Here is a 144179-nt window from a genome sequence, read left to right as displayed (position 1 = left end):
TATTGCGAATACATCGGTCGCAATTTTAAGAAGCTAAGATTCACTCCCAGTAGGCGGCGGCTTAGCGTGTGTAACTCTGCTAAAATCGCCTTGCGAGCGAACAACTCGGAATGAGGGCCCTTGTGCAAATCATTTCTCTTTTCCCCTCTGCAGAGTCTGATCACAAGTTTTATCTTTTATGCTTTTAATTATGTATTTAAAATAAATGCTTAGGCTTTAGTATATTTATATACCAGACTTATTTTATAGATACAGCTCAGCGCAAATCTGTTGTTTGCTATTTCTTTGTTCATACTTTGGAGGTTTTACAGACACTTCCACCTGAGAGTGCTGCAGACCTGTCTCTGAAATGAATAATTTTTTATATAAACACATTAAATATATTATTTATCATATATATTTGTTGTGATTGGCTCCATGCTGCAGAATGCTGCGCTATACTCTGCTGTATTAGCTGTGTGTCCACAAGTGGCTGTGCTGTATAGTGACTGTGTATAGGGGCACACTGCTGAATACTGCACTATACTCTGCTGTATTATCTGTGCTGTGTCTACAAGTGGCTGTGCTGTGTAGTGACTGTGTATAGGGGCACCCTGCACCCTGCTGAATACTGCACTATACTCTGCTGTATTATCTGTGCTGTGTCCACAAGTGGCTGTGCTGTGTAGTGACTGTGTATAGGGGCACACTGCACACTGCTGAATACTGCGCTATACTCTGCTGTATTATCTGTGCTGTGTCCACAAGTGGCTGTGCTGTGTAGTGACTGTGTATAGGGGCACACTGCACCCTGCTGAATACTGCGCTACACTTTGCTATATTATCTGTGCTGTGTCCGCAAGTGGCTGTGCTGTATAGTGACTGTGTATAGGGGCACACTGCACCCTGCTGAATACTGCGCTATACTCTGCTGTATTATCTGTGCTGTGTCCACAAGTGGCTGTGCTGTGTAGTGACTGTGTATGGGGGCACACTGCTGAATACTGCGCTATACTCTGCTGTATTATCTGTGCTGTGTACACAAGTGGCTGTGCTGTATAGTGACTGTGTATAGGGGCACACTGCACCCTGCTGAATACTGCGCTATACTCTGCTGTATTATCTGTGCTGTGTCCACAAGTGGCTGTGCTGTGTAGTGACTGTGTATAGGAGCACACTGCACACTGCTGAATACTGTGCTATAGTCTGCTGTATTATCTGTGCTGTGTCCACAAGTGGCTGTACTGTATAGTGACTGTGTATAGGGGCACACTGCACCCTGCTGAATACTGCGCTATACTCTGCTGTATTATCTGTGCTGTGTCCACAAGTGGCTGTGCTGTGTAGTGACTGTGTATAGGGGCACACTGCTGAATACTGCGCTATACTCTGTTGTATTATCTGTGCTGTGTCCACAAGTGGCTGTGCTGTATAGTGACTGTGTATAGGAGCACACTGCTGAATGCTGCGCTATACTCTGCTGTATAAGGTGTGCTGTGTCCACAAGTGGCTGTGCTGTGTAGTGACTGTGTATAGGAGCACACTGCTGAATACTGCGCTATACTCTGCTGTATTAGCTGTGTCCACAAGTGGCTGTGCTGTGTAGTGACTGTGTATAGGCAGGGCTGCCACCAGAAATTGTGGGGCCCAGGACTGAAAAAATAGGCAGCCCCCTCCCCCCTTCGGTGCGCGCACAAAAATAGGTGTGGCCAAATGCCACATGGGGCGTGGCCAATGAATATGGGGGCACGATACACATATGAGGGGAGGGGCAGATACACATATGACCCCAATAGTGCCAGATATACATTGCCCCACAGTGCCAGATATACATTGCCCCACAGTACCAGATATACATTGCCCCCCAGTGCCAGATACACAAATGTCCCCAGAGTGCCAGATACACATTGCCTCACAGTGCCAGATACACATTGCCTCACAGTGCCAGATACAGAAATGCCCCCAGAGTGCCAGATATACATTGCCCCCCAGTGCCAGATACAGAAATGCCCCCACTGTGTCAGATATACATTGCCCCCCAGTGCCAGATACAGAAACGCCCCCACAGTGCCAGATACAGAAATGCCCCCAGTGCCAGATATGCCCAGTGCCAGATACACATGTCCCCCCAGTGCAGATACATATATCCCGACAGTGCCAGATATGCCCCCAGTGCTGATACACATGCCCCCACAGTGCCTCCCACAGTGCCAGATATGCCCCCAGTGCTGATACACATGTCCCCACCATGCCTCCCACAGTGCCAGATATACCCCCAGTGCTGATACACATGCCCGCACAGTGCCATATATGCCCCCAGTGCTGATACACATTTTATTATTATTATTATTATCCTTTATTTATATGGCGCCACAAGGGTTCCGCAGCGCCCGATTACAGAGTACAAATGCACATAAAAAATAGGAAAACAGTGACTTACAGTTGAATACAATATAGGACAAGTACAGGGCAACTAAGCATAACTACACCAGTAAACATAGAGATAAGTTCCAGGTGGTCAAAAAACTGTGGGATCTGGGCAGTTGAGGATTATTAAAGTAAGAAAAGTATAAGCACATGAGGGAAGAGGGCCCTACTCGTGAGAGCTTACATTCTAAGGGGAGGGGTAGACAGACAGGGATGACACAGATGGGGTACATAGAGAGCGTGGAACAGAGGGTTATGTTGAGATTTGGCTAGGTTTGGTAAAGAAATGGGTCTTAAGAGCCCGTTTGAAGTTTTGTAGAGAGGTGGAGAGTCTGAGGGGGAGAGATAAAGAATTCCAGAGAAATGGAGCAGCACGTGAAAAATCTTGGAGATAGGAGTGGGAGGAAGTAATCAGAAGACAGGAGAGACGGCGTGCATTAGCAGAGCGAAGAGGACGGGTGGGAGAGGGAGATAAGGTCAGAGATGTAGATGGGAGAGGAGTGGGTGAGTGCTTTGTAAGTGAGTGTGAGAAGTTTGAATTGGATTCTGAAAGGGAAGGGAAGCCAGTGGAGGGCCTGTAGGAGGGGGGAGGTAGACGTAGTGCGTTTGGTGAGGAAGATGAGCCGGGCAGCAGCATTGAGGATAGATTGGAGTGGAGAGAGGTGATTGTCAGGGAGACCAGTTAAGAGGAGATTACAGTAGTCCAGTCTGGAAATAATCAGTGAGTGAATAATGATCTTAGTGGCATCCTGTGTGAGAAAAGGTCTGATTCTAGAAATGTTTTTGAGATGAAAATGACAGGTTTGTGAGAGGTGCTGAATGTGTGGTTTGAAGGAGAGGTAGGAGTCAAGGATTACGCCAAGACAGCGTACTTGGGGGCTAGGGGAGATAGTTGTGCCATCAATGGATAATGAGATTGTGGGAGGTGAGGCTGTGCGGGAGGGTGGGAAGATGATCAGCTCAGTCTTAGACATGTTGAGTTTAAGAAAGCGCTGAGACATCCAGGAAGAGATAGCAGAAAGACAGTTTGAGGTACGAGTGAGGAGAGCCGTGGAGAGATCAGGGGAGGAGAGGTAGAATTGAGTGTCATCAGCATAGAGGTGATATTGGAAGTTAAAAGAACTAATGAGTTCACCTAAAGAGGACGTATAGAGAGAGAAAAGGAGAGGACCAAGAACAGAGCCTTGGGGGACACCAACAGTTAGTGGAAGTGGGGGGGAGGTAGCATCATGAGAGGAGACAGAGAAGGAACGATCAGAGAGGTAGGAGGACAGCCAGGAGAGGGCAGTATCACGCAGACCAAGAGAGTGAAGGATTTGCAGAAGGAGAGGATGGTCCACAGTGTCAAAAGCAGCAGAGAGGTCAAGAAGAATAAGCAGAGAGTAGTGGCCCTTAGATTTGGCTGCATGGAGGTCATTGCAGACTTTTGTGAGGGCAGTTTCAGTGGAGTGGAGAGAACGGAAACCAGACTGGAATGGGTCAAGCAGTGAGTGAGAGGAAAGAAAGGCAGTGAGGCGGTTATAGACAATACGCTCAAGAAGTATGGAGGCAAAGGGGAGGAGAGAGATGGGTCGATAGTTGGAGAGAGTGTTAGGATGCCCCCACCATGCCTCCCACAGTGCCAGATATACCCCCAGTGCTGATACACATGCCCACACAGTGCCAGATATGCCCCTAGTGCTGATACACATGCCCCCACAGTGCCAGATATGCCCCTAGTGCTGATACACATGCCCCCACAGTGCCAGATATGCCCCTAGTGCTGATACACATGCCCCCACAGTGACAGATATGCTCCCAGTGCCGATACACATGCCCCCACAGTGCCTCACCCCCTCCGCTTCTCACCTGCTGCTGTGAGGGGAGGAGAGCGCAGCGTGCGCCTCTCCTACCCCTCCATCTCCAGCGGCGGTGTCTATCTTCAATTCGCCGCCGGCCCGTGAGCCAATCAGAGCTCGCGGTCCGGCAGCCAATCAGGAGCCTCAGCTGCCGGTCCGCGAGCTCTGATTGGCTCACGGGCTGGTGCCGAATTTAAGATAGTCACTGCCGGCGGAGAAGTCAGTGCGTGCCGGGCAGCGGTGGCCGGGAGCGGAACGAGACGCTTGCTGGCCACCGCTGCTGTAGACAGTGAGTCACTGTGACTCACTGTCTGCAGCGGCAGCTGCCGCCGGGAATATCCACGTCTGGCTGTGTGTGCAGCCCGGGCCCTCCACTCTGTCAGAGTGGCCGGGCCCGGGACAACTGTGCACAGGGCACCCCCTTGATGGCGGCCCTGTGTATAGGGGCACACTGCACACTGCTGAATGCTACGCTATACTCTGCTGTATTATCTGTGCTGTGTCCACAAGTGGCTGTGCTGTGTAGTGACTGTGTATAGGAGCACACTGCTGAATGCTGCGCTATACTCTGCTATATTAGCTGTGCTGTGTCCACAAGTGGCTGTGCTGTGTAGTGACTGTGTATAGGGCCACACTGCTGAATACTGTGCTATATTCTGCTGTATTATCTGTGCTGTGTCTACAAGTGGCTGTGCTGTATAGTGACTGTGTATATGGGCACACTGCTGAATGCTATACTATACTCTGCTGTATTAGGTGTGTGTCTACAAGTGGCTGTGCTGTATAGTGACTGTGTATAGGAGCACACTGCTGAATACTGCGCTATACTCTACTGTATTATCTGTGCTGTGTCCACAAGTGGCTGTGCTGTATAGTGACTGTGTATAGGGGCACACTGCTGAATACTGTGCTATATTCTGCTGTATTAGGTGTGTGTCTACAAGTGGCTGTGCTGTGTAATGACTGTGTATAGGAGCACACTGCTGAATACTGCGCTATACTCCGCTGCATTATCTGTGCTGTGTCCACAAGTGGCTGTGCTGTATAGTGACTGTGTATAGGGGCACACTGCTGAATACTGTGCTATATTCTGCTGTATTATCTGTGCTGTGTCTACAAGTGGCTGTGCTGTATAGTGACTGTGTATAGGGGCACACTGCTGAATGCTATGCCATACTCTGCTGTATTAGCTGTGTGTCCACAAGTGGCTGTGCTGTGTAGTGACTGTGTATAGGAGCACACTGCTGAATACTGTGCTATATTCTGCTGTATTATCTGTGCTGTGTCTACAAGTGGCTGTGCTGTATAGTGACTGTGTATAGGGGCACACTGCTAAATACTGCGCTATACTCTGCTGTATTATCTGTGCTGTGTAGTGACTGTGTATAGGAGCACACTGCTGAATACTGTGCTATATTCTGCTGTATTATCTGTGCTGTGTCTACAAGTGGCTGTGCTGTATAGTGACTGTGTATAGGGGCACACTGCTGAATGCTGCGCTATACTCTGCTGTATTAGGTGTGTGTCTACAAGTGGCTGTGCTGTATAGTGACTGTGTATGGGGGCACACTGCACACTGCTGAATGCTGCGCTGTATTCTGCTGTATTAGCTGTGCTGTGTCCACAAGTGGCTGTGCTGTGTAGTGACTGTGTATAGGAGCACACTGCTGAATGCTGCGCTATACTCTGCTATATTAGCTGTGCTGTGTCCACAAGTGGCTGTGCTGTGTAGTGACTGTGTATAGGAGCAAACTGCTGAATAATGTGCTATATTCTGCTGTATTAGCTGTGTGTCCACAAGTGGCTGTGCTGTGTAGTGACTGTGTATAGGAGCACACTGCTGAATACTGCGCTATACTCTGCTGTATTATCTGTGCTGTGTCCACAAGTGGCTGTGCTGTGTAGTGACTGTGTATAGGAGCACACTGCTGAATACTGTGCTATATTCTGCTGTATTATCTGTGCTGTGTCTACAAGTGGCTGTGCTGTATAGTGACTGTGTATAGGGGCACACTGCTGAATGCTATGCTATACTCTGCTGTATTAGGTGTGTGTCTACAAGTGGCTGTGCTGTATAGTGACTGTGTATAGGAGCACACTGCTGAATACTGCGCTATACTCTGCTGTATTATCTGTGCTGTGTCCACAAGTGGCTGTTCTGTATAGTGACTGTGTATAGGGGCACACTGCTGAATACTGTGCTATATTCTGCTGTATTATCTGTGCTGTGTCTACAAGTGGCTGTACTGTATAGTGACTGTGTATAGGGGCACACTGCTGAATACTGCGCTATACTCTGCTGTATTAGGTGTATGTCTACAAGTGGCTGTGCTGTATAGTGACTGTGTATAGGGGCACACTACTGAATGCTATGCTATACTCTGCTGTATTAGCTGTGTGTCCACAAGTGGCTGTGCTGTGTAGTGACTGTGTATAGGAGCACACTGCTGAATACTGTGCTATATTCTGCTGTATTATCTGTGCTGTGTCTACAAGTGGCTGTGCTGTATAGTGACTGTGTATAGGGGCACACTGCTGAATACTGCGCTATACTCTGCTGTATTATCTGTGCTGTGTAGTGACTGTGTATAGGAGCACACTGCTGAATACTGTGCTATATTCTGCTGTATTATCTGTGCTGTGTCTACAAGTGGCTGTGCTATATAGTGACTGTGTATGGGGGCACACTGCTGAATGCTGCGCTGTATTCTGCTGTATTAGCTGTGCTGTGTCCACAAGTGGCTGTGCTGTGTAGTGACTGTGTATAGGAGCACACTGCTGAATGCTGCTCTATACTCTGCTATATTAGCTGTGCTGTGTCCACAAGTGGCTGTGCTGTGTAGTGACTGTGTATAGGAGCAAACTGCTGAATACTGTGCTATATTCTGCTGTATTAGCTGTGTGTCCACAAGTGGCTGTGCTGTATAGTGACTGTGTATGGGGGCACACTGCTGAATGCTGCGCTGTATTCTGCTGTATTAGCTGTGCTGTGTCCACAAGTGGCTGTGCTGTGTAGTGACTGTGTATAGGAGCACACTGCTGAATACTGCGCTATACTATGCTGTATTATCTGTGCTGTGTCCACAAGTGGCTGTGCTGTGTAGTGACTGTGTATAGGAGCACACTGCTGAATACTGTGCTATATTCTGCTGTATTATCTGTGCTGTGTCTACAAGTGGCTGTGCTGTATAGTGACTGTGTATAGGGGCACACTGCTGAATGCTATGCTATACTCTGCTGTATTAGCTGTGCTGTGTCTACAAGTGGCTGTGCTGTATAGTGACTGTGTATAGGAGCACACTGCTGAATACTGCGCTGTACTCTGCTATATTAGCTGTGCTGTGTCCACAAGTGGCTGTGCTGTGTAGTGACTGTGTATAGGAGCACACTGCTGAATGCTGATCTATACTCTGCTATATTAGCTGTGCTGTGTCCACAAGTGGCTGTGCTGTGTAGTGACTGTGTATAGGAGCACACTGCTGAATGCTGCTCTATACTTTGCTATATTAGCTGTGCTGTGTCCACAAGTGGCTGTGCTGTGTAGTGACTGTGTATAGGAGCAAACTGCTGAATACTGTGCTATATTCTGCTGTATTAGCTGTGTGTCCACAAGTGGCTGTGCTGTATAGTGACTGTGTATGGGGGCACACTGCTGAATGCTGCGCTGTATTCTGCTGTATTAGCTGTGCTGTGTCCACAAGTGGCTGTGCTGTGTAGTGACTGTGTATAGGAGCACACTGCTGAATACTGCGCTATACTATGCTGTATTATCTGTGCTGTGTCCACAAGTGGCTGTGCTGTATAGTGACTGTGTATAGGGGCACACTGCTGAATGCTATGCTATACTCTGCTGTATTAGCTGTGCTGTGTCTACAAGTGGCTGTGCTGTATAGTGACTGTGTATAGGAGCACACTGCTGAATACTGCGCTGTACTCTGCTATATTAGCTGTGCTGTGTCCACAAGTGGCTGTGCTGTGTAGTGACTGTGTATAGGAGCACACTGCTGAATGCTGATCTATACTCTGCTATATTAGCTGTGCTGTGTCCACAAGTGGCTGTGCTGTGTAGTGACTGTGTATAGGAGCACACTGCTGAATGCTGCTCTATACTTTGCTATATTAGCTGTGCTGTGTCCACAAGTGGCTGTGCTGTGTAGTGACTGTGTATAGGAGCAAACTGCTGAATACTGTGCTATATTCTGCTGTATTAGCTGTGTGTCCACAAGTGGCTGTGCTGTGTAGTGACTGTGGATAGGAGCACACTGCTGAATACTGCGCTATACTCTGCTGTATTATCTGTGCTGTGTCCACAAGTGGCTGTGCTGTGTAGTGACTGTGTATAGGAGCACACTGCTGAATACTGTGCTATATTCTGCTGTATTATCTGTCCTGTGTCTACAAGTGGCTGTGCTGTATAGTGACTGTGTATAGGGGCACACTGCTGAATGCTATGCTATACTCTGCTGTATTAGCTGTGCTGTGTCTACAAGTGGCTGTGCTGTATAGTGACTGTGTATAGGAGCACACTGCTGAATACTGCGCTATATTCTGCTGTATTATCTGTGCTGTGTCCACAAGTGGCTGTGCTGTGTAGTGACTGTGTATAGGAGCACACTGCTGAATACTGTGCTATATTCTGCTGTATTATCTGTCCTGTGTCTACAAGTGGCTGTGCTGTATAGTGACTGTGTATAGGGGCACACTGCTGAATGCTATGCTATACTCTGCTGTATTAGCTGTGCTGTGTCTACAAGTGGCTGTGCTGTATAGTGACTGTGTATAGGAGCACACTGCTGAATACTGCGCTATATTCTGCTGTATTATCTGTGCTGTGTCCACAAGTGGCTGTGCTGTGTAGTGACTGTGTATAGGAGCACACTGCTGAATACTGTGCTATATTCTGCTGTATTATCTGTGCTGTGTCTACAAGTGGCTGTGCTGTATAGTGACTGTGTATGGGGGCACACTGCACACTGCTGAATACTGCGCTATACTCTGCTGTATTATCTGTGCTGTGTCCACAAGTGGCTGTGCTGTGTAGTGACTGTGTATAGGAGCACACTGCTGAATGCTGCGCTATACTCTGCTATATTAGCTGTGCTGTGTCCACAAGTGGCTGTGCTGTGTAGTGACTGTGTATAGGAGGAAACTGCTGAATACTGTGCTATATTCTGCTGTATTAGCTGTGTGTCCACAAGTGGCTGTGCTGTGTAGTGACTGTGTATAGGAGCACACTGCTGAGTACTGCGCTATACTATGCTGTATTATCTGTGCTGTGTCCACAAGTGGCTGTGCTGTGTAGTGACTGTGTATAGGAGCACACTGCTGAATACTGTGCTATATTCTGCTGTATTATCTGTGCTGTGTCTACAAGTGGCTGTGCTGTATAGGGGCACACTGCTCAATACTGCGCTATACTCTGCTGTATTATCTGTGCTGTGTAGTGACTGTGTATAGGAGCACACTGCTGAATACTGTGCTATATTCTGCTGTATTATCTGTGCTGTGTCTAGAACAGAGGCGTAACTAGGGTTTTTGGAGCCCAGGGCAATATCAATAATGGCGCCCCCCCCCCAAAAAAAAAAAAAAAAAAATTTAATAAAAATAATAAATAAAATGATAATAATAAAAAAAAAATACAAAAGGAAAGTATGTGCAGACGCCACCGGTGTCACTGTATATAAAGATGTCAGGGTGTGTATGTATGTGTATGTAGGTGCAGTGGTCGAAGTTGAATTTTTGAAGGCGGAATGAAAGAGTGCAGATAGCAATTATGCGCGCGACTTCGGCGCGCGCGCTCCGGAAAAGGGGCACGGTCACTGAAAAGGGGCGTGTCCTTCAGTGTAGTAGGACCCCTTATACTATCTAGTACTGGTGCCCCTTTCACATTATAGCACACGGTATGAGCCGAAATTCACATTACCCCACACGGTATGAGCCGAAATTCACATTATAGCACACAGTATGAGCCGAAATTCACATTATAGCACACGGTATGAGCCGAAATTCACATTATAGCACACAGTATGAGCCGAAATTCACATTATAGCACACGGTATGAGCCAAAATTCACATTACTCCACATGGTATGAGCCAAAATTCACATTACCCCACATGGTATGAGCCGAAATTCACATTACAGCACATGGTATGAGCCGAAATTTACATTATAGCACACGGTATGAGCCAAAATTCACGTTACAGCACATGATATGAGCCAAAATTCACATTATAGAGTTAGGGGATCCTACCCCCAGAATTAACATGGCCTGTGGGGCACTATGATGAGGGGAGCCCACCCCCTTAATAGACTAATTGCAGAGTTTAGCAGCGGAAGGGCTGCAGCGGTTTCTCACCCCAAGCTGCGGCGCGTCTGCCACCTCCGACACTCCACATCTTCAGCACCACCCGGGATGCAGAGCACCGCACCGGGTATGCACCCTTTTCAGTGTGGCCTGCTGCGCTCCGAAGGGGTTCTTGTTTCATGCTGCAGGATCCCGATGTGCGCCTTCCTCCCCGCTGTTACTGTCACGGTAAGCATTAGTATCGTTTACCGCAGAGGCCATTTTCTGAGGCATATGTGTTAAACCTCAGGAACTGAGATGCCCTTCTCACCATACAGCTGTGTGGCCGAGCCGGGCGGGGGGACAGCCAGCAGCAGCATGCCGGATATCAGCAGCAGAGGGTGCGGGCTGTACATACTTGAGGCAGCTGGATATTCAACAGTGCTGAATGCCTCCGGAGCCCGCACCCCCGGAGCTGCAGTACACCGACAGAGGACACCCATCCCCCGAACCCTGCGTAGCCCAAAGCCGGAGATCAGCAGCATGTTGAACGCGGAAGCAGAAGCTGCTTATTGCCGGTCAACATGCTGCTGATCTCCGGCTTTGGGCTCCGCACGTGCCTTACAGCCCCCACCCTCGGCTGCTGATATCCGGCATGCTGCCCCTGCTGCTGGCTTTCCACCCGCCCGGCTCGCCCACCCAGCTGGATGGTGAGTGAGAAGGGCATCTCCATGCCCGTGGTTTAATACATATCCCTCTTCGGTAAATGGTCATTAGTACATCCCGCCCACACACACAGACTGCCCCTCCCCCTTACTTACTTACACACACACACACACACACACACACACACACACACACACACACACACACTGTAGATTACACACACACAAACTGGCCACCCCCACACCCCACACACACCCACTCAGACTACACGCACATTCTCATACTTTCCCCTCCCTCACACACACTAGACTGCAAAAATGTACACACACTCACACTGTCCCACACACACGCACACTGTCCCACACACCAGTGGCGTGCGGTGAGGTCAGTGGCTGGTGAGGCACTACAGCCATAATGTCCGCTGAATCCTGCCGATGACCCCTACCGCCACCGAGCCAATGCCCATTACTGCCTCTGAGCCAATGCCCGCTGCCACCACCAATGGCTTACAAACTCGCCCACCATCAACTGACCCAGCCCTCCGCCACTAATTTGTATCTCAGTCCGATGCCGCCAATGCCCGCTGCCTGCCTGCTTATCATACTTGTGATATATTGTACATTTTTATTGAAAAAAATAATAATTAGTGTTTGGGACATGAATGCTATTTTGTTGTCCAGGGCTTCCATTACCTTAATGGAGAAGGGTCTGAATGGATTAAAAAAAAATACAAAAAAATGCGTGAGGTCCCCCCTCCTAAGTATAACCAGCCTCGGGCTCTTTGAGCCGGTCCTGGTTGTTTAAATACTGGGGGAAAAATTGGACAGGGGTTCCCCGTATTTAGACAACCAGCATCGGGCTCTTAGTCCGGTCCTGGTTCCAAAAATACGGGGGACAAAAGATGCAGGGGTCCCCCCGTATTTTTAAAACCAGCACCAGGCTCCACTAGCCAGGGACATAATGCCACAGCCGGGGGACACATTTATGTAGGTCCCTGCGGCCGTGGCATTACCCCCCCAACTAGTCACCACTGGCCGGGGTTCCCTGGAGGAGTGGGGACCCCTTAAATCAAGGGGTCACCCCCCCTCCAGGCACCCAAGGGCCAGGGGTGAAGCCCGAGGCTGTCCCCCCCATCCATGGGCTGTGGATGGGAGGCTGATAGCCATGTAAGTAAAAAAAGAATATTGTTTTTTGTTGTGGAACTACAAGGCCCAGAAAGCCTCCCACGCTTGCTGGTACTTGGAGAACCTCAAGTACCAACATGCAGGGAAATAACGGGCCCGCCGGTACCTGTAGTTCTACAACAGAAAAAATACCCAAATAAAAACACAACACACACACCGTGACAGTAAAAATTTATTAAAACACACTGACACACTCACACATACTTACCTATATCCCACGCCGGTCACGTCCACTTGTCCAGTAGAATCCAATAGGGGTACCTGTAAAAATGAGAGACAGATTACTTACCTAAATCCAACGCCGGTCACGTCCACTTGTCCAGTAGAATCCAGTAGGGGAATCTGTAAAATGAGAGACAGATTACTTACCTACATCCCACGCCGGTCACGTCCACTTGTCCAGTAGAATCCAATAGGGGTACCTGTAAAAATGAGAGACAGATTACTTACCTACATCCCACGCCGGTCACGTCCACTTGTCCAATAGAATCCAATAGGGGAATCTGTAAAAATGAGAGACAGATTACTTACCTACATCCCACGCCGGTCACGTCCACTTGTCCAGTAGAATCCAATAGGGGTACCTGTAAAAATGAGAGACAGATTACTTACCTACATCCCACGCCGGTCACGTCCACTTGTCCAGTAGAATCCAATAGGGGTAGCTGTAAAAATGAAAATTATACTTACAAACTTCAATACACAGGAGGAGAGAGAGAGAGAGAGAGAGAGAGAGAGGGGGGGGGGGGGGAGGGGGGAGAGAGGGAGAGACTAACCTGCTGCTGCTGCTGCTGCTGGGGAGAGCCGCACACACTGCAGGGCCACGCCAGGAGGACGAAGCCGGCGGAGGAGGGGGAGAGCCGCACACCGCCGCTCCTGTCAGCGGGAGGACGGAGCCGGCGGAGGAAGGGGAGAGCCGCAAGACACCGCTCCTGTCAGCGGCCGAGGAGGGGGGGGGCGCACACTGCAGACGCTAATCACCGCCGGGACAATTAACATACACTCACACTGTCACACACACACACAATTAACACACACGTACACTGTCCCACACACACACAATTAACACACACGCACACTGTCCTCACACATACAATTAACACACACTCACTGTCCCACACACATACACACAATTAACACACACGCACACTGAGTCACACACACACTGTCCCACACACACAATTAACACACACTCACACTGTCACACTCACACTGTCACACACACACTGTCCTGCACCCCCCTCCCCTCTCCTCCCCTCTCCTGACAGAAAAGAATGCACAGCTTGAAAAACTGTATGGCCCGCTCACCTGCAACTCTGAGGCCGCGCGTGCGTACCTCCGAGGTCGCGGTCGCGCGCAAGCGCGATCGCGCACTAAACAATTTGCAGGGGGGAGTAGGGGAGGCTCCTGGCTGCCGCTGCCTGTCCAGTGTGACAGGCACAGCAGCCGGGGAGACAGGGAGAGCGCCGCGGGTAGCGCCGGCGGAATACCTGTCGCATGGGGCGAGCGGGCCGTGCAGGTGCCGGTGGCGCCCCCTCTGTTGGGGCTTCCACGGCGCCCAGGGCACGTGCCCTGCTCGCCCCATGCTAGATACGCCTCTGGTCTACAAGTGGCTGTGCTGTATAGTGACTGTGTATAGGGGCACACTGCTGAATGCTGCGCTATACTCTGCTGTATTAGGTGTGTGTCTACAAGTGGCTGTGCTGTATAGTGACTGTGTAAGGGGGCACACTGCTGAATGCTGCGCTATACTCTGCTGTATTAGGTGTGTGTCTACAAGTGGCTGTGCTGTATAGTGACTGTGTATGGGGGCACACTGCACACTGCTGAATGCTGCGCTGTATTCTGCTGTATTAGCTGTGCTGTGTCCACAAGTGGCTGTGCTGTGTAGTGACTGTGTATAGGAGCACACTGCTGAATGCTGCGCTATACTCTGCTATATTAGCTGTGCTGTGTCCACAAGTGGCTGTGCTGTGTAGTGACTGTGTATAGGGGCACACTGCTGAATGCTGCGCTATACTCTGCTGTATTAGGTGTGTGTCTACAAGTGGCTGTGCTGTATAGTGACTGTGTATGGGGGCACACTGCACACTGCTGAATGCTGCGCTGTATTCTGCTGTATTAGCTGTGCTGTGTCCACAAGTGGCTGTGCTGTGTAGTGACTGTGTATAGGAGCACACTGCTGAATGCTGCACTATACTCTGCTATATTAGCTGTGCTGTGTCCACAAGTGGCTGTGCTGTGTAGTGACTGTGTATAGGAGCACACTGCTGAATGCTGCGCTATACTCTGCTATATTAGCTGTGCTGTGTCCACAAGTGGCTGTGCTGTGTAGTGACTGTGTATAGGAGCAAACTGCTGAATACTGTGCTATATTCTTCTGTATTAGCTGTGTGTCCACAAGTGGCTGTGCTGTGTAGTGACTGTGTATAGGAGCACACTGCTGAATACTGCGCTATACTCTGCTGTATTATCTGTGCTGTGTCCACAAGTGGCTGTGCTGTGTAGTGACTGTGTATAGGAGCACACTGCTGAATACTGTGCTATATTCTGCTGTATTATCTGTGCTGTGTCTACAAGTGACTGTGCTGTATAGTGACTGTGTATGGGGGCACACTGCACACTGCTGAATGCTGCGCTGTATTCTGCTGTATTAGCTGTGCTGTGTCCACAAGTGGCTGTGCTGTGTAGTGACTGTGTATAGGAGCACACTGCTGAATGCTGCTCTATACTCTGCTATATTAGCTGTGCTGTGTCCACAAGTGGCTGTGCTGTATAGTGACTGTGTATAGGAGCAAACTGCTGAATACTGTGCTATATTCTGCTGTATTAGCTGTGTGTCCACAAGTGGCTGTGCTGTGTAGTGACTGTGTATAGGAGCACACTGCTGAATACTGCGCTATACTATGCTGTATTATCTGTGCTGTGTCCACAAGTGGCTGTGCTGTGTAGTGACTGTGTATAGGAGCACACTGCTGAATACTGTGCTATATTCTGCTGTATTATCTGTGCTGTGTCTACAAGTGGCTGTGCTGTATAGTGACTGTGTATAGGGGCACACTGCTGAATGCTATGCTATACTCTGCTGTATTAGGTGTGTGTCTACAAGTGGCTGTGCTGTATAGTGACTGTGTATAGGAGCACACTGCTGAATACTGCGCTATACTCTGCTGTATTAGCTGTGTGTCCACAAGTGGCTGTGCTGTGTAGTGACTGTGTATAGGGGCACACTGCTGAATACTGCGCTATACTCTGCTGTATTATCTGTGCTGTGTCTACAAGTGGCTGTGCTGTATGGTGACTCTGTATAGGGGCACACTGCTGAATACTGCGCTATACTCTGCTGTATTATCTGTGCTGTGTCCACAAGTGGCTGTGCTGTGTAGTGACTGTGTATAGAGGCACACTGCTGAATACTGCGCTATACTCTGCTGTATTAGGTGTGTGTCTACAAGTGGCTGTGCTGTATAGTGACTGTGTATAGGGGCACACTGCTGAATGCTATGCTATACTCTGCTGTATTAGCTGTGCTGTGTCTACAAGTGGCTGTGCTGTATAGTGACTGTGTATAGGGGCACACTGCTGAATGCTATGCTATACTCTGCTGTATTAGCTGTGTGTCTACAAGTGGCTGTGCTGTGTAGTGACTGTGTATAGGGGCACACTGCTGAATACTGTGCTATACTCTGCTGTATTAGCTGTGTGTCCACAAGTGGCTGTGCTGTGTAGTGACTGTGTATAGGAGCACACTGCTGAATACTGTGCTATATTCTGCTGTATTATCTGTGCTGTGTCTACAAGTGGCTGTGCTGTATAGTGACTGTGTATAGGGGCACACTGCTGAATACTGCGCTATACTCTGCTGTATTAGCTGTGTGTCCACAAGTGGCTGTGCTGTATAGTGACTGTGTATAGGGGCACACTGCTGAATGCTGCGCTATACTCTGCTGTATTAGGTGTGTGTCTACAAGTGGCTGTGCTGTATAGTGACTGTGTATGGGGGCACACTGCTGAATACTGCGCTATACTCTGCTGTATTATCTGTGCTGTGTCTACAAGTGGCTGTGCTGTATAGTGACTGTGTATAGGAGCACACTGCACACTGCTGAATGCTGCGCTGTATTCTGCTGTATTAGCTGTGCTGTGTCCACAAGTGGCTGTGCTGTGTAGTGACTGTGTATAGTGGCACACTGCTGAATGCTGCGCTATACTCTGCTGTATTAGCTGTGCTGTGTCCACAAGTGGCTGTGCTGTATAGTGACTGTGTATAGTGGCGCACTACTGCATGCTGCTATATATTCTGCTGTATTAGCTGTGCTGTGTCCACAAGTGGCTGTGCTTTAAAGTGATTCTAGTTAACCTCTTGCGCTATTAAATTAAAGGTAACATGACTTGAGAACACTTAATTAATGATTGAAATAGATTTAATATCCGTAAAATAAATTATAAACAATAAACATAAAAATAAATAGTTATGTATGCGCATACACATAAAAAGATAAATACTATACTTTACTAATTAAGCATAAGAGGTGGATCATATAATTAATTGTGACCATATATGACTAATCAATATTCATACGTTGACAGTGTCCTTTATTTGGTATTTTCAACATGAAGCAGTCCCATTAGTTATGCTCATAGAAATGAGATTAGGTGTGTACCGAGTAGGTAAATCGAACCACTATATCAGTTGTAAATGGTCCTTTTATACATGGAGAAATCTCCAAACAGCACGGAGAAGATAAATGTCACCTGGGGTTTGGTGCACAGCAAGCACCTATGTAGAACTCCCGGTTATCACTGTCCGTGAATGGTGTACTCCGTCTTCTGCTGTGTCAGGTCATCACACACACCTTACTTCGCATTAGGGGATGGAGGTTGTATCCGGCTCCCGGAGCTTTGCGCACTGCAGGCGCTGGTAAGATGATTCTGCTCCCGTCCTCAAGCCGCCGCATATAGCGCGTCCTCCTGTCTCCCGCTTATCGGTCTCAGGCAATGTTGTATATCAATAAGACCTACTGTCAAACGTCCGTTAGGTCACACAGGGCTCCTTCTCTCAGAGAAGGAGCCCTGTGTGACCTAACGGACGTTTGACAGTAGGTCTTATTGATATACAACATTGCCTGAGACCGATAAGCGGGAGACGGGAGGACGCGCTATATGCGGCGGCTTGAGGACGGGAGCAGAATCATCTTACCAGCGCCTGCAGTGCGCAAAGCTCCGGGAGCCGGATACAACCTCCATCCCCTAATGCGAAGTAAGGTGTGTGTGATGACCTGACACAGCAGAAGACGGAGTACACCATTCACGGACAGTGATAACCGGGAGTTCTACATAGGTGCTTGCTGTGCACCAAACCCCAGGTGACATTTATCTTCTCCGTGCTGTTTGGAGATTTCTCCATGTATAAAAGGACCATTTACAACTGATATAGTGGTTCGATTTACCTACTCGGTACACACCTAATCTCATTTCTATGAGCATAACTAATGGGACTGCTTCATGTTGAAAATACCAAATAAAGGACACTGTCAACGTATGAATATTGATTAGTCATATATGGTCACAATTAATTATATGATCCACCTCTTATGCTTAATTAGTAAAGTATAGTATTTATCTTTTTATGTGTATGCGCATACATAACTATTTATTTTTATGTTTATTGTTTATAATTTATTTTACGGATATTAAATCTATTTCAATCATTAATTAAGTGTTCTCAAGTCATGTTACCTTTAATTTAATAGCGCAAGAGGTTAACTAGAATCTTTTTTGCTACACCTGGTTTTAATCAGGTGTGATTACGTTGGCCACTTCCACAGGCCATTTTACCTTGTTTGCGGCTATTTAAATTGTATGAGTTGTAAGAGAATTATTTATTTATTTATACATTATTTATAATTGTTGATAGCGCCTGACATCAGTACTAGTATTTAGTGTGCTTTAAAGTGACTTTGTATAGGGGCACACTGCACGCTGCTGTATACTGTGCTATACTCTGCTGTATTGGCTGTGCTGTGCCCAGACTCACAAGTGACTGTGTATAGGGGCGCACTATTGCCGCTGCTGAATGCAGTGCTATACTCTGCTGTATTGGCCGTGCTAAGACTCCGGACTCACAAGTGGCTGTGCTGTATAAAGTGATTGTGTACAGGGGATGCTGCATGCTGCTGAATGCTGTGCTATACTCTGCTCTATTAGCTGTGCTGTGTCCATACTCACAAGTGGCTGTGCTCTAAAGTGACTGTGTATAGGGGCATTCTGCACTATACTCTGCTGTATTGGCTGTGCTGAGACTCCGGACTCACAAGTGGCTGTGCTCTAAAGTGACTGTGTAAAGGAGGCACGATGCTGAATGCTGCGCTATCCTCTGCTGTAGTGGCTGTACTGAAACTTTGGACTCACAAATAGCTGTGCTGTGACTGTGTATAGGAGTCATGCTGCTGTATGCTGCGCTGTACTCTGCTGTAAATTGTACTGTTTGGTGCTCTTTACCTTAGTGTGCATTGTTCATGTGCATCTATCTTTGTTCATGTGCAGCTATAAACCCTGTGATCCACGCAGCTTGAACAGAGCTGCAAGTTAAAAAACATAAAAAGAAACTAAAAAACAATATATAGTTAAGTTCTATTGTTTGAACTGTTTGGTGTACTTTACTTTAGTGCACTTTGTTCACATGCATCTATAAGCCCTGTCACTCCACGCAGTTTGAACCGAGCTGCAAGTTCAAAAACTAAAAACTAAAAATATATATTTATTATTTGTACTGTTTGGTGCGCCTTACCCTAGTGCCCTTTGTTCAAAGCCCTGTGACTACAAACAGTTTGAACCAAGCTGCTAACGCAAAAAAGAAAAAATATATATACTGTAGATCTATTGTTTGTACTGTTTTGTGCACTGAACCCCAGTATGCTGTGGCAATGTTTCATGGATGTGCTATAAACTGCAGTGTGTTTGTGCTGCTGCTCTGTCGCTTAGTAACCAGCAATCTCGCTGCAGTCTTTGGCCACTTTTGATGAAAACAATATTGTGAGCTGTGAGGTGGTCAAAATTGACTGGAAATGATTGAAAATTTATGTTTTTGAGGTTAATAATACTGTAGGAACAAAAAAGGCCCAAATGATGTGATTTTAGCTTTTTTGAACATTTTTGGAAAAAAGAATCCAAAACCAGTCACAGCAGTTTGGCAAATTTAAATCCAAAACCGCACGACGAATCAGAGCCAAATCCAAATCCAGCAAAAATGGTCCGGCGCACATCTCTACTAATCTCCTATATAATAGCCCTGTGATTCTGTGCCTGGGTTTCTAACGCTGGGTGTGGCTAGGAGCTCTCATTGGGTTAGTGGCAGGTCTATCACACCCAGTCCACAGCTGATTGGGCGAGAAACGCTCTCCCACACAGGTTACATCAAATGGGAGGCTCTGCCCTTTGCCTGCTGTGTTTTCACAGAGCAGGATTAGCAATGGGACTGATGGAGCTGCAGCTCCAGCCCCACACCCCAAAATAGTCCCACTGCATCTGCAGCAACACACCCTCCAACACTTTACACATAAACATTGATGCACATTCGAAAAGGGGGCGTGGCCACGGGTACAGTGACGTGGCCACGCCCCTTTTCCTATACTTTCAATGGAAGCTTGGAGAGTCAAAAAACGGTACAGACCATAAAAAAAAAGGTCCTGTACCTGCCAGAAAGTTGCAGCTGGAGGGTATGCCACTTCATCTGCAGCAAGTCTCTGCGCTGTAGATAGGGGGGGGAAAACAATCCTTTTACTGCAGCGTCCTATGGGGGTCATTCCAAGTTGATCGCTAGCTGCATTCGTTCGCTGTGCAGCGATCAGGCAAAAACTCGCCACTTCTGCGCATGCGTATGCAGCGCAATGCGCACGTGCGGCATACTATTACAACGAACGATGTAGTTTTACACAGGGTCTAGCGATGCTTTTCAGTCACATAGGCAGCCGCAGAGTGATTGACAGGAAGAGGGCGTTTCTGGGTGTCAACTGCCCGTTTTCAGGGAGTGTTCGGAAAAACGCAGGCGTGGTTGGCCGAACGCAGGGCGTGTTCATGACATCAAATCAGGAACTGAATGGTCTGAAGTGATCGCAAGCGCCGAGTAGGTCTGAAGCTACTCTGAAACTGCAAAAAATATTTTTGTACCCGCTCTCTCATCCCTTCGTTCCCACTTCTGCTAAGCTAAAATACACTCCCAGGGAAGTAGATGCACTAAATAAACTACAGCTCCCAGCAGCCCTTAGCGCCGAAGCATTCCGGCCCTTAGGGCTGCTGGAAGCTGTAGTTTATTGAGTGCATCTTCTTCCCTGTAATGCGGCGCGTTGGGACACCGGCGCTAACAATAGTGACTGGCTGCTGTGCGAGTCTCCGGGAGAGCCACTGCCAAAGGGAGGACAGCAGCTTAGCTGCTTCCAGGAGTAGAAGCATTACCCACCCCTCCCCCACTCGCAGTACCTCCGGGCCCCATCCGTTCCACCAACACACACTCCCTCCAGCACCCGCAGTAGCTCCGGACCCTTCCCCCAACCCGCAGCAACCCCGCTCCCACTGCATCCGCCCCTCCCCCACCGGGACACCCCCGCAACTGCTCCTCCCCCACCCGCAGTGGCTCCGGACCACCACCCGTGGCACCCTCCCCCACCTGTTGCACCACCGCACCAGCCCCTCCCCCACCTGCGGCACCACCGCAACCGCCCCTCCCGCTGCACCCCAGGGCCCCATCCACGTCTTCCCCGCACCCGCCACTCCCCCAACCTTTGTCCGTGCAATATTTAACCACTCACACAATTATGATTGGATGTAATTCTCCATATAATAAAAATATTGCACGCCACAACGGTGTGCAAGGGTTAAGGGGGCGTAGCCCCTTACGACGGTGTGAAGAGTGCCCGTAGGGCACGATGAATCACCTAGTTACTGTATATTGCTTTATCTTGCTGTCCTTCTCCTGCATTTTTCTATTTGATTGCCCTATTTTTCTTATTAAATATAGGTACGTAAAGTACTGCACGTGCTAAAAGCAAACGTCATGTCTGCTGACCTCTCTCACCCTCAATCAACTTGATTTTCCCATTGCGCTGAGATATGTCTTCCCTGTCCCTTCTTATTTATGAGGGAGCCTCCCTGGGTACGAGCTGGAAAAGTACACATTGTTTTTTCTCTTTTGTCTATGAACAGTAATTCCATTTATCACAATGCAATTAAGGAGAGACATAGTAATAGCACAGCATGCCGTAAAGGAGCCATATTTATTGTCAGACTGGTGTACTAGAGGCTAACGGGCATCTCTGCACCCGGGGCGGCATCTACCATAGTGCTTGGACCAATGAAAGCACTGTTTTTCTCCAGCTTACCTGTGCTACTGTCCTATTATAACTGGCTATAACTTATATAACAGCACTATATAATAATATGATGTGCCAATGTGTTATCATATTACAGCATATTTTATTCAGGGTTTCCAATTTTAAAATTTTTTTTATATTTGGGGGGTAATTAATTAAGTGTTTCTTATTTTTGCTTAAGTTATTTTTATTTGTTTATTTGCACAGAGAAAAATGTTTTCCAGTGCTTATGAAAAACACATTTAAAAATAAAAAATAAAAACTCCATATAATTTCATCTTTGTCTTTGTTTTCATTTAAACCCGGCAGAAGATTAGACAGTGTCAGGAAGCAATGAAAAGGATCCCAGGGGGGCTTGAACCCACCCATGAGAGGGGGTACCAGGAAACAGTCCTGGGGGAGACAAGAACCAAGAGGAGGGACAAGCCGTCAGGCGAGAGAGTAGTGGTGGGTCTTTCTCCAAAGAAAATATTATGTAGAAGATTTTTTTAAGGTGCTGTAAAAGTACTAATTTGAATAATAATACTAATTATTATTATTATTATTATATTATAATAATTTTATTTATATAGTGTTTTTCTCCAAAAGGACTCAAGACACTATAGCAGAGATTCCCAAACTCCGCCATTACAGTCCAGATTTTAAAGATATACATGCTTGAGAACAGGTGACTTAATTAGTACCTCAGTCAATTTTATTAACCATCTGGACTCAAGCATGGAAATCCTTAAAACCTGGACTGCAATGGTGCAATTTGGAAAAAAAACTGCACTGTAGGAACAACTAATTATTTGTTGTTGTTTTTTGTGTTAACTATTTATATTGAAAGGGAGATGCAATACTGGAATCTAAAGACAACATATATATCATCATCAACATCAACATGTAAGAACATCAAAAGAAAAGAAACAAGGCCCAATGATAAAAAGGGGACGAGAAGAAACGTATTGCTTAACAGAGTTTAAAATATTGGGGTAAAAAGAAACCAAGGAAATAACAGATCTAATTATTTGTAATGTAGCAGGTTCCCTTCATTTTATTCACACGTGAAACATATGTATATATATATATATATATATATATATATTTATATATATATATTAGTATTATTAATTATTATTTTGAGACATTTTCCAATTATTATTATTTTTTTTCATTTTATGATTTTGCCAATTTGAGTAATGCTTTTGTTAAAGAGGAACCAAAAACAAATCTATTTGCCAATTTTGAAAGTTGAGTCCCAGATTATTCTGTGGGAATGATGGAGATTGCAGCATGATAAATTCTGTCACAACACTTTCCATTTGAGATCAGTGATTGAAACGCTGAAAGTAATATTTGTTATTGTTATTTGACAGAAAGTCACTTATTAATTTATGTATTCAACACGGAACGGCAAAGATTAGGTCATTAACAAAGAAAGTGAATTAATAGTTATGCACAGTATTTTGAGTAGAGTAATTTATAACTGAAATCTGCTACTTTCTTTACCCATAGAGACATGCAAATAAGTTTTCTGGTTTTATTACTGCAAAACACATCATGTTATTCTCCGTAAAGATTGAAATAAGTTTTCTACTCTGAATAGTGCAAGCATTGAGCAGAGGATAAGTGGAAGCATTGAGCAGAGGATAAGTGGAAGCATTGTTCTACATGCATATTCCATATACTTTATTTCTCTTACGTCCTACCTAGAGGATACTGGGATTCCATTTAGTACCGTGGGGTATAGACGGGTCCACTAGGAGCCATGGGCACTTTAAGCATTTGACAGTGTGGGCTGGCTCCTCCCTCTATGCCCCTCCTACCAGACTCAGTTTAGAAAATGTGCCCGGAGGAGCTGGTCACGTCTCTGGAAGCTCCTGAAGAGTTTTCTGCATTTATTTTATGTGTTTGTTATTTTCAGGCAGGTCTGGATGGCACCAGCCTGCCTGCTTCGTGGGACTTAGGGGGGGGGGGGGGGAGGGGGGGAATGGCCCAACCTCTTGAAGGGTTAATGGTCCTATTCCCCACTGACAGGACACTAAGCTCCTGAGGGAAGTATTCGCAAGCCCCACCACGGCGAGCGTACATACCCGCAGCATTTCCAGAAGATAGAAGAGTGGTGAGTACTTAGCCGGCGTCCCGGTTCTCGGGTTGCCGGCCATTATGGCGGCATGTGGGTACGGAGACGCACGGCTTCTACGGGGGCGGATGAATCTCTAGACTCCGTACACTGTGCAGACGCACCGCTTCTGAGGGAGCGAACCGAGTCTAAATACACTACGAGTGTACCCAGTACCCAGACTGGCATTACAGACTTAAAAGGGGGCTGACTCCATTTTAGGCACTAAAATTACCTCAGCCAGTATAAAGAAATGGGAAGACTGCGCGCCATTGAAGGGGCGGGGCTTCACTATGAGCGGATCCAGCAGCTCACCAGTGACATTTTTCCTCTGCAGTGGACACAGATGAGGACTGACAGGGACGCGCAGCTCCTCCGGAGTGACTCCACAGTACCTCAGCGGTACCAGGGGGTCATAGCAGGGGGGAGCGCTTACTAGTGTACTAAGTCCCTAATCTGGGTACTTAGTCTGCGACCCGGCTAAGTTTGGCATTAGCGGTAAGGGCGCTGTGTGCTGGCTCCAGGCTATCTCTGTGTCTCTCTTGAAGGGCTCTTTGTGGGTTAATTGTGCATTTATCCTGTTACTGTGTGTGTGTGTGTGTGTGTGTGTGTGTGTGTGTGTGTGTGTGTGTGTGTGTGTGTGTGCTGTCACTGTCACAGTATGTCAGACAAAGAGTGTTTCATGTAAGGCACAGTGTTCCTCTTCTCCAGGGGGTTCACTACAGTGTACTCAGTGCAGTACACCGTCCCAGGCTAGGGGGCAGAGTCAGCTTGGCTGGATTCCATTAGGGGAATGATTTCCAATATTTCTACTAAATTGTCCCGCAATGAGAAAGAGACGCAATACTTAAGACAATCGATGACTGAGTTTATGAACAGAGACTCAGTACCCAAACCAGCGTCTCAGTCCTCTACTATTTGTCCGCAAAAACGTCCTTTGGCCCATATCCTGCAGTCTGACTCGGATGATGAGGGGTCAGAAATGGAGGAGGGGGAGGTGGACTCAGAGGTGGGAGAGGCTACTCACGGGGAATAGAAGCTCTCATAGAAGCTATCGGAGAAGTTCTGCATATCCCTGATAAGGTAACAGAGGAGACTGAGGAATCTCATTTTAATATAAAAAAGAAATCCTCGGCCACTTTTCCTGTGTCAAAGGCGCTAAATACCCTGTTTGAAGAACCGTGGGTTAATCCTGATAGGAAATTTCAAATCCCTAAAAGATTGATATCATCTTTTCCCTTTCCTCCTGAGGATAGGAAAAAATGGGAAAATCCACCGATAGTGGATGCATCAGTATCTAGGCTGTCACGGAAAATTGTATTGCCTGTCCCAGTTGCAGCCTCCCTAAAAGACACGGCTAACTGTAGAATTGAGAATACACTCAAATCTTTGTATACAGCTGCTGGGGTGGCCCAGAGACCCACTATAGCATAGGTCTGCAAACTCGGTTCTCATTATCCCACACAGTGCATGTTTTGCAGGTCTCCTCACTGAATCGCAAGTGAAATAATTAACTCCACCTGCTGACCTTTTAAAATGTGTCTGTGAGTAATTAATACACCTGTGCACCTGCTGGGTTACCTGCAAAACGTGCACTGTGTGGGGTAATGAGGACCGAGTTTGCAGACCTCTGCACTGTAGCATGTGGGTGGATTACTAAAGCCATCGCCAAATAGTCGGGTAATCTAATTGAGGAGTTAGGTACCTTGCCTAAAGGGGAGATTATTTTACTCCTGCAACATATACAGGACTCTGCAAATTTTATGGTGGAAGCCATAAAAGAAATAGGCTTGCTTAATGCACGCACCACTGCTATGGCAGTGTCAGCACACAGGGGCATATGGCTACGCCAGTGGACTGCTGATGCAGACTCCAGGAAAGGTGTGGAAGGCCTACCCTTCACAGGAGAATGCAAGGAAGGTACCAGCACCTGCATCTTGCTGCCCGTTAATACCTACTTTCTCTGATTGCCGGAAAGTCTTCAAACAGGGAAAGGCTACAGCGGGACCGAGCTAAGGAGGTCCGCACCCTGTTCATTCTAAAGCCGCTATAGCCGTGAGTAACCTGTGACATTTACCGTTGCCAGACAGCACAGGGGTGGAGTGTATCGCTGCAGCTAAGATCTAACACAGCGGACTCCCCCTGTCAGCAACAAGAAAGCTATCACCTTATACTTATATTCCGGCTAAAGAGATCCAGGATGGCAATATACAAATTGGGGTCGTAGCATACCGCTGTGGACAGTTGAATACACAGCGCTCTCCCCCTGTTAATCCTATCAATCTGAACAAGTGGCCAAAATTAATGACTGCACCTTATATTCCGGCATTCTTAAAGAGACGGCTGTCCATGTAACAATTGTTACTAAGTATACGTATATATATAAAAGATACTTCATGGACACTTTTTACAAATGAATTCAAAGGGCAATTTTTTATGAGTTATTGTATGTGGATTAGAGTATTTTTATACATGAATTTATACCTATATATGGTTTTATGTTTTATGTTGTTAACAGGAATACGAATAAATTAAATATATTTAAAATCCAATATGATTCAAGCGCTCCCTTGATAGTGTATACTATTTTTCCTATATAGATTATTTTTGGTGACACAGTATCACCGTTGGGAGACGCAGAAATCCTTTGTGGATATTTTCATATTGATAAAGCTAAATATTTATCGTTTGTATAACCCTTTATGAGGTCTAAGAACACAGTACGCTATCTACGTAAGAAGTACCGTAAGGGCACGCAAGTTGCGTAGCGATCGCTCAGCCGTAGGCGAGACGCTCAAGCGTCACGTTCGCTCACGGCCCAGAGATCACAGGCAGGCAGACTATTGGCTGTTGACTTATCGTAATGATTCGCTATAGCGTAGCAGCACTCGAGACCACGAGGAGATCACCAGCGATGCAGACGCTCACAACGTTAAACCTTTATATCTATACCTTCAGCAATGAAATACACAGTAAACCTTAGTGTAGAGACAAAGTGTAAGTGCAACCTTGTGTAACCTAATCAACTACAAAGCTGCTCGGGCGTCACCGACGCTCAGGGAATACTTAACACTAAAAAAGAATACACAGATACCTGGCTTAGGGTCCGAAACCTATTATATGTTTTATGACTATTACTTGCAAAAAGAATCACAGTACAAAGCATACACTACAGTATAACATAAACCAACTAACCAGATAACTACACAGGAAATACAATACAATACAATTCAAGTCTAATCAAGGGAAAATACGAGAGAAAGAGAAGAGAGGGAGAGAGAGAGAAATGGCTCACAGTAAGACAATATGATTACGGAGAGAACTTACGCACAAGGGGAACGATCGCATGCGCCTCGATATCCAGCTCCCGATTATCAGCAATGAGAACCGTTGAAGAGAGTGAAGTTGGATATGGTCGGCCTGCTATTTATGCTCCACACACAATACAATTCAATGGTCCCTACAATCTCATTGTTCATTGGACACAGGAATTCGGCTTCGCATTATAACAAAAGGTCATAGGTTGATTCATACAGGTGGGCTGTGACTATTTCCAACTGCTCAGGTGGGAGGGAAACTGGGTTTCCCGCCGCATGGGTAATAAAGTGCAAATAAAGTAAATGTTCACAAACTTCTTATGTCCATAACTATTCGCACGAGCGATTGATCTGCTTCAAACCAACACCGGAATATTTCTAATTAAATATTCTTCCGATGGATACTAAACACCACTGTATTACTCCTATCTGACCCTTCGTATCAAACAAAGAGGGATTCCTCTGTTCATGAACATTCTATATTAACCAAACTTTCAGAATCTATCAAAGGGACCATGATCTACAAAATACATTATTAGTGAAAATATGTAATGATTGAGTCGCACGCTATGATCGCATAAACTCTACCGTAAATACGCATACCATGCGCCTGCGGGTGCCCGCGACTGTGAGTATGCGCACGTACGGGAGAGCGTACGCATGCGCAGCACGGACCTGTGTGAGGTGCAAATATGGTAGTGTGCATAGAGATATTTTTTCTGACTTTGACAGTCCACCCTTTGGCAGTCAATAATAACTGCCACTTCCTGAAAACATTTCAAAAGGAGAAAAATATATGTCAGGGGTTAATTCATTTCCATGGTTGGGTAAGGGAGGAGAGAGGAGTAGGTGGGAAGAGGGTATGACCTAGTGAGATAGCAGAAGCATGTGTGTATGAGTTCATGTTTGGGGGGTCATGTATCATCGTGCCGTACGTGTTGTAAATCAAGCTTCGAGGTATTGCGAAGTATACATTTGAATTCCTTCTTATCCCGTGGTACAGGTCTGTGGATGGGCTGTCAAACTTTACCGAGCTCTTTTCGGATTTTGAACAAAATGGGGAGCACATTTTAGTTGATGATACATGAATGGGGGAATATGTGATTGCTGATATCTGTGCCTGTATTCCCTATACTATGTGTGTCATTACCTGAGGGTTGTAGAAATGAAGAAAAGACATAATTACGGTAAATGCGGTGGTATTCTATGTCAGGTTAATGTACATCTGTCGGTTGAAGTTTTGTTCGGTATCAGTTGAAAGTCGTCTTCTTTGCGCTGTTTTGCTCATTAAGCGTGAGCAATAAGCTTTGTCAATGCCATTAGATTTACAAAAAAATGTTGGGCTAGCGTAATTTTAAGAATTCTAGGGAAACTGGGGATCCATGGCAAAGTTCATCAAGTGTCCATATCTCAAGTGGTCAAGACTTCTTCTTTGGTCTATCCGTTGTCTGTATAGCGTCTCATCAACTTCCTCGTCCAAGGGGGTCTTGTCATCTTGGAGAAAAACCAGAAAAACAGGTGAAAGAAACGGACCGTAGAAATCGCATTTTCATCACATTATTGTTTCTATTGTTGGGTCGTAAATCAAATCCAGGTTAATTACAGTTTCCTCACTCCTCAAACTCATCACTCTGGTACTTTGTTTGCACCTCATTAAAGCCTGCCCGCATCTAAATATCAATCCAATCGATATAACGACACCTAAGATACATAGTAGAAACTTCCCAACATCCATTATGACTCCTTGAGCCCAGTCTCCCAAACCGGAGAACCAATTTCGCGGGTTCAACCATGACACCCAACCAGTCAGCTCATTACCTACAGCAGCAAGAGTGAGATTGTGTTTTCGACGAAATTCCCACTTTAATTGGAGAATATCGTCCATCTTTTGGTCTATGACCTCTACCGGATCCTCGGTGCTATTCGTGATATACGTGCAACACTTCACGCCGTACTGTGTTGCTAATGTAACACAATATCCGCCTGTCACTGCTGTGAGGTAATTAAGAACCATTCTATGCTGTACCAGTTCTGTTTTATAAGCTTGAAGTTCTCTTCCAGTATATCTAAACGTGTCATCATACATTTCAGTGATATTATCTAACAAATTGGCGAGTGCGGAAATGTATCTATAATTCATCACTCCTCGAGCGGTGCGAGTGAAATCTAACGCCACCAGAACCTGAATCCCGGTGGATTCATGGATCAGATCAGAGGCCGGATGCTCTAACCTTTCTGACAGTTGTCTTTTAACGAGGTGCTCGTAATGAGTGTGAGTATAAGGAGCTTGGGCACCACGGTGTATGTCTTTCATTTTGTCATGTGTTACAGTCATTACTTCAGGCAATACTCTTCCAATATAACACAATCCTTCAGAGTTTGGGGCAAGCCACTTGTACGCCTTTCTCCCGCATATGAAATATGCATCATCGGGGAGAACATATGGGACGGAGAAGGACATTACCATATTACACACCTTCCAGGTGAAATCTCCTAGCCCTAATTCTTCCATCTGCTTAATGCACGTATCAGGTTGTACGATATGTGCACAGTATCCTGGTGATACTTCTCCAACTCTAGTAATCCTATTTCCTAAGGTGTATCTATACCGGAAAGATTTTCCTCTACTGGCTATGTGGCGTACAAGCTCTGTATCTGTAGGCATTCTATCTGCTCTATGTGAAAAGGTCATGGTGTGGTTAACTCCATGATACTTCCCAATTTCCCGGCTTTCTGGGATTGGAGATGTTAAAACATAATAGGGACCTATCCACGTGGTATTGGTGGAGCTTCAAACTAGGAGGGCTGGAGATATTAAACCTCCGGTCCACCGGTCTCCCACCATTTAACTCAAGTACCTCCCCTATCGTTAAAGGAAATGGTACTAGCCCTGATTTGCTATGACCCTGAGGTACTTGAGAGCATACCCAACAATCTGTTTTGTTTAATACATTACCCACTAAGGAGTGATAATCACTCAATGGATGCCGGTCCATATGGATATTAAAACTGGATTGGCATTTCTTAATGCACCCATCTTCAATGACATTGTTACAGAGCCTACAGATACAGTTTTCTTCAGCTAACAATCCGTCACAATTTCTTCTATGGTCAATGCTATCGGATCGTTTTCTGATACTCGCCTTTGCTTGTTGGTTAGGTTGATCTTGGAAAACTACGCCTCCATCTTTATCATCAGAACCCATTCCAGAACCTCTATCGACCTCCATGGTACTCTCGCCGGAACAGACTGCTCTGGTCAACATCATGGTCAACAGGAAAATCCGGATCACAGTCTCTTGGGGCAAGTCCATCTTTGAGGAGGAGATGAAGAAGAATGAGAAGGAGGAAAAATACATTTGAGGGAGAGGGGATGGGAAGTGGAGAAAAACAATAAAAGGGAGTGGGGAGTCGACAACAGCTCTCGGTCTTCAAGGCTCAGGTGCCGCCTCAGTCCTCCTGGAACAGACACTCCAGTGATACAACCTCTACCGTCTGTTCCTTATCACGGGACTTCTCTGGATCAGCAACCTTCTTGCAGTGGGATGAATGGACCCAAGTCTCTCTCTCAGCAACCTTCAATGCTGTCGTGCTAGTCAATAAGACCTGGTATGGTCCTTCCCATCTGTCAATAAGGCAACCTGAGCGTAGAAAATTTCGTATCATTACATAATCCCCAGGGTCAATGTCATGACAATTACTATCAGGTAGATCAGGAATCACCAACTTCAGATTATCATTTTGATTCCTTAACTGTTTACTCATGTTAATCAAGTACTTTACAGTTACTTCATTGTTACATTTCAAATCATCCTGAGGGTTAATCATGACATGCGGTTGTCGACCAAACAAGATTTCAAAGGGAGACAGATTAAGAGGGGACCTGGGAGTGGTTCTGATACTGTACAATACAATGGGTAAAGCTTCTGGCCATGTCAATCCTGTCTCTGCCATCACTTTACTCAATTTATTTTTAATAGTGCTGTTCACTCTTTCGACCTTCGCACTCGCCTGTGGACGGTACGGAGTGTGCAGCTTGCTATCAATTCCCATCAACTTACACATTCCTTGAAAGACATCACCTGTAAAATGGGTACCCCTATCACTTTCGATTATTCTAGGGATACCATATCTACATACAAATTCCTGCACAATTTTCTTAGCTGTAAACATAGCGGTATTTGTAGCTGCAGGAAATGCTTCGACCCAATTCGAGAAAACATCTATACAAACAAGTACATATTTCAAATTCCGACAAGGGGGTAATTGAATGAAGTCAATTTGTATTACCTGGAAAGGGCCGCCGGCAGGTGGGATATGGGATGGTTCTGTTGGTAATGCCTTTCCAATATTCTTTCTCAGACAGGTAAGGCATGACATTGCTCTTTTACTCGCATGAGAGGAGAATCCTGGGGCGCACCAATAGGCTCTTACCAATTTGCACATTCCCTCCTTGCCTAGATGAGTCAGCCCGTGAGCTGCTTCAGCCAGACATGGAAGATATGCTCTGGGGGCCACTGGTTTACCATGTCCATCCGTCCAGAGTCCTGAGGACTCTTGGCCACATCCCTTTGCCTTCCAGACTGCCCTTTCCTGTGTGGAACACAAATTTTGCATTTTACACAACTTCTGTGTGTTGATGGTATTGAATACCATCAGTTGTGTGGTGTCTGTCTGTATGGGGGTAGCAGCTGCTAACTTAGCAGCTTCGTCTGCTCGGCTGTTACCAAGTGATACCGGGTCTTGGCTATATGTGTGTGCTTTACATTTGATAACAGCCACTCTGTCGGGTTCCTGTATCGCTGTTAGAAGCCTTTTTATGTGAGCTGCATGCGCTACCGGTGTACCAGCTGCCGTCATGAAATTTCTGAGGCGCCATAGGGCTCCGAAATCATGGACTACCCCGAATGCGTATCTAGAATCGGTGTAGATATTGGCTGACTTACCCTTAGCCAATTCACATGCTCTGGTTAGGGCGACCAGTTCAGCGACCTGGGCTGAGTGAGGTGGGCCTAGCGGTTCCGCTTCTATGGTGTCTTGGTCATCTACGACTGCGTATCCAGTACACAAGTCTCCCGAGTCTGACTGTCTGTGACAACTACCGTCCGTGTAGAACGTGAGTTCTGCATCTTCCAGTGGGTTGTCACTGATGTCAGGCCTTGCGGTAAAATTTTGGGTCAAATATTCCATACAATCATGTGTATCTTCCTTTGTATTAAATCCTCCTTCCCCAGCACTCTCACCTTCCACCCTTTGTGCCTGACCAGGCACACCTGGGAGATATGTTGCCGGATTTAATGCACTGCATCTCCTTATGGTGATGTTTACAGGGGCCATTAGTGCTAATTCCCATCTTGTAAACCTCGCTGATGAGACGTGTCTGGTTTGGGCAGAATTCAATAAGGCTGATACCGCATGTGGCGTATGGATTGTGAGGTTGTGGCCTAGCACGACATCTTCGCTTTTTGTCACTAGCAATGCTATCGCAGCAACGCTTCGCAAGCATGTGGGGAGGGATCGCGCTACCGTATCTAGCTGAGCGCTGTAGTATGCAACTGGCCTGCTGGCATCACCGTGTTTTTGGGTTAGTACGCCTGCCGCGCAACCAGCACTTTCTGTTCCGTATAGTTCAAAGGGTTTCCCATAGTCTGGCATACCTAGTGCTGGTGCCTGCGTTAGGCACTGTTTAAGTCTCTCAAATGCTGTTTCGGACTCGTCTGTATGCGAGATCCTATCAGGTTTGTTTGAGGAGACCATTTCCTGCAAAGGTAACGCTAAAATGGAAAACCCTGGGATCCAATTACGGCAATACCCACACATTCCTAAAAACGTTCTGATCTGTTGCTGGGTTTGTGGCAGGGTCATGTCTCTAATTGCTTGGATTCTATCAGCGGTCAGGTGTCTCAGTCCTTGTGTTAGACAGTGTCCCAAATATTTTACCTTAGTTTGGCATAATTGCAACTTGTCTTTGGACACCTTGTGTCCGGTGTCTGAAAGATGAAACAGGAGCTGTTTCGTATCCTTCAGAGATGCTTCCAGTGAATCTGAACACAGTAATAAATCGTCCACATACTGTATCAATACTGATCCACTGTCTGGTTGAAAAGACTGTAAACAATCATGCAAAGCCTGAGAAAATATACTTGGACTATCTATGAAACCTTGGGGTAATCGAGTCCACGTGTATTGGACTCCTCTGTATGTGAATGCAAACAAATATTGGCTGTCAGGGTGCAGAGGTACCGAAAAGAAAGCGGAGCAGAGGTCAATAACAGTGAAAAATTTGGCAGTGGGAGGGATTTGCATTAGGATGACAGCTGGATTTGGCACTACGGGGAACTGACTCTCAACTATTTTGTTAATCCCCCTTAGATCCTGCACTAGCCTGTAACCCCTCCCCCCACTCTTCTTAACAGGGAAGATGGGACTATTGGCAGTGCTGGACGTTCTTACCAGAATGCCCTGTTGTAGCAAGCGCTCTATTACTGGGTAAACTCCTAACTCCACCTCTGGCTTCAGAGGATACTGTGGGATTTTTGGAGCTATCCTACCATCTTTTACTTGTACAACTACTGGAGCTACGTTTGCCATTAATCCAGTGTCCTGTCCGTCTTTTGTCCAAAGTGACTCTGGTATCTGAGATGTCATCTCTTCTACTTGGGATGGATTCCTATTTGTCATAATGGTATGTGACATTAATTTTGATGGGGAGTCTAACATGTCTCGCACTTCCTGAGCGTGTTTCTCAGGTATGTCCAAGAATACACCTTCAGGAGTACAATAAATGACGCACCCCATTTTACACAGTAAATCTCTTCCCAGGAGATTGGTTGGTGCCGATGCAGCCAGCAAAAAGGAATGCTTGGTATGCAAAGGCCCTATTGTAATCTCGGCTGGTTTGCTAACAGGGTAGTGCTGGACTACTCCTGTTACTCCCATGGCTGGAATTGTCCTACCAGTGGTCCTCATGCCCACTGTCGAATTTATCACTGACTTGGCCGCCCCTGTGTCTACAAGAAAGTTTAAAGTTTTACCAGCTACATTAATTGCGACCTCGGGTTCACTTTCAAGGTTGGCAATCAATTTCACTGGCTGCAGATTACAGGTATGGCCACACCCCTATTGGGTATGGTGACCTCCCTGAATCCCGCTGGCAGCAACTATTTGTGAGGGAGATAGTTGGGAACTACCAGAGGCATGCCAGTCTCTGTTTGGGGGATATCTTTTTGTTTCCCCTGTATGTGGCTCATAACTCCATTTCTGCGGACCCTGCTCCCAATGTCGTGTGTCGTGTCGTTGTCTAGGGGGTTGGTATGATCTTTGCGAATTTTTCGCTCTACAGTCTCGTGCATAGTGCCCCTGTCTTTGACAAGAATAACATGTTATCATAGTTGACTTACCCATAGGGTTGGATGGTACATACGCAGGCTGCTTTGTGGTCAGAGCCTGTATACTTACTGACATTAGCTTATCACTCTGCGACTCCCTATGTCTGGTGATGTTTCGGTCGTGATCAATAGCAGCCTCTCTCAAAGTGGACACTGACAGACCTCGCCAACATGGTTGCGTGGTCTGTACCCTTGCCTTTAATGTTTCCTTCAAACCATCCATTAGTACAGATACTGCTATTTCTCGATGGTTTGGATTTGTCCTAATGTCCTCTATACCAGTGTACTTTGCCATTTCTAATAGTGCCCGGTGAAAATATTCTGCAGCTGTTTCTGACTCTTTTTGTTTAATGGAAAATATTTTGTTCCATTTAACAACTGCTGGGAATTGCTCCTTTAACTGTAAGTTTATCCTTCTTACGTTATCTTTGTTGTACACATCTGTAAGAGGTACATCCAGATCTAGTCCACAATCAGCTAAAAATTGAGCTGAGTCGACATTGGAGGGTAAACAAGCTTTTAGCAATATCTGCCAATCTTTATTATTGGGCTCTAAAGTGTTTCCTAAGTCTGTGATGTATTTTTGGCTGGCAACTAAATCTTTTCTAGGGTCAGGGAATTCAGACACTATGGTCCTTAATTCCATTCGGGAAAATGGGCTGTACATGGCAATATTCCTTATGGGAGTGGCTCCTGATACATCTGTTTTCCCATTGGGAACTGCTATTACCCTAACAGGAGTAATTCTAACAACCTCATTCTGTGTAGATTCTACAGCTTGTGGTGAAATAGTCTCAGCATAATGCATGGTGCCGTACTTACCAGTTGATACGACCTCACCTATCCCTCCGCTAGGGGCCTTTACTAATCTCGTGGGTGTTGCTGTGCCTACTGTGGTCTCTGCTATGGTGGCTGCTAGAGAGAGCGCTGAAATCGTTGTCGCTTCGTCCTCTTGATCACACTCCTGAGGAAAGTTCAAAACAGGGTACAACTTGCACGGGTTAATACTTGCATGGGTTAATGGGTTAACATTATCATTAACATTTACACAGTTACTAAGTGATTTTGTGTTACACCTTAGTGCGTCTTTCTCCGTAATCAACTTCTCTCCTGATATATATGGTGGCGGTGGGGCCGTGGCAATCAGTTTTCTGTTAGAGCCAGATCCTGCCGCCTGAGCCAAACCTCTCTGTATCTCACCTTCCTGTTGCCACAACTGTAAATAATCATAATGCTGAACTCGTCTCTTTGTTGATTTTATGAGACATATCCTCCTCCTTAAATTTTGTAACACCTCTGGGCTGAAGCTACCTATTCTTGGGAATTTCTCCCGGTCTTGTACCGTCATTCTCTCCCATTCATCACATAAAACCTCTGTGTGACTTCCATATTTCTCACACATGATATACCTGGCCGACCCAATTGGTCGGACCACTGAATCAACCCGAACCGAGGTTGATCGCCCCCTACCTGAACAACTGGCCCCCATAACTCTGCAGGCGTTGCTTGCTCTACCTCTGATCTCTATATCAAGGTCTTCAGCGAACCCTTACAGAAAACCAGATTGTTCACAATAGGCCGACGGTGGCGGTTTACCGAGTACCCCACTCACTCGCCCACGCCGACCAATACGACCTGATCACACCGATATGGTGCTGGCGTACTCGACCCAGGGCACCTATAAAAACCGTTGTTTACTGGAACATGTGAGGGCTATCCGCAGAACACTTACTCTTTCCAGTAAAGGTGAGGTTTGTCAGATAGTTCCTGAGTGACCAGCGAACTTCCCTTCTTGAAAAATAAAAAATTACACAAATCACGTCAGAATGTACAAATAGCGTTTGTGACCCCTTTACTCTAATGGTACTAGGTCAGATTACTAACTACTGTACACAATTACGTGCGGTCCAGTCGTTCAGTACACAAACAACTAAGCTTGTGTACAGAAAGACCAATGGAATCGAAACTTACGACTGCGAATTCCTTCAGCCAGAGCTTGTACGGCCTATATGGGTCTTGCACCAACCCTTCTCGGTGTTGTGCCTCTGAACTGTATAGCGGACTTCCCTGTTTACTGTACCTGGACCTCCTGGTCTGTTATGACCTCCTGGTCTTGTTCTGTACGACCTCCTGGTCTTGTTCTATACTGGTCCGCTATACTCTAATGCTCAAATATTATGTTTAACCAAGGATGCCTCCCTAGCCACCGTGCACGTCACTTACACGCGTGTACCTCACGAGTACTCGACTTTTCTTGTGGTTCAACCTTTAAGTTATATAAACTTATGTAATACAAAAACACTCACTCATCACCTGTACCCTTTTGCTTCTATTTCTATTTCTGCGCAGAAATTTTTCTTTAGCCCAGCTGTGTTACCAATTAGGAGCAGGATCTGTTAATTTAAATTTTGGATTTCCAAAAATAGACTTGCGTTATTTATCGCCTGTGGCGCTATTTACCGCTTTGCGTTACTTATCGCGTTGCGTTAAAAATCAACTTATCGTGACTTGAGCTACGTGGGCGTAACCGGACGCTCCGTTGCGTAATGTACGCTGCGTGCGTCCGCCTTTGGATTGCGTACACAAGTCTTTTGTTAGGGACACGTGTACGCAAAGCGAAGATCCACCGTAACACAATTTATATTTTTATCAATGTAGATGATCCCTGGTCATCTACCACACAACACACTGACTTCGCCTTATCTCCCAGGCAAACTGTGTGTTTGTCTATCTTTTAACTATATTACCTTTACTCTTAAACTATGAAATAACGGCAAATCTTTTTTTAGCACTTCTATCGACTATAAAACTGGCAGACAGGAGAGTGATATACGAAAATGAAAAAGAAGAAGAAATGCAGATATATATGTGTGCGTGCGTGTGTACGCAAGACAGAAAAATACAGTTTTAAAAAAAAAACACTAGCGTTTTGTTCTTACCTCCGGTTCCCGGATTCCTTCAGCACTCTTTTATCTAAGCGAAGCAGACGCTTATCCCGTCAGCACTACGAGACAACCTCCCGCCCTTTGCTGAGGGATAATGTCTGCTGATCTACCTAGTGCAGATATGTGAAGGACAGGACGAGCCGCCAATTGATAAAGCTAAATATTTATCGTTTGTATAACCCTTTATGAGGTCTAAGAACACAGTACGCTATCTACGTAAGAAGTACCGTAAGGGCACGCAAGTTGCGTAGCGATCGCTCAGCCGTAGGCGAGACGCTCAAGCGTCGCGTTCGCTCACGGCCCAGAGATCACAGGCAGGCAGACTATTGGCTGTTGACTTATCGTAATGATTCGCTATAGCGTAGCAGCACTCGAGACCACGAGGAGATCACCAGCGATGCAGACGCTCACAACGTTAAACCTTTATATCTATACCTTCAGCAATGAAATACACAGTAAACCTTAGTGTAGAGACAAAGTGTAAGTGCAACCTTGTGTAACCTAATCAACTACAAAGCTACTCGGGCGTCACCGACGCTCAGGGAATACTTAACACTAAAAAAGAATACACAGATACCTGGCTTAGGGTCCGAAACCTATTATATGTTTTATGACTATTACTTGCAAAAAGAATCACAGTACAAAGCATACACTACAGTATAACATAAACCAACTAACCAGATAACTACACAGGAAATACAATACAATACAATTCAAGTCTAATCAAGGGAAAATACGAGAGAAAGAGAAGAGAGGGAGAGAGAGAGAAATGGCTCACAGTAAGACAATATGATTACGGAGAGAACTTACGCACAAGGGGAACGATCGCATGCGCCTCGATATCCAGCTCCCGATTATCAGCAATGAGAACCGTTGAAGAGAGTGAAGTTGGATATGGTCGGCCTGCTATTTATGCTCCACACACAATACAATTCAATGGTCCCTACAATCTCATTGTTCATTGGACACAGGAATTCGGCTTCGCATTATAACAAAAGGTCATAGGTTGATTCATACAGGTGGGCTGTGACTATTTCCAACTGCTCAGGTGGGAGGGAAACTGGGTTTCCCGCCGCATGGGTAATAAAGTGCAAATAAAGTAAATGTTCACAAACTTCTTATGTCCATAACTATTCGCACGAGCGATTGATCTGCTTCAAACCAACACCGGAATATTTCTAATTAAATATTCTTCCGATGGATACTAAACACCACTGTATTACTCCTATCTGACCCTTCGTATCAAACAAAGAGGGATTCCTCTGTTCATGAACATTCTATATTAACCAAACTTTCAGAATCTATCAAAGGGACCATGATCTACAAAATACATTATTAGTGAAAATATGTAATGATTGAGTCGCACGCTATGATCGCATAAACTCTACCGTAAATACGCATACCATGCGCCTGCGGGTGCCCGCGACTGTGAGTATGCGCACGTACGGGAGAGCGTACGCATGCGCAGCACGGACCTGTGTGAGGTGCAAATATGGTAGTGTGCATAGAGATATTTTTTCTGACTTTGACAATATATATATATATAATCAAACATTTTTGGTGGTTAGCGAGCGCTGGGTTTTAGTAAAATATATTCCTGGGAATGATACTGGACACAGAGTCTCAGAGAGTGTTCCTTCCTTCGGAGAAGGCTATGGAAATCCAGTCGATGGTTCGGGCTGTCCTGAAGCCAACCCCGGATCTCGGTGCATCTGAGCATTCGCCTTCTGGGTTAAATGGTGGCCTCTTACGAGGCGCTTCAGTACAGAAAATTTCACGCGAGGCCCTTCCAGCTGGATCTGTTGGACAACTGGTCCAGATCGCGTCTTCTCATGCACCAGAGGATCTGTCTGTCGCCAAAAGCAAGAATCTCACTTCTGTGGTGGCTACAGACTTCTCACCTCGTTGAGGTTCGGGATTCAGAATTGGATTCTGCTAACCACAGACACAAACGCAAGCCTCAGAGGTTGGGGAGCAGTCACCCAGGGGGTACAGTTTCAAGGAAGATGGTCAAGTCAGGAAGGCGTCCTTCCAATAAACATCTTGGAACTCAGGGCCTCATCTCTACTTCGGAATCAGGCCATTCAAGTTCAGTCGGACAATGTAACGGTGGTAACGTACATAAACCGACAGGGCGGAACGAAAAGCAGAGCAGCAATGTCAGAGGTGTCAAGAATTCTCCTCTGGGCATAAAAACACGCCGTGGCTTTGTTGGCGGTCTTCATTCCGGGTGTAGACAACTGGGAAGCAGACTTCCTCAGCAGACACGACCTGCACCCGGGGGAGTGGAGCCTTCACCCAGTAGTGTTCAGGTGCTTAACACGTCGGTGGGGATAGCCACAAACGACATGATGGCCTCTCGTCTCAACAAGACGCTCAAGTGGTATTGCTCCAGGTTGAGAGACCCACAGGCAGTGGCGGTAGACGCTCTGACGACTCCATGGGTCTATCAGATGGTGTACGTGTTTCCTCCACTTCCTCTGATCCCAAGAATTCTAAAAAGAATAAGAAGGGAAAAGGTTCAAGCAATACTCATTGCTCCGGACTGGCCACGAAGGGCCTGGTACGCGGACCTTCTGGAGATGTTCCTCGAAGATCCATGGCCTCTGCTTCTTCGCGAGGATCTTCTGCAACAGGGCCCATTTGTTTATCAAGACTTACCGCGGCTAAGTTTAACGGCATTGAGGTTGAATGGCTGATTCTAGCCAGGAGAGGGATTCCTGACAAAGTCATCCCGACTATGACCCAAGCCAGGAAAGGGGTAACGTCTAAACATTACCACCGTATATGGAAGAAGTATGGGGGTAATTCAGAGTTAATCGGAGCAGCAAATTTGTTAGCAGTTGGGCAAAACCATGTGAACCATTTGCAGAGTTAGATTTGGTGGGTTATTTTGTTTTTGTGCAGGGTAAATACTGGCTATTTTATTTTTACACTGCATTTTAGATTTCAGTTTGAACACACCCCACCCAACTCTAACTCTCTCTGCACATTTTATATCTGCCCCCCCCCCGCAGTGCACATGGTCTTGCCCAACTGCTAACAAATTTGATGCTGTAATCAACTCTGAATTACCCCCTATGTCTCTTGGTGTGAAAGCAGACAATATTCTGCGGTGGAATATAATTTGGGATGTCTCCTGCTTTTTCTGCAGTCGGGAGTGGATGTGGACCTATGCCTAAGTTCCATTAAAGTCCAGATTTCGGCTTTGTCTAGTTTCTTTCAGGAACAATTGGCTTCTCTCCCTGAGGTCCAGACGTTCTTGAAAGGTATTCTGCCTATCCAGCCTCCCTTTGTGCCTCCCACGGCACCTTGGGATCTCAATTTGGTACTGCAGATCCTCCAATCGAACTGGTTTGAACCGTTACAGGAGGTTGACGTAAAGTACCTTACATGGAAGACCGTCACACTGTTGGCCTTGGCTTCAGCAAGACGTATGTCGGAGCTAGGGGCATTGTCTCACAAGAGTCCCTACTTAATTTTCCATGAGGACAGAGCTAAACTCAGAACTCGTCAGTAATTTCTTCCTAAGGTGGTGTCCGCTTTTCACATCAACCAACCTATTGTGGTTCCGGCTGTGACGGACACCTCTGCTACTTCAAAGTCTTTGGATGTTGTGAGGGCTTTGAAGGTGTATGTAAACAGAAAAGCTCGTCACAGAAAACCTGACTCCCTGTTCGTTCTCTATGATACCAATAAAATTGGGTGTCCTGCTTCAAATCAGTCTATTGCACGCTGGGTCAGGCTCACTATCTAGCATGCTTATTCCACGGCAGGATTGCCAGTTCCAAAATCTGTACAAGCCCACTTTACTAGGTCGGTGGGTTCTTGTTGGGCGGCTGCCCAGGGTGTCTCAGCTTTACAGCTTTGCCGAGCAGCTACTTGGTCCGTTTCGAACATGTTTGCAAAGTTTTACAAGTTCGATATTTTGGCCTCTGAGGACCTTCAGTTAGGTCAATCAGTTCTGCAGGAACCTCAGCACTCTCCCACCCGGTTTGGGAGCTTTGGTACTTCCCCATGGTAATAAATGGATTCCCAAAGAGAAAATAGAATTTTAATTACGTACCAGTAAATCCTTTTCTCATAGTCCGTAGAGGATACTGGGCGCCCACCCGGTGCTTCGTTCTTCCTGCACTGTTACTTGGTTAAGTATTCCGGTTTGTTCAGCTATTGCTGTTCCTGTTTCAAGTTTGGTTAGCTTGGCTTTCCTCTTGTTCTGTGTGTGCTGGTTCGTAATCTAACCACTTTCCTTATCTATCCTTCTCTCAAAGTATGTCCGTCTCCTCGGTCACAGTTTCCTAGACTGAGTCTGGTAGGAGGGGCATAGATGGAGGAGCCAGCGCACACTATCAAATGCTTAAAGTGCCCAAGGATCCTAGTGGACCCGTCTATACCCCATGGTACTAAATGGATTCCCAGTATCCTCTACGGACTACGAGAAAAGGATTTACCGGTAGGTAATTAAAATCCTATTATTGATTCAGTTTATGTTACAGGGTGTTTAACTTAAGGCTCCTCCAATGTCTCCCTTAAAGTGGTGTCACATGGGTCATTTGCACTCTAGCATTTTCTCTAGAAAGGCGTCAGGGTTTATAGACCACTGCATGTCGTATGAGCAGAATCAATATTATGCCAGAGCAGAGTCACTTTAACCTGTCACCAGAACTGTTTTTAGCCAATTTGGCTCCCAGTGCGAAATTTAAAAATGCCCCCCCCCCCCCACCCACATAAAAAAAAATGCACACCACCCTCAAAAGATATAAGAAATGCAAATTTGCGCACCCTCTCGATGAGAGGCGTGGCCTTGCTAAAATGGGCGTGGTCTCACCTAAAAAGACTACCTTACACTACATATTAAGCCCCACACAGTAATGCCCCATTCTATTCCTCCTGCACCATATTATGTCACACACCGCAATGCCTGTGATACATTATGCCCTACAGTAAAGTTTCTAATTACTTTTAAATTACCTGCTCGTTGCCAGGGGTTTCATGCGCTGGGTGTCATGCTCGTTGCCAGGGGTTTCATGCCCTGGGATCCATGCTCATTGCCATGGGTTTCATGCTCTGGGATGGGTGTCATGATTGTTGTCAGGGGTGTGTAATGCTCATTGCCAGGGGTAATGTTCGTTGTCAGGGCTCAGGGGTGTGTAGTGCTCATTGCCAGGGGTAACGCTTGCTGTCAGGGCTCAGGGGTGTGTAATGCCAGGGGTGTGTAATGCTAGTTGCCAGGGGTGTGTAATGCTAGTTGCCAAGGGTGTGTAATTCCAGAAGTGTGTGCTAGTTGTCAGGGGTGTGTAGTACTAGGGGTGTGTAGTGCTCATTGTCAGGGGTGTGTACAGCGCCCGTAAAAAGGCCCGAAGCAGCCCGCAGCTACTGCCCGGCAGCCCTCAGCACGCAGCTCCCCTGCTCCCCCTCCTCCCTGTCATTAGTACTCCACTTGGGGGGCGGAGTTTTAAAAAAATGACGCATTGTGTTGTGATGTCACAACGCAAACACATCATTTCTCAAAAAACTGCCCTCCGAGCGGAGTACTAATGACAGGGAGGAGGGGGAGCACCCGGAGCATCTCAAAGTGCCACGGCAGGCACCCCATGCGACGGCATGGCTGGCCCCTGGCAAGAAACGGCACTGACTGTCTCCTGGGGAGCAATTAAGCACTAAGAACTTTAGCTGGAAATGCACCAGCTCACATAATACCACCCTAAGTTGAGCAAAGCTGTATATAAAAGATATATAAATCTGCATACTGAAGGGCTGTATCCTGACTCTGCTCTATACTGTAACCCTGCCAATAATGCTGACTCTGCTGTATAGTGTAACCCCACCAATAAGAGACTTATACAGTAGGAGTGCTTTTTATTGGTATCATGGGATAAGACACGGTGCATACCTCAATTCTTCAATGTTAGTGGTAGGGCCAGCATAGCCAAAAGTGTGTAGGGAGATAATGTGGGAATGCAGGAGGGGAAAGTCATTTATTTGGGTGGCTTCATATAGGGTTTGCATTGTCATATCTTGGGTCTGCAATGGAGCCTGAGACTAGTGGCGTTAAACTGGATGGCCTAAGGTTACTTCTGTTCAACAACTGGATTTAGGGGTACTCTGTGACACGGAGGATGAACTGAGTGCTGGATGGTGCGTACTGCGACATGGGACTGGACACTGTAGATTCAGTGAAGCAGCAACTGGACTTTAGGTTGATGCTGAACACTGTGGTATCAACAGGTCTGCGGCTGGACCACAGGCTGATACCGGTGGACTGAACCCGACTGGAACTGGGCTTGGACTGAACTGGTATGGATCTGAACTTGGACTGAACCAGAATGGATTCAGGATTAGACTGAACCGGACTGGATCTGGGCTTGGACTGAATTGGAATGGATCTGGACTTGGACTAAACCAGAGTGGATTCAGGGTTAGACTGAACCGGACTGGATCTGGGCTTGGACTGAATTGGAATGGATCTGGACTTGGACTGAACCAGAGTGGATTCAGGATTAGACTGAACCGGACTGGATCTGGGCTTGGACTGAATTGGAATGGATCTGGACTTGGACTAAACCAGAGTGGATTCAGGATTAGACTGAACCGGACTGGATCTGGGCTTGGACTGAATTGGAATGGATCTGGACTTGGACTGAACCAGAGTGGATTCAGGATTAGACTGAACTGGACTGGATCTGGGCTTGGACTGAATTGGAATGGATCTGGACTTGGACTAAACCAGAGTGGATTCAGGATTAGACTGAACCGGACTGGATCTGGGCTTGGACTGAATTGGAATGGATCTGGACTTGGACTAAACCAGAGTGGATTCAGAATTAGACTGAACCGGACTGGATCTGGGCTTGGACTGAATTGGAATGGATCTGGACTTGGACTGAACCAGAGTGGATTCAGGATTAGACTGAACCGGACTGGATCTGGGCTTGGACTGAACTGGATCTGAGCTTGGAGTGACCTGGATCTGAGCTTGGACTGAATTGAAATGGTTTTGGACTTGAATTGAACCAGAATGGATTCAGGCTTGGACTGAACAGAACTATATCCAGGATTAGACTGAACCGGACTAGAACTGGGCTTGGATTGAACTGCACTGGATCCGGAGATATTGGACCCTATTTTTAGGGCCTGTACTGTAAGGCTGCTAGAGATCTGGTGAGCCTGTATTATAAAGCAAAGAAAGATTTGAGGGACACTGCACTGTGTAACCAGCAGAAATTTGAGGGTCTTCATGTTATAGTGGCCACAAGAATACTAGAATAAGGCCACCAGAATAAGGCACTCACCAGCACAGCAGAAAGACATGTTGCTATATTTTAGGGGGTGTGGCCTCATCAGGTGTTACTAATTGCAGAGTAAATATTAAACTTGTAACATTGATGATGGGTTATTATCACTAACAAATCTTACCATTTAACTATACAAAGTTACCAATAACTCTTACAGTCTAACACAGTCATTGTGAAAAAACATAATTTGCAATATAAAACTAGAGTAATTACTACACAGAAACAATGCCGCTGTAGCAATGGGTTCAGTATGATATCCCGGCTGGCGAGATGCCGCTGTTGGACCCACGGGTTCTATTCTCCCTCAGGTGGTGGCATGGACCCACCCCTAAAGCGGGAATACCGGAGAACGGTTGGTATTCCGACCTCCGGCATTTTACTGGCTGTCTGGATCCTGAACACCGGGATCCTGACAGCCGGTATATTAACTATGGCCCTCGTTGATCGCTCACTAGCTACTTTTAGCAGCCGTCCACGGGGGAGTGTATTTTAGCTTTGCAGGAGTGCGAACGCCTGGGCCGCCGAGCAGCTGCAAACACATTTTGTGCAAAACAAGACCAGCCCTGTAGTTACTTATTCTGTGCGATGATTGCTGCAACGAATGACACGGTAATGGCGTCAGATACCCGCCCAGCAAACGTCCGGCCACGCCTGCGTTTTTCCAAACAATCCCAGAAAACGGTCAGTTGACACCCAGAAACTCCCACTTCTTGTCAATCTCCTTGCGTCCGCCAGTGCGACTGAAAGCGTCGCTAGAACCTGTGCACAACCACGATGCTCTTTGTACCCGTACGACGCGCGTGCGCATTGCGCTGCATGCGCTGACTTGCCGTTTTTTTAAATGATCGCTACACATCGAACAAAGGCAGCTAGCGATCAATTCGGAATGAGGGCCTACATCCGGTAGCAACAACAAGACTGTGAATTGAAACCAAACTCATCTATTAGGACTCCCAAGTACAATGAGTGACTCACCGAACAGTCTATTTATAGCTGCACTACCACTGCTTGGAAATGCTTTGTACGCATGTCGATCCCCCACTCCAGGACCCAGTGGTTGCAGCATACAGTCATCTTTGCTCTGCCAGTTCTGCAATTTAGAACCAGAAAACGGTGGCATAGGGTTCTGAGTGACACAATCCCTTCCTTGCAGAGAACAAGTGATGGTTGATACTCAGCAGTATAATGGAGTCAGGCGGAGGTGTGGTATCAAGGGATCCTTGTTGGAACGCATCTTAGTAATGACTACAGGTGCAGTAGTGCAACGTGAATGTTTAGAAAGGGCTGTCTAGGCAGATGCCTTTTAAGAACATTTGAGATGTCACACATTTCACGTATTCAATGGGGTATATTTACTAAGCTCCCGATTTTGACCGATTTGGTGTTTTTTCTTCAAAGTGTCATCTCGGGAATTTACTAAACTCAAATCTCGGGAGTGATGAGGGCATTCGTATTTTTTAGCCGGCCCAAGATCAGAAATACGAATGAATACACCAATCGGTCAAACAAGGCTGTTAAGATATAGAACTCGGTCATTTACTATTCATTCGTATTTGTAATTTCCACCGTGAAAGTGCATTTGCGGTCGTAAAAAATTACAAATCGTAAAAAATCACGGAAAAAAAGTAGACCTGCTTTTGAGAAGCGTGTTTACATGTGTTCCGACTTCATCATTAATCACACCTGAATTCTTGGCCCTTTAAAAGGTGGGCAAGCACATTTGTCAAATCAATCACTCTGAAATGGCTGCTGCCGTGTGAAGTACTGATTTCTTGTTTGCTGGGGGATTCCTGAGACTGCTCCATGAGGCTACAAGAAACCAGGGCCAGGAAACTGAACATGGTCAGCAGGTTGTACAGGTGCCGCGGAGGCTGCGCAGGCCTCGTTTTTTTAGGGGGCGTTTAAACTTAAACGCATTGGCCGATGACCAGGTCATACAGATGTTCCGGCTAAATAGGAACAACATTTTCTGTCTGTATGACCTAGTCAAACTGGACCTAGACCCTGAGACAGCACGCTCTCGCTCTGTCTCAGGCCTGCACAAACTCCTGGCTGTGTAGCATTTTATGGCTACTGGCAGCTTTCAGGCTGTATCTGGGGATGTCATAGGAATCTCACAGCCCACCTTTTCAAAATATTTAAATCAGGTGAGGCAAACCATACATACTCCTCTATGCCCCATTTTTGTATTGTGTAATGTGAATTTATACACTATATTTGAACAAAGTGCTTAAGACACTCACCTTATATTTTGGAATGTACACTCAGGTTTTGGATGCATTGGAACCCCACATAGATGCCTCTATCTGCTTCCCTACCCAGGAGTCTCAGTGGCATGCAGTCAGGGTAGCTTTCTATGAGCTTGCTGCCATGCCAAATGAGCTGGGTGCCATAGATTGCACACACATTGAGCTGAGACCACCTAGGGGCAGGCAATATATTTATATAGATAGACATCTTGGCCAATCCACTAATGTCCAGGTGGTTTGTGATGCGAATCTCAAAATTATGAGTGTTGTTGCGGGTTACCCTAGCGGCTGCCATGACTCCTTCATCCTCAGTCAGTCATCCCTCTTTGATAAATTTGAGGCTGGAGAAATGCCGGATGGCTGGCTGCTGGGTATGTACCAAGTTTTTTATTTTAAATTTGTGTTTACCTCAACCTGCACATTATGTTAGCACTGTGTTTGTGCATCAATTTTTTTCAATGTTGCCAATCTGTTTTTCAGGTGATGGGGTCTATGGCTGCTACTCTTGGCTTCTGACTCCATTGTCCGTCCCTGATTCCCCTGCTGAACACAATTACAATCATGCACATAAGTCTACGCGGAATGTGATAGAACAATGTTTTGGTGAACTGAAATCAAGGTTTCGGTGTCTGGATAAGTCTGCCGGGCTTTTGTTGTATAGTCCCTTAAAGGTGACTAGGATTGTGTTCTGCTGCTGTATTCTTCATAACATATGATTGCAGCAACATCTGCCACATGTTGATGATGATGAAGAAAACAGTCAGCAAGCAGAGGAGTTAGAAACATCTGGCTACACTGTGAGTACAGATATAGGGAGGCAGGTAAGGCAAGACCTGATTTTGGCACATTTTAGCGGTAAGTAAATTTGCCTGTGTGCTTTGTATATGAACAATTAAGGCACACCAATGTATTTACTCACTCTCGATCTAGTCAGCTGAGTGTTGTTAATTTGCTTTATATGTATTTATGTCTAACTGTTGGGTATCAGTTACTTAGCTATTTGTATATAGATTTTTGTTAGTAATTATGTGTTTTGTTTTGAAAAAGTTTGTTTATCCAATTCTAAGGTAATGTTTGCCACAATACTATATAATAAATTAGTATGCCCTAACAAGCATTTTTTTTTAAAGGCTATTGTTTGTGTTTGTTTTGTGTAGACTTTCTTCTGAAGTTGTGTTTGAAATATGTAACCTCATTACCACAACATAATGGACATTGAGTAATGTGTGCCAATTAGCCTAACACACATTGCCTAACAACAACCTTACAAAATTGTTTGAACATAATTATGCCTGTGATGTTGTAAACCTTCATGTTAGTAATGATGCTAGAATGGTCCCAACACATGTGTGTGATAACTCAATGAATTATCCTGTTACACTGACAGCTTTTTTCAAATAACACATTGCACATCAATCATTTGTCACATTTATTACTGTACAACATGTGTTTTAGTTTCAAAAAAAGTGCTATTTTGTAGGCCTAGGATTGTGAACAATGTGTCTCCAGCTGCAGTGTTGGTTATTTCTTAGGCTGTTCTTTGGTGGCTGACGTGGGTTTGGTTTGGACATTGGAGCGGGTTCGGCTTGATCTTCGAACTGGTGATGAAATTGGGGTCTGGGTAGGTGTGGTGGTCCCTGAGCTGGAACCTTGTTGGTGTTGTGCCAACAAATTAATATTTTGACTGAGGTTGGCCAGGGTTGCGGTAAGTTGTGTTGTGGCTGTTGTGTTGTTGTCTATGATGCGGGACATGGTTTCTGATATAATTTGATTAGTTTGAATTAACTGAATGAGGGCTTGTTGATGGCGGTGTTGCTCATCCATTATGCGCTGAAAGGTAACAATAAGTTGACTGTCTGCTCTCATCTGCTCCAGACTGTTTGCGACTCTTCGTAGCTGGACATTGAGCCTGCTTGTGTTTCTACACAGTCTCGGTAGGTGATGGGGCAGACTGGCTAGGTATTGGGTGTGTGTGCATAGGCACTCAAGATTCTGTGCCTGTTGTTGGTTCCAATTTCCCCAAAATGATGGGTCAGGTTGTGGCGGGGGGGTTGTTTGGGTCAATTGTTGGTGTGGTGACATTTGGGTTGGCGGGGTACTTTCCTGAGGCGTGGTAGGTTGGTTAACGTCTATTGGTTGCAGATGGAGGGTGTATGTTTCCTGATTTTCAGATTCCTGCTGGGCTTCCGGGGGCATGATGTCTGGTTCTGTATGGGGTTTAAGGGGACAACATTTGAGGATCTTTTTTACTTATGTTGTTTTGATTATTTACTTGAACTTTCTAAACTTGTTTGTCAAACATTTTTATATTGAAAATTAGGATGTGCAGCAATACTCGTATACACAATCCAAAAGGCCAATTATGTATGTTTGTATGAAGTCAAAATTTACATAAAAACAAAAGTGGACACATGTTTGACAAAGCCCACACTTACGAAACAAACATTCAGAGGTACAAAGTTAACCCCATGAAAAAAAGTGATTTGTCATCCGCCATATCGTACTTGCATTAAAATATCAAACAGTAAATGACAATATGAATTCTATCACCATTGTGAAAGGGTGTGAATCTACCTGAAGCAGAACTTTTGCATATTAAATTAAATAATTACAACACAATACTACTGTAAGGCGCAAGAGAACACTCTAAATTTGTGCAACTTTTAAAGTGGAGATTGGGTCCTTTTTATTTTGCAAGCCATGTGCTTGCTGCTGTGGATAAGTACTAGGAATAGTTGTTTTTTTTTGGCTGATGTGTATTTTGTGTGCAAAAACAGTGTGTAAGTATGTTATTTTTAATTTGTGTTTTGTGTTTACTCACCAGACAGCTGAGGGGAATGTGGTTTCGGTGATTGAGGACTCTCCAAAATGTGTTCTGGTGGCTGAGGCAACACAGTCGAAATACGACGTTGGGGTGGGCTTAATGCTGGTGTTGGTGCGACATCAGGACGACGTCTCTTGGTAGGCCTGCTCGTGTGGCTGCCAGACCCCTGTGAAGGGGTGTAGTATGGTATGTCGGTGGCCATACATAATGCAAACATTAGATTGTTTGGAAATTTTGTGGTGGGCACATAAAGTGGTGTCAATTAAACCTTACCTGTATCGCCAGCATCCACAGCTCTTGACAATGTTGCTTGTGTTCTGGAAGTGGTGGCTTGCTTTCGTACTGTAAAAATGTTAAGTTGGTGTTTATTACCATTAATTACAGTGTGTACTTTTGGAAGCAGCAACATTTAGTGATGTGGCCATATGATTACCATTATGAGTACACTTTCTAGCAATACATTTTTAAAAAAAATGGGTTGCTTCATTGTTTGTGAAAAGGCTAATGAGGTTCCATTTCCAAAGACAAAAACATAGTCCAAGTAATTTAATTTTCCATGGCCAACAGCTGAATATACACCCATGTATTACCATATTTTTGAGTATTACATTAATATGAAAATATGACATTTACATTTTTAATACAAATAAAAAAATTGCAAAGTGAATATAAACTAAACATACAATACTTAGCCATCTACACAGGGGCGAAACTGTGGGAGGCAGTGGAGTCGGCTGCCGCCGGGCTCCTGACCTGCAGGGGGCACATTTCCTCCACTGTCTCCCGCTGCCTGATCGCCGCTGCTCAGCGGCGGAACTTGCGCCTGTAAAGCGGTGCAATGCACCGAGGCTCAGCGCTAAGAAGGGGCCCACAGCCGGCAGCAGTGTAATGAGTCACACTGACTCATTACACGCTGCCGCCGCTGCGCTGCAGGCCTTAACACAGGAGGAAGCCGCCGGACGTGAGCGCGCAGCGCCAGCAAGTGAGAAGGGAGAGCTCATCACCCTTCATCTCGGCACCGCGCTGCTGCTTCTTACTCCATACTCCTGGTCTCTGCCACCGCTGAGTGCTGGGAGAAGGGGGAGGGAGGAGGGACAGTTACGGCAGCAGTGTGTGTGGAGAGTGAGGACTGGGAGACATCGGCTCAGCTGCAGTGAGGAGCCTTACAGGAGCCAGGAGGTGCAAAGTATGTTGTACACACATGCAAATGCTGGCTGTGTGTGTGTGTGTGTGTGTGTGTGTGTGTGTGTGTGTATGTATTTAGCTGTGTGTGTTTTGCTCTGGGTGTATGTGTTTTGCTAGGGATGTATGTGTGTGGTTTTGCTATGGGGGTGTGTATGTATTTTGCTATTGGTGTATGTATACTGTATTTTTTTGCTATGGGTGTGTGTTTGTGTATGTATATATGTGTTTTGCTATGTGTGTTTAGTAGTGTGTGTGTGTTTGTACGTTTTTGCTATGGATGTGTGTGTGTATATGTATTTTGCTGTGTGTGTGTGTGTTTACTATGTGTGTATATACAGTATACTGTATATCCATATCTACAGATGTAGCTATACTCACGACTAGTGTTCCCATGTCTATGAAATGTGCGTGCGCTATAGAGAGAACGTCGGCTGCAACTTACCGCAGCACAGCGTTCACTGAAGCTTGTCACAATGCATACGCCCATACCAACGCATCACGGCAAAAATGAGGCTGGCTACATCTGTTTCTATCTAGCTCACATTCCTCGTAGTTAATGTTGGTGTGCACATCAGGTAGACACTGGCGTAACGTGTATAATGCTCTCTACTGTGTGACGTAATGTGTATAAGGCTCTCTACTGTGTGACATAACGTGTATAAGGATCTCTACTGTGTGGCGTAACGTGTATAATGCTCTCTACTGTGTGGCGTAACGTGTATAATGCTCTCTACTGTGTGACATAACGTGTATAAGGATCTCTACTGTGTGGCGTAACGTGTATAATGCTCTCTACTGTGTGACGTAATGTGTATAAGCCTCTCTACTGTGTGACATAACGTGTATAAGGATCTCTACTGTGTGGCGTAACGTGTATAATGCTCTCTACTGTGTGACGTAACGTGTATAAGCCTCTCTACTGTGTGACATAACGTGTATAAGCCTCTCTACTGTGTGGCGTAACGTGTATAATGCTCTCTACTGTGTGGCGTAACGTGTATAATGCTCTCTACTGTGTGACATAACGTGTATAAGCCTCTCTACTGTGTGACGTAACGTGTATAATGCTCTCTACTGTGTGACGTAACGTGTATAAGCCTCTCTACTGTGTGGCGTAACGTGTATAATGCTCTCTACTGTGTGGCGTAACGTGTATAATGCTCTCTACTGTGTGACATAACGTGTATAAGGATCTCTACTGTGTGGCGTAACATGTATAAGGCTCTCTACTGTGTGACGTACCGTGTATAAGGCTCTCTACTGTGTGACGTAACGTGTATAATACTCTCTACTGTGTGGTGTAACGTGTATAAGGATCTCTACTGTGTGGCGTAACATGTATAAGGCTCTCTACTGTGTGACGTACCGTGTATAAGCCTCTCTACTGTGTGGCGTAACGTGTATAATGCTCTCTACTGTGTGACGTAACGTGTATAAGCCTCTCTACTGTGTGACATAACGTGTATAAGCCTCTCTACTGTGTGGCGTAACGTGTATAATGCTCTCTACTGTGTGGCGTAACGTGTATAATGCTCTCTACTGTGTGACATAACGTGTATAAGGATCTCTACTGTGTGGCGTAACATGTATAAGGCTCTCTACTGTGTGACGTACCGTGTATAAGCCTCTCTACTGTGTGACATAACGTGTATAATACTCTCTACTGTGTGGCGTAACGTGTATAAGGATCTCTACTGTGTGGCGTAACATGTATAAGGCTCTCTACTGTGTGACGTACCGTGTATAAGCCTCTCTACTGTGTGACGTAACGTGTATAATGCTCTCTACTGTCTGGCGTAACGTGTATAATGCTCTCTACTGTGTGACATAACATGTATAAGGCTTCTACTGTGTGATGTACCGTGTACAAGGATCACTACTGTGTGATGTACCATGTATAAGGATCTCTACTGTGTGGCGCAACGTGACTTTAGAGTACTATTGTATGGCGACACCCTACTGAGTGAGACAAACAACAAATAACACTAATAAAAAAAACACAAAACACACTACTCCACTACCACTACACACCACACACACACACACACACACACACACACACACACACACACTCACAAAAAAACAATGACAATAGACTGAAAATAACAAACACAAACACTAAAAATGACACAAACTTTAAAGAAACTACACAATTATCACAAGACTACTTACACACACAATACAGAACTCAACAATCGCAAGGAAACTCCAAAACCGACCAACAAATCACCAACTCCAAAACACCAACCTCTCCACTAGCTAAACCCACGAGGTGCGGCTGGTTGGGGGCGTTTTTATACTAATGAGCACAGACACTCCTCCATGACAAACACAACCAATCACGGACGAGTGACGAAAACGAAAGTTAGAAAATAACGCGGCCGGGAAGGCACAAAAACACTGCCGTGAAAAATTTAAATACGAATCCGTAAAATACCACCAAAATATGACCGCAAATACAAGATTCGGCTGTGTTCACATTGAAAAAAATACGAATAACATCGACATCGAAGAATACGAAAACACAAAATACGAAAGCTTAGTAAATGAGTCGTAAAAAAATGAAAAAGTTGCAAATTAACACTACCGATGTCAGTCATGTTTAATCTTCAACCAAATTCTGAACATTACGAATTTTAGTAAATATACCCCAATGTGTGGAAAAATGAGTTTTATGGTAAGAACTTACCTTTGTTAAAACTCTTTCTGCGAGGTACACTGGGCTCCACAAGGAATGGACAATGGGGTGTACAGTAGGATCTTGATCCGAGGCACCAACAGGCTCAAAGCTTTGACTGTTCCCAGAATGCATAGCGCCGCCTCGTATATATCACCCCGCCTCCCTGCACAGGATCTCAGTTTTTAGTTAACCAGCCCAATGCAGTAGCAGGAAAAGAGACGACAACGGTTAGTAGCCACAACACCGCATTCTCACGACAGGAGAAAGTGTCAGCGGCTAATGCCATACCAACCCAAAGAAGCTAAGTACGTCAGGGTGGGCGCCTTGTGGAGCCCAGTGTACCTCGCAGAAAGAGTTTTAACAAAGGTAAGATCTTACGATAAAACTTGTTTTCTGCTGTGGGGTATACTGGGCTCCACAAGGAATGGACAATGGGGATGTCCTAAAGCAGTTCCTTATGGGAGGGGACGCACTGTAGCGGGCACAAGAACCCGGCGTCCAAAGGAAGCAACCTGGGAAGCGGCAGTATCGAAGGCATAGAACCTTATGAACGTGTTCACAGAGGACCACGTAGCCGCCTTGCACAATTGTTCAAGGGTCACACCACGTTGGGCCGCCCAAGAAGGTCCAACAGACCGAGTAGAATGGGCCTTAATGTGATCAGGAGCAGGGAGACCAGCCTTCACATAAGCATGTGCAATCACCATTCTAATCCATCTGGCCAGAGTTTGCTTGTGAGCAGGCCAGCCACGTTTGTGAAATCCAAACACAACAAAAAGAGAATCAGATTTCCTAATAGGAGCAGTTCTCTTCACATAGATACGGAGAGCTCGTACCACATCCAAAGACCGCTGTTTGGGGGACAGATCAGGAGAAACAAGTGCCGGAACTACAATCTCCTGGTTAAGGTGGAATGAAGAAACCACCTTAGGTAGATAGCCGGGACGAGTCCTAAGAACCGCCCGGTCACGGTGAAAAATCAGATATGGGGAGCTACAGGACAAAGCACCCAAATCCGACACACGTCTAGCTGAAGCAATAGCCAGCAGAAACACCACCTTAAGGGAAAGCCACTTAAGGTCAGCTGAACCAAGAGGTTCAAATGGAGACTCTTGTAACGCCTCCAAAACCACCGACAAGTCCCAAGGAGCCACAGGCGGGACATAGGGAGGCTGGATACGCAACACGCCCTTAGTAAAGGTATGCACATCAGGTAAGGTCGCAATTTTTCTCTGAAACCACACCGACAAGGCAGATATTTGAACCTTGAGGGAGGCCTTGCAGGTCTGAGAACCAGTGCCGTCTGGGCCACGCTGGAGCTATGATAAGCAGAATTCCTTTTTCTTGCTTGAACTTCCGAATTACCCTGGGCAGGAGTGACACCGGTGGGAACACGTATGGCAGCCGAAACCTCCACGGTACCGCCAGCGCATCCACGAATGCTGCTTGGGGATCCCTTGTCCTTGCTCCAAAGACCGGAACCTTGTGATTGTGTCGAGACGCCATCAGATCTACGTCTGGAAGGCCCCACCTTTCCACTAGGAGTTGAAACACTTCTGGATGGAGGCCACCTGCTGTAGTTACCCAGCAACCAGGGCTCGGGAGTGTACAGCGCTGCTGGGGAGAGCCGGAGCTGCAGCCGTGAATGTCCACTGACATGTAACACTGCTGCTGCCCTTGAAGTCTTCACTTTTTTCCTCAGAAAAAAAGCTCTTCTTAGGGCTGCCTGGAGCAGCCACTCTGTTAAGTGCCTGCTACTGCAGCACCAACTGCAAAACTGAGATCCTGTGCAGGGAGGCGGGGTGATATAGGAGGCGGCGCTGTGCATTCTGGGAACAGTCAAAGCTTTGAGCCTGTTGGTGCCTCGGATCAAGATCCTACTCTACACCCCATTGTCCATTCCTTGCGCAGCCCAGTGTACCCCGCAGCAGAAACAGCTTTTAAAAATGGGACCTTTATTATATCTAATAATTAATTGGAGCACTTATTATAAATACGACTCTGCCTGGATGGGTTGGGCAGGGCCGGTTCTAGCCCTTGTGGCGCCACGGGCAAAAATAGGGGCGTGGCTTCATAAAGGGGCGTGGTCAGGCATGCCCCCTGTAGACTTGTGCCCCTGTTTGTACCCCCTGTAGAGTTGTGCCCCCGTTTGTGCCCCCTGTAGACTTGTGCCCCTGTTTATGCCTTCTGTAGAGTGTGCCCCCGTTTGTGCCCCCTGTAGGCTTGTGCCCTCATTTGTGCCTCCTGTAGAGTTGTGCCCCCGTTTGTGCCCCCTGTAGGCTTGTGCCCTCATTTGTGCCTCCAGTAGAGTTGTGCCCCTGTTTATGCCCTCTGTAGAGTTGTGCCCCGTTTGTGCCCCCTGTAGACTTGTGCCCCCGTTTGTGCCTCCTGTAGAGTTGTGCCCCCGTTTGTGCCGCTTACACAAAAAAAAATTAATACTCACCATCCCCATCCCCGCTTCTGATTCCCGACCGCTGCTTACCTCCATCTCCATCTCCGGCCGCCGGCGCCGCTCCTCTGATCTATGGGAGAGACGTCATGACGTCTCTCCCATAGCACAACATAGACACTAGAGGTCAATCATGACCCCTAGTGTCTATGTACCGCTCCCACAATGCCGTGCATCGCGCACCGCACAGCTGTGAGAGCACAGTACCAGGGGGCACCACCAGTAGCGGATCTTGCTACGGCGGCGGCGGCCTCCGGATGGCGGCGGCGCCCCGGGCAAAAATTCCATGTGCCCGTAGCAAGATCCGTTACTGGGGTTGGATTCTTGTGACCGGCGGTTTGGAGACTGCAGGTCACCACACCGACGGCGGGATCCCAGCTTTTAGATGGCCGGAGGGGATTGGGGGTGAGCGCAACGAATCTCCTTGCGGGCTTGCTGCGCTCGCCACAGGTTCTATTTGCACTCTATGGGTTTCGTGGCCACCTACAAGTGGAATAGTTCCTGTTGGTTGGCCCGCCGACCGATGGGCTGTTAACTTTTTGGGATCCCGGCGTCGGTATAGTGACCGGCGGTCTCCCAACCGCCGGTCACATAACCGCATCCCCTCTGGATGAAGAGACAGGTCAACGTGACTAAAATATCTACTAGTTATAAATCTTCTAAGAGTCCATACATAAGAATACAAGAGATATGTGTTCAATAAACTTAAGAGTCTTTATTCAGATGTTTGCCCATGTTTGAAAATCCCTTCCCACGTCCGCAGCACTGGAAGCGAATGATAGGCTGAGAGGTATCCCAGAGAGAGCAGACTTGCTGTGGGATACGTTACTGATGAACTCTGGGTTGGTGTGGAGAAATAGCTGGTTGCTGCAGGCAACGGCACATTAGCTCCTTGTAACTTCAGTTGCATTCAATTAATACGACGCGGCCTCTGTCTGTCATCATCAGTTCACTGCTTGCACCAGTGTTAGAGTAAGTGCAAGTTGCCTGGATAAAAGATAAACATGCACATGCGCAGTAATAAAAAGCAAGTTGCGGGCAAAAAAGAAAAACAGCGCAAATTGTGTTTGCGTTCAACTCTGAATGCGCCAGTACTGTCAGTAGGCTTCACCATACTCTTCTACTGCCAAGTTCACTGTCCATGGTACTGAATATGGTATCCTGTATGTAGAAGTTAATGATTTCTTCAGATAATTGTACCCATAACTAAGTCTGTCCCAAAACGCAACGGTCAGATATATCATTTCTATTATAAATTGTTTGAAGTCCTCTTGATTATATAACCTAAGCAATAGTTCACTTTTAGCCAAAATTACATCACGTGCAGCATTTAAACTGTGCAAGCAGGAGGAATAACGTCTTCACTAACCAGCATTACAGGGATCCTGGGAAAAGCAATGATAGATATAGAGCATTTAATAACGTCCTAGAGGATACTGGGGTCCACATTAGTACCATGGAGTATAGACGGGTCCACTAGGAGCCATGGGCACTTTAAGAATTTGATAGTGTGCGCTGGCTCCTCCCTCTATGCCCCTCCTACCAGACTCAGTCACGCTTAGGGAAGCTCCTGAAGAGTTTTCTGCATTTATTTTCTTTTTTGTTGTTTTCAAGCAGGTGTGGCTGGCACCAGCCTACCTGCTTCATGGGATTTAGGGGGGGGGGGGGAGGAGGGCCAACCACCCTAGGGTTAATGGTCCCGTTCCCTGCTGACAGGACAGTGAGCTCCTGAGGGTCCTATTCGCAAGCCCCACCACGGCGAGCGTACAGACCCACAGCACGCCGCCACCCCTAACAGAGCCAGAAGTAAGAAGAGTGGTGAGTAGGTGGCCGGCATCCCGGTTAGCGGGTCGCCGGCTCTAATGGCGGCACAAGGGGTAGGAGCGCAGCGCTTACAAGCAGGCTGCGGCTCCAGAGGTATACAGGGTGCTGTGTGTTCCGCTGAGGGGCGAGCTGAAGTCACAACAAACATATACCCACACTGGCAGCAATTCTACAGGGGTTTTAACCCACTGTAAAACAGAAATGATCTAAGCCAATATAAAAAAAACGGGAATACCGCGTGCCATTAGGGGGGAGGGGCTTCACTATGAGCGGATCCAGCAGCTCACCAGCGCCATTTTCCCTCTGCAGCTATACACAGGCATACTGGTAGGGAAGCGCAGCTCCTCCACAAACACTCCAGAGCACCTCAGCGGTACCAGGGTGTCATAGCAAAAGGGGGGAGCAATATTTGGTGTACTAAACCCTATTAAGGGTACTTAGTTTGCGACTCAGCTGAACTTGTATTTTAGCTATAGGGGCGCTGTGGGGCTGGCTTCATTATACTCTGTGTCTCCCTAGAGGGCTCTGTGTGGTTTAACTGTGCTTTACCCTAATTTCCTATGTGTGTGTATGTGTGTGTGTGTGTGTGTGTGTGTGTGTGTGTGTGTGTGTGTGTGTGTGTGTGTGTGTGTTTTCTTTCATATTTACTATGTCAAAGGAGTGTGCATCATGCACAGCAGAGTGTTTTTCTCAATCTGGGGGATCACTGCCATGTACTCAGGATAGTACACATTCTCAGGCTAGTGGATCTGAACCAGTATGGTTGAATTCATTAAAAGGGATGATTTCAAATATTTTAAATAAATTATCCCAAAATGAGAAGGAGACGCAATACTTAAGGCAGTCTGTTGATGACCTGATGAATAGAGATTCAGTGGTTATTCCAGCGTCTCAGACCCCTGCCATTTGTCCACTTTAGTGTACTCTGGCCCACATTATGCAGGCTGATACCGATGATGATGATGATGATCAGACCCAGAGGAGAGTGAGGTGGACTCGGGAGGGGGGATGCAGCTTTGTCACAGGGAATACAGGCCCTGATAGAAGCTATTAGAGATGTCCTGCACATCCCTGACATAGTGACAGAGGAAGATGAGGAATCTTATTTTAATGTAAAAAAAAAAATCCTCAGCTACTTTCTCTGCATCTAAGGAATTAAATTCCCTATCTGAAGCAACTTGGGTAAATCCTGAAAAGAAGTTTCAGATCCCAAAACGGTTACTCACATCCTTTCCGTTTCCTTAGGATGATAGGAAAAAATGGGAAAACCCACCGATAGTTAACGCATCGGTTTCTAGGCTGTCACGTAAGATACTTTTACCTGTTCCTGGGGCAGCTTCCTTGAAGGATACTGCAGACCGCAAGATTGAGACCACTCTCAAATCTGTGTACAGAGCTGCGGGGGTGGCCCAGAGACCCACTATAGCTTGTGCATGGATCACTAGGGCCATTACAAAATGGTCAGGTAATCTAATTGACGGGTTAGATTCCTTATCCAGGGGGAGATAATTTTACTCCTACAGCATATACAGGATTCTGCTAACGTTATGGTGGAGGCCATAAAGGAAATTGGTTTACTCAACGCTCGCACCACTGCCATGGCAGTGTCAGCACGCAGGGGCTTGTGGCTACGCGAGTGGACTGCAGATGCGGATTCCAGGAAAGGCATGGAAAGCCTACTTTTCACAGGTGAAGCCCTTTTTGGAGATGAACTGGATACGTGGATATCCAAGGCTACGGCGGGTAAATCTACATATCTTCCTTCTGCAGCTCCCCCGACTAGAAAATCCTACACTGCTCCAACTCTGCAGTCCTTTCGGACAGCGAAATTTAAAAACAAGACCAAAGGTACTTCTACGGCCTCCAAGGGCAATAGAGGTAAACCCAGAAAACCACCAACTACAGGTTCACAGGAACAGAACCCCGGTTCTGCTTCCTCTAAGACTTCAGCATGACGGTGGACCGCACTGCCTGGATGACCGGCAGGTGGGAACCCGTTTGAGATTCTTCAGTCACATACGGGTAACGTCATGCCAGGATCCTTGGGTCAAAGATCTTATAGCCCAGAGCTACAGACTGGAGTTTCAGGAGCTCCCACCTCACAGATTCTTCAAATCAGGCTTACCAGCTTCTCAAAAAGCAAGTATGACTTTACAGGAAGCAATTCTGAAACTGGTACAGACTCAGGTCATTGTTCCAGTTCCACTTCAGCTGCAAAACCAAGGTTATTATTCCAACCTGTTTGTAGTTCCGAAACCGAACGGTTCGGTAAGGCCCATTTTAAACCCCAAGTCATTGAACCCGTACTTACGGGTGTTCAAGTTCAAAATGGAGTCTCTGAGACCGGTGATCTCAGGTCTGGGGGAGGAGGAATTCTTGGTGGCTCTGGATATCAAGGATGCGTACGTTCATATTCCGATTTGGCCGCCTCATCAGGCTTATCTAATATTTACATTACAGGACTGTCACTACCAGTTCCAGGCACTGCCATTTGGCCTTTCTACGGCACCAAGGGTGTTCACCAAGGTAATGGCAGAGATGATGTTTCACCTTTGCAAACAGGGAGTGAACATAATACTGTAACTGGACGATCTGCTGATAAAGGCACTATCCAGGGAGAGGTTGTTAGTCAACATTGCCCTCTCAACCTGGCTACTCCAGGATCACGGGTGGATTCAAAATTGGATTCTGCTAACCACAGACGCAAGCCTCAGAGGTTGGGGAGCAGTCACTCAGGGGGAACAGTTCCAAGGAAAATGGTCAAGTCAGGAAGCAATTCTTCCAATCAATATTCTGGAACTAAGGGTCATATACAACACCCTTCTACAGGCATCGCATCTTCTTCAAGATCAAGCCATTCAGGTTCAGTCAGACAATGGGGGTCATTCCGAGTTGTTCGCTCGCAAGCTGCTTTTAGCAGCTTTGCACACGCTAAGCCGCCGCCTACTGGGAGTGAATCTTAGCTTATCAAAATTGCGAACGAAAGATTAGCAGAATTGCGAATAGACACTTCTTAGCAGTTTCTGAGTAGCTCCAGACTTACTCGGCATCTGCGATCAGTTCAGTCAGTTTCGTTCCTGGTTTGACGTCACAAACACACCCAGCGTTCGCCCAGACACTCCTCCGTTTCTCCAGCCACTCCCGCGTTTTTCCCAGAAACGGTAGCGTTTTTTCACACCCATAAAACGGCCAGTTTCCGCCCAGAAACACCCACTTCCTGTCAATCACATTACGATCACCAGAACGAAGAAAAAACCTCGTAATGCTGTGAGTAAAATACCTAACTGCATAGCAAATTTACTTGGCGCAGTCGCACTGCGGACATTGCGCATGCGCATTAGCGACTAATCGCTCCGTTGCAAAAAAAAAAATAACGAGCGAACAACTCGGAATGACCCCCAATGTGACAGCAGTAATGTACATAAACTGACAAGGTGGAATGAAGAGCAGAGCAAAGGTAACAAGGATTCTCCTCTGGGCAGAAAGACATGCTGTGGCATTGTCCACGATCTTCATTCCAGGAGTAGACAACTGGAAAGCAGACTTCCTCAGCAGACATGACCTCCACCCAGGAGAGTGGAGCCTTCACCCGGAGGTGTTCGGGTGCTTGACACGTTGGTGGGGAATGCCATAAATTGACATAATGAACTCTTGTCTCAACAAAAAGCTCAAGCGGTATTGTTCCAGGTCGAGGGACCCACAAGCAGTGGCGGTGGACATTCTGGTGACTCCATGGGTCTACCAGATGGTGTACATGTTTCTACCACTCCCATTGATCCCAAAAATTCTCAAAAGAATAATAAGGGAAAAGGTTCAAGCAATTCTCATTGCTCCAGACTGGCCAAGAAGGACCTGGTATGCGGATCTACTGGAAATGCTCCTAGAGGACCCGTGGCCTCTACTTCTTCGCGAGGACCTTCTCCAACAGGGGCCGTTTGTCTATCAAGACCTACCACGGCTAAGTTTGACGGCATGGAGGTTGAGCGTCAAATTCTAGCCTGGAAAGGGATCCCGGATAGGGTTATTCCAACCCTGATCCAAGCCAGAAAGGGGGTAACATCTAAACATTACCACCATATTTGGAAAAAATACGTCTCTTGGTGTGAGTACAGGAAATTTCCTGGGGTGGAAATTCAACTGGGACGTTTTCTCCTTTTTCTGCAGTCAGGTGTGGATGTGGGCCTACGTTTGGGCTCCATAAAAGTCCAGATTTGGCCTTATCCATTTTCTTCCAGAAACAAATGGCTTTGCTCCCTGAGGTTCCGACATTTTTGAAGGGGGTTCTGCACATCCAACCGCCCTTTGTACCTCCTACGGCATCTTGGGATCTCAAGGTGGTGTTGCAGTTCCTGCAATCGGAATGGTTTGAGCCTTTACAGGACGTTGATGACAAGTTTCTTACGTGGAAGGCCGTCACGCTGTTGGCCTTGGCTTCTGCGAGGTGTGTGTCGGAGCTGGGTGCGTTGTCTCACAAAAGCCCCCATTTGATTTGTCAAGAAGATAGGGCTGAACTCAGAACTCGTCAGCAATTTCTTTCAAAGGTGGTGTCTGCGTTTCATATCAACCAACCTACCTATTGTGGTTCCAGTGGTTACCGACACCTCTGTTACTTCCTTGGATGTTGTGAGGGTTCTGAGGATCTATGTGAAGCGAACAGCTCGTCACAGAAAATCTGACTCACTGTTCGTTCTCTATGATCCCAATTGCACGTTGGATCAGGATTACTATCCAGCATGCTTATTCCACGGCAGGTTTGCCGTGTCCAAAATCTGTACAGGCCCACTCTACTAGATCTGTGGGTTCTACCTGGGCGGCTGCCCGGGGTGTTTCGGCTTTACAGCAGCTACTTGCTCAGGTTCGAACACGTTTGCGAAGTTCTACAAGTTCAATACTTTGTCCTCTGAGGACCTTCAGTTTAGTCAATCAGTTCTGCAGGAACCTCAGCACTCTGCCACCCGGTTTGGGAGCTTTGGTACATCCCCATGGACTAGTGTGGACCCCAGTATCCTCTAGGACCCAAGAGAAAAAAGGATTTTAATTACCTACCGGTAAATTATTTTCTCGTAGTCCGTAGAGGATACTGGGCGCCCGCCCAGCGCTTCATTTCTTCCTGCACTGTTACTTGGTTAAGTATTGAGTCTGGTAGAAGGGGCATAGAGGGAGGAGCATGCCCACACTATCAATTTCTTAAAGTCCCCATGGCTCCTAGTGGACTCGTCTATACCCCATGGTACTAATGTAGACCCCAGTATAATCTACGGACTACGTGAAAAGGATTTACCGGTAGGTAATTAAAATCCTATTTTCTTAAAATATTTAGGGTAGCAATTTGCTAAAGATAGAAAAGTAGCTTGCTTATAACTCAGTATGGTACACTGTACATCAGGGGTGGCCAAACAGTCGATCGCGATCGACTGGTCGATCGCGGACATGCGATCCACCGTCCAGCCACCCGAAGCCGCGCATCTCCTGCCTGCCGCCCTGCCTCCTCAGTCTGGTCTGCGGCAGTGACGGCGGAGTGTATAGCTCAAATCAGGTGCCGGTTCGTTAGCCAATGAGAGCTTGCGGACCGGCGCCTGATTTGAGATATGCACGCTGCCGTCGCCACCGGATATCACACTAAGAAGCAGGGCTGCAGACAGGAGAAGCGCGCGCTGCCCTCTCCACTCCGGTGAGCTCTACTATGGGGGCATATCTGGCATTGTGGGCACATGGCTCAGTGGGGGCATATCTGTCAATGTGGGGCATATCTGGCAATGTGGGGCATATCTATATCTGGCACTGTGGGGTCATATGTGGCACTGTGGGGGCATATCTGGCACTGTGGGGGCATATCTGGCTCTGCGGGCACATGGCACTGTGGGGGCATATCTGGCACTGTGGGGGCATATCTGGCACTGTGGGGGCATATCTGGCACTGTGGGCACATGGCACTGTGGGGGCATATCTGTAATCTGGCACTGTGGGGGCATATCTGGCACTGTGGGCACATGGCACTGTGGGGGCATCTCTGTATCTGGCACTGTGGGGGCATATCTGGCACTGAGGGGGCATATCTGGCACTGTGGACACATGGCACTGTGGGGGCATATCTGTATCTGGCACTGTGGGGTCATATCTGGCACTGTGGGCACATGGCACTGGGGGGGGCATATCTGTAATCTGGCACTGTGGGGCATATCTAGCACTATGGGCACATGGCACTGTGGGGGCATATCTGTATCTGGCACTGTGGGGGCATATCTGGCACTGGGGGCACATGGCACTGTGGGGGCATATCTGTATCTGGCATTGTGGGGGCATATCTAGCACTGTGGGCACATGGCACTGTGGGGGCATATGTGTATCTGGCACTGTGGGGGCATATCTGGAACTGGGGGCACATGGCACTGTGGGGGCATATCTGTATCTGGCACTGTGGGGGCATATCTGGCACTGGGGGCACATGGCACTGTGAGGGCATATCTGTAATCTGGCACTGTGGGGGCATATCTGGCACTGTGGGGGCATATCTGGCACTGTGGGCACATGGCACTGTGGGGGCATATCTGTATCTGGCACTGTGGGGGCATATCTGGCACTGTGGGCACATGGCACTGTGGGGGCATATGTGTATCTGGCACTGTGGGGGCAAATGTGTTTGAGGTTTTTACCTGTGGGGGCCAATGTGTTATTTCATGTGAGGCAGTCTTTACACTCTGTGCAGCAAGGCTACGTCCCTTTTTTTGTTATACCACGCCCACTTTTTGCTATACCAAGCCCACTTTTTTGTTATTCCACGCCCCTGTTTTTGCGCGCGCAACTGCGGCGCGCGCTGTTATTCCTCTTGGGTAGATCACAAAAGCTTTTTAGCTTTCAAAGTAGATCGCCGACTCCGAAAGTCTGCCCACCCCTGCTGTACATCATGTATATGCTGCATAACTAGAAAGGAAGTCAGATGAATAAGATAACAACAGGGAACAAGGGTCAAGATCCAGCCATATTAGGTAGCAGAGACTCCAATCCTAGTCATAGTTTACAAACAACCAATTACTTTCAGTAGATTTCTGAAAAAATAGCTAAAAAAAAATGAATTGATAGATTCAGACGGTAAAGAACTCAGGCTACAAAAGGTCCAGATAGGAAACAGGATGAACAAAAGTTCAAGAAGGGTAGTAGGAGTAACTAGACACTCTGTAATAAGGGTAGGCAGTCACAGCAGAGTAACTAGAGACTCCTGTAATAAGGGTAGGCAGTCACATCAGAGTAACTAGAGACCCCTGTAATAAGGGTAGGCAGTCGCAGCAGAGTAACTAGAGACTCCTGTAATAAGGGTAGGCAGTCACAGCAGAGTAACTAGAGACCCCTGTAATAAGGGTAGGCAGTCACAGCAGAGTAACTAGAGCCTCCTGTAATAAGGGTAGGCAGTCGCAGCAGAGTAACTAGAGACTCCTGTAATAAGGGTAGGCAGTCGCAGCAGAGTAACTAGAGACTCCTGTAATAAGGGTAGGCAGTCGCAGCAGAGTAACTAGAGACTCCTGTAATAAGGGTAGGCAGTCACAGCAGAGTAACTAAAGACTCCTGTAATAAGGGTAGGCAGTCACAGCAGAGTAACTAGAGACCCCTGTAATAAGGGTAGGCAGTCACAGCAGGATAACTAGAGAGTCCTGTAATAAGGGTAGGCAATCACAGCAGAGTAACTAGAGACTCCTGTAATAAGGGTAGGCAGTCACAGTAGAGTAACTAGAGACTCCTGTAATAAGGGTAGGCAGTCACAGTAGAGTAACTAGAGACTCCAGTAATAAGGGCAGGCAATCACAGCAGAGTAACTAGAGACTCTGTAATAAGGGTAGGCAGTCACAGCAGAGTAACTAAAGACTCCTGTAATAAGGGTAGGCAGTCACAGTAGAGTAACTAGAGATTCCAGTAATAAGGGCAGGCAGTCACAGCAGAGTATCTAGAGACTCCTGTAATAAGGGCAGGCAGTCACAGCAGAGTAACTAGAGACTCCTGTAATAAGGGTAGGCAGTCACAGCAGAGTAACTAGAGACCCCTGTAATAAGGGTAGGCAGTCGCAGCAGAGTATCTAGAGACTCCAGTAATAAGGGCAGGCAGTCACAGCAGAGTAACTAGAGACTCCTGTAATAAGGGTAGGCAGTCGCAGCAGAGTAACTAGAGACTCCTGTAATAAGGGTAGGCAGTCACAGCAGAGTAACTAGAGACTCCTGTAATAAGGGTATGCAGTCACAGCAGAGTATCTAGAGACTCCTGTAATAAGGGTAGGCAGTCACAGCAGAGTATCTAGAGACTCCAGTAATAAGGGCAGGCAGTCACAGCAGAGTAACTAGAGACTCCTGTAATAAGGGTAGGCAGTCACAGCAGAGTAACTAGAGACTCCTGTAATAAGGGTAGGCAGTCACAGCAGAGTATCTAGAGACTCCAGTAATAAGGGCAGGCAGTCACAGCAGAGTAACTAGAGACTCATGTAATAAGGGTAGGCAGTCACAGCAGAGTAACTAGAGTCTCCTGTAATAAGGGTAGGCAGTCACAGCAGAGTATCTAGAGACTTCAGTAATAAGGGCAGGCAGTCACAGCAGAGTAACTAGAGACTCCTGTAATAAGGGCAGGCAGTCACAGCAGAGTAACTAGAGACTCCAGATATAAGGGCAGGCAGTCGCAGCAGAGTAACTAGAGACTCCAGTAAAAAGGGCAGGCAGTCACAGCAGAGTAACTAGAGACCCCTGTAATAAGGGTAGGCAGTCGCAGCAGAGTAACCAGAGACCCCTGTAATAAGGGCAGGCAGTCGCAGCAGAGTAACTAGAGACTCCTGTAATAAGGGTAGGTAGTCGCAGCAGAGTAACCAGAGACTCCTGTAATAAGGGTAGGTAGTCGCAGCAGAGTAACTAGAGACTCCAGTAATAAGGGTAGGCAGTCGCAGCAGAGTAACTAGAGACTCCTGTAATAAGGGTAGGCAGTCACAGCAGAGTAACTAGAGACCCCTGTAATAAGGGTAGGCAGTCACAGCAGAGTAACTAGAGACTCCTGTAATAAGGGTAGGTAGTCGCAGCAGAGTAACCAGAGACTCCTGTAATAAGGGTAGGTAGTCGCAGCAGAGTAACTAGAGACTCCAGTAATAAGGGTAGGCAGTCACAGCATAGTAACTAGAGACTCCTGTAATAAGCGTAGGCAGTCGCAGCAGAGTAACTAGAGACCCCTGTAATAAGGGTAGGCAGTCACAGCAGAGTAACTAGAGACTCCAGTAATAAGGGTAGGTAGTCACAGCAGTGTAACTAGAAACTCCTGTAATAAGGGTAGGCAGTCACAGCAGAGTAACTAGAGACTCCAGTAATAAGGGTAGGTAGTCACAGCAGAGTAACTAGAAACTCCTGTAATAAGGGTAGGCAGTCACAGCAGAGTAACTAGAGACCCCTGTAATAAGGGTAGGTAGTCGCAGCAGAGTAACTAGAGACCCCTGTAATAAGGGTAGGTAGTCGCAGCAGAGTAACTAGAGACTCCTGTAATAAGGGTAGGCAGTCACAGCAGAGTAACTAGAGACCCCTGTAATAAGGGTAGGCAGTCGCAGCAGAGTAACTAGAAACTCCTGTAATAAGGGTAGGCAGTCACAGCAGAGTATCTAGAGACTCCTGTAATAAGGGTAGGCAGTCACAGCAGAGTAACTAGAAACTCCTGTAATAAGGGTAGGCAGTCACAGCAGAGTAACTAGAGACCCCTGTAATAAGGGTAGGCAGTCGCAGCAGAGTAACTAGAAACTCCTGTAATAAGGGTAGGCAGTCACAGCAGAGTATCTAGAGACTCCTGTAATAAGGGTAGGCAGTCACAGTAGAATAACTAAAGACTCTGTAATAAGGGCAGGCAGTCACAGCAGAGTAACTAGAGACTCCTGTAATAAGGGTAGGTAGTCACAGCAGAGTAACTAGAGACTCCTGTAATAAGGGTAGGTAGTCACAGCAGAGTAACTAGAAACTCCTGTAATAACGGTAGGCAGTCACAGCAGAGTAACTAGAGACTCCTGTAATAAGGGTAGGCAGTCACAGCAGAGTATCTAGAGACTCCTGTAATAAGGGTAGGCAGTCACAGCAGAGTAACTAGAGACTCCTGTAATAAGGGTAGGCAGTCGCAGCAGAATAACTAAAGACTCTGTAATAAGGGTAGGCAGTCACAGCAGAGTAACTAGAGACTCCTGTTATAAGGGTAGGCAGTCACAGCAGAGTAACTAGAGACTCCTGTAATAAGGGTAGGTAGTCGCAGCAGAGTAACTAGAGACTCCTGTAATAAGGGTAGGTAGTCGCAGCAGAGTAACTAGAGATTCCTGTAATAAGGGTAGGTAGTCGCAGCAGAGTAACTAGAGATTCCTGTAATAAGGGTAGGTAGTCACAGCAGAGTAACTAGAGATTCCTGTAATAAGGGTAGGCAGTCACAGCAGAGTAACTAGAGACTCCTGTAATAAGGGTAAGCAGTCACAGCAGAGTAACTAGAGACTCCTGTAATAAGGGTAGGCAGTCACAGCAGAGTAACTAGAGATTCCTGTAATAAGGGTAGGCAGTCACAGCAGAGTAACTAGAGACTTCAGTAATAAGGGTAGGCAGTCACAGCAGAGTAACTAGAGACTCCAGTAATAAGGGTAGGCAGTCACAGCAGAGTAACTAGAGCAGGGGTGGGCAATTATTTCAGCTGGGGGGCCACTTACACTTTCCAGCGAATACTCGAGGGCCGCACAGAAAATATCGTGACCACGCATCGCGTCGCATGGTACCTAAAATGTGCATACAATCCTTCGATTTATCTCACAGATGTGGTCGAAATCGAAGGATTGTACCTGATATCACACAAGTGTATGGGCTACATAACAGTTATCATCTTCCCTCCTGTCTATCCCCTCCCTCCAAGCATGTACTTTACTTAGGTGCACTTTCCAGAGCACAGAAGGTGCTGTGCCTGTGCTGCTGCATGTATTCAAACTGCCCACCGCACGCCACCCACATCCACGCTGAGGTTCTACCTTTGGCTCCACCCCCAACAGCGCCTGAGGTCACGGTAGTCCGGCCAGCGGTACCCAACGTAACCAAGCTTCCTCAGTGGCGTCGACGGCTGGGAGGCAATGCAGTGCAATGACAAGCAGCTCAGCCAGTCGGGCCGCTTGTCATTGCACACTGATGGGAGGTAGGGGGCCGGGAAGGTTCAGTTCGCGGGCCGTACTTTGCCCACCCCTGAACTAGAGACTTCAGTAATAAGGGTAGGCAGTCACAGTAGAGTAACTAGAGACTCCTGTAATAAGGGTAGGCAGTCACAGCAGAGTAACTAGAGACTCCTGTAATAAGGGTAGGTAGTCACAGCAGAGTAACTAGAGACTTCAGTAATAAGGGTAGGCAGTCACAGTAGAGTAACTAGAGACTCCTGTAATAAGGGTAGGCAGTCACAGCAGAGTAACTAGAGACTCCAGTAATAAGGGTAGGTAGTCACAGCAGAGTAACTAGAGACTCCTGTAATAAGGGTAGGCAGTCACAGCAGAGTAACTAGAGACTTCAGTAATAAGGGTAGGCAGTCACAGTAGAGTAACTAGAGACTCCTGTAATAAGGGTAGGCAGTCACAGCAGAGTAACTAGAGACCCCTGTAATAAGGGTATGCAGTCACAGCAGAGTAACTAGAGACTCCAGTAATAAGGGTAGGCAGTCACAGCAGAGTAACTAGAGACTCTGTAATAAGGGTAGGCAGTCACAGCAGAGTAACTAGAGACTCCTGTAATAAGAATAGGCAGTCACAGCAGAGTAACTAGAGACTCCTGTAATAAGGGTAGGCAGTCACAGCAGAGTAACTAGAGACTCCTGTAATAAGAATAGGCAATCACAGCAGAGTAACTAGAGACTCCTGTAATAAGGGTAAGCAGTCACAGCAGAGTAACTAGAGACTCCTGTAAGAAGAATAGGCAGTCACAGCAGAGTAACTAGAGACTCCTGTAATAAGGGTAAGCAGTCACAGCAGAGTAACTAGAGACTCCTGTAATAAGGGTAGGCAGTCACAGCAGAATAACTAAAGACTCTGTAATAAGGGTAGGCAGTCACAGCAGAGTAACTAGAGACTCCTGTAATAAGCACTGATGTGCACCGGACATTTTTCGGGTTTTGTGTTTTGGTTTTGGATTCGGTTCCGCGGCCGTGTTTTGGATTCGGACGCGTTTTGGCAAAACCTCCCTGAAATTTTTTTGTCGGATTCGGGTGTGTTTTGGATTCGGGTGTTTTTTTTACAAAACCCCCTCAAAAACAGATTATATCATAGAATTTGGGGGTCATTGTGATCCCATAGTATTATTAACCTCAATAACCATAATTTCCACTCATTTCCAGTCTATTCTGAACACCTCACAATATTATTTTTAGTCCTAAAATTTGCACCGAGGTCGCTGGATGGCTAAGCTAAGCGACCCAAGTGGCCGACACAAACACCTGGCCCATCTGGGAGTGTCACTGCAGAGTCAGACAGGATGGCAGATTAAAAAAATAGTCCCCAAACAGCACATGATGCAAAGAAAAAAAGAGGTGCACCAAGGTCGCTGTGTGACTAAGCTAAGCGACCCAAGTGGCCGACACAAACACCTGGCCCATCTAGGAGTGTCACTGCAGTGTCAGACAGGATGGCAGATTAAAAAAATAGTCCCCAAACAGCACATGATGCAAAGAAAAAAAGAGGTGCACCAAGGTCACTGTGTGACTAAGCTAAGCGACCGAAGTGGCCGACACAAACACCTAGCCCATCTAGGAGTGGCACTGCAGTTTTCTAGCGAGAGGATGAGTGCTTCCATCCTCACGTGAATCTGAACCACTAGCCATGAACATAGGCCAGGGCCTCAGCCGTTCCTTGCCACTCCGTGTCGTAAATGGCATATTGGCAAGTTTACGCTTCTCATCAGACGCTTTTAATTTTGATTTTTGGGTCATTTTACTGAACTTTTGTAGTATACTTGACGACACAGAGGTAGAGCAGTGGACTACTGTACCGTACTGCTATATATATACTGGTGGTCACAGCAACATTCTGCACTGTCCTCCTACTATATACTGCGCACAACTAAAATGTACCACAGGTATGGATGCATAGTATACTTGACGACACAGAGGTAGAGCAGTGGACTACTGTACCATACTGCTATATATATACTGGTGGTCACAGCAACATTCTGCACTGTCCTCCTACTATATACTGCGCACAACTAAAATGCACCACAGGTATGGATGCATAGTAGACTTGACGACACAGAGGTAGAGCAGTGGACTACTGTACCGTACTGCTATATATATATTATATATACTGGTGGTCAGCAAAATTATGCACTGTACTCCTACTATATATACTGCGCACAACTAAAATGCACCACAGGTATGGATGGATAGTATACTTGACGACACACAGGTAGGTAGAGCAGTGGCCTACTGTACCGTACTGCTATATATTATATACTGGTGGTCAGCAAAATTATGCACTGTCCTCCTACTATATATACTGCGCACAACTAAAATGCACCACAGGTATGGATGGATAGTATACTTGACGACACAGAGGTAGGTAGAGCAGTGGCCTACTGTACCGTACTGCTATATATTATATACTGGTGGTCAGCAAAATTATGCACTGTACTCCTACTATATATACTGCGCACAACTAAAATGCACCACAGGTATGGATGGATAGTATACTTGATGACACAGAGGTAGGTAGAGCAGTGGCCTACTGTACCGTACTGCTATATATTATATACTGGTGGTCAGCAAAATGATGCACTGTCCTCCTACTATATATACTGCGCACAACTAAAATGCACCACAGGTATGGATGGATAGTATACTTGACGACACAGAGGTAGGTAGAGCAGTGGACTACTGTACCGTACTGATATAATACTGGTGGTCACTGGTCAGCAAAATTCTGCACTGTCCTCCTACTATATACTACAATGCAGCACAGATATGGAGCGTTTTTCAGGCAGAGAACCTATAATACTGGTGGTCACTGGTCAGCAAAACTCTGCACTGTCCTCCTACTATATAATACTGGTGGTCCCCAGTCCCCACAATAAAGCACACTGAGCACAGATATTTGCAGCACACTGAGCACAGATATGGAGCGTTTTTCGGGCAGAGAACGTAGATATTTTCAGCACACTGAGCACAGATATTTGCAAGCACACTGAGCACAGATATTTGCAAGCACACTGAGCACAGATATTTGCAGCACACTGAGCACAGATATTTGCAGCACACTGAACACAACTGAGAGAACGCTGCACGTCCTCTCCCTATCAACTCCAATGCACGAGTGAAAATGGCGGCGACGCGCGGCTCCTTATATAGAATACGAATCTCGCAAGAATCCGACAGCGGGATGATGACGTTCGGGCGCGCTCGGGTTAACCGAGCAAGGCGGGAAGATCCGAGGCTGCCTCGGACCCGTGTAAAATGGGTGAAGTTCGGGGGGGTTCGGATCTCGACGAACCGAACCCGCTCATCTCTAGTAATAAGGGTAGGTAGTTACAGCAGAGTAACTAAAGATTTCCGTAATAAATAAGGGTAAGCAGTCACAGCAGAGTAACTAGAGACCCCTGTAAAAAGGGTAGGCAGTCACAGCAGAGTAACTAAAGACTCTGTAGTAAGGGTAGGCAGTCACAGCAGAGAAACTAGAGACCCCTGTAATAAAGGTAGGCAGTCACAGCAGAGTAACTAAAGATTTCTGTAATAAGGGTAGGCAGTCACAGCAGAGTAACTAGAGACCCCTGTAATAAGGGTAGGCAGTCACAGCAGAGTAATTAGAGACTCCTGTAATAAGGGTAGGCGGTGTCAAAGTCGAAAAATATTGTAATGCATATGCCCTGTACTAACCCCATGCACATGCACTCAGTCCGCCGTGCGTGCACATATCCGCAATTTGCGTAGGATCGCTACTGCGATCATGCGCGTGATATGGGTATTTACGGAGGAGTTTGTGAGCGCGTAGAGGGTTATTAGAACATTACATATTTAACCCAAATAGTGCATTTTGTACACATAGTTCCCCTACACCACATCAGCGAGTATCAATAGTTTAAACAGTTCCAGGACTAAGGGATTCGCCTTTGCATGATAGGAAGGGTCAGATAAAGGTTGGAAGGTGATGTCTAGTATCCAGCTGTAGGGTATTTTAAGGGTAACATTCCGGTGTTGGTTAGAGAAAGATCGCATGTTCCAGCGTATAGTTATGTGCAGAAGTAGAATATAGATATTAACTGTATTTACTGTATATTATGTATGCGGCGGGAATCCAGAGGATACCACCCACAAGAGCAGTTGGGGAAAGACATCGCCCATCTATTCAAATCAACCAATGACCTCTCCTGTAATGAAAAGACACATCTCTGTGTCCAATGGACAATGAGATTACAGTGACCATTGTATTGTGTATGTAAGTTGTGTATAAAAAGCCCATTGTTGCCTGGCCGGTCAGAAGACTCTGAACGCTTTCTATCTGACTAGCGGAGGACCGGCCGGGTTGCGCTTGCGAACATTCTCACGTATGTACATTCTCTGTAGCCATTATTCTGTTTAGATTTATCTTGTTAGCCTGTAGTGTATGATTTGTACTGTTTTACCTTTTGAAATAATCCACGGTGGCCTTAGAACCCTGTGGTTTCAACTACAAATTAGTGTTGTGTCCTCACTTTCCTGCAAGGGTTTAAAAGCATATTTAACTGTATAAGGTTTATAAGTATTGATAAGGTGTACGCACTGCGGGTACTTTATACCGTCAGCGCTACTTAAGGTTTAAGGTATAACATCGTATCAGTACTTTGCTGCTAAGGGTTTAAAGTGTAATCATATCATTGCATTGTATCACTATCAAGGTTTAAAGGTTATCAATCGTGTGTGCGCACGCTGAGCGTACTCTGTACACTCAGCGCGGCGTCTGTACGCCAAGTACGTACCACGTGCGGGACTCTGTATGCAAAAAGCGTACAAAGTGCGTAGCACGTGTATTCAGTCTAGCGGCCATAGCGGCTCCACGGTAATAGAGTATCTAGAGGTATAGCTTTATGGTTTAAGATAATATCGACATTATCAATTGGGAGCTCGTCCGGTTCTTCCTCATACCCGCAGCCTAGCAGGTTTACGCAGACTTTTATCTATCAGCAAAGGGCGGAAAGGTATCCCCTGTAAGCCTTCTCTTGGGTGGTGGATACACTAGTGCTGATTAGATAAGCATCTGCCCTGCATGGTTTGAAGGGATGCTGGAGGGATCCGTAAGGTAAGAACGCAAAAGCTATTGTTAAAGTCTGTAAGCTATTTTTAAAATCTGTGAAATTTCTGTTTTGGCGCCAAATGCGCACACAACACACATACACCTGTATTTTGTACTTTGCATATCTGCTCGCATTATTGCCATAAGTATTGACTATTAGATTCATTTTGACCTGTACTGAGAAAATTTGTTGCTATTTAGTTAAAAATATAGAGTTAATAGTTAAAGAAGTAAGTGTAAGACGCACACGCAGCCTGGCCTAGTTGTAAAGGTTTATACAGTAGAAACTGTGTGTTGTGTTAAGTAAGTGATTATAGTTAAATATCGCTTACATTTATAGAAGTGTGGGATTTGTAGTACTGCGGACGTACGGCCTTTGTACACGTGTCTCGAACAGAGTACGGGACTGCGCACGCAACGTAAAGACGTACGCACATGGCGTGTTCATGCAACGTGCGTAAAAGTACGACCGCTAAGTACAAATCACACAATAGCATTGTTTTAGTTTAGGCGAGATGGTAGCCACGCGATAATAGCACAAATTGATCAGTTTCCAATATTTAGTTTAAAAACCTTTTTTACTGTATCACCTCTGGAACTAAGGCTGTTTTAGCTGAATGAAAGTTAATTTTCTGTACAGAAAAACCAAAGTGTATATGAGTGAACGAGCGTGAGTGTGCAAACAATAAAGGTTTTGTGAACCCAGGGAATTCGGGATCCCGTAGGAGACCACACCAGATACGCTCCGGCTGAGGTTTCGCAGCCTGAAAAACGATTCCATTGGTCGTACGGCGGATAAGGAACAGTTACCTATACGTTGTGCGATTGGACCGTGCGTTAGTGGGTGCAAAACTTAGCTCAACGTGATACCCTTTTACGAGCTTTGCGTAAAATCGCGGGATCATTAGCGCTGGGTGTAGCATACGCAAGCGTGATTTGTGTAAAAAGTTTTTTGTTTTAAGGGAGTTTCGCTGGTCACTCAGGAAATCTCCAACGACCAATATTTACTGGGAAGCGTAAGTCACTCCCATATACTTTCAGTAAATAGAGGTTACACAGGGGCCCTAGGTTGGGTACGTACCGGCGCTGACGACAGTGTTTAGGTGTATTGGCCAACGTGGGCGTGAGTGGGTGAGAGCACTCGTTGAACTTTCACCGTTGCCTTATATTGAGAATTTTAGTTTTTTGTAGGAATTAGCTGAGAAGGCAATACCTGCAAAAGATGGGGGCCAGTTGCTCAAGTAAGGGACGATCAACCAGGGTTCAGGTTGATATTCCGCGGCCCAAGGGGTCGGCGAGGTACATAATGTGTGAGAAATATGGATCACACGCAGAGGTTTTATGCAATGAATGGGAACGTATGACTGCGGAAGATAGGGAACCATTCCCTAAGGTAGGCAGTTTTAATCCAGAGGTGTTGCAGAATTTAAGGATTAGGATATGTCTGTTAAAATCCCGAAAACAAAGGATCAGACACTCAAACTGTTTACATTTATGGCAACGAGAGAGTGATATGCAGAGGGAACTAGCTCACGCAGCCAGTTCCAACCCTAGCAGGAAACTGATTGCAACTGCACCACCACCACCGTATATTACAGGGGAGAAAGTGGCTACAGACAATGGCATACTAATATATGATAAGAGTGAACTTGATAAATGTATTAATGCTAACCCGTGCAAGTTGTATCCCATCTTAAACTTTCCTCAGGACTGCGACCAAGAAGATGAGCCCAGCACGATATCAGCACTCTCTCTAGCAGCCACCATACAAGACACACAAGTGGGCACGGCCCAACCAGTAAGAACAGTAGCAAAGGCCCCTAGTGGAGGGACAGGTGAGGTCGTGTCCACAGGTAAGTACGGTACAGTACATTATGCAGAGACAATTGCACCTCACATTATAGAAGCAACTCAGAATGATGTAATTGAACTAAATCCTGTCAGGGTGATCGCAGTCCCCAATGGGAAGACTGACGCTCAGGGAATCACTCCTGTCAGGAACATTGCTATGCATTGTCCTTGGTCCCGGACAGAATTGAGGACAATTATGTCTGAATTTCCCGATCCCAGGAAAGATCTAGCCGCATGTCAGAGGTTTATTAGAGAATTAGGTAACGCCACCGAACCCACAAACAAAGATTGGCGGACAGTGCTACGGGCATGTTTGCCCTCCAATATTGACCCTGTGAAATTCATTACTGATTGTAAATTAGACGCAGAAGTACCTCTCACTGATGAATACACTCAGGAGAATGTACGACAGATCAATCTGCAGTTAGGAGTATATTTCCCTACTGTTGTCAAGTGGGATAAAATCTTTTCCATAAGGCAAAAAGAAGGTGAAACTGCTTCTGAATATTTCCATTGAGCACTGCAGGAAATGGCTAGATACACTGGGGTCGAGGACATTAAGGAAAATGTACCTCATAGAGAGGTAGCTGTGTCAGTATTAATGGACGGCTTGAAAGAAACGTTGAGAACAAGGGTACAAACCACTCAACCTAACTGGAGAGGTATTTCGGTGGCTGCATTAAGAGAGTCCGCTATCGAGCACGATCGGAACATCATTAAGCACAGGGAGTCACAGGGGGATAAGCTGATGACCGTAAGTATCAAAGCCCTGACAACGAAGCCACATCAGCCAAAACCCCAGATCCCTGATGGTAAGTCATATGTAGTAAAATGTTATAATTGCCAGAGGGAAGGACATTACGCACGGAACTGTAATTATAAAGACACACATAAGGTATATCGACCCCCTAGACCAGAACATGACTCACAGCATAACACACGTAATTGGGATCAGGGATCGCATAGGAGGAATTATGACCCACACGCAGGGGAAACAAGGAGGTACCCACCTAGGAGGGACTGGCAGACCTCTGGAAATTCTCAGCTACCCCCCTCACATATTGTAGCTGCCAGCGTGCTGCGGGAGGGTCACAACATACAATAGGGGTTAGGCCACACCTGTAGTCTGCAGCCAGTGAAGTTAATTGCTAGCCTTGGAAGTGAACCTGAGTTCACAGTTGATGTAGCTGGTAGATCAGTGTTAAATTCAACGGTAGGTATGAAAACCACGGGTAAAACAATTTCAGCAATGGGGGTAACAGGAGTAGTGCAACACTACCCTTTAAGTAGACCAGCGGAGATTACGATAGGGCCTTTGCAGACCAAGCATTCCTTTTTGCTAGCTGCATCGGCCCCGACTAATCTAGTTGGGAGAGATTTATTGTGTAAGATGAGGTGTGTCATATATTGTACTCCTGAGGGTGTCTTCTTAGATATACCCGAGAATCACGTTCAGGAAGTGCAGGATATGTTAGACACCCCACAAAGGTTAATGTCACACTCTGCTGTTATAGACAGATGTCCATCCAAGGTAGAGGAAATGATCTCCCAGATACCGGAATCCCTCTGGACCAAAGATGGACAAGACACTGGATTGATGGCAAATGTAGCTCCTGTAGTAGTGCAAGTAAAAGATGGTAGGATAGCTCCAAAAATCCCACAGTATCCTCTGAAGCCAGAGGTGGAATTAGGAGTGTACCCAGTCATAGAGCGCTTGCTACAACAGGGCATCCTAGTTAGGACGTCCAGCACTGCCAATAGTCCCATCTTCCCTGTGAAAAAGAGTGGGGGGAGGGGTTACAGGCTAGTGCAGGATCTAAGGGGGATAAACAAGATAGTTGAGAGCCAATTCCCCGTAGTGCCAAATCCAGCTGTCATCCTCATGCAAATTCCCCCTACTGCGAAATTTTTCACTGTCATTTACCTCTGTTCTGCTTTCTTTTCGGTCCCTCTGCACCCTGACAGCCAATATTTGTTTGCATTTACACACAGGGGAGTACAGTACACCTGGACTCACCTACCCCAAGGTTTCATTGACAGCCCAAGTATTTTCTCCCAGGCTTTGCATGACTGTTTACAATCCTTTCAACCTGAGAGCGGATCAGTATTAATACAGTATGTAGATGACTTACTGCTGTGTTCAGATTCACTCGAGTCGTCCTTGAAAGACACGAAACAGCTTCTGTTTCACCTTTCTAATACGGGACACAAGGTTTCAAAGGATAAGTTACAGTTGTGCCAGACCAAGGTAAAATATTTGGGACATTGCTTGACACAAGGATTTAGACACCTCACCGCTGATAGAATACAGGCGATTCGCAACATGACTCTGCCACAAACCCAGCAGCAGATCCGCACTTTCCTTGGAATGTGTGGGTACTGCCGAAACTGGATCCCAGGGTTCTCCATACTGGCTTTACCTTTGCAGGAAATGGTCTCCTCGAACAAACCAGATCGGATCTCTCACACAGATGAGTCCGAACTGGCATTTGAGAGACTTAAACAATGCCTATCACAGGCACCTGCATTAGGCATGCCAGATTATGGGAAACCTTTTGAGTTGTACGGTACGGAAAGTGGTGGGTGTGCGGCAGGTGTCCTAACCCAGAGACATGGTGATGCCAGCAGGCCGGTAGCTTACTACAGTGCACAGTTGGACACCGTAGCACGGTCTCTCCCCACATGCTTGCGAAGTGTTGCAGCGATAGCTTTGCTAGTGAGTAAAAGCGAAGACGTAGTGTTGGGACACAACCTGACCATTCATACACCTCATGCAGTATCAGCCTTACTGAACTCTGCCCAAACCAGACATGTCTCATCAGCATGGTTTACAAGGTGGGAATTAGCACTAATGGCCCCTGTAAACATCACCATAAAGAGATGCAGCGCACTAAATCCTGCAACTTATCTCCCAGGTGTGCCTGGACAGGCACAAAGGGTGGAGGATGAGAATGATGGTGAAGGAGGATTTAGTACAGACACTGACACACATGATTGTATGGAATATCTGAACCAAACTTTCACTGCAAGACCCGACATTAGTGACAACCCACTGGAAGGCGTAGATTTTACTTTTTACACTGATGGTAGTTGCCACAGACAGACGGACTTGGGAGACTTGTGTACTGGATATGTAGTCGTAGATGACAAAGGTATCATAGAAGCTGAACCCCTGGGCCCACCGCACTCAGCACAAGTTGCTGAGCTGGTCGCCCTAACCAGAGCGTGTGAATTGGCTAAGGGTAAGTCAGCCAATATATATACAGATTCTAGGTATGCCTTTGGAGTAGTACATGATTTCGGGGCCCTATGGCGCCTCAGAAATTTCATGACGGCAGCTGGCACACCTGTAGCGCATGCATCCCATATAAAAAGGCTTCTAACAGCGATACAGGAACCTGACAGAGTGGCTGTTATCAAGTGCAAAGCCCACACTTACAGTCAAGACCCAGTGTCACTTGGTAACAGCCGGGCAGACGAAACTGCTAAATCAGCAGCCAGCACCCCCATACAGACAGATATCACACAACTGATGGTATTCAATACCGTCAACACACAAAAATTAAGTGAAATGCAAAATTTGTGTTCTCCACAGGAAAAGGCAGTCTGGAGGTCAAAAGGATATGGCCAGGAGTCCTCAGGACTCTAAACGATGGACAAGGTAAGCCAGTAGCCCCCAGAGCATATCTTCCAAGCTTAGCTGAGGCGGCACACGGTCTGACTCATCTGGGCAAAGAAGGTATGTGTAAGCTGGTGAGAGCCTACTGGTGTGCGCCAGGATTCTCTTCTCATACGGGTAAGAGAGCAATGACATGTCTTATCTGCTTGAGGAAGAATATTGGAAAGTCAATACCAACAGAACCATCCCATATCCTGCCAACAGACGGCCCTTTTCAGGTAATACAAATTGATTTCATACAGTTACCACCCTGCAGAAATTTAAAATATGTATTGATGTGTTTTCAAATTGGGTAGAAGCGTTCCCTGCTGCCACAAATACTGCTACGTTCACTGCAAAGAAAATTGTGCAGGAATTTGTGTGCAGATATGGTATCCCTAGGATAATTGAAAGCGATAGGGGTACCCATTTTACAGGTGAAGTCTTTCAGGTTATGTGCAAACTGATGGGAATTAATAGTAAGCTGCATACTCCGTACCGCCCACAGGCGAGTGCGAAAGTGGAAAGAGTAAACAGCACTATTAAGAACAAGTTGAGCAAAGTGATGGCTGAAACTGGATTGTTATGGCCAGAAGCTTTGTCACTTGTATTGTACAGCATCAGAACCACTCCCAGGTCCCCCCTTAACCTATCACCCTTTGAGATTCTTTTTGGTCGACAACCCCATGTAATGATTGACCCCCCAGGATGATTTGAAATGCAATAATGAGGTGACTGTAAAATATATGGTTAGGATGAGCCAGCAGTTGAGGAATCAAAACAGAAATCTAAAGCTGGTGATTCCTGACCTACCAAACAGTAACTGTCATGACATTGAACCTGGGGATGATGTAATGATTCGAAATTTTCTACGCTCAGGTTGCCTCATTGACAGGTGGTAAGGACCGTACCAAGTCTTACTAACCAGCACGACAGCATTAAAGGTTGCCGAGAGAGAGACTTGGGTCCACTCGTCCCACTGTAAGAAGGTCGCTGACCCAGAGAGAGCCCGTGACAAAGAGCAGAGTGTAGAGGAAATCGTATCACTGGAGTGTCTGTTCCGGGAAGGCTGAGAGGCAGGACTGTTGTCACGGCACCTGAGCACGGAGAACTACAAGACCAGAGGCGGTTGTCGCACCAAATTTCTTTTTCCTTTTTATTATTTTCTCCATCTCCCATTACCCTCCTTTCCCCCCCTTCCTTGCTCCTTTTTCTCTCCCTGAACAGATGAGAGAGTTAGGGATAGGATTTTTCACTTGGAAGGTTTGCAATATGGTAATGTCATATTCTGTCCCATATGTTCTCCCCGATGATGCATATATTTTATATGCGGGAGGAAGGCGTATAAGTGGCTTGCCCCAAACTCAGAGGGATTGTGTTACATTGGAAGAGTGTTGCCAGAAGTAATGACCATAACCCATGATAAGATGAAAGACGTTCACCGCAATGCTCAAGCTCCTTACACTCATACTCACTATGAAAACATCGTTAAGAGACACCTTATAGATAGGACAGAGCACGTAGCCTCTGATTTGATCCACGAATCCACCCGGATTCAATTCCTACTCGCGTTAGATATCACCCGTACCGCCAGAGGAATTATAAATTATAGGTATCTTCATGCGCTAGCGAATCTGATAGATAATATCACCGAGATGTATGATGACACCTTCAGGTATACAGGGAGGGAGTTGCAAGCTTACAAAACGGAACTGATCCAGCACAGGATGGTTCTAAATTATATCACAGCGGTGACAGGCGGGTACTGTGTCACCTTGGCAACTCAGTATGGTGTGAAGTGCTGCACGTATATCACAAACAGCACTGATGACCCAACCGAGATCATAGATCAAAAGATGGACGATATCTTGCAATTGAAGTGGGAGTTCCGGAGGAGACACAACCTTACCCTTACTACTGTGAGTAATGAACTGACCGGCTGGGTCTCATGGTTGAACCCACGCAATTGGTTCTCAGGTTTAAGAGAATGGGCTCAAAATGTTATCGTGAGTGTAGGAAAGTTTCTCCTTTGTATCCTGGGAGTTGTCATAATGATTGGTTTGATATTTAGGTGTGTTCGAATTATAACGCGGCGCAAGCACGGTACCAAAGTGATGAGTTTAAGGAGCGGGGGCATTGTTACAGCAACTCATTTAATTTATGACCCATCAATAGAGACAATGTTGTGATAAGACGTGATTCCACGGTCCGTTTCTTTCACCCGTTTCTCCTTTGTTTTCCCTCAGCAAAAATACACCCATCCGGAGAAGACTTCAATCAACACCCAAGAATGATTACGCAAATGCTATGTGAATGTATTTTTGATATGTTTCTTATCTTCATCTCTACATCCTTCAGGTAGTGACACACATAGTCGACAGGTGATATCCACATATTAGCATTCACATATGTTCCCCCTCCATGTATCATCAACTAAATGTGCACCCCATTTGTTGGAACAAGAAGCTGAAAAGAGCTCGGTAGTGTTTGTTGGCCCACTTACAGACCCTTAATACGGGATGAGAAGGATTTAATGTATACTTCACAATACCTCAAAGCTTATCTAGAACATATACGGCACGATGGTACATGCCCCTCAGACATGGATTTCATACATACATGCTTTTACTGTCCCACTAGGTCATACATTTCCCGCCTACACCTCTCCTCCTACCATCCAATTATCTATGGATAATGTATTGTATATTTTTATCCAACCATCTGTAGATATTGTATTGTATATTTTTCTGTTTAATGTTTAGATAGTGGCAGTTATTGTTGACTGCCAAAGGGTGGACTGTCAAAGTCGAAAAATATTGTAATGCATATGCCCTGTACTAACCCCATGCACATGCCCGCTGCTCGTGCACTCAGTCCGCCGTGCGTGCACATATCCGCAATTTGCGTAGGATCGCTACTGCGATCATGCGCGTGATATGGGTATTTACGGAGGAGTTTGTGAGCGCGTAGAGGGTTATTAGAACATTACATATTTAACCCAAATAGTGCATTTTGTACACATAGTTCCCCTACACCACATCAGCGAGTATCAATAGTTTAAACAGTTCCAGGACTAAGGGATTCGCCTTTGCATGATAGGAAGGGTCAGATAAAGGTTGGAAGGTGATGTCTAGTATCCAGCTGTAGGGTATTTTAAGGGTAACATTCCGGTGTTGGTTAGAGAAAGATCGCATGTTCCAGCGTATAGTTATGTGCAGAAGTAGAATATAGATATTAACTGTATTTACTGTATATTATGTATACGGCGGGAATCCAGAGGACATCGCCCATCTATTCAAATCAACCTATGACCTCTCCTGTAATGAAAAGACACATCTCTGTGTCCAATGGACAATGAGATTACAGTGACCATTGTATTGTGTATGTAAGTTGTGTATAAAAAGCCCATTGTTGCCTGGCCGGTCAGAAGACTCTGAACGCTTTCTATCTGACTAGCGGAGGACCGGACGGGTTGCGCTTGCGAACATTCTCACGTATGTACATTCTCTGTAGCCATTATTCTGTTTAGATTTATCTTGTTAGCCTGTAGTGTATGATTTGTACTGTTTTACCTTTTGAAATAATCCACGGTGGCCTTAGAACCCTGTGGTTTCAACTACAAATCAGTGTTGTGTCCTCACTTTCCTGCAAGGGTTTAAAAGCATATTTAACTGTATAAGGTTTATAAGAATTGATAAGGTGTACGCACTGCGGGTACTTTATACCGTCAGCGCTACTTAAGGTTTAAGGTATAACATCATTGCAGTACTTTGCTGCTAAGGGTTTAAAGTGTAATCATATCATTGCATTGTATCACTATCAAGGTTTAAAGGTTATCAATTGTGTGTGCGCACGCTGAGCGTACTCTGTACACTCAGCGCGGCGTGTGTACGCCAAGTACGTACCACGTGCGGGACTCTGTACGCAAATAGCGTACAAAGTGCGTAGCACGTGTATTCAGTATAGCGGCCATAGCGGCTCAACGGTAATAGAGTATCTAGAGGTATAGCTTTATGGTTTAAGATAATATCGACATTATCAGCGGTCACAGTAGAGTAATAAAGACTCCTGTAATAAGGGTAGGCAGTCACAGCAGAGTAACTAGAGACCCCTGTAATAAGGGTAGGCAGTCACAGCAGAGTAACTAGAGACTCCTGCAATAAGGGTAGGCAGTCACAGCAGAGTAACTAGAGACCCCTGTAATAAGGGTAGGCAGTCACAGCAAAGTAACTAGAGACTCCTGCAATAAGGGTAGGCAGTCACAGCAGAGTAACTAGAGACCCCTGTAATAAGGGTAGGCAATCACAGCAGAGTAACTAAAGATTTCTGTAATAAGGGTAGGCAGTCACAGTAGAGTAACTAGAGACTCCTGTAATAAGGGTAGGCAGTCACAGTAGAGTAACTAGAGACTCCTGTAATAAGGGTAGGCAGTCACAGTAGAGTAACTAGAGACTCCAGTAATAAGGGTAGGCAGTCACAGTAGAGTAACTAGAGACTCCTGTAATAAGGGTAGGCAGTCGCAGCAGAGTAACTAGAGACTCCTGTAATAAGGGTAGGTAGTCGCAGCAGAGTTACTAAAGACTCTGTAATAAGGGTAGGTAGTCACAGCAGAGTAACTAGAGACTCCTGCAATAAGGGTAGGCAGTCACAGCAGAGTAACTAGAGACCCCTGTAATAAGGGTAGGCAATCACAGCAGAGTAACTAAAGATTTCTGTAATAAGGGTAGGCAGTCACAGTAGAGTAACTAGAGACTCCTGTAATAAGGGTAGGCAGTCACAGTAGAGTAACTAGAGACTCCTGTAATAAGGGTAGGCAGTCACAGTAGAGTAACTAGAGACTCCTGTAATAAGGGTAGGCAGTCACAGTAGAGTAACTAGAGACTCCTGTAATAAGGGTAGGCAGTCGCAGCAGAGTAACTAGAGACTCCTGTAATAAGGGTAGGTAGTCACAGTAGAGTAACTAGAGACTCCAGTAATAAGGGTAGGCAGTCACAGTAGAGTAACTAGAGACTCCTGTAATAAGGGTAGGCAGTCGCAGCAGAGTAACTAGAGACTCCAGTAATAAGGGTAGGCAGTCACAGTAGAGTAACTAGAGACTCCTGTAATAAGGGTAGGCAGTCGCAGCAGAGTAACTAGAGACTCCTGTAATAAGGGTAGGTAGTCGCAGCAGAGTAACTAAAGACTCTGTAATAAGGGTAGGCAGTCACAGCAGAGTAACTAGAGACTCCTGTAATAAGGGTAAGCAGTCACAGCAGAGTAATTAGAGACCCCTGTAATAAGAATAGGCAGCCACAACAGAGTAACTAGAGAGTCCTGTAATAAGGGTAGGTAGTCACAGCAGAGTAACTAGAGACTCCTGTAATAAGGGTAGGCAGTCGCAGCAGAGTAACTAGAGACTCCTGTAATAAGAATAGGCAGTCACAGCAGAGTAACTAGAGACTCCTGTAATAAGGGTAGGTAGTCACAGCAGAGTAACTAGAGACTCCTGTAATAAGGGTAGGCAGTCGCAGCAGAGTAACTAGAGACCCCTGTAATAAGGGTAGGCAGTCACAGCAGAGTAACTAGAGACTCCTGTAATAAGAATAGGCAGTCACAGCAGAGTAACTAGAGACTCCTGTAATAAGGGTAGGTAGTCACAGCAGAGTAACTAGAGACTCCTGTAATAAGGGTAGGCAGTCGCAGCAGAGTAACTAGAGACCCCTGTAATAAGGGTAGGCAGTCGCAGCAGAGTAACTAGAGACCCCTGTAATAAGGGTAGGTAGTCACAGCAGAGTAACTAGAGACTCCTGTAATAAGGGTAGGCAGTCGCAGCAGAGTAACTAGAGACTCCTGTAATAAGGGTAGGCAGTCGCAGCAGAGTAACTAGAGACCCCTGTAATAAGAATAGGCAGTCACAGCAGAGTAACTAGAGACTCCTGTAATAAGGGTAGGTAGTCACAGCAGAGTAACTAGAGACTCCTATAATAAGGGTAGGTAGTCGCAGCAGAGTAACTAGAGACTCCTGTAATAAGGGTAGGCAGTCGCAGCAGAGTAACTAGAGACTCCTGTAATAAGAATAGGCAGTCACAGCAGAGTAACTAGAGACTCCTGTAATAAGGGTAGGCAGTCACAGCAGAGTAACTAGAGACTCCTGTAATAAGGGTAGGTAGTCACAGCAGAGTAACTAGAGACTCCTGTAATAAGGGTAGGCAGTCGCAGCAGAGTAACTAGAGACTCCTGTAATAAGGGTAGGCAGTCACAGCAGAGTAACTAGAGACTCCTGTAATAAGGGTAGGCAGTCACTGCAGAGTAACTAGAGACTCCAGTAATAAGGGTAGGTAGTCACAGCAGAGTAACTAGAGACTCCTGTAATAAGGGTAGGCAGTCGCAGCAGAGTAATTAGAGACCCCTGTAATAAGGGTAGGCAGTCGCAGCAGAGTAATTAGAGACCCCTGTAATAAGGGTAGGCAGTCACTGCAGAGTAACTAGAGACTCCAGTAATAAGGGTAGGCAGTCACTGCAGAGTAACTAGAGACTCCAGTAATAAGGGTAGGTAGTCACAGCAGAGTAACTAGAGACTCCTGTAATAAGGGTAGGCAGTCGCAGCAGAGTAATTAGAGACCCCTGTAATAAGGGTAGGCAGTCGCAGCAGAGTAACTAGAGGTCACTGCCATCGGTGGATAACCTCCAGTGGCTAGGCCTAATTTAAAACCAACATAAACACAGGTTACATTACTTATTTGATTTAATGTGATCCAGCAAGAAAATCTCTTCAAATGTTAAAAGATAGTCCTTGCTTCCTTCACTCTTTCAAACCCTTGATGTGGTCAGCAAGTTACTGCACCCCGTGTCTTTCCTCTCCTGGGGTATACAACCTGCCCTTGTCAGCGGAAGGCTTTCCTTTAATGTCTGTGAGACATATAGTAATATGGAAAATACACGTGAAACACAGAGAGCGTGAATAAAATTCGCACAGCTGAGTTCCATGGGGAGTTCTGTAGCCCCCCTGCGACTTTCCTCTCCTGGGGTATAAAAACTCCTTCTCTGCGGGAGGTTTCCCGTTATTGTCGGTGAGACATAATATGGTAAATAGTAAACATGAGGAAACAGACAGCGGGAATAAAATAATCACAGATCAGCTCCAGGGGGTTCTTGCTGTACAAACAGCACATTCCAAACATGGAATCATACAACGCAACTGACACTTGATATGGTAAAAATAACATATTAGATAAACAATGGACCAAGAACAAATTCCTGTAACAATAAAACATTTCAAATTAAATCCCTGGCACAGAAACACATCCACCACACGTCACTGATGGAAAGTCAATTTCACACTTGCTTCCTACAATTTCCAAGTACTGTGAATGGGACGGAATCCATAGAAGTGATTTACTAAATCTTCTGTAAAGGAAAAGTGGAGATGTTGCTATTATTTATCTTATCTACTAAACTCTATAAAATGAGAGCCAGAATCGTATTTGTTGCTATAGGCAACACCTCCACTTTTCCTTTTTAGAGCTTTTTAGAGCGTCACTTTTCACGCTGCGGACAGAGGATCAGAGTGAAACGGTGGGGCTGGCTAAAACACTAATACATCAATAATATAAAGGCTGTCTTCTTTTGTATTTTACGACTTGCAAATGGACAGCACAGATGGTGTAGTGGTTAGCATTACTGCTTTACAGCAGTGAGGTCATGGGTTCCATTCCCACCATGGCCCTAACTGTGTTGAGTTTGTATATTCTCCCTGGCCTTGCATGGGTTTCCTCCCACAATCCAAAAATATACTGGTAGGTTAAGTGGCTCCATACAAATTAACCTTAGCGTGTATGTGTGGTAGGGAATATTGGCCCTCATTCCGAGTTGTTCGCTCGGTAAAAATCTTCGCATCGCAGTGATTTTCCGCTTAATGCGCATGCGCAATGTCCCGACTGCGCCAAGTAAATTTGCTATGCACTTAGTAATTTTACTCACGGCTTTTTCATCGGTCTGGCGATCGTAATGTGATTGACAGGAAATGGGTGTTACTGGGCGGAAACAGGCCGTTTTATGGGCGTGTGGGAAAAAACGCTACCGTTTCCGGAAAAAACGCAGGAGTGGCCGGAGAAACGGAGGAGTGTCTGGGCGAACGCTGGGTGTGTTTGTGACGTCAAACCAGGAACGACAAGCACTGAACTGATCGCAGATGCCGAGTAAGTCTGAAGCTACTCAGAAACTGCTACGAGGTGTGTAATCGCAATATTGCGATTACTTCGGTCGCAATTTTAAGATGCTAAGATTCACTCCCAGTAGGCGGCGGCTTAGCGTGAGCAACTCTGCTAAAATCGCCTTGCGAGCGAACAACTCGGAATGACCTCCATTGTTTTTTTTTCAATGATCGCTACGCAGCGAACAACGTCAGCTAGCAATAAACTCGGAATGACCCCCATAGATTGTAAGCTCCACTGAGGCAGGGACTGATGTGAATGGCCAAATACTCGCTGTAAAGCGCTGCAGAATATGTGTGCGCTATATAAATAACTGGTAATAAATACATTTACTGTACATCAATAAATCTCAATATTTTCTGATTGTGAATTTATTTTTTCTGTTATATTCATACTGGGTCATTACAATATGGGACACCCATACCAACTCTCACTTGTAATATTTATTCTAGACCAGGGGTTGGCAATCATTTCAGATGGGGGGCCACTTGGGGGCCACTTAACACATCCAGTGAATATTCGAGGGCTGCACACAAATTATCTTGCATATACAATACCTATCACAAAGCAGTAACCCGCGTTATTCACTGTGGTGTTTATGGGGTCTAAGTGAGTAGTCGCAGCAAGATGCAAATGCAGCCAACTCAGAATATTTATTTTATTTATTACCAGTTATTTATATAGCGCACACGTATTCCGCAGCGCTTTACAAAGAATATTTTGGCCATTCACATCTAGTTATATACTAGTATATAGCTAAAACATAGTATATATAACTATAAAACCACACCACAATATGCATTACAATGTATGTGTCATTTTTCACAGGCAAAATACAAATGTCTAAAAACCACATTAATTCAGTAATAAAATACAAAACAAAAAAAACCCAGTGCTGAAAACAAACTGCATCCTGTATAATGCTATCAACCGTATTTATACTGTAGCTTCTTTTTCCCTGGGCCACGGTTATCAGCTCCTCCCAGAGGCGTAACTAGGGTAGGGCGAGCAGGGCGCGTGCCCTGGGCGCCGTGGCGGACACAGCTGAGGGGGGCACCTGCCGTCCAAGGCATCATTCCCACCCATGCACCGACAGCCGCCACCGCCTGACCGCCCGCCAACAGCCCCCGCCCGCAGCCGCCGTCACTACCTGCACCTGACACACACATTTTCGCTGCCGAGCAAGTCCTGCTGTGGTGCTCGGCGGTGTTACTGCAGCAGCAGCTCCTAGCCTCACTCCTTGCTACCCCCTCTCCCCCTATTCTATGGCTCTCTTTAAGAGAGGCATAGAATAGGGGGGGTGGGGGGTATACTATACACAAAGTGAGGCATAGAGAGGGGGGAGAGGGGGGATATACTATACACAAAGAGAGGCATAGAATAGGGGGAGAGGGGGGTATATTGTACACAAAGAGAGGCATAGAATGGGGGGGTATACACAAAGAGGCATAGAATGGGGGAGAGGGGGGGTATACTATACACAAAGAGAGGCATAGAATAGGGGGAGAGGGGGGTATACTGTACACAAAGAGAGGCATAGAATAGGGGGAGAGGGGGGTATACTATACACAAAGAGAGGCATAGAATAGGGGGAGAGTGGGGTATACTATACACAAAGAGAGGCATAGAATAGGGGGGGAGTGGGGTATACTGTACACAAAGAGAGGCACAGAATAGGGGGAGAGTGGGGTATACTATACACAAAGAGAGGCATAGAATAGGGGGAGAGTGGGGTATACTGTACACAAAGAGAGGCATAGAATAGGGGGAGAGTGGGGTATACTATACACAAAGAGAGGCATAGAATAGGGGGAGAGGGGGGTATACTATACACAAAGAGAGGCATAGAATAGGAAGAGAGGGGGGATATACTATACACAAAGAGAGGCATAGAATAGGGGGAGAGGGGGGTATATTGTACACAAAGAGAGGCATAGAATGGGGGGGTATACACAAAGAGGCATAGAATGGGGGAGAGGGGGGGTATACTATACACAAAGAGAGGCATAGAATAGGGGGAGAGGGGGGTATACTGTACACAAAGAGAGGCATAGAATAGGGGGAGAGGGGGGTATACTGTACACAAAGAGAGGCATAGAATAGGGGGAGAGGGGGGTATACTATACACAAAGAGAGGCATAGAATAGGGGGAGAGTGGGGTATACTATACACAAAGAGAGGCATAGAATAGGGGGGGAGTGGGGTATACTGTACACAAAGAGAGGCATAGAATAGGGGGAGAGTGGGGTATACTATACACAAAGAGAGGCATAGAATAGGGGGAGAGGGGGGTATACTATACACAAAGAGAGGCATAGAATAGGAAGAGAGGGGGGATATACTATACACAAAGAGAGGCATAGAATAGGGGGAGAGGGGGGATATACTATACACAAAGAGAGGCATAGAATAGGGGGAGAGTGGGGTATACTGTACACAAAGAGAGGCATAGAATAGGGGGGAGAGTGGGGTATACTATACACAAAGAGAGGCATAGAATAGGGGGAGAGGGGGGTATACTGTACACAAAGAGAGGCATAGAATGGGGGGGTATACACAAAGAGGCATAGAATGGGGGAGAGGGGGGGTATACTATACACAAAGAGAGGCATAGAATAGGGGGAGAGGGGGGTATACTGTACACAAAGAGAGGCATAGAATAGGGGGAGAGGGGGGTATACTATACACAAAGAGGCATAGAATAGGGGGAGAGGGTGGGTATACTACACACAAAGAGAGGCATAGAATAGGGGGGGTATACACAAAGAGAGGCATAGAAAGGGGGAGAGGGAGGATATACTATTCACAAAGAGAGGCACAGAATAGGGGGAGAGTGGGGTATACTATACACAAAGAGAGGCATATAATGGGGGTGAGGGGGTATATACTATACACAAAGAGAGGCATAGAATAGGGGGGGAGTATACTATACACAAAGAGAGGCATAGAATGGGGGGAAACGATACACAAAGAGAGGCATAGAATAGGGGGAGAGTGGGGTATACTATACACAAAGAGAGGCATAGAATAGGGGGGGAGTGGGGTATACTGTACACAAAGAGAGGCATAGAATAGGAAGAGAGGGGGGATATACTATACACAAAGAGAGGCATAGAATAGGGGGAGAGGGGGGATATACTATACACAAAGAGAGGCATAGAATAGGGGGAGAGTGGGGTATACTGTACACAAAGAGAGGCATAGAATAGGGGGAGAGTGGGGTATACTATACACAAAGAGAGGCATAGAATAGGGGGAGAGGGGGGTATACTGTACACAAAGAGAGGCATAGAATGGGGGGGTATACACAAAGAGGCATAGAATGGGGGAGAGGGGGGTATACTATACACAAAGAGAGGCATAGAATAGGGGGAGAGGGGGGTATACTGTACACAAAGAGAGGCATAGAATAGGGGGAGAGGGGGGTATACTATACACAAAGAGAGGCATAGAATAGGGGAAGAGGGGGGGTATACTATACACAAAGAGAGGCATAGAATGGGGAGGGGGGGTATACACAAAGAGAGGCATAGAATGGGGGAGAGGGGGGTATACTATACACAAAGAGAGGCATAGAATAGGGGCAGAGGGGGGTATACTGTACACAAAGAGAGGCATAGAATAGGGCCCCCGCTACTATAGATCTGCACCATCTGTCAGCTTTGTTGTGGGCAGCTGGCCGCACAGCCCAGCACACCCGTCGTCATGGTCCGTCTGACTTCCTCGCGTTGTGACGTCAGCACGTCACACCGCGCGCTCTCCCTCCTTTCCTTCCTGCCCACCCTGCGCTACCGCTGTTCTCTTGGCTTCTGCCCGCAGGCCCGGCGACAGAGGGGGCAGCTGCAAAGGGGTCAAGTGTATAGTGCCCCGAGGGAAAGAGGGGCCCCGTGGATTAGGAAATAAAAAAACTGGTCCGCACCAACCTCCACTACCCTGCCGCTCCTCTTCCCTTACCATGTCACTTGGTCCGGTGACAGTCCCTCCCTGTGGTGATGCTGTGCTGCGTCAGCGCTTCTTGCAATCTTCAACCGCAGCTGCCACCATAGAGAAGCACATAGCCAGCCCAGCAGTAATGCCATTGGCTAGCCTCTCGCCGACGCTAGAAACAACAAATGCCCCCCTGTCCATACACACACACAGACAGGCTGTGGTGAGTTCCTCCTTTTGGCTCATTCTATGTGCTTCAATGTGAATTTCGGCTCATTCAGTGTGCTTCAATGTGAATTTCGGCTCATTCAGTGTGCTTCAATGTGAATTTCGGCTCATCCTGTGTGCTATGTGAATTTAGGCTCATTCTGTGTGCTATAATGTGAATTTTGGCTCATTCTGTGTGCTATAATGTGAATTTTGGCTCATTCTGTGTGCTATAATGTGAATTTCTGCTTATTCTGTATAGTATAATGTGAAAGGTCTAGTACTAGATAGTATAAGGGGTAGTATAAAGGTAGTATAAGGTCTAATACTAGTATAACCAGTACTAGATAGTATAAGGGGTTCTACTACACTGAAGGACACACCCTCTTTAGAGTGACCACGCCCCCTTTCCCAAAACGGAATATTTGCACCCTTCACCTTTCCATACCCCCACTTAAAAACTTCCACTTCGACAACTACACCTACATCTATACATACACACCTGACATCTTTATACACAGTGACACCTATTTGTGCAGGAGATGATGATGGTAAGGTGCATGTGGAATTGAAAAGAATGTTCCCAGTATGACATGAAACAGCTGGTGTGTCATGTTGGCGCATCCTATTTTCAGTGTCCCACGCCCACTTCTGGTGTGTGGCCATGGGCATTTTTTTCAGAGTGCGCCAGTGGCGTGCGCACATACTTTCTTTTCTTTTTCCTCCCCCCCCCCCTTCTCCCCTGGACCCATATAGCAGCTCCCCTCCCCCCCGCTCCCTAGACCCACACAGCATCTTCCATATCCCCTCTCCCCTGGACCCATATAGCAGCTCCCCTCCCCCCCGCTCCCCTAGACCCATACAGCATCTTCCATGTCCCCTCTCCCCTGGACCCATATAGCAGCTCCCCTCCCCCCCGCTCCCCTAGACCCATACAGCATCTTCCATATCCCCTCTCCCCTGGACCCATATAGCAGCTCCCCTCCCCCCCGCTCCCCTAGACCCATACAGCATCTTCCATGTCCCCTCTCCCCTGGACCCATATAGCAGCTCCCCTCCCCCCCGCTCCCCTAGACCCATACAGCATCTTCCATATCCCCTCTCCCCTGGACCCATATAGCAGCTCCCCTCCCCCCCCTCTCCCCTAGACCCATACAGCATCTTCCATATCCCCTCTCCCCTAGACCCATATAGCAGCTCCCCTCCCCCCTGCTCCCCTAGACCCACACAGCATCTTCCATATCCCCTCTCCCCTGGACCCATATAGCAGCTCCCCTACCCCCCGCTCCCCTAGACCCATACAGCATCTTCCATGTCCCCTCTCCCCTGGACCCATATAGCAGCTCCCCCCCCCCCCCCCGCTCCCCTAGACCCATACAGCATCTTCCATATCCCCTCTCCCCTGGACCCATATAGCAGCTCCCCTCCCCCCCGCTCCCCTAGACCCATACAGCATCTTCCATATCCCCTCTCCCCTGGACCCATATAGCAGCTCCCCTCCCCACCCCGCTCCCCTAGACCCATATAGCATCTTCCATATCCCCTCTCCCCTGGACCCATATAGCAGCTCCCCTACCCCACGCTCCCCTAGACCCATATAGCATCTTCCATATCCCCTCTCCCCTGGACCCATATAGCAGCTCCCCTCCCCACCCCGCTCCCCTAGACCCATATAGCATCTTCCATATCCCCTCTCCCCTGGACCCATATAGCAGCTCCCCTACCCCCCGCTCCCCTAGACCCATACAGCATCTTCCATATCCCCTCTCCCCTGGACCCATATAGCAGCTCCCCTACCCCCCGCTCCCCTAGACCCATACAGCATCTTCCATATCCCCTCTCCCCTGGACCCATATAGCAGCTCCCCTCCCCCCCGCTCCCCTAGACCCATACAGCATCTTCCATATCCCCTCTCCCCTGGACCCATATAGCAGCTCCCCTCCCCCCCGCTCCCCTAGACCCATACAGCATCTTCCATATCCCCTCTCCCCTAGACCCATATAGCAGCTCCCCTCCCCCCTGCTCCCCTAGACCCATACAGCATCTTCCATATCCCCTCTCCCCTGGACCCATATAGCAGCTCCCCTCCCCCCTGCTCCCCTAGACCCATACAGCATCTTCCATATCCCCTCTCCCCTGGACCCATATAGCAGCTCCCCTCCCCCCTGCTCCCCTAGACTCATACAGCATCTTCCATATCCCCTCTCCCCTGGACCCTTATAGCAGCTCCACTCCCCCCAGCTCCCCTAGACCCATACAGCATCTTCCATATCCCCTCTCCCCTGGACCCATATAGCAGCTCCCCTCCCCCCCGCTCCCCTAGACCCATACAGCATCTTCCATATCCCCTCTCCCCTGGACCCTTATAGCAGCTCCCCCCCCCCCGCTCCCCTAGACCCATACAGCATCTTCCATATCCCCTCTCCCCTGGACCCATATAGCAGCTCCCCTCCCCCCTGCTCCCCTAGACCCATACAGCATCTTCCATATCCCCTCTCCCCTGGACCCATATAGCAGCTCCCCTCCCCCCTGCTCCCCTAGACTCATACAGCATCTTCCATATCCCCTCTCCCCTGGACCCATATAGCAGCTCCCCTCCCCCCTGCTCCCCTAGACCCATACAGCATCTTCCATATCCCCTCTCCCCTGGACCCTTATAGCAGCTCCCCTCCCCCCCGCTCCCCTAGACCCATACAGCATCTTCCATATCCCCTCTCCCCTGGACATAGCAGCTTCCTCCCCATATTCAGCACCCCTGCCCCCCTCGCCAGGAAGCTCCCGCTGCCAGCCGCCAGCTTTGCATACACCAACTTTTCTATTTTGCAGAGTATCAGCCCAGATACACGCTCTTGCTTTGGCTCCACCCCCCACGCCACCCAGTGGCTGACTTCAGAGAGGAAATCCCGTCCAGCTGCCCCTGTGACGCGATCAGGCTTTCCTCAGCGGCGCCGCGTCTTGGAGTTGCTGTAGCGCAATGACAAGCAGCTCAGACGGTTGGGCCGCTTGGGATTGCGCAGTGGTAGGGGGCAGAGGGCTAGGCAGGATCGGTTCGCGGGCCGCCCCTTTTCTAGACCGTAGCAGTGCTTCTCAAACTGTGTGTCGCAACACCTTGGTGTGTCACTAGTTGATCCCTGGTGTGTCACGCACTGTGTCAGTGGGGCATGATAATGCTGATTTTTATTACCTTATTAAACTCTCTACGAGGTTAAGAGACTTTGTACGCTATTGGAGTATGTAGTACCGTAAGGGTAGGCTCTTAGCGTAGCGGACGCTGTAGCGGGAGCGAGCCGCTCGAGCGACACAAACGCTCGCGAGAATACGCTGTTGGTATCGGGCACACTATAGGTGAGCGACTACCGTAATGCTACGCTATCAGCGTAGCGGACGCTCGAGACCACGAGGAGATCACGAGCGGCGCAGACGCTCACACGATAACAATCATTAAAACTTGTATGTAACACGCTGGAAAGATATTCTTATGCTGTATACCTTGTATCCGAACCAATGTAGTGATGAAACGCTGTTTAACCTTATGGATACTAAAGCTGTTCGAGCGATCGAGACGCTCCTATTACCCCCTGCAATATAACAAATACACACTACCGTTTTAAGGGTCCAAAGCCTTTTACTAACACATATCTAAAGTTACTTCAAAAGGGGAAACAGTTCACAAGTCATACGCTACAAACTAACATATAGATCTAACAGAATATCTAGACAGAAATATACAATAACGTTTACAATCTTAAACTAAACCGAAAGAGAGAGAATGTGGCCAATACAATGAAAGAGCAATGATTACAGAGAATTACTTACATACACACACTGGGAACGATCGCAGCGCAGCCTGGTACCAGACCCCAAGTTTGTCAATATGATAACCCTTTGTGGAGAGAGTCTGTTGGCTATTCAGGCTGGCTGACCTTATATACACTACACACAATACAGTACAATGGTCCCTATAATCCCATTGTTCATTGGACACAGGAATTCGGCTTCGCATTATAACAAAAGGTCATAGGTTGATTCATACAGGTGGGCTGTGACTGCTTCCAACTGTTCAGGTGGGTGGGATACTGGGTTTCCCGCCGCATGGCTAAGTAAGAACAAATAATAGTAAATGGACATAAACTTCTTATGTCCATAACTATTCGCACGAGCGATTAATTCGCTCCAAACCAACACCGGAATATTGCTATTTAAATACTCTTCCGATGGGTACCAAACACCACTGTATGACCCCTGTTAGACCCTTCGTACAATACAAAGAGGGATCTCTCTGTTCAGGAACATGCTATGTTAACTAAACTTTCAGAATCTATCAAAGGGACCATGATCTACAAAATACATTATATAGTGAAAATATGTAACGATTGAGTCGCACGCTACGATCACATAAACTCTACCGTAAATACGCATACCGTGCGCCTGCGGGTGCCCGCGACTGTGAGTATGCGCATGTACGGGAGAGCGTACGCATGCGCAGCACGGACCTGTGTGAGGTGCAAATATGGCAGTGTGCATAGAGATATTTTTCTGACTTTGACAGTCCACCCTTTGGCAGTCAATAATAACTGCCACCTTCTAAAACATTTCAAAAAGAGAAAAATATATGTCAGGGGTTAATACATTTCCATGGTTGGGTAAGGGAGGAGAGAGGAGAAGGTGTGAAGAGGGTATGACCTAGTGAGATAGCAGAAGCATGTGTGTATGAGTCCATGTTTGGGGGGTCATGTATCATCGTGCCGTACGTGTGGTACATCAAGCTTCGAGGTATTGCGAAGTATACATTTGAATTCCTTCTTATCCCGTGGTACGGGTCTGTGGATGGGCTGTCAAACTTTACCGAGCTCTTTTCGGCTTTGGTTGTAACAAAATGGGGGAGCACATTTTAGTTGATGATACATGAATGGGGGAGATATGTGATTGCTGATATCTGTGCCTGTATTCCCTATCGACTATGTGTGTCATTACCTGAGGGTTGTAGAAATGAAGAAAAGACATAATTACGGTAAATGCGGTGGTATTCTATGTCAAGTAAATGTACATTCGTCGATTGAGGTCTTGTTTGGTGTCTGTTGAATGCAGTCTTCTTTGTGCTTTTGCCCATAAGGTGCGAGCAAAAGCTGTCAATGTCCATAGATTTACAAAAGTGTTGGGCTAGCGTAATTTTAAAATTTCTAGGGAAACTGGGGATCCATGGCATAGTTCATCAAAAATCTGTGTATCAGGTTGTCAAAACTTCTTCTTTAATCCATCTGTTGTCTGTATATCGGCTCATCAAATTCCTCGTCCAAGTGGGTCTTTTTACCTTGGAAGAAATGGAAAAACAGGTGAAAGAAACGGACCGTAGAAATCGCATTTTCATCACATCATTGTTTCTACATTTGGGTCATAAATCAAGTCCATTGGAATTACAGTTTCCTCGCTCCTTAAACTCATTACCCTAGTACGATGATTGCACCTCATTAAAGTCTGACCGCATCTAAATATCAAACCGACCGTTATGATAACACCTAAGATACATAGGAGAAACTTCCCAACATCCATTATGACTCCTTGAGCCCAGTCTCCTAAACCAGAGAACCAATTTCGCGGGTTCAACCATGACACCCAACCAGTCAGCTCATTACCTACAGCAGCAAGAGTGAGATTGTGTCTCCTGCGAAATTCCCACTTCAGTTGGAGAATATCGTCCATCTTTTGGTCTATGACCTCGACCGGGTCCTCGGTGCTATTCGTAATATATGTGCAACATTTCACGCCGTATTGTGTTGCCAGTGTGACACAATATCCGCCTGTCACTGCTGTGAGGTAATTAAGAACCATTCTATGCTGTACCAGTTCTGTTTTGTAAGCTTGAAGTTCTCTTCCAGTGTACCTAAACGTGTCATCATACATTTCAGTGATATTATCTAACAAATTTGCAAGCGCTGAGATGTATCTATAGTTCATCACTCCTCGAGCGGTGCGAGTGAAGTCTAACGCGAGTAGAACCTGAATCCCGGTGGATTCATGGATCAGACCAGAGGCCAAATGCTCTGTTCTCTCTGTCAGTTGCCTTTTAACAACGTGCTCGTAATGGGTGTGAGTATAAGGAGTTTGGGCAACACGGTGTATGTCTTTCATTTTGTCATGTGATACAGTCATTACTTCAGGCAGTACTTTTCCAATATAACACAATCCTTCAGAGTTTGGGGCAAGCCACTTATACGCCTTTCTCCCGCATATGAAATATGCATCATCAGGGAGAACATATGGGACGGAGTAGGACATAACCATATTACACACCTTCCATGTGAAATCTCCTAACCCTAATTCTTCCATCTGCTTAGTACACGTATCAGGTTGTACGATATGTGCACAGTATCCTGGTGATACCTCTCCAACTCTCGTAATCCTATTTCCTAAGGTATACCTATACCGGAAAGATTTTCCTCTACTGGCTATGTGGCGTATAAGCTCTGTATCTGTAGGCATTCTATCTGCTCTATGCGAAAAGGTCATGGTTTGATTACTCCATGACACTTCCCAATTTCCCGGCTTTCGGGGATTGGTAATGTTAAAACATATTAGGGATCTATCTACATGATATTGGTGGAGCTTCAAACTAGGAGGACTGGAGATATTAAACCTCCTGTCCACCGGTCTCCCACCACTTAACTCAAGTACCTCCCCTAACGTTAAAGGAAATGGTACTAGCCCTGATTTGCTATGACCTTGAGGTACTTGAGAGCATACCCAACAATCTGTTTTATTTAACACACTACCCACTAAGGAGTGATAGTCACTCAATGGATGCCGGTCCATATGGATATTAAAACTGGATTGGCATTTCTTAATGCACCCATCCTCAATGACATTGTTACAGAGCCTACAGATACAGTTTTCTTCAGCTAACAATCCTTAAAAGAAAAATGTTTACAGATAACATGGCTGCTAGATCGTTTCCGGTACTCGCCTTTGCTTGGTGATTGGGTTGCTATTGGAAATTTACACCTCCATCTTTATCATCAGGACCTTTCTGGATCCTTTCTTGACCTCACTGATACTCTCACCGAAACAGACTGCTCTGGTCAACATCATGGTCAACAGGAAAATTCATATCACAGTCTCTTGGGGCAAGTCCATCTTACAGGAGGAGAAAAGAAGAAATTTGTAATGGGGTACAAAAAAAACCAGTTTGAGGGGGAGAGACTTGTTACGATAATTAAGTTCTCTAGTCTTTGTCGTTCTTCTTGTTCTGTCGTCATCTCAAAGGTGCTGTCTCTCAGTCTTCCAAACGAACATTCCGATGATGCAATATTCTTTCCAAATCAGCGATCCCTCTGTAAGGAGCAAAAATCTTGCATTACCATTTGTCTAACTGATGTGTGACATACCATCTTTAAACATGAAAACATGAGTGAGAAGAGAGAGAGAGAAAAAACAAAAGAGAGAACAATTCATATGCATATATATTACATAACTCAACAGTAACTACACAATCGGAAACGAGAAAAAAAAAACATTTTTAAAACTTTTTTTAAAACATTGTCAGCATTAGGAAAACATTGTCAGATTATCGGGCTGTCATATCTACGTGTCCTATGGTTTCCTTGAGCAGTCCCTCCCCACCAGCACCTGCATTACTCCACTGTCTGTATCTGGCCAGAATACATTGTGGCGGATAGGTCATGCTGGGGTTTGGTAGACTTCTGCAAGGACCAAGCGGATATGCAATGTTTGAATTCTTACCAATAATCGTCAGAGATGGGGATAGAGAGAGAGAAAAAACATTTTTTTTTCACAAATACATTTACAACATTTCACCTGGTCATTCCTGTGTCTTCAGTGAATGACCTCCCAATTTATTAACCGTTACCTCAGGCTTACCATCAGTCCTAATGATCACCTTTCCTGACTACATATCATGGGTGTGGCCCAAAATTCTTCCTAAAAGATCCCTGATTATAATTGTGTGTGTTATAATTTTGCTCATTTCTTGGTCTAGGGGGTCTGACTTTATGTGGATTTTGTCTACTTCCTGATCTGCAATCTCTTGCAAAATGGCCTTCCTTCTGGCAATTATAACACCTTATCACCTTGGACTTACCCACAGGGATCTGAGGCTCCTTACGTCTCTGTGTTTCCCTGTGCTTGCTGATGTTTTGCTCATGCCCAACAGCAGAGTCCCTTAATGCAGTTACTGATTTATCTCTCCAGTATGGATTGATGATCTGTATCCTTGCTCTCAACACTTCCTTTAAACCATCCATTAGCACAGATATTGCTACTTCTCTGTGCGGTGCACTTGTTTCGATGTTTTCTACACCCGTATACCTAGTCATGTCCTGCAATGCCCGGTGGAAATAATTAGAAGTACTTTCCCCTTCGTTTTGTCTTATGGAGAAAATCTCATTCCACTTGACAACGGCAGGGAAATATACTCCTAACTGTCGGTTGATCTGCTTAATACATTCCTGATTGTTTTCCTCCGTATGAGGTACCTCTGTGTTTAATTTACAATCAGCAATAAATTTCGCAGGCTCAACGCTGGAGGGCAAACATGCCCTCAGCACTGTCCGCCAATCTTTGTTGGTGGGTTCTGTGGAGTTTCCTAGTTCTTTAATAAACCTTTGACATGTTACTAGATTTTTCCTAGGATCAGGAAATTCAGACATAATTGATCTCAATTCCATCCGGGACCAGGGACGGCGCATTGCACTGTCCTTGACGGGAATGATTCCCTGATCGTCAGTCTTCCCATTGGGGACTGTGATCACCCTGATAGGACTAAACTCAATTACATCATCTTGCGTTGGTTCTACAATATGAGGTACATTTGTTTGTGCATGATATAAAACTTTGTACGTACCTGTGGACACGACCTCACCTGACCCTTCGTTAGGGGGTTTGATTATTGCCTTTACCGATTTGGTCGCGTCCACCTGGATGTCTTGTGTGATGGCTGCTGGAAGAGGTGTCGACATCGTTCTGGGCTCACTTTCTTGCTGATAATCCTGAGGGAAGTTTAACATGGGGTGCGACTTGCACAGGTTAACATTTGTACATTTAACACTTTCATTTTCATAAACATTATTACATTTTACACTTTCATTCTTAACACAGTTACTAAGTGCATTTTTATCGTACACCAGTGTGTCATTCTCTGTAACCACCCTCTCCTTCATTGCCACACTTCTCTCACCAAGGTGAGAGTCAGCTGTATGAGCTAGCTCTCCTTGTATTTCACTTTCCCGTTGCCATAACTGTAAACAATCATTTTGTCTAATCCTCTGCTTAGCAGATTTTATTAGACCTATCCTTTTTCGTGGGTTCTGCAATACCTCAGGGTTCAGACTGCCTACCCGGGGAGACTGTTCCCCATCATCCTCTGTCATAAGTTCCCATTCGTTGCATAATACCTGATACCTGGCGGACCCTTTGGGCCAGCAACTACCAACGTGAACCCTTGTTGGACGTCCCTTCTTTGAGCAACTGGCCCCCATCGTTTGCAGATATTGCTGTCTTAGCTAATTCTGACAAACAGACCAAATTGCCCGCGGTAAGGCGACGGTGAAAGTTCAACTAGTGCTTTCACTCACTCTGCGCCCCAATTGGCCTATCCAATCCGTGGGATCTTTTGTAACCTCTATTTACTGGGGCGCGTGGGAGTATGCGATCCCTCCCCAGCAAGTATTGGTCGTTAGAGATTTGCTTAGTGAACAGCGAAACTCCCTTAAAATAACAAAAACCTACACAAATCACGTTAGAATGTACAAGTAGCGTTTATGATCCCACAATAAATTGTTGATGGGTACCAAGGTAACAAACTAATGCACACAATTACGTGCGGTCCAGTCGCACAGCGCATAAATAACTAAATATTTATACGCTTTACGACCAATGGAATCGGTTGTTTAGGCTGCGAAACCTTCAGCCGGAGCTTTAACTATATGGGTGCTACGCAAAACCCCCCCGGGGCTGCGCTTAAATACCTCGCAGTCCTTTTGTCTGCGGAAACTACTTGCTCCTTTACCTTATATAATGTTAACGCGGGCAAGCCAGTCCCACGCCACCAAGTGTCCACTCACCTGATGTGATCTCCGACGGGATCCCGATTTGTGGGTTCACAAAAACAATACCTTAAGTTCCACACTCACTCCTATTCAATCATATACACTTTTAATCTTTCTGTACAGAAATTCCTTTCATACAGGTAGGAGTCCAATCCCTGGGTTTTGCAGTAGAAAAAGGTTTTCTTTTCACTAATACTTTTAGTAAAACTGAACTGAACAACTGTGTGCTATTTACCAGGTGGCTATACTATACCGCCCACCCTAAACAAGGTTATTGTGTGATATGAGTCTCAATGGGCGTATCCGTATGCTCCGTTGCGTAAAACACGCCACGTGCGTATGCCTTTGCGTCACGTACGTGCTTTTGCACGTTGTCCGAGACAAAAGTGCAGATACGCCCACAGCGACACAATCAACACGCTTCTATCAATGTAAACAATACTCAACAGAAATCGCTTACCGTACACCACACAGTATTTGCTATGCTGTGTGTGTGTTCTTTACAGTTATACCCTTAACAATTTTCCTTTGTAATCTTAACTAAATAGCACCAGATTCCTCAGCACGTGTCTAATAATCAATTCTAATGGCAACAAGAAAGTGAGTTACAACAATGTAGATGCGTGCGTGTATGCGTATGCAAAAGCAGAAATAAACAGTTTTAAAAGATAATAGCGTATTGTTCTTACCTCCGGTTCCGGATTCCACCCCAGCACTCCTACAGCGTAGCGAAACAGACGCTTATCTAGTCAGCACTACTGTATCCCTCACCGCCAATACGGATACGAAAGGATACTGCGTTCCCGCCCTTTGCTGACAGATAAAGTCTGTTTTAGCTAGTGCGGATGGATGTGTGGAGGGAGGACGAGCCCTCAATTGATAAAGCTGATTTTTATTACCTTATTAAACTCTCTACGAGGTTAAGAGACTTTGTACGCTATTGGAGTATGTAGTACCGTAAGGGTACGCTCTTAGCGTAGCGGACGCTGTAGCGGGAGCGAGCCGCTCGAGCGACACAAACGCTCGCGAGAATACGCTGTTGGTATCGGGCACACTATAGGTGAGCGACTACCGTAATGCTACGCTATCAGCGTAGCGGACGCTCGAGACCACGAGGAGATCACGAGCGGCGCAGACGCTCACACGATAACAATCATTAAAACTTGTATGTAACACGCTGGAAAGATATTCTTATGCTGTATACCTTGTATCCGAACCAATGTAGTGATGAAACGCTGTTTAACCTTATGGATACTAAAGCTGTTCGAGCGATCGAGACGCTCCTATTACCCCTTGCAATATAACAAATACACACTACCGTTTTAAGGGTCCAAAGCCTTTTACTAACACATATCTAAAGTTACTTCAAAAGGGGAAACAGTTCACAAGTCATACGCTACAAACTAACATATAGATCTAACAGAATATCTAGACAGAAATATACAATAACGTTTACAATCTTAAACTAAACCGAAAGAGAGAGAATGTGGCCAATACAATGAAAGAGCAATGATTACAGAGAATTACTTACATACACACACTGGGAACGATCGCAGCGCAGCCTGGTACCAGACCCCAAGTTTGTCAATATGATAACCCTTTGTGGAGAGAGTCTGTTGGCTATTCAGGCTGGCTGACCTTATATACACTACACACAATACAGTACAATGGTCCCTATAATCCCATTGTTCATTGGACACAGGAATTCGGCTTCGCATTATAACAAAAGGTCATAGGTTGATTCATACAGGTGGGCTGTGACTGCTTCCAACTGTTCAGGTGGGTGGGATACTGGGTTTCCCGCCGCATGGCTAAGTAAGAACAAATAATAGTAAATGGACATAAACTTCTTATGTCCATAACTATTCGCACGAGCGATTAATTCGCTCCAAACCAACACCGGAATATTGCTATTTAAATACTCTTCCGATGGGTACCAAACACCACTGTATGACCCCTGTTAGACCCTTCGTACAATACAAAGAGGGATCTCTCTGTTCAGGAACATGCTATGTTAACTAAACTTTCAGAATCTATCAAAGGGACCATGATCTACAAAATACATTATATAGTGAAAATATGTAACGATTGAGTCGCACGCTACGATCACATAAACTCTACCGTAAATACGCATACCGTGCGCCTGCGGGTGCCCGCGACTGTGAGTATGCACACGTACGGGAGAGCGTACGCATGCGCAGCACGGACCTGTGTGAGGTGCAAATATGGCAGTGTGCATAGAGATATTTTTCTGACTTTGACAGGCAACACAAAAAAGACCAGGTTTTTAGGACGGTCTTGGGCCAATCAGCAACCAAGTAGGAAGAAACTGTGCTTTCCCGCTCTCCCCTCTGCTCCAGGACATGTTCCGGCCAATCAGAAGAGCAAGGAGAGGAGACTGTACTTTCCCGCTCTCCCCTCTGCTCCAGGACATGTTCTGGCCAATCAGCAGAGCAAGGAGAGGAGACTGTGCTTTCCCGCTCTCCCCTCTGCTCCAGGACATGTTCTGGCCAATCAGAAGAGCAAGGAGAGGAGACTGTACTTTCCCGCTCTCCCCTCTGCTCCAGGACATGTTCTGGCCAATCAGCAGAGCAAGGAGAGGAGACTGTGCTTTCCCGCTCTCCCCTCTGCTCCAGGACATGTTCTGGCCAATCAGCAGAGCAAGGAGAGGAGACTGTGCTTTCCCGCTTTCCCCTCTGCTCCAGGACATGCTCAGGCCAATCAGCAGAGCAAGGAGACGAGACTGTGCTTTCCCGCTTTCCCCTCTGCTCCAGGACATGCTCCGGCCAATCAGCAGAGCAAGGAGAGGAGACTGTGCTTTCCCGCTCTCCCCTCTGCTCCAGGACATGCTCCGGCCAATCAGCAGAGCAAGGAGAGGAGACTGTGCTTTCCCGCTCTCCCCTCTGCTCCAGGACATGCTCCGGCCAATCAGCAGAGCAAGGAGAGGAGACTGTGCTTTCCCGCTCTCCCCTCTGCTCCAGGACATGCTCCGGCCAATCAGCAGAGCAAGGAGAGGAGACTGTGCTTTCCCGCTCTCCCCTCTGCTCCAGGACATGTTCTGGCCAATCAGAAGAGCAAGGAGAGGAGACTGTACTTTCCCGCTCTCCCCTCTGCTCCAGGACATGTTCTGGCCAGTCAGCAGAGCAAGGAGAGGAGACTGTGCTTTCCCGCTCTCCCCTCTGCTCCAGGACATGCTCCGGCCAATCAGCAGAGCAAGGAGAGGAGACTGTGCTTTCCCGCTCTCCCCTCTGCTCCAGGACATGCTCCGGCCAATCAGCAGAGCAAGGAGAGGAGACTGTGCTTTCCTGCTCTCCCCTCTGCTCCAGGACATGCTCCGGCCAATCAGCAGAGCAAGGAGACGAGACTGTGCTTTCCTGCTCTCCCCTCTGCTCCAGGACATGCTCCGGCCAATCAGCAGAGCAAGGAGACGAGACTGTGCTTTCCCGCTCTCCCCTCTGCTCCAGGACATGCTCCGGCCAATCAGCGGAGCAAGGAGAGGAGACTGTGCTTTCCCGCTCTCCCCTCTGCTCCAGGACATGCTCCGGCCAATCAGCAGAGCAAGGAGAGGAAACTGTACTTTCCCGCTCTCCCCTCTGCTCCAGGACATGCTCCGGCCAATCAGCAGAGCAAGGAGACGAGACTGTGCTTTGCCGCTCTCCCCCTGCTCCAGGACATGCTCCGGCCAATCAGCAGAGCAAGGAGAGGAGACTGTGCTTTCCCGCTCTCCCCTCTGCTCCAGGACATGCTCCGGCCAATCAGCAGAGCAAGGAGACGAGACTGTGCTTTCCCGCTCTCCCCTCTGCTCCAGGACATGCTCCGGCCAATCAGCAGAGCAAGGAGACGAGACTGTGCTTTGCCGCTCTCCCCCTGCTCCAGGACATGCTCCGGCCAATCAGCAGAGCAAGGGGAGGAGACTGTGCTTTCCTGCTATCCACCTGCTCCAGCCAATCAGCAGAGCAAGGGGAGGAGACTGTGCTTTTCCGCTCACCACACTGCTTCAGGGAACAGTCTCTGTCCAATCAGCAGAGCCAGAGGAGGAATCTGTGTTTTCCCGCTCTCTCCGCTGCTCCACGACATGCTCCGGCCAATCAGCAGGGCAAGGGGAGAGTACTATGCTTTCCCGCTCTCTCCCCTACTCCAGGAAATGTTATTTTGCCAAACTGCAGAGCAAGGGGATATGACTGTGCATTCCCGCTCACCCCCTTGCTTCAGGGAACAGTCTCTGTCCAGTCAGCAGACCAAGGGGAAGGAACTATGATTTCCCGTTCTCCCCGCTGCTCCACGACATGCTCTGGCCAATCAGCAGGGCAAAGGGAGAGGACTATGCTTTCCTGCTTCCCCCCCCCCGCTCCAGGGAATGGTCTCTGGACAATCAGCAGAGCAAGGGGAGGTGACTGTGCTTTCATGCTCTTCTTGCTCCAGGACATGCTTCAGCCAATCAGCAGTGCAAGGGAAGGAGACTGCGCTTTCCCGCGTCCCCCCTGCGCCAGCATATGCTCCGTCCAATCAGCAGAGCAAGGGGAGGAGACTGTGCTTTCCCGCGTCCCCCCTACTCAAACATATGCTCCGTCCAATCAGCAGAGCAAGGGGAAGAGACTGTGCTTTCCCGCTCAGACCCTTGCGTCAGGGAACAGTCTCTGTACAGTCAGCAGAGCCAGAGGAGGAATCTGTGTTTTCCCGCTCTCCCCGCTGCTAAACGACATGCCTCGGCCAATCAGCAGGGCAAGGCGAGAGGACTATGCTTTCCCAATGTCTCCCCTGCTCCAGGTAATGGTCTCTGGCCAATCAGCAGAGCAAGGAGTGGGGACTATAATTCCTGCTCTCCCCCTGCTCCAGGTAATAGTCTCTGACCAATCAGCAAAGCAAAGGGAGGTGACTGTGCTTTCCCGCTCTCCCCCTTGCTCCAGGGAATGTTCTTTTGCCAAACAGATGAGCAAGGGGAGGTGACTGTGCTTTCCCGCGTCCCCCCTGCTCCAATACATGCTCCGTCCAATCAGCAGAGCAAGTGTGCAAACGCTTGTGCAGCCAAGCCGTACAACAAAAATGTTGTGCAGTTTGTGAGTAGGTCTGAACTTACTCAGCCACTGCGATCACTTCAGCCTGTCTGGTCCCGGAATTGACGTCAGACATCCGCCCTGCAAACACCTGCGTTTTTCCAACCACTCCCTGAAAACGGTCAGTTGACACCCATAAACGCCTTCTTTCTGTCAATCTTCTTGTGATCGGCTGTGCGAATGTTATGAACCACAGGTAGTGGTTCATTCCTATTTTATGTTTATAAGTTGTCTTGCAGGCCAGGATTTCCCGTTGCTCTGTTTAAGAATACTCTTGTTTGTTGCCGGTGGTGAGTCTGTGTAATTGCAGCTTGTTCCCATGTGTTCAGCCTCACCTGGCTGCTAATTGCATCTTGTCAGTTTGGAGTCATGCAACAGGGCAGCTGCATCACATAATTAATTAGGCCTCTCTGTTATATGCTGGCTGAGTGCAATTCACAGACGCTGGTGATATTTCTAGGTTTCCAGTCTGCTTGAGTTCTGAGCTTGTTCCTGCCAGTTCCTGAGCTCCTGTGTAGCAGTTTCTGTCGAGCTGCTTCCTGTGTCGATTCCTGTGTCACTCCCTGTGTCGATTCCTGTGTCTGATCCCGTGTCCTGCCGTGAAGCGTTCCTGTCCAGAAGTCCTGTGGCTTTGCCTATGCCTGGTCGAGTTTCTGGCTTCTTGGTATCCACCGGTCTGTCGTTTGGGATTCTGCCTGTCCTCCAGTTCTGAGAGTCTGTGTCGGCAGCATTGGGGGTTCCTGTCCGTTTGCCAGTATTCGTACCGGTTCCGTGAGTAGCGGCTCTGCCGCGTCCGTCGGCCTAGGCCGCTGTATTCCGTTATTATTTCTGTCACTGGTGTTTTGCAGAGGGTTCTGCTTATGCTGTCACCGCCGGTACACAAAAGTATTGTGTCGGCGTGTGGTCAGCATTTCTTGTTGTTCTTTTCCTTTGGCGGCAAGCCGCACATACTTTGGTTTTAGGTTTGTTAGTAGCCCCTGGTCTTGTTGTTTAGTTAGAGGGCCCCTTGTTATCACCCTGTCTCGGTTCACTCTTTGTCTCTCATTAAGACCTGAGGGGGCATCGAAGTTGGGCAGACGTAATCCGCCCTTCAAACGCGGCTGCCATGGGCTCAAGCAACCATAGTCTCGCAAGAGTGTACTGACAGCACGGGCGAGACAACGGAGATAGGGCGCCAGGGGCTATTCCCTTTCCATTCCCCTTTCCCAGCATTACGTCCTGGTGCTCTGGACTCACTTCATAAACATCTCCCTTGTTCTGAGCACCAGGAACCTAACAGCGAATGGGTTCTTCGTTAAATCCATCGCCCAGCAACGATCCACTTTGTACCCGTACGACGCACCTGCGCATTGCGGTGCATATGCATGCGCAGTTTTGCAGAGTTTTGACCTGATTGCATCGCTGCAAAAAATAGCTAGTGTGCGATCAGGTCGGAATGACCCCCTACATGAGTGATTACAGTCTTAAACTGTATGCCTAGTTTCTAAATAAGCATCACTGTATGTAATTATGTTCTATAGCCTCCTCTTCATTTGTGCATTGAGATATTTCAATGCGGAGCCTGAATCTATATATAATAAAGGCAAAAAAGGAGATTGACTCACTGATTGACTCATCACGAAATCTCTTAAACCACAAGGCCTACGATCTTGAAACTTGGCAGGTAGTTTCTCCTTAGGTCCCAGGTGCAAGAACCGGTTTTACAAATGTCACTGTCCATCCACGAAAATCGCAAAAAATGGATGTGTGTGTGTATGTACGTATGTATGTGTATATGTATGTTCCAGCATAACTCCGGAATGCCTGCAGCAATTTACACCAAACTTGATACACATCTGGGAACAAACACTGTGGGAGTAACACACCCCTAGCACCCCTAGGGGGGGGACAGCAGCACAGAGTATATCAGAAGACAGCATTACTCAGGAATGGCTGTAGTAGTGTACACAAAAATTGGTTCACATATGACTTACAATATGGGAACAAACACTGTGGGGGTAAGACACCCCCAGTACCCCTAGGGGTGGGTCAGCAGCACAGAGTATATCAGGAGACAGCATAACTCCGGAATGCCTGGACCAATTTACACCAAACTTGGTACACATATGACTTACAATCTGTGAACAAACACTGTGGGAGTAAGACACCCCTAGGGTTGAGGCAGCAGCACAGAGTATTTCAGCAGACAGCATAACTCTGGAATGCCTGCAGCAATTTACACCAAACTTGGTACACATATGACTTATAGGGGGAGATTCAAATGTTTGAAAAGTTGGTTGGGTGTCTGTTTTTTCCTGTCTATTAGATAGGAAAAAACAGACCCCCAACTGACTTTTCAAACATTTGAATCTCCCCCATAGTCTGAGAACAAACACTGGGGTATATTTACTAAGGTCCCGATTTTGACCGAGATGCCGTTTTTTCTTCAAAGTGTCATCTCGGTAATTTACTAAACTCAAATCACGGCAGTGATGAGGGAATTCGTATTTTTTGGGAAGTCCAAGAAAATAATTACGAATGAATACACCATCGGTCAAAACGCGGCTGTTTAAGTATGAATCTCGGTCATTTACTAAGAAGTGCAAAGCAAAAAAAAATAAAACACTGCCGTGAAAAATTACAACTCGTAAAAAAGTGCTAAAAAAAACCAGACCTGCTTTTTTGATCCGTGATTGTATAGGCATGCAGGGATCCATGAGATCCGTGCATGTATATCAGTGGGAAGGGGTGGGAAAGTGGTTATTTTCAAAAAAAAAATTGCGTGGGGTCCCCCCTCCTAAGCATAACCAGCCTCGGGCTCTTTGAGCCGATCCTGGTTGCAGAAATATGGGGAAAAAATTGACAGGGGTTCCCCCATATTTAAGCAACCAGCATCGGGCTCTGCGCCTGGTCCTGGTTCCAAAAATACGGGGGACAAAAAGAGTAGGGGTCCCCCGTATTTTTAAAACCAGCACCGGGCTCCACTAGCTGGACAGAAAATGCCACAGCCGGGGGTCACTTTTATATAGTGCCCTGCGGCCGTGGCATCAAATATCCAACTAGTCACCCCTGGCCGGGGTACCCTGGGGGAGTGGGGACCCCTTCAATCAAGGGGTCCCCCCCCCCAGCCACCCAAGGGCCAGGGGTGAAGCCCGAGGCTGTCCCCCCCATCCAATGGGCTGCGGATGGGGGGCTGATAGCCTTTGTTGAAAATGTAAAGATATTGTTTTTAGTAGCAGTACTACAAGTCCCAGCAAGCCTCCCCCGCATGCTGGTACTTGGAGAACCACAAGTACCAGCATGCGGCGGAAAAACGGGCCCGCTGGTACCTGTAGTACTACTACTAAAAAAATACCTAAAAAAACACAAGACACACACACCTTGAAAGTAAAGATTTATTACATACATCCACACAAACATACATACATACATACTTACCTTATGTTCACACGCAGGTCGGTCCTCTTCTCCAGTAGAATCCATGGGGTACCTGTTGAATAAATTATACTCACCAGATCCAGGGTACCAGGCTCCTTGGCGAATCCATTTGTAATCCACGTACTTGATTAAAATAAAAAAACGGAGACCCGAGCCACGCACTGAAAGGGGACCCATGTTTTCACATGGGTCCCCTTTCCCCGAATGCCAGAAACCCACTCTGACTTCTGTCTAAGTGGGTTTCTTCAGCCAATCAGGGAGCGCCACGTTGTGGCACCCTCCTGATCGGCTGTGTGCTCCTGTACTGACTGACAGGCAGCACGCGGCAGTGTTACAATGTAGCGCCTATGCGCTCCATTGTAACCAATGGTGGGAACTTTCTGCTCAGCGGTGAGGTCACTTTCGGTCAACCGCTGAGCAGAAAGTTCCCACCATTGGTTACAATGGAGCGCATAGGCGCTACATTGTAACACTGCCGCGTGCTGCCTGTCAATCAGTACAGGAGCACACAGCCGATCAGGAGGGTGCCACAACGTGGCGCTCCCTGATTGGCTGAAGAAACCCACTTAGACAGAAGTCAGAGTGGGTTTCTGGCATTCGGGGAAAGGGGACCCATGTGAAAACATGGGTCCCCTTTCAGTGCGTGGCTCGGGTCTCCGTTTTTTTATTTTAATCAAGTACGTGGATTACAAATGGATTCGTCAAAGAGCCTGGTACCCTGGATCTGGTGAGTATAATTTATTCAACAGGTACCCCATGGATTCTACTGGAGAAGAGGACCGACCTGCGTGTGAACATAAGGTAAGTATGTATGTATGTTTGTGTGGATGTATGTAATAAATCTTTACTTTCAAGGTGTGTGTGTCTTGTCTTTTTTTAGGTATTTTTTTAGTATTAGTACTACAGGTACCAGCGGGCCCGTTTTTCCGCCGCATGCTGGTACTTGTGGTTCTCCAAGTACCAGCATGCGGGGGAGGCTTGCTGGGACTTTTAGTACTGCTACTAAAAACAATATCTTTACATTTTCAACAAAGGCTATCAGCCCCCCATCCGCAGCCCATTGGATGGGGGGGGGACAGCCTCGGGCTTCACCCCTGGCCCTTGGGTGGCTGGGGGGGGGGGACCCCTTGATTGAAGGGGTCCCCACTCCCCCAGGGTACCCCGGCCAGGGGTGACTAGTTGGATATTTGATGCCACGGCCGCAGAGCACTATATAAAAGTGACCCCCGGCTGTGGCATTATCTGTCCAGCTAGTGGAGCCCGGTGCTGGTTTTAAAAATACGGGGGACCCCTACTCTTTTTGTCCCCCGTATTTTTGGAACCAGGACCAGGCGCAGAGCCCGATGCTGGTTGCTTAAATATGGGGGAACCCCTGTCAATTTTTTCCACATATTTCTGCAACCAGGATCGGCTCAAAGAGCCCGAGGCTGGTTATGCTTAGGAGGGGGACCCCACGCATTTTTTTTTTGTGATTTTACAGTATTTATTTAAAAAAAAAAAAAAAATGAACCCCAGCACGGATCACACAGATCCGGCCGAGATTCATTGTGATAAAGTCGGCAGTGTTTTGCTAATCACTGCCGTAAAAAACGGGAAAAAAACACGAATGACATCGACATCGGAACAAATGAAAATGCAGAATACGACAGCTTAGTAAATTAGTCGTAATAAATTCAAAAAGTTGCAATTTTACACTTTCGATGTCATGCGTGATTGAACTTTGACCTTTTTCCGAAAATTACGAATGTTAGTAAATATACCCCACTGTGGGGGTAACACACCCCTAGGGGTGGGCCAACAGCACAGACTATATCAGGACATGCATTAGATGTCAGTGATGACAGTGCTGCATGTGACAGGGGCAGTGATATGATGTGAGGAGGGGAATGGAGGCATCAGGAAGCCACAGACTGAGAGTTATATAGTGGGAAGAGCAGGGTCCCCAGCAGGGCCGGTTCTTGCCCTTGTGGCGCCCCGGCAAATATATAGGGGCATGGCTTCATATGGGGCCCCCATTTTTCCCCCTTGAAACGCCGCTGAAAGAAAGAAAAAAGAAAAATTTATACTTACGAATCTCGATCCCCGCTCCTGATTCCAGACCGCTGCAGATCTCCGCCGGCGCCGCTCTTCTCCTCTCCTCTCCTCTATGGGAGAGACGTCAGTCATGACGTCTCTCCCATAGCACAGCATAGACACTAGAGGTCAATTATGACCCCTAACGTCTGTGCCACAATGCTGTGCGGTGCGCAATGACGTCATCGCGCACCGCACAGCAAAGGTCCTCTCCACGAAGGGAAACTAGACGCGTAGCGTCTGGTTCCCTTCGCAGCGGGGGGCACAGTGGCAGCTCTTTCCATGGTGCAGCGCCCTCCGGATGGCGCCGGTGCCCTCCGGAAGGTGGCGCCCCGGGAAAAAGTCCTGCTTGCCCGTGGCAAGATCCAGTACTGGTTCCCAGAAGCACAGTCTATCAGGAGATGAGTACTATATGTGTAAGTGAGGACAGGGCTGCATGTGACAGGGGCAGTGACATGATGTGAGGAGGGGAATGGAGGCAGCAGGAAGCCACAGACTGAGAGTTGTATAGTGGGAGGAGCAGGGTCCCCAGCAGCACAGAGTATATCAGGAGATGAGTGATGTGTCAGTGAGGACAGGGCTGCATGTGACAGGGGCAGTGACATGATGTGAGGAGGGGAATGGAGGCAGCAGGAAGCCACAGACTGAGAGTTATATAGTGGGAGGAGCAGGGTCCCCAGCAGCACAGAGTATATCAGGAGATGAGTGATGTGTCAGTTAGGACAGGGCTGCATGTGACAGGGGCAGTGACATGATGTGAGGAGGGGAATGGAGGCAGCAGGAAGCCACAGACTGAGAGTTATATAGTGGGAGGAGCAGGGTCCCCAGCAGCACAGAGTATATCAGGAGATGAGTGATGTGTCAGTGAGGACAGGGCTGCATGTGATAGGGGCAGTGACATGATGTGAGGAGGGGAATGGAGGCAGCAGGAGGCCACAGACTGAGAGTTATATAGTGGGAGGAGCAGGGTCCCCAGCAGCACAGAGTATATCAGGAGATGAGTGATGTGTCAGTGAGGACAGGGCTGCATGTGACAGGGGCAGTGACATGATGTGAGGAGGGGAATGGAGGCAGCAGGAGGCCACAGACTGAGAGTTATATAGTGGGAGGAGCAGGGTCCCCAGCAGCACAGAGTATATCAGGAGATGACTGATGTGTCAGTGAGGACAGGGCTGCATGTGACAGGGGCAGTGACATGATGTGAGGAGGGGAATGGAGGCAGCAGGAAGCCACAGACTGAGAGTTATATAGTGGGAGGAGCAGGGTCCCCAGCAGCACAGAGTATATCAGGAGATGAGTGATGTGTCAGTTAGGACAGGGCTGCATGTGACAGGGGCAGTGACATGATGTGAGGAGGGGAATGGAGGCAGCAGGAAGCCACAGACTGAGAGTTATATAGTGGGAGGAGCAGGGTCCCCAGCAGCACAGAGTATATCAGGAGATGAGTGATGTGTCAGTGAGGACAGGGCTGCATGTGATAGGGGCAGTGACATGATGTGAGGAGGGGAATGGAGGCAGCAGGAAGCCACAGACTGAGAGTTATATAGTGGGAGGAGCAGGGTCCCCAGCAGCACAGAGTATATCAGGAGATGAGTGATGTGTCAGTTAGGACAGGGCTGCATGTGACAGGGGCAGTGACATGATGTGAGGAGGGGAATGGAGGCAGCAGGAAGCCACAGACTGAGAGCTGTATAGTGGGAAGAGCAGGGTCCCCAGCAGCACAGAGTATATCAGGAGATGAGTGATGTGTCAGTGAGGACAGGGCTGCATGTGACAGGGGCAGTGACATGATGTGAGGAGGGGAATGGAGGCAGCAGGAAGCCACAGACTGAGAGTTGTATAGTGGGAGGAGCAGGGTCCCCAGCAGCACAGAGTATATCAGGAGATGAGTGATGTGTCAGTGAGGACAGGGCTGCATGTGACAGGGGCAGTGACATGATGTGAGGAGGGGAATGGAGGCAGCAGGAGGCCACAGACTGAGAGTTATATAGTGGGAGGAGCAGGGTCCCCAGCAGCACAGAGTATATCAGGAGATGAGTAATGTGTCAGTGAGGACAGGGCTGCATGTGACAGGGGCAGTGACATGATGTGAGGAGGGGAATGGAGGCAGCAGGAAGCCACAGACTGAGAGTTGTATAGTGGGAGGAGCAGGGTCCCCAGCAGCACAGAGTATATCAGGAGATGAGTGATGTGTCAGTGAGGACAGGGCTGCATGTGACAGGGGCAGTGACATGATGTGAGGAGGGGAATGGAGGCAGCAGGAGGCCACAGACTGAGAGTTATATAGTGGGAGGAGCAGGGTCCCCAGCAGCACATAGTATATCAGGAGATGAGTGATGTGTCAGTGAGGACAGGGCTGCATGTGATAGGGGCAGTGACATGATGTGAGGAGGGGAATGGAGGCAGCAGGAAGTCACAGACTGAGAGTTGTATAGTGGGAGGAGCAGGGTCCCCAGCAGCACAAAGTATATCAGGAAATGAGTGATGTGTCAGTGAGGACAGGGCTGCATGTGACAGGGGCAGTGACATGATGTGAGGAGGGGAATGGAGGCAGCAGGAAGCCACAGACTGAGAGTTGTATAGTGGGAAGAGCAGGGTCCCCAGCAGCACAGAGTATATCAGGAAATGTTTTTTATTTAAAACTTGCATCAAAATTTACAATATATACAGAATAAAACAAATATATAAATACATTATACAAAATAATAATAATAATAATGATGATTAACAAACAACTCAAATTTACATCCCTTGAATAAATAATATACACTGTATATATAAATATTCAGAAATAATACTCCAAACCAACCACCACCCTCACCAACACTCCACCCAAATCTACACACTTATGTTTAAGAAAAACTGAGCAAATCTAGTTAAATGTATGCAAACCTATTCCACAAAACATGAAAGTACTCAAAATCTATGGGATGTGAAAGGAAGAAAAGACCCTAAAGCTAGATTTAGAGAGGACTTCTACCACCCACTCAAGGGGGTTTCAGGTGGCCCCACCAACGAGACCAGCTGACAGCATCCATCCTCTCCTTATCCAGGACCATCATCCTTTCCACCTCGTGCAGAATTAAATCCACCACCACTTCACAGGGAAGGACTTTATTTCTTATGGACACCTGACACCGTGCCATCCAAGTGTGATATCTAACTGCTAAACTGACTAAAAAAATGGTGGTCAAATTAAATCTACCATATCTTTTGAATGCTCCATAAGCCCACTCAGGGTAACTAAGCCCCGAAAGGCACGGGATACGTAAAGCTCTTGAAACTCTCTTGTAAATTTCTACGTTAAAGGGGCACCTGATGAAGAAATGGTCCATTGTCTCCACCTCCCCTAGACATTCCTCCCGTGGACAACCACGATCACTGGCATTTCTCCACATCATGTTCCCCTTTACGTAAAGCTTCCCGTGGAAAGAAAGCCAAGCAATATCTCTGAACTTCAGCGGTATTCTCTCCGAATTAATCAGAGCCAACCCTGCTGAAGCGACATCACTCGGGCAATCCCTTAGTGACAGCGGAACATGAAAGTGGGTTCGCAAAATCCTCTCCCCCAACTCCTTCCTGGAAAGACTTTTGACTTCCCCCACTTCCAGTCCCCAACGCTTTATCACTTTCAAGCACTGGATAACGTAGATCGGGAGATACCCATGCCGAATTTGGGGACTCTTCACTTGGCCCCCTTCTAACCAAAACCTGAGGAAGGGAGACACCCAGATCTCAAAGCCACTTGCCCATCGAGGGGGAGTCTCTAACAGTAGGCTCCCAAAATTAAGTTTTACAAAGGTTGTTACAAAAAAGACCACAGGGTTGACCATACTCAAACCCCCGTCTTTCCTCGACTTATAAGTGATGCCCCTCTTGACTATATTTATTCTGTTCCCCCAAAGTAACATAAAGAACAGAGAGTTCAATTTGGTCCATAAAGATTGAGGCAAGAAGCACACATAGCTGACGTACAGAAAGATCGGGATCAGGTAGGTTTTGCACAAGTCAACCTTTTCCCTGTAAGAGAATTTCCATCTCTTCCAGCTCTCTACTTTCCGGGCAGCATTTTCCAGAATTCTCTCCCAATTTAGAGTGGCATAGTCACCATGGTCGAAACAGATGCCTAAAATCTTTATCTGTGAACTGGCCAGGGGGAGGCTGTCCGGAAGGCAGAATTCCTCGCCTTCCTCCCCCATCCAGAAAACGTCACACTTCTCATGGTTTATTCTGGAGCATGAAGCTTCAGAGTATTCACAGATGAGATTTTCTACTTCACGTGCCTCTGCCACTGATGACAGAACCACTGTGACATCATCTGCGTAAGCCACTACCTTCAGAGGGAACTCCGGTCCCAGCTGCACTCCTCCCACTGCACCGTTCTCTACCCTTCTGATGAAGGGATCGATCGCGAATACATATAGAAGGGGGCTCAGGGGGCATCCCTGACGAACACCAGAGCTCACGCCAAAGGTAGGACCCACCCAACCATTAACAAGTGGGAAGCTCTCGGCCTGACTGTATATTGTTCTTAGCCAATTCACCACCCTGACTGGAAAACCATACCTTTCAAGCAAGGCCCACAGGTACTCATGATTTACTCGGTCAAAAGCCTTAGACTGATCTAATGCCAGCAAGTACTTTCCCCATTTCTCAGCACGGCACCGCTCTATGGCCTCCCGGACGCCAAGGACTGCACTAAAGGTGCTGCGGCCCTTCACAGTACAGTGCTGAGATGGAGAAAGCAGTTGTTCAGAAAATTCCAACAACCTATTAAAAAGTACTTTTGCCAAAATCTTTCTATCTGTATTGAGAAGGGCGATGGGGCGCCAGTTCTCAATGCGAGATGGATCCTTACCTTTGGACAACAATATGAGAACAGATAACCTCATAGAAGGAGGGAGAATTCCCTTGTCCAGGCACTCATTATATACTTCTACAAGGCGGGGAATCAAGAGGTCTGCAAAAGCTATATAAAACTCAGATGTTAACCCATCTGGGCCTGGAGACTTCTTTAAATTTAACCCATCAATCGCCTTCCTGATTTCCTCTGCTGTCACATTATTACCCAAAGTTTCAAAAGAGGCATCTGGGTTACGAAGACCAGGAGTCTCCCTTAGAAATGTTTCCATCCTCTCTCTGATAAGTGGCTGCTCAGACAAAAGATCGGAGTAATAGGATCCAATAACATTCAGGATGCCTTCCTTGTCCTCTTGAAGGACACCCTGTCTGTCATACAGACCCCTCACCTCCTTCACCTCAACTGATTTTCCACAGCTCTGGTAGGGATCAGGTGAGTGGTACTTTCCAAAATCCCTCTCCAGAACCAAGGAATCCAGCCGGTTATACTGATATTCCTTCATCTGAGCCTTCACCCGGGAGATTTCCCCACTATCTCCACACTCAGAGATTAAGAAATCTAATTTCCTTCTCAGGTTCTGATAGATATTCCGTCTTATCAAGTTCTTTTTTACTACCAGCCTACTGAAGAGTCTCCGAATTCTCTTTTTAGTATCTTCCCACCACTCAGATCTACTCCAACCCGCCTCCAAAAGTGTTTCCTGGGATTGAAAGAAGTCTCTAAAGGATTGTCTAACCCTTTCTTCCTTTAGGAGCTCAGAGCTCAAGCGCCATAGGCCCCGTCCTTTCTGAGTAGCTTTTGAAGCATTCAAAGTAATAGAGAGAAAAGCGTGATCAGAGAACTCTACTAGCTTTACCTCTGGAGGGAAAGTTTTCGAAGTTCCCTTAACAAAAAACCTATCTATCCTAGACCTACGACTACCACTAAAATAGGTGTAACCCGTGAGGTCTGGGAAATGGCGAACATGCACATCCACCAGACCGGCCTGTCTAACCATGCTAACTAAAAAATTGGAATCAGGACCCAATGTTGTCCTTGATCCTCCCCTGTCTTTTGGCCTGATAATGGTGTTGAAATCACCTCCAAAGACAATCTGCTGGGCCGTAAAAAGGAACGGTTTTATCTCCCTGAAGAGACATTTCCTGTCCCATGAAGACTGTGGCCCATAAATGTTAATGAGTCTCAGGTCATGTCCCCTCAGGTTGACATCCAAAATCATACACCTACCTGCCTGTAATTCTATAACCTTGTGCACGGTTACCATACCAGTAAAAAGTACTGCCACCCCACCGTACGGCTCGGCCGCAAGAGACCAGTAAGAAGGCCCACGCCTCCACTCACGCTTCACCTTGTGGAGAGTGTCCAACTTAGTAATTCTAGTCTCTTGCAAAAATAAAAAGTCAATCTCAATCGTATTGAAAAAATCAAAGGCCAGAAAACGAGCACGTTCGGAAATTACGGAAGCCACATTAATGGTGGCACATCGTATGGGTTGGGGATCCATGTTTCTTTTGGTTATAGAAGCAGAACCTTGCTCACTTTTCCTTTACATCTTTCCCTGACCCCATATTTGAAGACCCGGCCCCTTGTGTCTCTTTCCCTTTGGGAGGGGTTTCCCTCTCCCCAATGACACCCAACATGCCATCCCCCTTGCCTAACCCTTGGGACAGGCCATCCTTACTCTGTGAGGGTCCAGGATCTGGTGGTTTACGCTCAGACCTGTGTGTCAAGCCTGGAACCCCCAGTGAATCACATGCAGGTGCCCCACTCGGCTTAATTATTGAACCAGAAGAGTCCATGTTAATCTCTTCTTCCTCTACCTCTTGAGTCTCCTCTATTACCATTTCATCAATAGGAGTATGCCCGTTTCCAACTTCTGAATCCTTGGCCACCTCTTTTTCCACCAACTCTGTGCCCATGGGGTCCCATTCTAGACCCTCCTGTACCTCCTCTCCTCCGCTTTCTCCACTATCATCTTCTACCAGTACTTGTTTTTTCTTTTTCCTTCTTTTACTTTTACCCTTTTCAATAGTTACCCCTTCAGATGTTTTTTTATTCTGTTTTGCTTTTCTTTTACTCACTCTGGGTACAAAAATTGGTTCCCCACCATTCCTTGCCACCTCACCCTCCTCTTCCTCATCAGTGGAAAGCACATCAAATCTGTTAGTAAGGATTACCTGCTCATCATCACCTTTCCTCTTTTTTTTATTGTTACCGTTTTTCACCATTTGAAAGGCATCTTCCTTGTCTACAGAACTCCGTGTCCTTACTCCCACAAAAACTGGTCCCTGTTCTTTTCCCTGACCTTCATTCTTATTCCTAGTTGTTTCCTCACTCTGCTCTCTCTCACTTTCCATATTGTGACTTGCCCAGGGGCACCTGCTGTAAGGATGGCCATCCTCACCACACAAATTACATTTAACATTACTGCAATCCCTGGAAACATGTCCGGTTTTCCCACATAATGTACATTTGGTAACATTACAATCACTGCTCATGTGTCGAAAATCCCCGCATTTGAAGCAGGTGCGGGGTTGCCCTGAATAAAAACATTGAACTCGGTCTCGGCCTATATACGCAGCAGAAGGCACACGTATAAAACCTCTGTCTGTACTTTTTAATTGGACCATGGCTGACCACGCTCCCCCCCAAACTCCCATTGTAAAACCAACCTTGATCAAGTTGGACTGTACAGTACAGAATCTGGATAACCAGAACAATATATCCTGGGCTGGAATTGACTCGTTCCTAACCAAGATTGTCAGTTTAACTTTATCCTGTTTAGTGACCAAGTTTGTTTTGTAACTACTGTAGGGTGCCACGGATCTGCATGCCTGCCACTTCGTCCAAAACGTCTGCAGTCCCTGATAGGACTGGAAGCTCACATCAAAATCTGGCGTCTTAACTGGATGGATGCAGGCATACAGATCCGAGGCATGGAACCCAAGGCTGAAAATCATTTGTAGGAACACTTCTTTAGTGGGAACTTCACCTGTTCCTGCCCATTTAAACTGTAAAAGATTTCTTCTTTTATGACCTGACCAGGCCCGACCATTACAGGTGACACATTATTAACAACATTTGGCCTTGCAGCCACGTTAGAATAAGACATTGTACTGGGAACAGGCTGTTCATTCACATTTCCAATAGCATTTGCATTAACCACATTTATATTGCTTAACCCTTCACGCCTCTTTTGTTCCTGGCTAATCAATTCAGCAGCAGCCTTGACCCTGGCTGGGGCAGCCATCTGTCCATATACAGACTGAATAATGTCTTTACCACCGTCTGATAGAGTATTTTTATCTAGTGCTGGCATACCCTGTGCTGTACTGCAGGATTGCACAGTGTCCCCACCAGCATTAACCCCCAGAGCCTCCCCAGTCACTGGCACATTACTGACGTTTGCCAATTTACTTTGTACACCAACCTTTAACTTTATTTTCTCTGCATTTGTGGCCAACATTAGTTCTGCTTTGATTACCTCCATGCGCAATTGGAAGTCTGTGCGCTTTTCCTCTTCCTCAAGCTCATCCATGGCAGCCATCACTACAGAAGGAGGCCCCACTGCTGGGGGAGCAGGACCAAGCTGAGCTGCTGCTGATGTGGTAGGCACCTCTGATCCCGCATGGACCGGCAAACCTGCATTCTCCTGCACACCACTGTCAGTCTCCAGATCAGTCAGTAGGCCGGGGTGTGCACTGCTTTCTGTCTGCACTGGAGCCTCTGTGATCATGCTCTGGACACCACACCCGTCTGCTTCCTGAGAGCTCATCTGCATAGACACTTGCAACACCTGAGCTGCAGCTTGATCAGGTAACTCATGCTCTGCTGCTTGGTCAGGTAACCCTTGCACTGCTGCTTGTGCTGCCATTTCTTTGTCTTTTCTCTCTTGCCGCTTTTCATGCAGCTTGCTTTTTACCTTATCCAGGTCTTTAGAAAGCGACTTGATGGCTTCTCTCAGCACAGGTCTTTCCCATTTAAAGCAAGAGTATCTTCTCTTTTTCTTATCAGCGATTCTTGCACTTATTCTTTTTGATTCTTTCTGCAGCTCCTCCACACTGAGGCTGTCAAAAGTCTCTTCCTCATCATCAGTACTTCCAGGAGACTCAGGCACATTCTCTTTGGCATCAAAGGGCTTCATCCCCTCCCCCACTACTTCACTGTCCATAGGGCAGACAGCGGCTGCTGCCACTCCACCCCATGTTACAGCACATGGGGGAGCACCCTCGGACAGTTTGGGGGGATTTGAAGGCTCTAGTTCCTTCACTAGAGCCACACCGACAGGGCTGGTAGCAGCCGCCACCGCTCGATCCTGTGTTTCCTCACACAGGAGAGCAGCACCCTCCGGTATGTTATGGGGAACTGACTGCGACTCCAGTTGCCTCACTGAATCCGCACCATTAGCACTGCCACTGCTGCCTCTTCTGGATGTCCCCGACTGGCCAGCCGCACAATCTGTCAGGGCACCGGAAGTCTTTAGTCTGGCTGTTGGTTTAGGGCCCTTGCCATGGCCTGCACTCTGGGAGCTCTCTCCCCCAGGAGGATCCATCCCCCGGGGAAGCCAGCAGGGAAACTCCCTGCAGCACGATATCACAGCTACCACTGATGGAACTCTCCTGCACACACCTGCTCACAGCAAACAGAAGCACAAAGGGGCGGTGACAGGATGTGAGGAGGGGAATGGAGGCAGCAGGAAGCCACAGACTGAGAGTTATATAGTGGGAGGAGCAGGGTCCCCAGCAGCACAGAGTATATCAGGAGATGAGTGATGTGTCAGTGAGGACAGGGCTGCATGTGACAGGGGCAGTGACAGGATGTGAGGAGGGGAATGGAGGCAGCAGGAAGCCACAGACTGAGAGTTATATAGTGGGAGGAGCAGGGTCCCCAGCAGCACAGAGTATATCAGGAGATGAGTGATGTGTCAGTGAGGACAGGGCTGCATGTGACAGGGGCAGTGACATGATGTGAGGAGGGGAATGGAGGCAACAGGAAGCCACAGACTGAGAGTTGTATAGTGGGAAGAGCAGGGTCCCCAGCAGCACAGAGTATATCAGGAGATGAGTGATGTGTCAGTGAGGACAGGGCTGCATGTGACAGGGGCAGTGACATGATGTGAGGAGGGGAATGGAGGCAGCAGGAAGCCACAGACTGAGAGTTGTATAGTGGGAGGAGCAGGGTCCCCAGCAGCACAGAGTATATCAGGTGATGAGTGATGTGTCAGTGAGGACAGGGCTGCATGTGACAGGGGCAGTGACAGGATGTGAGGAGGGGAATGGAGGCAGCAGGAAGCCACAGACTGACAGTTATATAGTGGGAGGAGCAGGGTCCCCAGCAGCACAGAGTATATCAGGAGATGAGTGATGTGTCAGTGAGGACGGGGCTGCATGTGACAGGAGCAATGACATGATGTGAGGAGGGGAATGGAGGCAGCAGGAAGCCAAAGACTGAGAGTTATATAGTGGGAGGAGCAGGGTCCCCAGCAGCACAGAGTATATCAGGAGATAAGTGATGTGTCAGTTAGGACAGGGCTGCATGTGACAGGGGCAGTGACATGATTTGAGGAGGGGAATGGAGGCAGTAGGAAGCCACAGACTGAGAGTTGTATAGTGGGAGGAGCAGGGTCCCCAGCAGCACAGAGTATATCAGGAGATGAGGGATGTGTCAGTGAGGACAGGGCTGCATGTGACAGGGGCAGTGACATGATTTGAGGAGGGGAATGGAGGCAGTAGGAAGCCACAGACTGAGAGTTGTATAGTGGGAAGAGCTGGGTCCCTTGGGGGCCCAAAAAGGGGTCCAGCCACTACACAAAGTGGGTCAGGGAAGCAAGATATGTCTATATACTAGATCACCAACCAACGGAAATTAAAAAACAACTATAATTCTAATGTTGCCATCCTCATCCCGCCTCGCAGCACGGGTATTCAGCTAGTACACATATGGTGGTTAACCGTAAATCGCCATTGCTTTGTTTACTACACCAACAGTGTGATTTATATCAATGATTCTCCTTTTGAAGCTTTTAAATGTCAATCTGCTGAACCATTATTACACATACTGTAAGAATTCACCCTCTCCCCCCCCCCCCCCCCCAAAAAAAAAAGTTAAAAGCAAAATAATAATTAGCAAAAAGTAACAAGCAGCCATCTGGTTCTGTCTGAGCACGAAGAAGTAGTTAATTACAGCAAGAAGACAGTATTACTTTCCTCCGATATTAACAGCTTTGAACACAGATGCGTCTTTTCCATAATTAAAGCCAGTGATGCTTTCTCCGTGCAGATTCTTTCGGGGGTCTTTGTCTTGTACATTTGTTGAAATGCACGTTTTTGGGGGGGATTTCTATTGATTTTTATCAGTATCTGTTGTTTCACTATAATATTCACTTCCAACATACTATATTAATTAGTGATTGTAAGCTGATTACATTGAGAATTGCAATTTGGAAAGATAAGAGGCCTAATTCAGACCTGATCGTAGCCGTGCTAAATGTTGCACGGCTACGATCAGTTACTCAGACGTGCGGGGGGGGGGGGGGGGGGCAGCAAAGGGCTAGTCCGTCCCGCATGTCTCCCCCCCCCCCCCCTGCACATAGCGTCGATGCTTTTGTACAGGTCGCAGCAGCTGCGTTTAACGTCAGGCAGCCGCCACGGCCCGCCTCTGCCTGTCAATCAGGCAGAGGCGATCGCTGGGCTGAGATGGCCATCGGTTGTCTGGCATGCGCATGTACCTCCCTATAATATATGTTCATGGAGGGTACGGAGTATAGTTCCCCTGCCCAGTGGGCGAGGTATATACGATAATATGAACTAAGTGTAAATATATGTAGAGTGTATAATCTGTATACTGTATACTGTACAAGGGTGTAAATTTATGAAATGTAGAGACCATGTCCCTATGGATCTTGAAGTATGGGATGGACAATATGGATTAAACTGGCACGAGAGGGGCTAGAGAGACTTTTCCAGAAGCCCCTCGTGCAGGGAATTTGTGCGCCCGCATGCTGGATATAAATTGAGGCAGCACGAGAGAAGAAGAAACGGTTACCTGGAAGGAGGAGCGGCTGCGGACTAGTCCGGCGAGAGAGAAGGAGAGAGGACCGCTGATCGAGTGACCGGGCCGCTTAAGGGAGCTGAGCGGAGCGGCGCCAGTGTCGTAAGCTGAAGGAGGACAGAGGAGACCACCGATTCCCGGAGCTGCAGAGACGGGAGACTGTAAGCGCGGCTGCGGCAAGCGGGGAGACGGAGACCCGAGGTACGGAAGTCTGTCAGCGCTGCTGCGGCAGGAGGGCTGACGCAGCAGAATAGGAGAGGACGCGTGTGAGCTACGGGTCGGAGAGAGACGGACGGAGCAGGGAAGGTGAGCGGGCGCAGTAGGAACGGAGGAGAGTGACCCGGGGCCACCTAGTGAAGGGAATAGCAGAGTGAGGAGAGGAGGATAACTCCGTACCCCGCTGAGCCGCTACTATTACCAGTGAGCCGATCCCCACACAGCAGAGCAGAGCCGCCGCTAAGTCTGTAGAACCGAGCGGTACCCCACAACGCAGCGCCGCAGCCACGTCTTGTAGAAAGGAGCCGACAGCTGTCTTTAAAGCCGTGGCCTCGTCCATAACAGGAGAGACGCTTCCAGTACTGCAGAGGTAGTTGGGGAGCAGATGGTGAAGGATTCGTAGCTGGGGACTGATTTGCTCATTGGCTGCTAGCTGTCAGAGTGGCTCAGAGGGGTATCCGTTCACATGGTCGACCATGTTATGGTCGACAGTCATTAGCTCGACCACTATTGGTCGACATTGACATGGTCGACATGGACACATGGTCGACACATGAAAATGGTCGACACATGAAAAGGTTGACATGGGTTTTTTTAACTTTTTTTTCTTTTGGGGAACTTTTCCATACTTTACGATCCACATGGACTACGATTGGAACGGTAAAGTGTGCCGAGCGAAGCGGCAGCGGAGCGAAGGCACCATGCCCGAAGCATGGCGAGCGGACGCGGTGCGCTAATTGGGGTTCCCAGTCACTTTACGCAAAAAACGACACCAAAAAAAGTTAAAAAACTCATGTCGACATTTTCATATGTCGACCTTTCATGTGTCGACCATTTTCATGTGTCGACCATGTGTCCATGTCAATGTCGACCAATAGTGGTCGACCTAATGACTGTCGACCATAACATGGTCGACCATTCATACCGGAACAGCTCAGAGGTAGGGGGAGTGCAAGAGCTGGCTGAGTTGTACCGCCTCCGGTAAGCCCAGTTGATATTACCTACTCATTCCCAGCAGAACTATAGTCAGAGGAAACCGTGGAAGGCACATTAATGTTTATTTTATATATTATAGCCCTATTCATGGCAGGAGATGAACTGCAACTGTAGATAATATAATTAATATAATAGCATCTCCTTGGACACTTACATTTGAATGACATTTGAGCATCACGGGTGCCGTCCAAGGGTTATGTTTCAACCGCATCCACTGAGATGAGACAGATATATTATCCCTCGTACTGGAATTAAAAGCTAAGTGTGACTCTTACACTAAATACGTCAGTAATTACTCTGAATTACCTCTATTGTGTCCCCTTCTTAGAGGTACATGGTCTCTATGTACTCAGGATATAGAGATTAGGGCAGCTGATTTTGACGTATGCGGAGATCACTCAAATTAGAGTAGATAGATACTGTATGACGCCACGGTTCATCTGGTCGGACTACAGCGTAGTATGAACAGTGTTGCCCAAAGGATGCTTCGGTGAGAGAGAGAGAAAGACAGCTTTCGGTATTTCATTTGGAGTTGCTATACTTGAGGTCACTAATCCAGAGTATCTTCATGGGATATATATAACCAGCTCTACTATAAATTCTTGCCATAACCTGACTAGATTCAGTGTAGAGATAACCATAAGAAAACTATGGAATATTTGACCAGTATCCGCCTTATCATCACCCATAGGCAGATATTTATGAGCCAGTAAAAGAATTCAGAATACACTGCCCCGGTTCACCTAATAGTAGTAGGTATTCGACTGCCACGGGAACTTGCTACCGCCCTTGGATTTTTAAACTGTTACTATAATTGCCGTAGCCATATTGGAACTTAGCTCAACAGTTGTGGCCACGCATAACAATTGACCTGTACAGTGATCACTTAAGGTAACCTATTAGGTAGACTGCGCAGAAGGTATGAGGTAAACCCCGGGTCCATAGTCGTTCAGGCTGTGGTTATTATGTATTTTTTTGTATTGCATGCAGTTATGTTGTAAAATAAGATTGTAAGAGTATTGTTTTAGCAAACATAACATATATTTTGAGTCAACCTGCCAAATGATTATTTAAATGTTGAAGGTGAAAATAAAATTGCTTACCTAATTTAGCTTGTCCGGTGTATCCAAGAGATCCTGATCCGGGAGTGTCCTGCAAAGTAAACCTGAAAATAAAGAAAAGTACCGGATTAGTAAGGTGAGGTGACCCTCCTATATCCAATATATATTGCTCTGAGTCTTAATAGAGACATACAAATATATCTCAACTCTACCACACTCACAACACCCACTACCTATATTAGGGAGGGTTCTCTCAAGCAAACCCGGGTGTATAGTTGCTTGGGTGGAGGCACGCCAGTTTATCCACAACCCTCCTTCTAGAGAAGGGGTAGGAGGGTTACACGCAGTTCAGACCTGATCAGCTGCTGTGCGAAAACGCACAGCAGCGATCGGATCTGAATTAGGCCCAAGGTGAAATGAAAAGTGTAAAGGCATCCAATGGACCAAGTGCTTGTAATATTTTTGGACCAGCACCTAGATTATCTGTTTGAAGCCAAGGACCTGGCTGTACTATATATACCATGAAGACCAAGGCACAGGGGAATGGAGAGCGGTTCATTCCCCTTCTGTCCTCCACTTACCCCCATCATCACCCAGCTGTAGACTTGTTACATATGACCATTACAGCAATATGTTAAGACATTACTAAATGACTCTGGGACTTATTCAGGTTTGTTAGCAAACCAAGGGTGTAATTCAGATCTGTTCTCTGCTGCGCGTCTCCGTACAGCGGGCGACCAGGTACTAAATGCGTACGCGTGTCGGACAAAAACAAAGGGCGGGATTTTGCAAAAAAATCCGTTCACGCGGGTGTTTGCAAGGTGATTGACAGGTAGAGGCCGTTTGTGGGTGGTAACTGACCATTTACTGGGAGTGTTTGGAAAAACGCAGGCGTGCCCAAACGTTTTCATGGGGTGTGTCTGACGTCAGCTCCAGCCCCGATCAGCCTGATGTGATCGCACTGGATAATACCCCTTTTCAACTAGCGCGGGGGCGTGCATGTACCCGTGTTTCTTTCTAGTGGAAACGCCCCCACTCCCCCCCCCCGCAAATTCCCAAATCAAGTGATCCTGGAATCCTACCCGTGTAGCTTGCCGGGTTGAACACGTGTTCAACCCGGTAAGTTGTGTAGTGTAAACGGAAGCCGTGTCGATGCGACGCGGCTCCCGTACACAGTGTATGGAAGGGCGGCGCTGGGAGATCATGTGATCTTCCAGCGCTGCCCCTGCCACGTCAACAGCAGCGTCACCAACCGGGTTGGTGAGCGCAGTGTAGAAGGGGGCTCTAGCACAGGTCGCAGCCGTGTCAGGCTCCCGGCTGCGACCCATGCTAGCAAGTGGAAAAGGGGTATAAGTAAGTCCTGAGCCTTGCAGAGACTGCACACACTAGATTTTATCAGCTCAGCGTACACATAGCATTGCACACTTGGACTGCGAAAACACACTCCACCTGTAGGCGGTTCTCTTTATCAAGCGATATCCTAGTATTTTTATCTATTGTAGCTACCATGTGTCACTGAAGGAGTTATTATCTAAAGGACACCTCTGCACTTTTATCTAATTTCCAACAAATTAACAACATTCCAGAAAACAACTTGCTGTGCACTTTACACTTGAAAAGTTTGTATACTTCCATCCCACATACAGAGGGTGTAGCTGCAGTTATAGTTTCTCGCCAAGGGGTCGGTATATTTTGTGGACATTGACCATCTTGACATTCATCAAGTTGACACTAAAGAAATGTCGCAATCATCAGACTATCGAGAAAAGATTACCAATGGTGTAGCAATCACTTATTTGCTAGCTGGCCTCAGTTGACGATGACCTTCACCTGTCTTCCAGCAGTGAGTAATGCCTCTAAATCTACCACCTAACCCTCCCCCTGCTGCCAAACCCTAACCCTCCCCCTGCTGCCAAACCCTAACCCTCCCCCTGCTGCCAAACCCTAACCTTCCCCCTGCTGCCAAACCCTAACCCTCCCCCTGCTGCCAAACACTAACCTTCCCCCTGCTACCAAACCCTAACCCTCCCCCTGTTGCCAAACCGTAACCTTCCCCCTGCTGCCAAACCCTAACCCTCCCCCTGCTGCCAAACATAACCCACCCCCTTCTGACAAACCCTAACCCTCCCCCTGCTGCCAAACCTAACCCTCCCCCTGCTGCCAAACCCTAACCCTCCCCCTGCTGCCAAACCCTAACCTTCCACCTGCTACCAAACCCTAACCTTCCCCCTGCTGCCAAACCGTAACCTTCCCCCTGCTGCCAAACCCTAACCCTCCCCCTGCTGCCAAACCCTAACCTTCCCCCTGCTGCCAAACCCTAACCCTCCCCCTGCTGCCAAACCGTAACCTTCCCCCTGCTGCCAAACCCTAACCCTCCCCCTGCTGCCAAACATAACCCACCCCCTTCTGACAAACCCTAACTCTCCCCCTGCTGCCAAACCTAACCCTACCCCTGCTGCCAAACCCTAACCCTCCCCCTGCTACCAAACCCTAACCCTCCCCCTGCTGCCAAACATAACCCACCCCCATCTGACAAACCCTAACTCTCCCCCTGCTGCCAAACCTAACCCTCCCCCTGCTGCCAACCCTAACCCACCCCCTGCTGCCAAACCGTAACCCTCCCCCTGCTGCCAAACCCTAACCCTCCCCCTGCTGCCAAACCGTAACCCACCCCCTGCTGCCAAACCCTAAACCTCCCCCTGCTGCCAAACCGTAACCCACCCCCTGCTGCCAAACCGTAACCCTCTCCCTGCTGCCAAACCCTAACCCTCCCCTGCTGCCAAACCGTAACCCTCCCCCTGCTGCCAAACCCTAACCCTGCCCCTGCTGCCAAACCCTAACCCTGCCCCTGCTGCCAAACCGTAACCCACCCCCTGCTGCCAAACCTAACCCTCCCCCTGCTGCCAAACCGTAACCCTCCCCCTGCTGCCAAACCCTAACCCTCCCCCTGCTGCCAAACTGTAACCCTCCCCCTGCTGCCAAACCCTAACCCTCCCCTGCTGCCAAACCCTAACCCTCCCCCTGCTGCCAAACTGTAACCCTCCCCCTGCTGCCAAACCCTAACCCTCCCCTGCTGCCAAACCTAACCCTCCCCATGCTGCCAAACCGTAACCCACCCCCTGCTGCCAAACTGTAACCCTCCCCCTGCTGCCAAACTGTAACCCTCCCCCTGCTGCCAAACCCTAACCCTCCCCCTGCTGCCAAACCGTAACCTTCCCACTGCTGCCAAACCGTAACCTTCCCCCGGCTGCCAAACATAACCCACCCCCTTCTGACAAACCCTAACTTTCCCCCTGCTGCCAAACCTAACCCTCCCCCTGCTGCCAAACCCTAACCCTCCCCCTGCTGCCAAACATAACCTACCCCCTTCTGACAAACCCTAACCCTCCCCCTGCTGCCAAACTGTAACCCTCCCCCTGCTGCCAAACCCTAACCCTCCCCTGCTGCCAAACCCTAACCCTCCCTCTGCTGCCAAACTGTAACCCTCCCCCTGCTGCCAAACCCTAACCCTCCCCTGCTGCCAAACCTAACCCTCCCCATGCTGCCACACCGTAACCCACCCCCTGCTGCCAAACATAACCCACCCCCATCTGACAAACCCTAACTCTCCCCCTGCTGCCAAACCTAACCCTCCCCCTGCTGCCAAACCCTAACCCACCCCCTGCTGCCAAACCGTAACCCTCCCCCTGCTGCCAAACCCTAACCCTCCCCCTGCTGCCAAACCGTAACCCACCCCCTGCTGCCAAACCCTAAACCTCCCCCTGCTGCCAAACCGTAACCCACCCCCTGCTGCCAAACCGTAACCCTCCCCCTGCTGCCAAACCGTAACCCTCCCCCTGCTGCCAAACCGTAACCCTCCCCCTGCTGCCAAACCCTAACCCTCCCCTGCTGCCAAACCCTGCCCCTGCTGCCAAACCGTAACCCACCCCCTGCTGCCAAACCTAACCCTCCCCCTGCTGCCAAACCTAACCCTCCCCCTGCTGCCAAACCGTAACCCTCCCCCTGCTGCCAAACCCTAACCCTCCCCCTGCTGCCAAACCCTAACCCTCCCCCTGCTGCCAAACCCTAACCCTCCCCCTGCTGCCAAACCCTAACCCTCCCCCTGCTGCCAAACCCTAACCCTCCCCCTGCTGCCAAACCCTAACCCTCCCCCTGCTGCCAAACTGTAACCCTCCCCCTGCTGCCAAACCCTAACCCTCCCCTGCTGCCAAACCTAACCCTCCCCATGCTGCCAAACCGTAACCCACCCCCTGCTGCCAAACCCTAACCCTCCCCCTGCTGCCAAACTGTAACCCTCCCCCTGCTGCCAAACCCTAACCCTCCCCCTGCTGCCAAAACCTAACCCTCCCCCTGCTGCCAAACCGTAACCTTCCCACTGCTGCCAAACCGTAACCTTCCCCCTGCTGCCAAACATAACCCACCCCCTTCTGACAAACCCTAACTTTCCCCCTGCTGCCAAACCTAACCCTCCCCCTGCTGCCAAACCTAACCCTCCCCCTGCTGCCAAACCCTAACCCTCCCCCTGCTGCCAAACATAACCTACCCCCTTCTGACAAACCCTAACCCTCCCCCTGCTGCCAAACTGTAACCCTCCCCCTGCTGCCAAACCCTAACCCTCCCCTGCTGCCAAACCCTAACCCTCCCTCTGCTGCCAAACTGTAACCCTCCCCCTGCTGCCAAACCCTAACCCTCCCCTGCTGCCAAACCTAACCCTCCCCATGCTGCCAAACCGTAACCCACCCCCTGCTGCCAAACATAACCCACCCCCATCTGACAAACCCTAACTCTCCCCCTGCTGCCAAACCTAACCCTCCCCCTGCTGCCAAACCCTAACCCACCCCCTGCTGCCAAACCGTAACCCTCCCCCTGCTGCCAAACCCTAACCCTCCCCCTGCTGCCAAACCGTAACCCACCCCCTGCTGCCAAACCCTAAACCTCCCCCTGCTGCCAAACCGTAACCCACCCCCTGCTGCCAAACCGTAACCCTCCCCCTGCTGCCAAACCCTAACCCTCCCCAGCTGCCAAACCGTAACCCTCCCCCTGCTGCCAAACCCTAACCCTGCCCCTGCTGCCAAACCGTAACCCACCCCCTGCTGCCAAACCTAACCCTCCCCCTGCTGCCAAACCGTAACCCACCCCCTGCTGCCAAACCGTAACCCTCCCCCTGCTGCCAAACCCTAACCCTCCCCCTGCTGCCAAACTGTAACCCTCCCCCTGCTGCCAAACCCTAACCCTCCCCTGCTGCCAAACCCTAACCCTCCCCTGCTGCCAAACCCTAACCCTCCCCCTGCTGCCAAACCCTAACCCTCCCCTGCTGCCAAACCTAACCCTCCCCATGCTGCCAACCCTAACCCTCCCCCTGCTGCCAACCCTAACCCTCCCCCTGCTGCCAAAACCTAACCTCCCCCTGCTGCCAAACCCTAACCCTCCCCCTGCTGCCAAACCGTAACCTTCCCACTGCTGCCAAACCGTAACCTTCCCCTTGCTGCCAAACATAACCCACCCCCTTCTGACAAACCCTAACTTTCCCCCTGCTGCCAAACCTAACCCTCCCCCTGCTGCCAAACCCTAACCCTCCCCCTGCTGCCAAACATAACCTACCCCCTTCTGACAAACCCTAACTCTCCCCCTGCTGCCAAACCTAACCCTCCCCCTGCTGCCAAACCCTATCCCTCCCCCTGCTGCCAAACCCTAACCTTCCCCCTGCTACCAAACCCTAACCCTCCCCCTGCTGCCAAACCGTAACCTTCCCCCTGCTGCCAAACCCTAACCCTCCCCCTGCTGCCAAACCCTAACCCTCCCCCTGCTGCCAAACCCTAACCTTCCCCCTGCTACCAAACCCTAACCCTCCCCCTGCTGCCAAACCCTAACCCTCCCCCTGCTGCCAAACCCTAACCCTCCCCCTGCTGCCAAACCCTAACCCTCCCCCTGCTGCTAAACCCTAACCCTCCCCCTGCTACCAAACCCTAACCCTCCCCCTGCTGCCAAACATAACCCACCCCCATCTGACAAACCCTAACTCTCCCCCTGCTGCCAAACCTAACCCTTCCCCTGCTGCCAAACCCTAACCCACCCCCTGCTGCCAAATCGTAACCCTCCCCCTGCTGCCAAACCGTAACCCTCCCCCTGCTGCTAAACCCTAACCCTCCCCCTGCTGCCAAACCGTAACCCACCCCCTGCTGCCAAACCCTAAACCTGCCCCTGCTGTCAAACCGTAACCCACCCCCTGCTGCCAAACCTAACCCTCCCCCTGCTACCAAACCCTAACCCTCCCCCTGCTGCCAAACATAACCCACCCCCATCTGACAAACCCTAACTCTCCCCCTGCTGCCAAACCTAACCCTTCCCCTGCTGCCAAACCCTAACCCACCCCCTGCTGCCAAATCGTAACCCTCCCCCTGCTGCCAAACCGTAACCCTCCCCCTGCTGCTAAACCCTAACCCTCCCCCTGCTGCCAAACCGTAACCCTCCCCCTGCTGCCAAACCCTAACCCTGCCCCTGCTGTCAAACCGTAACCCACCCCCTGCTGCCAAACCTAACCCTCCCCCTGCTGCCAAACCGTAACCCACTCCCTTCTGACAAACCCTAACTCTCCCCCTGCTGCCAAACCTAACCCTTCCCCTGCTGCCAAACCCTAACCCACCCCCTGCTGCCAAATCGTAACCCTCCCCCTGCTGCCAAACCGTAACCCTCCCCCTGCTGCTAAACCCTAACCCTCCCCCTGCTGCCAAACCGTAACCCTCCCCCTGCTGCCAAACCCTAACCCTGCCCCTGCTGTCAAACCGTAACCCACCCCCTGCTGCCAAACCTAACCCTCCCCCTGCTGCCAAACATAACCCACCCCCTTCTGACAAACCCTAACTCTCCCCCTGCTGCCAAACCTAACCCTCCCCCTGCTGCCAAACCCTAACCCTCCCCCTGCTGCCAAACATAACCTACCCCCTTCTGACAAACCCTAACTCTCCCCCTGCTGCCAAACCTAACCCTCCCCCTGCTGCCAAACCCTAACTCTCCCCCTGCTGCCAAACCGTAACCCTCCCCCTGCTGTCAAACCCTAACCCTCCCCTTGCTGCCAAACCGTAACCCACCCCGCTGCCAAACCGTAACCCACCCCCTGCTGCCAAATCCTAAACCTCCCCCTGCTGCCAAACCGTAACCCACCCCCTGCTGCCAAACCGTAACCCTCCCCCTGCTGCCAAACCCTAACCCTCCCCTGCTGCCAAACCGTAACCCTCCCCCTGCTGCCAAACCCTAACCCTGCCCCTGCTGCCAAACCGTAACCCACCCCCTGCTGCCAAACCTAACCCTCTCCCTGCTGCCAAACCGTAACCCACCCCCTGCTGCCAAACCGTAACCCTCCCCCTGCTGCCAAACTGTAACCCTCCCCCTGCTGCCAAACTGTAACCCTCCCCCTGCTGCCAAACTGTAACCCTCCCCTGCTGCCAAACCTAACCCTCCCCATGCTGCCAAACCGTAACCCACCCCCTGCTGCCAAACCCTAACCCTCCCCCTGCTGCCAAACTGTAACCCTCCCCCTGCTGCCAAACCCTAACCCTCCCCCTGCTGCCAAAACCTAACCCTCCCCCTGCTGCCAAACCCTAACCCTCCCCCTGCTGCCAAACCGTAACCTTCCCACTGCTGCCAAACCGTAACCTTCCCCCTGCTGCCAAACATAACCCACCCCCTTCTGACAAACCCTAACTTTCCCCCTGCTGCCAAACCTAACCCTCCCCCTGCTGCCAAACCCTAACCCTCCCCCTGCTGCCAAACATAACCTACCCCCTTCTGACAAACCCTAACCCTCCCCCTGCTGCCAAACTGTAACCCTCCCCCTGCTGCCAAACCCTAACCCTCCCCTGCTGCCAAACCCTAACCCTCCCTCTGCTGCCAAACTGTAACCCTCCCCCTGCTGCCAAACCCTAACCCTCCCCTGCTGCCAAACCTAACCCTCCCCATGCTGCCACACCGTAACCCTCCCCCTGCTGCCAAACATAACCCACCCCCATCTGACAAACCCTAACTCTCCCCCTGCTGCCAAACCTAACCCTCCCCCTGCTGCCAAACCCTAACCCACCCCCTGCTGCCAAACCGTAACCCTCCCCCTGCTGCCAAACCCTAACCCTCCCCCTGCTGCCAAACCGTAACCCACCCCCTGCTGCCAAACCCTAAACCTCCCCCTGCTGCCAAACCCTAAACCTCCCCCTGCTGCCAAACCGTAACCCACCCCCTGCTGCCAAACCGTAACCCTCCCCCTGCTGCCAAACCCTAACCCTCCCCTGCTGCCAAACCGTAACCCTCCCCCTGCTGCCAAACCCTGCCCCTGCTGTCAAACCGTAACCCACCCCCTGCTGCCAAACCTAACCCTCCCCCTGCTGCCAAACCGTAACCCACCCCCTGCTGCCAAACCGTAACCCTCCCCCTGCTGCCAAACCCTAACCCTCCCCCTGCTGCCAAACTGTAACCCTCCCCCTGCTGCCAAACCCTAACCCTCCCCCTGCTGCCAAACCCTAACCCTCCCCCTGCTGCCAAACTGTAACCCTCCCCCTGCTGCCAAACCCTAACCCTCCCCTGCTGCCAAACCTAACCCTCCCCATGCTGCCAAACCGTAACCCACCCCCTGCTGCCAAACCCTAACCCTCCCCCTGCTGCCAAACTGTAACCCTCCCCCTGCTGCCAAACCCTAACCCTCCCCCTGCTGCCAAAACCTAACCCTCCCCCTGCTGCCAAACCCTAACCCTCCCCCTGCTGCCAAACCGTAACCTTCCCACTGCTGCCAAACCGTAACCTTCCCCCTGCTGCCAAACATAACCCACCCCCTTCTGACAAACCCTAACTTTCCCCCTGCTGCCAAACCTAACCCTCCCCCTGCTGCCAAACCCTAACCCTCCCCCTGCTGCCAAACATAACCTACCCCCTTCTGACAAACCCTAACCCTCCCCCTGCTGCCAAACTGTAACCCTCCCCCTGCTGCCAAACCCTAACCCTCCCCTGCTGCCAAACCCTAACCCTCCCTCTGCTGCCAAACTGTAACCCTCCCCCTGCTGCCAAACCTAACCCTCCCCATGCTGCCAAACCGTAACCCACCCCCTGCTGCCAAACATAACCCACCCCCATCTGACAAACCCTAACTCTCCCCCTGCTGCCAAACCTAACCCTCCCCCTGCTGCCAAACCCTAACCCACCCCCTGCTGCCAAACCGTAACCCTCCCCCTGCTGCCAAACCCTAACCCTCCCCCTGCTGCCAAACCGTAACCCACCCCCTGCTGCCAAACCCTAAACCTCCCCCTGCTGCCAAACCGTAACCCACCCCCTGCTGCCAAACCGTAACCCTCCCCCTGCTGCCAAACCCTAACCCTCCCCAGCTGCCAAACCGTAACCCTCCCCCTGCTGCCAAACCCTAACCCTGCCCCTGCTGCCAAACCGTAACCCACCCCCTGCTGCCAAACCTAACCCTCCCCCTGCTGCCAAACCGTAACCCACCCCCTGCTGCCAAACCGTAACCCTCCCCCTGCTGCCAAACCGTAACCCTCCCCCTGCTGCCAAACCCTAACCCTCCCCCTGCTGCCAAACTGTAACCCTCCCCCTGCTGCCAAACCCTAACCCTCCCCTGCTGCCAAACCCTAACCCTCCCCCTGCTGCCAAACTGTAACCCTCCCCCTGCTGCCAAACCCTAACCCTCCCCTGCTGCCAAACCTAACCCTCCCCATGCTGCCAAAGTGTAACCCTCCCCCTGCTGCCAACCCTAACCCTCCCCCTGCTGCCAAAACCTAACCTCCCCCTGCTGCCAAACCCTAACCCTCCCCCTGCTGCCAAACCGTAACCTTCCCACTGCTGCCAAACCGTAACCTTCCCCTTGCTGCCAAACATAACCCACCCCCTTCTGACAAACCCTAACTTTCCCCCTGCTGCCAAACCTAACCCTCCCCCTGCTGCCAAACCCTAACCCTCCCCCTGCTGCCAAACATAACCTACCCCCTTCTGACAAACCCTAACTCTCCCCCTGCTGCCAAACCTAACCCTCCCCCTGCTGCCAAACCCTAACCCTCCCCCTGCTGCCAAACCCTAACCTTCCCCCTGCTACCAAACCCTAACCCTCCCCCTGCTGCCAAACCGTAACCTTCCCCCTGCTGCCAAACCCTAACCCTCCCCCTGCTGCCAAACCCTAACCCTCCCCCTGCTGCCAAACCCTAACCTTCCCCCTGCTGCCAAACCCTAACCCTCCCCCTGCTGCCAAACCGTAACCTTCCACCTGCTGCCAAACCCTAACCCTCCCCCTGCTGCCAAACATAACCCACCCCCTGCTGCCAAACCCTAACTCTCCCCCTGCTGCCAAACCTAACCCTCCCCCTGCTGCCAAACCCTCCCCCTGCTGCCAAACCGTAACCCACCCCCTGCTGCCAAACCGTAACCCTCCCCCTGCTGCCAAACCCTAACCCTGCCCCTGCTGCCAAACCGTAACCCACCCCCTGCTGCCAAACCTAACCCTCTCCCTGCTGCCAAACCGTAACCCACCCCCTGCTGCCAAACTGTAACCCTCCCCCTGCTGCCAAACTGTAACCCTCCCCCTGCTGCCAAACTGTAACCCTCCCCCTGCTGCCAAACCCTAACCCTCCCCTGCTGCCAAACCGTAACCCTCCCCCTGCTGCCAAACCCTAACCCTGCCCCTGCTGCCAAACCGTAACCCACCCCCTGCTGCCAAACCGTAACCCACCCCGCTGCTGCCAAACCGTAACCCACCCCGCTGCTGCCAAACCGTAACACTCCCTATGCTGCCAAACCGTAACCCACCCCCTGCTGCCAAACCATAACCCTCCCCCTGCTGCCAAACTGTAACCCTCCCCCTGCTGCCAAACCCTAACCCTCCCCCTGCTGCCAAAACCTAACCCTCCCCCTGCTGCCAAACCATAACCTTCCCCCTGCTGCCAAACCATAACCTTCCCACTGCTGCCAAACCATAACCTTCCCACTGCTGCCAAACCGTAACCTTCCCCCTGCTGCCAAACATAACCCACCCCCTTCTGACAAACCCTAACTCTCCCCCTGCTGCCAAACCTAACCCTCCCCCTGCTGCCAAACCCTAACCCTCCCCCTGCTGCCAAACATAACCTACCCCCTTCTGACAAACCCTAACTCTCCCCCTGCTGCCAAACCTAACCCTCCCCCTGCTGCCAAACCCTAACCCTCCCCCTGCTGCCAAACCGTTACCCTCCCCCTGCTGCCAAACCCTAATCCTCCCCCTGCTGCCAAACCGTAACCCACCCCGCTGCCAAACCGTAACCCACCCCCTGCTGCCAAATCCTAAACCTCCCCCTGCTGCCAAACCGTAACCCACCCCCTGCTGCCAAACCGTAACCCTCCCCTTGCTGCCAAACCCTAACCCTCCCCTGCTGCCAAACCGTAACCCTCCCCCTGCTGCCAAACCCTAACCCTGCCCCTGCTGCCAAACCGTAACCCACCCCCTGCTGCCAAACCGTAACCCTCCCCCTGCTGCCAAACCGTAACCCTCCCCCTGCTGCCAAACCGTAACCCTCCCCCTGCTGCCAAACTGTAACCCTCCCCCTGCTGCCAAACTGTAACCCTCCCCCTGCCGCCAAACCCTAACCCTCCCCTGCTGCCAAACCGTTACCCTCCCCCTGCTGCCAAACCCTAACCCTGCCCCTGCTGCCAAACCGTAACCCACCTTCTGCTGCCAAACCGTAACCCACCCCGCTGCTGCCAAACCGTAACCCACCCCGCTGCTGCCAAACCGTAACCCTCCCCCTGCTGCCAAACTGTAACCCACCCCCTGCTGCCAAATCCTAACCCTCCCCCTGCTGCCAAACCGTAACCCACCCCGCTGCTAAACCGTAACCCACCCCCTGCTGCCAAACCCTAACTCTTCCTTCTGCTGCCAAACCGTAACCCTCCCCCTGCTGCCAAACCCTAACCCTCCCCCTGCTGCCAAACCGTAACCCACCCCCTGCTGCCAAACCCTAAACCTCCCCCTGCTGCCAAACCGTAACCCACCCCCTGCTGCCAAACCGTAACCCTCCCCCTGCTGCCAAACCCTAACCCTCCCCTGCTGCCAAACCGTAACCCTCCCCCTGCTGCCAAACCCTAACCCTGCCCCTGCTGTCAAACCGTAACCCACCCCCTGCTGCCAAACCTAACCCTCCCCCTGCTGCCAAACCGTAACCCACTCCCTGCTGCCAAACCGTAACCCTCCCCCTGCTGCCAAACCCTAATCCTCCCCTGCTGCCAAACCTAACCCTCCCCATGCTGCCAAACCGTAACCCACCCCCTGCTGCCAAACCCTAACCCTCCCCCTGCTGCCAAACCGTAACCCTCCCCCTGCTGCCAAACCCTAACCCTCCCCCTGCTGCCAAACCCTAACCCTCCCCCTGCTGCCAAACCCTAACCCTCCCCCTGCTGCCAAACCCTAACCCTCCCCCTGCTGCCAAACCGTAACCTTCCCCCTGCTGCCAAACATAACCCACCCCCTTCTGACAAACCCTAACTCTCCCCCTGCTGCCAAACCTAACCCTCCCCCTGCTGCCAAACCCTAACCCTCCCCCTGCTGCCAAACATAACCTACCCCCTTCTGACAAACCCTAACTCTCCCCCTGCTGCCAAACCAAACCCTCCCCCTGCTGCCAAACCCTAACCCTCCCCCTGCTGCCAAACCGTAACCCACCCCCTGCTGCCAAACCGTAACCCACCCCCTGCTGCCAAATCCTAAACCTCCCCCTGCTGCCAAACCGTAACCCACACCCTGCTGCCAAACCGTAACCCTCCCCCTGCTGCCAAACCCTAACCCTCCCCTGCTGCCAAACCGTAACCCTCCCCCTGCTGCCAAACCCTAACCCTGCCCCTGCTGCCAAACCGTAACCCACCCCCTGCTGCCAAACCTAACCCTCCCCCTGCTGCCAAACCCTAAGCCTCCCCCTGCTGCCAAACCATAACCTTCCCACTGCTGCCAAACCGTAACCTTCCCCCTGCTGCCAAACATAACCCACCCCCTTCTGACAAACCCTAACTCTCCCCCTGCTGCCAAACCTAACCCTCCCCCTGCTGCCAAACCCTAACCCTCCCCCTGCTGCCAAACATAACCTACCCCCTTCTGACAAACCCTAACTCTCCCCCTGCTGCCAAACCTAACCCTCCCCCTGCTGCCAAACCCTAACCCTCCCCCTGCTGCCAAACCGTAACCCTCCCCCTGCTGCCAAACCCTAATCCTCCCCCTGCTGCCAAACCGTAACCCACCCCGCTGCCAAACCGTAACCCACCCCCTGCTGCCAAATCCTAAACCTCCCCCTGCTGCCAAACCGTAACCCACCCCCTGCTGCCAAACCGTAACCCTCCCCTTGCTGCCAAACCCTAACCCTCCCCTGCTGCCAAACCGTAACCCTCCCCCTGCTGCCAAACCCTAACCCTGCCCCTGCTGCCAAACCGTAACCCACCCCCTGCTGCCAAACCTAACCCTCCCCCTGCTGCCAAACCGTAACCCACCCCCTGCTGCCAAACTGTAACCCTCCCCCTGCTGCCAAACTGTAACCCTCCCCCTGCTGCCAAACTGTAACCCTCCCCCTGCTGCCAAACCCTAACCCTCCCCTGCTGCCAAACCCTAACCCTCCCCTGCTGCCAAACCGTTACCCTCCCCCTGCTGCCAAACCCTAACCCTGCCCCTGCTGCCAAACCGTAACCCACCTTCTGCTGCCAAACCGTAACCCACCCCGCTGCTGCCAAACCGTAACCCACCCCGCTGCTGCCAAACCGTAACCCTCCCCCTGCTGCCAAACTGTAACCCACCCCCTGCTGCCAAATCCTAACCCTCCCCCTGCTGCCAAACCGTAACCCACCCCGCTGCTAAACCGTAACCCACCCCCTGCTGCCAAACCCTAACTCTTCCTTCTGCTGCCAAACCGTAACCCTCCCCCTGCTGCCAAACCCTAACCCTCCCCCTGCTGCCAAACCGTAATCCACCCCCTGCTGCCAAACCGTAACCCTCCCCCTGCTGCCAAACCGTAACCCACCCCCTGCTGCCAAATCCTAACCCTCCCCCTGCTGCCAAACCGTAACCCACCCCGCTGCTAAACCGTAACCCACCCCCTGCTGCCAAACCCTAACTCTTCCTTCTGCTGCCAAACCGTAACCCACCCCCTGCTGCCAAACCCTAACCCTCCCCCTGCTGCCAAACCGTAATCCACCCCCTGCTGCCAAACCGTAACCCTCCCCCTGCTGCCAAACCGTAACCCACCCCCTGCTATCAAATCCTAACCCTCCCCCTGCTGCCAAACCGTAACCCACCCCCTAATTCCTAACCCTAACTCTTCCTTCTGCTGCCAAACCTTAACCCACCCCCTGCTGCCAAACCGTAACCCTCCCCCTAATTCCTAACCCTAACTCTTCCTTCTGCTGCCAAACCCTAACTCTTCCTTCTGCTGCCAAACCGTAACCCTCCCCCTGCTGCCAAACCGTAACCCACCCCCTGCTGCCAAACCCTAACCCTCCCCCTGCTGCCAAACCCTAACCCTCCCCCTGCTGCCAAACCGTAACCCTCCCCCTGCTGCCAAACCGTAACCCACCCCCTGCTGCCAAATCCTAACCCTCCCCCTGCTGCCAAACCGTAACCCACCCCCTAATTCCTAACCCTAACTCTTCCTTCTGCTGCCAAACCTTAACACTCCCCCTGCTGCCAAACCGTAACCCACCCCGCTGCTGCCAAACCGTAACCCTCCCACTGTTGCCAAACCGTAACCCTCCCCCTGCTGCCAAACTGTAACCCACCCCCTGCTGCCAAATCCTAACCCTCCCCCTGCTGCCAAACCGTAACCCACCCGCTGCCAAACCGTAACCCACCCCCTGCTGCCAAACCGTAACCCACCCCCTGCTGCCAAATCCTAACCCTCCCCCTGCTGCCAAACCGTAACCCACCCCCTAATTCCTAACCCTAACTCTTCCTTCTACTGCCAAACCTTAACACTCCCTCTGCACCAAAAGACTAACCCAAATGTTGGCATTCTGCAAAATGACAACATTTTAAATGTCAACATTCTACAGATATCAACATGTTCCATATCAACAGTGTTGACATCACAACTGTTGATATAGTGTGGAGTAAACATTATGACTGTGAACACTGATTGTCAGCATTGAGGGACGTTCAGATCTAGAACGATCTGCAACATCATGATGTCTGGTACTTTGCGCACACGCAGGACCCTGGCAGTGAAAACGGTGAGTGCATTGTTTCTGCTTGCTACGCTCTGGAGGGGACATGGTCACTCCTCCTGGATTCGGCCATGCCCCCCAGTACCTGGACCACATTCAGTTCTTATTGGCCCTACTTCTATTATTATTATTATTATTATTATTATTATTCTTTATTTATATGGCGCCACAAGGGTTCCGCAGCGCCCAATTACAGAGTACATAAATAATCAAACAGGAAAACAACAACTTACAGTTGATGACAGTATAGGACAAGTACAGGGTAAATAAACATAGTTACATCAGCAGATGACACTGGAATAAGTATCAGGTGGCAGAAGACTGCTGGAGTTGGTGCAGATGAAGATTATTAAAGTAAGACAAAGGATAAGCACATGAGGGAAGAGGGCCCTGCTCGTGAGAGCTTACATTCTAAAGGGGAGGGGTAGACAGACAGGGGTGACATAGATGGGGTACATAGAGAGCGTAGAACAGAGGGTTAGGATGAGATTTGGCTGGGTTTGGTGAAGAAGTGGGTCTTGAGACCCGTTTGATGTTTTGTAGAGAGGTGGAGAGTCTGAGGGGGAGAGGTGGGGAATTCCAGAGAAAGGGAGCAGCACGTGAAAAATCTTGGAGGTAGGAGTGGGGGAGATGTCTAGATGACAAGAACCGTATTTTTAGATGACTTATGGGGTATATGCAATTGCGGTCGAATTCCCGAAATTGTCGAAAAACGGGACTTTTTCGCCAAAAAAAAAAAAAAAATCGACAATGCAATTCAGTACTTTCCGTCAAAAAAACGGACTTTCAAAATTCGACTTTTTGAAATTCGACATTTGTCAAATTCGACATTTCTGCATTTGGTACAAATGCAGCAATTCGCCAAAAGTATATTCAATTGAAGTTTGGAAATTCGACAACAGTGCTTTTAGACAGTAAATTCGTCATTTTCAATCCGCCACACTTTGGTGGGGGAATCTAATAAAAAAAATGTAAAACATGTTTTTTTTTGGTATTTTTTTTATTGGTAATAGCATATCTATTTATATTAGAAGGGATTAGGTACTTGGTTTGTCTATTTTGGAGCCACAAGTATTATTTATATATTTTTAAAAATATTATTATTATTATTATTATTATTATTATTATTATTATTTTTTAAATGGAATGGTAAAATCCCGAAAAAAAATGGTGTGGGGTCCCCCCTCCTAAGCATAACCAGCCTCGGGCTCTTCGAGCCGGTCCTGGTTCTAAAAATCCGGGGGGGGAAATGACAGGGGATCCCCCGTATTTTTAAAACCAGCACCGGGCTCTGCGCCTGGTGCTGGTGCAAAAAATACGGGGGACAAAAAGAGTAGGGGTCCCCCGTATTTTTTACATCAGCATCGGGCTCCACTAGCTGGACAGATAATGCCACAGCCGGGGGTCACTTTTATACAGCGCCCTGCGGCCGTGGCATTAAATACCCAACTAGTCACCCCTGGCCGGGGTACCCTGGGGGAGTGGGGACCCCTTCAATCAAGGGGTCGTCCCCCCAGCCACCCAAGGGCCAGGGGTGAAGCCCGAGGCTGTCCCCCCATCCAAGGGCTGCGGATGGGGGGCTGATAGCCTTGAGAAATTTGAAAGAATATTGTTTTTTCCAGTAGTACTAGATGAGCACCGGAAATTTTTCGGGTTTTGGTTTTGGGTTCGGTTCCGCGGCCGTGTTTTGGGTTCAAACGCGTTTTGGCAAAACCTCACCGAATTTTTTTTTGTCGGATTCGGGTGTGTTTTGGATTCGGGTGTTTTTTTCAAAAAACCCTAAAAAACAGCTTAAATCATAGAATTTGGGGGTCATTTTGATCCCAAAGTATTATTAACCTCAATAACCATAATTTCCACAAATTTTCAGTCTATTCTGAACACCTCACACCTCACAATATTATTTTTAGTCCTAAAATTTGCACCGAGGTCGCTGGATGACTAAGCTCAGCGACCCAAGTGGCCGTCACAAACACCTGGCCCATCTAGGAGTGGCACTGCAGTGTCACGCAGGATGGCCCTTCCAAAAAACACCCCCCAAACAGCACATGACGCAAAGAAGAAAAAAAAGAGGCGCA

General features: G+C 48.1%; 1 protein-coding gene across 1 annotated transcript; it reads right to left on the bottom strand.

Moving 5' to 3' along the window:
* Nucleotides 1-48458: 48458 nt before the first annotated feature.
* Nucleotides 48459-124897, bottom strand: LOC134969788 (uncharacterized). Its single transcript, XM_063945963.1, has 4 exons — nt 124613-124897; nt 50142-50210; nt 49866-50034; nt 48459-49251 (listed from the first exon to the last, which is right to left on the bottom strand). Exons 2-4 carry the CDS (start codon nt 50154-50156, stop codon nt 48566-48568), a joined length of 870 nt encoding a protein of 289 aa, XP_063802033.1. The 5' UTR covers nt 50157-50210; nt 124613-124897; the 3' UTR covers nt 48459-48565.
* Nucleotides 124898-144179: the final 19282 nt, after the last annotated feature.

This window comes from Pseudophryne corroboree, chromosome 11, assembly GCF_028390025.1.
Source record: "Pseudophryne corroboree isolate aPseCor3 chromosome 11, aPseCor3.hap2, whole genome shotgun sequence".
In the NCBI taxonomy this organism is placed as follows: Eukaryota; Metazoa; Chordata; class Amphibia; order Anura; family Myobatrachidae; genus Pseudophryne; species Pseudophryne corroboree.
The sequence above is the reverse complement of the archived record's forward strand: the minus strand, read 5'-3'. Positions and strand labels throughout refer to the sequence as shown.

Bases quoted from the DNA above. Each gene is read 5' to 3' on its own strand.
- LOC134969788 (XM_063945963.1), bottom strand. The intron at 49,252-49,865 runs GTGAGTAAACAC...AACCCCATACAG, and splicing joins ACATTCCCCTCAGCTGTCTG to AACCAGACATCATGCCCCCG.